Here is a 144,179-nt window from a genome sequence, read left to right as displayed (position 1 = left end):
ATGCAGGGGTATCCTCCGCGTAGGGGAGCCTCACGCACAAGGAGTGCGCCCCATAAGGAGAGCCGTCCAGCACGAAAGAAAGTGCAGCCTGCCCAAGAATGGCTCTGCACACACAGAGAACTGACACAACAAGATGACACAACAAAAAGAAAGAGATTCCCAGTGCCACTGATAAGGATAGAAGCGGTCACAGAAGAACACACAGCAAATGGACACAGAGCAGACAACTGGGAGGGCGGGGGGGCAGAAATAAATGAAAAATAAATCTTAAAAAAAAAAGAAGTTATCAGAAGGAAGAGCCTTTAAGACAAAGGGAATAACAAGTATTGTACAAAGGCTGGGTCAAAGTATGTGGTTTGAGCAAATCACAAGGACATTTAGTGTGACTGGATTAGAAAGAATGAGCAAGTGGAAAGAGATAAAGTTGGGAGAGTAGTATGAGTTCAGTTCATGTAACCTTTTAGACCATGTTGTGGATTGTTTGTTATTTTTTTTCCTGAGAGAGGTAGAGAATTTAATGAAATTGTTTTGAGCAGAGATTTAGAATTATCTATATACATTTCAAAAAGAAGTACTCTGTGGTGTGGAGAATAGAGGAGGCTAAGTTCAGACTACAGAGTCTATTACAACAATCCAGACAGCATAAGATGATGGCTTTTTATGGAACTGGGAGCTTAAATAATGCAAAGACATGGTCATGACCCAGATATAATTTTAAGTAGAGTCAACAAGATTTGTTGATTGATTGGGTGTAGGAGACAGGGACAACTCCAAAGTGTTAGTTTTAAAAAGTAAATTGAAGTTCAAATTTACATTTTATTTAGGTGAAGAAGACTGAAAAGGAGGAGCACATGAAAATAAAGAGTTTGGGGGGCAGCCTTAAGATGCTCATTGGACAACCAGAAAGAGAAGAGATGTTAAATTGGAAGCTGGATATACAAGTCTAGAGCTCATGAAAGAGATCAAGGATGGGAATATAAATTTGGGAGACTTTGCATTAAGATAACATTCACTGGATGAAATCACCTAAAAAGGGAGTGAATTACAGACAAAAAAATAATACAAGAACTGAAATCCAAGTACAAATCCCTGTACTCTAAAAATGTAATAATATAATATTTAATTTCCTTTGTCTTAACTATAAAACCCCATACTTGCAATTGGTGAAAAAAAAAGAGGCATGAACATAAAAATGCATGTTTGAAATGAATATAAAGGAAAAATTAATTGTGCTCATTTTGAGTTGTTATTCATTTTTCATAACTGAAAAGAAACAGAATATTTAGGTTCCACAGAAACTGAATAATGTGAATTAACCTTTTATGTATTTTATTAGAACAAATTTTGGTTGCCTCTTTGCTTCCTTACCCATCGGACTTAATGGCCTCATATTTCCTTTATCCAAAGATGATTTGTGGTGGTGGTCCAAGTCCTTCTTTCAGAAAGAAAACTTCTTCCAACTTCATAGGGCAGGACTGTCTGGGTTGGCCAAAGTGATACTTCACTTACCAAACAGACACGGTGATATGGCAGAAAGAGCTCTGGAATTAGACCTGAAAGGGCTCATATCTTTGACCTTCATTCATTTACTACTTCTTTAATCTTTGGAAAATAACTCGCTCTTGTTTCCTTAACTGTACAGTGGTGTTAATACTCTTTAGCTACCTCTAAGCATTAAGAAGGTCAAATGCAATAATAATTCCTAAAATGCCTTGCAAACAATAAACCATACAAAGGGCAAGGATATATTATAGCTTGGATAAATGAATCCATACTAGTAGAAGGAAGGCAGTGAAGACTTACTAAAAAGCTCTATCATTAAAAAGAGTACAAGTGTTTAAAAAAAAAAAAGCCTACCAGAGACACAAGGTCTAACCTATTGCTGAATTCATAATCAATAGACTGGTAGAGGAAACATTCTAGCCAGGGAGGGCCTATGGATATTGTATGCCTGTGATATTCTAGGAGTAGAAATATATACTTTAATTACATTATGTCCAATTTTCACAAAAAAAATCCTACAATGTAGAGATGATAATGGTATAATTATTTCTGTTTTTCTAAAGCTTCCAATGCTCATTTCTTCTAGGTTCATAGTAGGCTTGCCCTTCCTGGGCTCTTGGTGTTGGAAGGAGCCACGTGGAAATATCTGACTGTTAATAATGGCTATCACTCTCCATTGAAGCATTTAGTTGCCAATGTGAACCATTTAGAGTTCATTTTACAACTTTGGCATGATGACAAGCAATATTTGGAAGATGGTTATCCTGTAATCCTAGGTCCCTGGGTAGCTAAAATGACCACATCCCCCAGGCAATATAAGTGGGAAATAAATCTTTGTTGTGAAAAATTGGGTGTTGTTTCATATCACAGCATAGTTTGGTCTATCCTTACTAGTACAATGTTCATATTCATTTAACAAATGTGAAAACTACCATATAGCATATGTTACTTGTTAAAGTCCATGAAGCTATTATGTGGTAGACACTGGATATAAACCTAATTGCACATAATTCTAAAGCCTGATCTCTATTCACTACCATATTAGCTGTTCCAGTATGATTGAAGTCTGGTTGCCAATCCCAAGCAATCTCTGCTAACTGATTTTACACCCTCCTTGAGTATGGCAGTTTGATATTATTTATGAATTCCAAAAGGAGACATTAATTATGCTTGTAAACTGGTCTGTTGCCTTGGGCAAGATACCCCTTTGATTGTATTAAATTCAGAGGTTTCACTTTTACTTTATTTAATCAAGATTAGGGTTTTTAATCAACCACATCATTAGAGCTTGCAGGGTTGAGTCCCAACCCCCTTGGCAGGCTATATAAACTGATGCTTAAAGAAGCATGAAGTAGATTCATAGAGAAGAATACAGAGGAAGACAGACAGCTCCATACACATGGCAGACACCCCAGGAAGAGAAATGAGCCTGCTAGTTTGCAGCTAAAGAGAACAGAGCAGCTGAGAAGCCCTGAGAGAGGAGCCTTAGGTCAGCCTACAGATGAAACTGGGAGAAGCTGGGACCATGGAGTCTTAAGAGGAAGAAGGAAGGCTGAACCCATGTAGACATTGGCAGCCATCTTGCTCTAACATGTGGCAACAGAGTATGGTGAGGAAGTAACTTTGAATTGGCCTCGTGTATTAGTCAGCCAAAGGGGTGCTGAGGCAAAATACCAGAAATTGGTTGGATTTTATAAAGGGTATTATTTGGGTAGGAGCTTACAGATACCAGGCCATAAAGCATAAGTTACTTCCCTTAACGAAGTCTATTTTCACGTGTTGGAGCACAGGCTTCCTGGGTTCCTCTGGGCTCAGCACCTCTGTTTTCTCCACAAGGTCAGCAGTAGACTATCAGGCAAATGGCTCTGTCTCTTTCCCTGGGACTCCAGCTTAAGTCTTTAGCATCAAACTCCAAAACCAAAACTCCAACCTTAAGAACCCTCAACTCTGTCCTTTGCCATGCCTTTTATCTGGGAGTCCCCACCCACCAAGGGATGGGGACTCAAGGCCCTAATGATGCGGCCTGATCAAAGCCCTAATCATAACTTAATCATGCCCAGGTATAGATAAGATTACAAACATAATTCAGTATCTATTTTTGGAATTCATAACCATATCAAACTTCTATACCTTGTAACTGTAAGCTTTTACCCCAAATGAATATCCTTTATAAAAGCCAACAGATTTCTGGTATTTTGCATTAGTACTTTGTATTAGTCTTTGGTTGACTAATACATCAGGTAAGATCTTTCTCAGAGAGAACAACTCTGAAGGGGAAAGGCATTATAAAGAAAATCCTTAGAGTAAGAGACAACCCAGGGTAAGGAGAAGGAAAAACAGACTTAAACTCAAAGTAATTATTTGTTTATCTGTGAAATGTAATTAATAAACATTAGCCAGTTACCCTTTTTTTTTTTTGAGATGCAAATTCATTAATTTGTAAAGTAACAATGATTGCCATGATCCAAGAATTCTGGAGAAAGCAATGATAACTAATTCAGACATGGTTTCTGCCCTTGGGAAACATAAGGATTGGCAAAATTCAAAATTGATACAATGCATGTAGAAATGCTTTACAAATTCTAAAATATGATTGTTGCAAAATATAGATCATATGCCAAAGATAAAGGGATGTTTGTTGTTATGGAAATTTTTTAAGAACAGATATTGATAACAAGCATATTTAGGGAATAAAGAAATTATAAAAATGAGGAAAGGAATGAACTAAAATGAGTTGAATGTGTACTATGTGTCAGGCTCTCTAAATATTTAGCATATTATCATAAAAATTGTAAGAATCTTTCTATGGGGTAAGTACTTTTCCCATTTTCTAGATGAGGGACAGAGATTTTGACAGGAAAAACTACTTACATATAGTAGTACATTTATTAAATGACAGAAAGCATGAGATATATTTGTCCAAATTAATGAAATCTATTGGATTTGAGTCATTTTTAACTATTCATATTGTTATATATTTTCTTACTACTCCATTTAAATCATATTTTTGTGAGAAAATATTCAGGAGAGTAAGCAGGGCTTTATGACTGAGAACATTGTACATCCTAGGTATTCAATTAATGATGAGCCATAATGAATTTTTTATTGCTGTGAGTCTCAAGAATAAGATATTAGAAGTAAAAAACTTGGATAACTTTTGATTTCTTGTATTTTAGAGCTAAATTTTAAGGATTATTTTAAATATAAATGGCTCATTTGTATGGTGTATGATAAAATAAGCAATTAGATATTAACAGAATTACGTAATTTATGAATATTTATTTTCTTAGATGTATTTTCTCTAAAGAAACTTATATAATATGATTAGAATATTAATCAGCATATTCAGCTATGAATTCTCTTCCATATTTTCAGCTTGGTTTTGGACACCTCTCCCTAAATGTATCAGTATTTCAAAAGTTAAAATCAACGAAACAAAACTTATCATGTTGTTTCCAAATTTTGCATAAAATTTATTCATATAGCATAAATTTGAATATCTATTGTTTTTATCTCCTCTTTCTTTCTTCTTACACCTATTTAATTGCAAATGTTAGCATTTCTTTCCAATCTCTTTGATTTGTCATCTCTACTGTTTCCAATGTGTTGTTATAGTTTATATCATCTATCTCTAGTTTCCTGGATAATCTTCCCATCCCTAGATTCTGCACACATATTTACTGTTATGCAGGTTACAGATGCACTTTACAGATCATTTTACAGTTGAATAAAATGAAGAAAGTATGATTAATGAACTTGCAAAAAGTCACATAACTAGTAAATGGTAGGGCTGAGATTTAAGTTAATAGCATGTAATTTATCATCTCACATTTCCTGTTCTCCTGAGAGAACTTTAATGTGATAAGGCATTCTCTTTTCTCACAGGCATTTCATTCCACCCCTCCCCGAAAAAGATAAACTCAGTTTTCACCAACCCAGGTAATTACTGGTTAATATGAGTGTGTGTGTGTGTGTATGTACATGTGTGTGTACAGGCACAAATGTATGGGAGGAGGTTGTTTAGTGTAAGAATACAAAAATAGGAAGTCAGGAAAAGTGAAAATTAAGCTGTACAAAGAATGATCTTGGATCTGCTCTTTAGTGCTCCATTACGCTTCAGCCTCTCTCTCCTCTTCATCTACTATGTATCTTCCATGTATACAATACCTTTTGCTATAATGACAATTTTGTCATATTTTCAGCTTAAATGCAGCTAACATATTCACTCAGTGTACATTCGTTGAGTTCTAAGAACATGCTGACTCATCCACTGCTAGTGGGAATGCAGAAGGATTCAGCCATTCTGGAGGACAGTTTAGCAGTTTCTCAAAAAGTTAGCTATAGATTTGCCATATGACCCAGAAATTCCACTGCTGGGTATATACCCAGAAGAACTGAAAATAAGGACACAAACTGATGTATGCACACCAATGTTCATAGCATTATTCACTGTTGCCAAAAGTTGAAATCAACCCAAATGCCCATGAACAGATGAATGGATAAATAAAATGTGGTATATACATACAATGGAATACCACTCAGCTATAAGAAGGAATACAGTCTCGAAGCCAAACTCAGCATGTAAATGCAATGCCTTCCCCCCAGCATGGGACATGACACCCGGAGATGAGCCTCCCTGGCACCGAGGGATCACTACCAAGTACTAACTGATGATGCAACTAGAAAATGACCTTAAATTAAAGGTTCAATGCAGATCAGCAGAATATCCCTGTCTACATATAATAACATGACTTTAATATGCTGTTTGACCTAAGGTAAGGGGGAAATGGAAAGGACAAATGAGTTTTTATGGCTATGAGTCTCTAAAAAAGAGTCTGGAGGTTGTCAGAAGGATTGCCCTTATGCACAACTGAGCAGAGTCTAAAAGACAGATAAAGTAGATACAACCCCAAGTATTGGTTCCTTTGAAGACTAAAGAGACCCACGGGTTCTATGGTCATGACAGATGGGGTTCACTGCCATGTCAGATGGCCCTTCTTTGGAGCTGGTGTTTCTGCATGATGAAACTGGACTCAGATGGGATCTCTTTTCACAAGACTTTCATGCTACTTTATTGGAATTGTACTTGGTGTTGGGGTTTAAGATATATTTAGGGGATTTGAATCTCTGGACTGACAATATGATAGCCAGGCCCTGAGCCTCAACAGACATCAGCTCCTACACTCTGATTTATTGGACTCACCCCACTCAGCTAAGATGGAGTTGAAGAAGGACAACCACCACACCATGGAGCCTAGAGTGCCTACAACTGAAAGCAGGAGGATTGCATCCAGTATCCATGTAGAATCTGAGCCTCCTCTTGACATGGAGGTACAACGGACACAACCAATCCAAGGTCCACATAGAAAAGGTGGCATTGGAGTGGGAAAAGTGGCCATGGTGGCTGATGGGTACGGGGAATGGCAGGAAGAGATGAGATGGGGAAGCGTTTTTGGGACTTGGAGTTGCCCTGGATGGTGCTTCAGGGGCAATCACTGGACATTGCAAATCCTCCCAGGGCCCACTGGATGGAACATGGGAGAGTATGGGCTATGATGTGGACCATTGACCATGAGGTGCAGAGATGCCCAGAGATGTACTTACCAAATGCAATGGATATGTCATGATAATGGGAGTGAGTGTTGCTGGGGGGGAGGGGTGGGGTGGGGGTGGTGGGGTTGAATGGGACCTCATATTTTTTTAATGTAATATTTTTACAAAATGAATAAAATTTAAAAAAAAAAAGAAGGAATACAGTACAAACACATGATAACATGAATGAATCTTGAGGACCTTATGTTGAGTGAAGCAAACCAGGCATTGAAGGACAAATACTACATGACCTCACTGATATGAAATAAGTAAACCGAGCTGTCTCAGAGAGCTAGAGACCAGATGACAGGCTTAAAGGAATTTGTGGGGGGAGAGGAATGTTGCTAGCTGATGCCTACATTGGTGAAGTCTATGATAAAGAGCGTTCTTTGTTGTCTATTAACTTTAATTTTTAAAAAGTGTAAAAAAAAATAAGAACGTGCTAGGCACTGGAGATACAATAATACATATACAATTAACAAATGGACATGGTCTCTGCCCCCATAGATCTGCTAGTCCAACACATAATTTTAAAATAGCTGTAAAGTAAAAGATGTGCAATGACAGACTCTTATGAGATAATTTTGTTTGAATTTTATGAAGGAGTTCTGGAAAGGTTTCTCTGAGGAAATTATCTTTAAGATGAAATGGAAAATATCAAAAGAGTTATTTAATTATCTTAACTTGGGTCCCTCTCAAAACTATATATTATGGCAATTGATTACAAGGATCAGGACTGAAAGACCAGGGAGAATCATACAGGAAAGAGGAATTGGTCTTAACCATGAAAAATCGGAGCTTAATCTTGCCAGAATTTCTGAGGAGTGTATAGGTGCCTCCCATCATTTTCCAAATGAGATACCACAGGATGAACTGATTCATTAGCTTACTTCCCCTGTTTGATATGAGTTTAATTGGAATTTTTAATTACTAGCACTTCCAGGTTGCCCATGTGTGCATGCAATTCAGGCTTCTACCTACCTGTGTTCCATACCACTATATAAGACAAGCCCCAGGGAAGAAGTCGAAATATGTAAGTCACATCCTTGAATTGAGACACTATTATCTTGAATGGATTTTAACATTGTCTACAGTTATTCTCAGAAGTTGGGCCTGGAATGAGCGATGCGGTTCTAAGTATATGAAGTAGGGCTCAGGAGGTGTTGAGCTACTAAAGAAACTATTAAAGAAGGAATATGTGGAGTACCAGACCTGGGAGTGAAGTAGGCATATTCTAAGAAATAAAAGAAGGCCAATAAACTGCAGGAATAAAGGAAGATAAAGTGGAGTGTCAGTAGAGACAAAAACAGAGCCATGTTAAATGATTTTGTTTTTTGTTATTGAAGTGGTAATAAGAATTTGAAATGTGCTGAGCAGGGGTTGTTTGATCTGAATAGTGATTTTATTTTTGCAGCACCCATTGCTAATATATCATTTTCTATAAGTTTCCCAATTCATAATCTTGAGAGTGAAAATTAGACTCGTAAGATTATTTTTTTCATACAAAAAAATCATACTAGATTGTAGTCTATGCAAAAGAATAGCTGCCCTTGGGTCAGGTGACCATTTCTGTTTCTCAGTTAGTTGTGCCTGGAAAAATGCAGTGGAGTGGCAGTTACCATGTTTGGCATCTCTAATACAGATAGTGTAGGGGTTACAGCATTAGAAAATAGAGAAGTTTGTTCCAAATCATAATTTCCCAGGTTGCTCTTGAAGGCAGAGATCACTTGTGTAAAACAAACAATCAAAAAACACCTAAAATAAAATCAAGCAAACAAACTCAGTACAGTTTTCATGCACTTTCAGAATCTACTGCTGAAAGTGAGAAGGAAAAGTCAGGGAAATTAATTCAAAAATAAGCAATAAATTATATTGGTGGCTAAGACCCTTTATTTCACAAACCTTGATGAAACCTGTATGTGTAAGTTACAATAATGCATAATTCAGATCTCCTCTGAGCAAAGCATAGTTGACCAATGACCCAAGCTGTTGTCTCTCTATATCTAACAATGTTTGTGTTGAGGTAATGCTTAGACAATTTCTCCCAGTCAGTGACTGAGCATTGTGAGGACACAAGTGCCTCATTCCTAAGAGGGCTCTTCCTGTCTTCTCTGGCTATGTCCCCTTCATTCTTCTCTGATAGTTTCCTCAATAAATCTCTTGCACAAGAGATTTACTCTGTGGCCACATGTTGGAGCAAGATGGCTGCCGATGTCTACAAGGGTTCAGCTTTCCTTCTTCCTCTTAAGACTCCATGGTCCCAGCTTCTCCCAGTTTCAGCTGTAGGCTGGCCTAAGGCGCCTCCCTCAGGGCTTCTCAGCTGCTCTGTTCTCTTTAGCTGCAAACTAGCAGGTTCATTTCTCTTCCTGGTGTGTCTGCCATGTGCATGGAGCTGTCTTGTAGTTCTCTGTATTCTTCTCTATGTATCACTTCCTGTCTTCTCTGGCTATGTCCCCCTCATTCTTCTCTGATAGTTTCCTCAATAAATCTCTTGTACATAGAATCTCATGTTGGCTTCTCCTTCACCATAATCCCAAATTATCAAACCACTTAGTTCCACCAACCATCCCAACACAGCACATTAATCAAGGAAGGGATTCCTTTAGAGGATGAACTTCTAGTATTCACTTTGAAGAGGTCACCTTTAAAGAATGGATAAAATATTTTTATAGTTTGGAACCAGCAATAGAAATGAAAAATACTGAACCCCTAGTGAGAGTAGATGGTCTTGTTACCTCCAGTAACATCAACCATATTTGAAGCTGCATGATGGTTCTTAATTTCCAAAGTTGAGTCTTTTGACTTCAAGTGTTCCTACCCTAATTCTTAAGTCTAATCCATGGATTAAGTCTAATCCATGTCTTGCTGTGTCTGGAAGAAGTTTCTGAAACGAAACTGAGTAGCAGATGGTTTTTCTGATTTTGGAAAGACTTTTGGTTCAGATTCTCAAAATGAAATTCAGAATACTTGGGTTGGTTCCAAGTGTGCTGGAACTGATAAATGCTATATATAATGTGATTGAATATAGTAGAGGGATTGTGCCTTGTTTGGCTTCAAATGGAATTTTCTTTTCCTTTTTTAAAAAAATCCTAAGTGCATTATGTCCAATAATTATCATGAGAAGAAGTACAGTGTGGGTTTTACAAAAATTGAAATGTTTTAAAACTTGAAAGTATTTAATTTACCCATGGGTAAATGTTCATTGGTATCAAAAATTAACATTTATTGAAGATTTTTTAATATTTGGAAGAATGAAAAATTAGAAGTAATCAGTGAAAAAGTTGATAGAGGCAAACAAAAGAAAAGCTGAGTCCAAGGACTTTGTGTGTGCCTGGTTTGTGATCACTAAAGTCATTGCCAAAGAAATTACATGTAGATTCCAATTGATTTACGAAGGAATTAAAACAATAACAAGATTCCTGAAGCACTTTGTAATTATCACATATATGTTAATTCTTTCTATTTTTCACAGTTACTTGATAATTTCAAGTATATTGGTACTTGTTATTTTTATGAGTTTTTAAGTATTATTTCATTACTAGCTGTTCTCATTGATCCTAAGGGTAATTTGACTTCAATTTACTACTTCTTTAATATACCTTATAAATGATTTAATGATAGCATGTTTATGTTTGTTGTATTTTAGTAATGTGGAAATAAAACATTGTTCTAGAATATTATTTGGAAAAATAATCCATGATCTTTGTAATATTTCCCTTTGAGAGTCACTGCTCTTAATATTTCTATAACTTGATTGTTAATATCTTTTGCTTTATAGAGGTCATCACATTTCTCTTATCCTTCTCCATATCATACCATGAAAGAAGGAAACCTACACACACACAAACACATACACACACTGTATTTAGTCTGAGGTGAACATCAAATGAAAGTTTCCATGGTATAGAGCAAAGAGCATGGATTTTGGAACCAGGTTAATCTAAGTTTAAATATCTTGCAATGAATCAGCAACATGACCTACGCAGATAAATCTACTAAGTCCAGCACCAGGAAAATTCTCTGTGATGCTGCATCTTCTTGATCTCTGTGAGATATTGCTGATCACAACACTTTTGAAATATCATTTCAGAAGATCATAGCAATATATAGACAATGATATTGCCAGCCAGCCATGACAGTGTGTTTGCTAAATTTATTTGTTAGAACCTTATATAAGAATATATTACCAATACATATTAATGCAAGGGTCTGTAGTTTTCTTTATTTTTCTGCTTTTTTCCCATTTTAAAAGAAATTTTCTATGACAGTCAAAAATTATGTGGTTTTAAAACACTTATTTTCTGTTCCTTGAAATAAAAAAATTTATCTGGCCCCAAAGTCTTTGGTTGAGTCACGTGTCATTGTTAATGTTTTGTCAATCTTTGATATTCTACACTGCCTTGTTACTATTGTGTGATTGTACAAACATTCTAATACATATCTTCCTTACATTTCCAACTTTGCATGAGTTTCCTTTCTTCCTTCTCAGTTGTTTTGCCAGTGTTTTACCTGTTTTGTTTTTCAATAACATTTCTGTGTTTATCAGTTCAATTCATATTTCGTTTGTAATTTATAATTTTCTGCCTAGATGCTTATTCTTTTTCTCTTATCTGATGTCTATTGCATTAGTTTTATTATTTGTTTAAGTAGTCATTCATTTTATTTTCTTTAATTCTAGTTGATAATGATGAAATCAATACTGTCTACTTGCCTGAATAAATATTAGTTGCATTCCATACTTTTCAAAAATACAATTTCTTATATTTATTATATTTTGATCAAAATATAGTTGTGATTTTTATTTCTCTCTTGAATCATTATTCCAAATTTTCTTTCAAATAAGAGTTAATTACTTCTTATATGGTGACTATTTTGGTCCCTGATGTTATGAAGTTTAGGACACAAAGGACAACAATCAATCAATCAATAAATCTGTGTGTGTGACCACTTGTAAGTAGTGTTATACTGTGAATTAATGGGACTCAGAAGAGTCAGATATAAAGAAGAAAAAATAGTTATGGGAATTTCACAATTATAGGGATATCGGAAAATATATCCTTTATCTTACAAGTAGTTTCAAATTTGGAAGATAAGGGCCAGTAAAGCAAATTGTAGGGTAATAATAGTCTACGCAAAAACAACAGGTTATTCCAAGATTCTTAGTTTTGAACACCTGAGGGTATTTGAAATGGCACTAAACAAATGTGTAGATGCTGACAGGGCCAGATGTTTTAGGACTTTCTAGGAAATGACCAACCTGTTTAATTTATAATTTAAAAAAAATAACTTAAGTTTCTTTGTGGAGAATTGATTTCATTAAACAAGAGTAGAAGTGGATAAAGCAGAGTAAAGTTTCCAGTTAAGGGTTTGGGAAAAGTGATAAAAATGGTGTTCATTAGTTTGGAGTGGTGGAGTTTCTAGAAATGTACTGTGGAGATAGAATCAACAGAAATGTAGTATGTGTATTAGTGTGTGTTTCCCCAGAATCTTGAAACAAATATTATTTTTAAATTCCTTTAGTTAGGTTACAAATGTATATATACATCCTTACATTCATGAATAACCCATATATTCAGAATAAAAGGGGAAATATACATTCACTAAAGAATCCTGGGCTCCCTCCCTCAGAGTTTCTCAGGAAGAGAGGTTGTTGCAGTAGCAAACTACCTCCAAAATTAGTGGATGAAGCAATCATTTTAATGGCTCACAGTTTCTATAGATCAAGAATTCAACTAGGGCACAGTAGGGATGATTTGTCTTGGTTCAATACCTGAAGGGCAGGAATTATATGGGAACTTCTTCACTCACTTTTTGAGTACAGGCTGTTAACTGAGGCCTTAGCAGGGCTATTGGCTAGATCATCTCTTCATGTGATGTCTCTATAGGGGCTGTTTTGAGTTTCCTTGCCACACACTAGCTACATTCCATGACTTAGTGCTTTTAAGAGAACCAGGCAAAAGATGTATTGCCTTTTATGATGTGACAACAGTATTGTCATAACATTACGTCCTGTACAGTAACAAGTCTATGAGATGTTTTAAAAACAATAGATAAGGTCAGCTCTGCTTCTTGATGGGAGGAGGGTCAAAGTCACATTGTAAAAAGAGCATATGCTTTGGGAGATATTGTTGCAACCATTTATGGAGAACACAATCTACCATGTGACTGGTTTTGTGAATAATGGAACTCTGAACAATCTGTCAGTATTTATGTGCCTATCAAAAAGCCAGGCACATCTTTACATCATTGAATATACCATTTTAGTTTACATGTTATTTTAATTTTCATCTTGGAAATTTAAGGAAAGCAGGTCATGATTGAAAACCACACAATTTAAATACCATTAGGAGACATCCATTTTTCAGAATAGTGTAAGAGGCATTTCCACTTATTAGTTTTTCCTATGATGAATCTCAAAGTGAATCAGCTTTACACCAGGAAGTCAGATGGCTCAATAAACTAATCAATGAACTAAGGCATGAGCATGTGGTATACATACTCTACATCCCCAAGATATTTTAAGTCTCATCAAAATAGTACAAACTAGATGCTTGGCTAATTTTTTTTTTTTAATGCAGCAGTGAAATACATACCAGAAATTATTTTTGCAAACCAACTTCAAGTACTTGCAATATATTCACAGGCCTTCTAGAATGTCTCTTTTCCTTGCTGTTCAACCAATCTATCAGAATGTCGTGGACACAAGCTATGTAAAAACTTAGGAAGCCTGTAATAAATGATAATATATTTATCAGTGAAGGATAGGAGAGTGATGGAAATATTGGATTATGGCTTCTCATTGGTATATTGATGATAAGCATATTCAACTAAGCATGTATCCCCATCAATAATGATTTCCTGCAGGCAAGTCACAGTGCTAAGTGCTTTACTCATTTTGTTTATTAATTTTTACAATAACCTGTTCAACGTTGTGAACAGATAGTGTATTTTATCATAAAGATAAGAAATCCCAGTACAGGCAGTCTAACCTTAAATGGCAATTCAGCAGTGGTATAAAAGATCCATATTCTTACCATAGCTCCTCTCTCCTCTTGTGTTTTCAGGTCTTGGGTCTGAATTCAATACAGTAAGAAAGGAAAGACCAAAAACTGATGGGTCTAAGGGCTGATTGCACATACCAGGCTAGTATATTCCTTATGGGGGAAATAAAGCTTTAGAAAGTCCCACCTGGGAAATGAATTGCTACAATGGTGCTTCGTGGAAACATAGGTCGAGGCAACAGAAACTCTCAGCAAAGGATTCCTTTATTATTTGCATGATAGTCTAGAAAGGGAAAATCTCTTCCTCATTTACGCAGCATAGAGAGTTCAGAAGAGCAGGGGAAGAAGTTTCCTTCCCGCCTGTTTCCCAGGGTAGTCAAAAACTGATGTGGGTCTTGGTCAATAGATGGCAGCTTTGCCTCACTTAGTTCTGGAGCCCCTCAGAGGGAGGGGCTCTGCCACTGAGAGTTTCTGTTCTGATAAGTATCTTGGGCGGCTGCTTCCTTATTTCTGGATTTCAGGAGTGGTTAGGCCTTTTCATTATTAGACTTAACATCTCCTCCAAGTTGTAGAACAGCACACAATAGAAAAGGAAGTGGGCGTAGCAGAAGGTCAGAGGATGGCCAGTAGAGAATTTTTGTGATTTCCCCAGAGAAGGTGGTAGGATGTCTATGAGTTCCCTAACACGACCCAGTGCCCTTTCTAACATTTAATTGATGAGAATTGGATTTCAATAACACCTTTTGATTATCAGAAAGTTTGGGAAGAAACATACATTTCTTATTTATCCTCTTTAATAGTGGAAGTCCAGGGTGGTTTGAATATTTTCTTTTTTTTTTTTTAGTATTTTTTCCTTTATTTATTTCTTTTTAAATTTTCTTCTTTTTTTATTTATTTTTTAATTCTTTTTTTTAATATTACATTAAAAAAATATGAGGTCCCCATATACCCCCCCACCCCCCTCACCCCACTACTCCCCCCATAGCAACATTCTCCTCCATCATCATGACACATTCATTGCATTTGGTGAATACATCTCTGAGCATCACTGCACCTCATGGTCAATGGTCCACATCATAGCCCACACTCTCCCACGTTTCATCCAGTGGGCCATGGGAGGACCTACAATATCCGATAATTGTCCCTGCAGCACCACCCAGGACAACTCCAAGTCCCGAAAACGCCTCCACATCTCATCTCTTCCTCCCATTCCCTACACCTAGCAGCCACCATGGCCACTTTCTCCACACCAATGCCACATATTCTTTGATTACTAATCACAATAGTTCTTGAATAGAATATCAGTAAGTCCACCCTAATCTATACTCTGTTCCTCCATCCTGTGGACCTTGGATTGGTTGTGTCCATTCCACATCTATGTCAAGAGGGGGCTTAGATTCCACATGGATGCTGGATGCAATCCTCCTGCTTTCAGTTGTAGGCACTCTTGGCTCCATGGTGTGGTGGTTGACCTTCTTCAACTCCATGTCAGCTGAGTGGGGTAAGTCCAATAAACCAGAGTGTAAGAGCTGAAGTCTGTTGAGGCTCAGGACCTGGCTATCATATGGTCAATCCAGAGATTCAGATCCCCTGGGTATATCTTAAACCCCAGCACCAACTACAATTCTGGTAAAGTAACAGGAAAGGCTTGTGAAAAGAGATCACACCTGAGTCCAGCTCCATCACATAGAAACACCAACTCCGAAGAAGGGCCAACTGACAAGGCACTGAACTCCATCTGTCATGACCATAGAACCTGTGGGTCTCTGTAGCCCTCAGAAGAACCAATACCTGGGGTTGTATCTACTTTATCTGTCTCTGGGACTCTGCTCAGGTGTGCATAAGGGCAACCCCTCTGATAACCTCCTGGCTCTTTTTTAGAGACTCATAGCCATATAAACTCATTTGTCCTTTCCATTTCCCCCTTGATTTAGGTCAAAAAGCATTTTTAAATGCTGTTATTATATGTAGACAGAGATATTCTGCTGGTCCGAGTTGAACCTTTTAAGCAAGGTCATTTTCTAGTTACGTCATCAGCTGGTACTTGGTATTGATCCCTCGGTGCCAGGGAGGCTCATCCCCGGGAGTCATGTCCCATGCTGGGGGGAAGGCAACGAATTTACATGCTGAGTTTGGCTTTGCAACTGGCCACATTTTAGCAACACAGAGGCACATGGCTGCTCTAGGTCTTATTCTTATTTCAGGTGCCCAGGCTCACAAGCATAACCATTAGTATCAGGGGCTCATTGTTGGACCTTCATTCTTTTTTGGTCTTTGCCATTGCACTTGGGAGATTGTTGCTGTTCCTTTAGGGACTGTGATAGAGCTCCCCTGGCTAGAATCTCAGCACTCCCTCAGTTGTTGTTTTTAATTGTTCCCACTATGAAAATATCCAAACATTTTTATGTACCCTGGATATATGCCCTGTAGAATTCCCTGCCAACCATGTGTCCTCTGTCAATAACATCCCACACTAGCATTCCTCCACTGCCCTTGTTGAACCTCTCTGTGATCCAAAACTTCCTGAAAAGTGAAGCCCAATATATTGCCAGGTTCCCTTAATAGTAAAATGGAATATAGTGATGAGCTTAAAGGTTAGATATAGAATGCATATTAATTTGGAAAAATTCTACATCCTATCTTTTTCTTTTCTTTTTTCTAATTATAAAGCTTATCCTCACAAGAGTCTTAGATCACAGTAATTCATATATACAATATACAGTACTCCCACATATCCAACATAAAACCTTTTCCCTTCCACAGCAATAATCTTTTAACATATTCATACCATATTTACCGAAACTGATGTACAGATATTGAGACAATAGCTTTCAAACAAGGTAACATTTGTGTTTACATTGTGGATTATATTTTAGACTATGCAGTTTTCTAAATTTTTAGTTATCTTATGTTTTACATTATGATTTACATTTTAGCCTATCAGCCCCTATATATTTTTGGTGTAATTTTACATGTCCTAAATCCATCCTTGCGTACTCTTGTGAAACACTTCTATTGCCCACACAGTTACATTGGTTCCATCTATTCAATACCTATTTTCCCCTCCCCTTAGGGCCCACAGTGACAGTCAATCTTCATTTCTTGAAGAGTCATGTTCAGAGATACTTGCAACAGTGTTGAGGGCTTCACATGCTTAACTGCCCTAATGCCCTGGGAGCCACCATTTCTCTTGAGAGATACAGTTCCCTCTATTTGATGGCCTCAGTCCTCCCCAGGATGTGGGTATACCTTCACTCTCATTATATGGGTCTCTACCCAATGATATAACCCACTCTGGCAAAATGAGCATTCACATATTCCCTAGGAGTCTATCCTGTGTCAGATTATCCCCTTTAAGGATCTTAAACAGGTAACTTTCCTTATTATAATTTGAAAAGGTTTTCTCAGCATTATACTCTCAATGAACACCTGACAATCTCCTATGTTCGTATGTTGCCCCACCCTCCCCCCAGTTTCTTGGGCAATATTACCCATCCTTTCATCCCTAGCCCCCCTCAAGCCCACAAAGCCCCACCCAAAGGTAACCTATCTGCCCATTTTATCCCTTCTGTGTACACATACTTACCTCCAGCTTATCATAGATTTCACCCATGTAGATGTCAGCTTATGTCCTTCTTCTACCCCCGATTTCCTGTAATATCTTCTTAGCAGCCATTTTACAGTGTCTGCTGCATACTTTTTATTGTCAGTGCTGTATTGGCGTCAGTATAGAATGGTTGAGACGATTGTAGCTTGATGAGGTTCAGTAATTTTCCCAGTGCTATAGGATCAGTAATTAATGAAACTGGAATACAAACTAGGTTTCTTGATTCAGAATCATACAATGCCGATTTCTATTGTTTTCCTGGATGGAGTGGTAATTATGTCAGGAATTTCCCCTTCTATAAGCCTTTTTCTTCACATAAACATCAGGAGATATTAACATATTTTGGAAGATTTGCAAGAAAAAGAACTGAGGCCTGTGAAGTTTAAGTAAATTCTTCAGGGCCACACATAAGGGGAAGGACCGATATTTGATTCCAAATCTGAGAAATTTCAAAGCTCCTTCTCTTTTTCATTACATGACTAGGCCTACAATTTTTCTAACTAAAATTAATATTCCTCATGCCACCCATCTGTAGCCAGTCTGCAAGGAAGATCATAGAGGTAATTTTAATTAATAAAAAAATTTAAAAATATTAGATATGTAGAGTACATTTGGAGCTCACCCTCTTTCTTCTCTCCCTTTTATTTAACCCTTGCTCTTATTTTTCCTTCATATCCATCCATAGCATCCATGGTAATGAAGAAGGAACCTTTATCTCCTGTGCTAGGCCTTGCCTGTGGTCTTTGACTTTTCAGTTATATGGATTAAAACAAATAATCTTGTTTCTTCACTTTGTCAGACTCTTAAACAAATCTTGTTTTTAATCCCAGACTTTACATCTCTGTTTTGCTAACCTATCCTCCAATGACAGAGGATGAAACAAAACATCGATAATGACACGTTAGGGCTTAGACTAGGTATGTGGAACCTGGGTGAGTGTAGAGGCTGTTTGTAGAATGTTCAAGAGTACAGGCTTTCATGGTGGCACGACTGTGTTCAAACCCAGTTGTATTATTCACTTCCTCGGTGTACCTGAGCAAGTATCTCAAGCATTCCATGCCTCAGTTTCTCCTTGTGTTAGTTGGGTGTAATAATTGCAGCTACTTCTTAGGCAGGTTGTAAGGATTAAATTAGCTGTTTTTAATAAAGCTCCTAGGACAATGCCAGGTACTTATGATACACTGCCTATTATTAGTGTGTCTTACTGTCATATTTTTTATTCCCCCATTCATTTTTCATTCTCAGAATTTATTCTCTCTCAAATTCTCATAACAAATCATGGATCTCATTTCCATTCTAGTCAGTTCAGTGTGTTACCTGCAATTTCCTGTAGTATAGTTATTTGTCAAGCATGGTCAAATTAGAATTGTACAATGGTGTGTTTATGTTGTATCATGAATAAATTCAGCTGCAGCACCAGCCAAGGTTAACAATATATTTTAAAGTTTCGTTCTCATACTTGGTTAGATTTTTGTAAATAATGTTGAGTACAGAGTAAAAATTCAGTATATATGATTTTATTTTGATTTGTAATAATTAATAATCTTGCTCACTAGTTTGTGTATATGCCTTATAGGATAAAATTGAACAGATATGAATTCAAAAGAGCAGTATCTGCACCTAATTCAAGAGGAAATGCATGACCATCTCCGTAATTCTAGAATCTTATATAAATTACTTCATGAAAGGTATCACAGTTTCACAAGTAATAATTAAAGGGGGTTTGCTTTAGGCTCCTAAGACATTAAATTGCAGACAAATTCACTGAATAATATCTGGAGTCAGGATACTGGTGGGAGCAGAGCAGACCTTCCAAAAATGATACTGACTCTGTATGCATAAAACTAGCTACTAGTTCAGTAACATAGATTTAAAACACTTGATACAATTTCAAGTAAGTTTAATTGCTTCCATTAATGTCTTCCTTTTATATATAGGCAAGCAAATTACAGTATATACCAATAAGTTTATATTCTTTTAAGTTAGTGCCTAACCACATTGTGTGTTTTGTAAAGCACTCCTTGGTAAATCATTGGCCAGGAGATGTTCAGGAAGCCTGAGTGAGTACATGGTGATCTTGAGTAAGATATACTGTAAAAAATTTAGGACAACCAAGACACTTTTGTAGTTGTAGTCCTTTGTTAGGAAATATAACATTTTAATGAAATGTTCTGTATAATACATTGCAGAACACTCAAATGAACATTTTAAAATATTGAAGACTGCCTTTGAGACACAAAAGAGTAAAAGAAAAGGGGCATTAAAATAACAGCCATCCTTTTATTTGGCCAATTCTCAATCATCCTTTTAGTCTCAGTTAAGCTTCTGATCACCTAAGCCTGGAATAGATGCTGCAATATGCCCCTTCATTCTTTTCCTTAATATAGCTCATATCACACTATTCATAATTATTTATTATTTATTTTCTGACTGGATTCTAAATTATTTGAAGTCATAAACTATGTCATACTTATTACTGTAATCTTAACAAGAAAGTAGGAGTCACAAAAATCCAGATCTTGTCTTGGTCCAGCTTCTTTTCCTCAATTCAAATTGTCAAGAAAAATAGATACACAATGAAGACAAAAGAATAAAAAAAAACTTAACATTACTGGGAACTTGGAAACAAAAATCAATTTTAAAGAAATCTGGTAAATTAGCCTTTGGTCCTAAGATGATCAAACTGACCCTTAGAAACTTATTGCATCAATGTGCCAAAAGTTTACCTGTAAGAACCAGAGCTAATAAAAGTAGAGACAGAAAGCAAGTTTCTTTGAAAACATAGGTCAAGTTGGATAAGGAGTTCTAGTCCAGCCCTGGCTATTGACCATGTAATGAGAAGCACAGAGCCAGAGCTTCCTGGTGTGCCTCTGAGTCTTCTTCTCCATGTAAGAAGGAAGTAAATATGTGACTATCAAGTGTGCTGAACTTGATCAATTTTGAATTCTAATAGTGCCTCCAACATTGTTCTGGATATTTTCCGTTTTTCCTCCAAACCTTCTCTCCACTGTTCTAGCCTCTGAACAGTGTCCGTGAAGCTTTCCTGTATAGATTGGATCAATGGCACCCTTACCCTTTGGCTCTGCAATTAGAGTTTCCCAATAGGGAGCACTAGTAGAAGACTAGAGGGAGGAAAGGAAGTGATATCATTGGGTATTTATTCTACAGGTCCTCTACATAATGTTGCCCAAAACTAGCTGTATCCTCAACTGAAGGTCCCAGTTCCTGTCTGGTCTCCATATTCCTACAGCTATTTTTCTCTAGCTTCCGCAATTGCTCCCTTCTCTTTGGTCTTTTAGTTATATACCACCCCTTGCTGCAATTAGTCCCAAGATACTGGAAGATCCCTTGAAACTCTCTTAACTCTTGCCAATACCATTCTACAATGTCTTTTTATTAAATCATCCTCAAATTATACAATTTTAATATCCTATTGGTCTCCTTCTGAGAGCTTAATTGAAAAAAGAAGAAAACATCGAAAACATCTTGGGGTGATAGGAGATATATTACCTTCGTTTATTCCTCTTTGAAAAGGACAAAGGCAGGAAAGTGAAAGGGATTATGGATGCAGTTCAAATGGTTCAAGTGTTTTTATTAGAAAACCCTGGGTTTATATTTAAACATAGAATTTATAATCAAAAGTCTTAAGTCTGATTAAGCATGATGTATAGTTAACCAAGCTCTCTGGATCATTGTTTTCTGCTTGACAAATACGGTGCTTGATACTGGTCCCTCAGACCTCATAGCTTTTGCTAATGGTACACTGTGATTGTTTATGTAAAGATGCTTGTACAGTAAAACAATTCCCTAATGTTACTTATTAATGTTATTAATACAGTGTGAGTTTTACACCGTTTTAATTATTTTTATTATGATAGTCATCTTTTAAAAAGAAAAGTCAGAATGAAGCATTGAAATTTTAACACAATGATTTGAAGATAAGAAAAAATAAACTTAAAAATTCCAAATCTTAATATGAATGTTAGAAAACCTTACTGTAGTGTACTTGATTCAATAATCAAATGTTTTGTTTATGATAAATGTAAAGTATATCAATACTAAACTTATCTAATGTACAGTATTATTTTTAAAAATCATCCCTATATTATTCAGTGTGCAATTTTTAACAAACTACTCTTTGTGATGATTTGAAATGTAAATTTTAATAATTGAAATGCACATCTGAAATGCAGAGGGAAACACCTGAGTAATGTGCAAGATGAATTAAATATTTATTAGAATGAAATTATTCAGAAAGGGCTGCTTGATATTAGTACTGTGAAAAATGTTGTTAAAAAAGCCAGATGTTATACTGACACAAACAATTTTATTGAGGAAACATACTTTAGGATGTCTCAAGGAGGAAAATCATTAAAATTACTTTCATATTTGCATTTATCACTTTTCTTCTACTTAGAGTCTTGTATCAATTTTAGTGGAAACAGAAATCTTCTCTTCTGCTTAACCACTTTATCCACTTCAAATAATATTGAAATAATCTTGAAGAATTATGTATTTTCTTAATGAAACTGATTTACAGGAATTTTTTTACAGATTCTAAAAAAGAAAGCACCTTTGATTAATTTCTTTTTCAGAGGAGTTTAGTGTATGATGTACATGCATTATTCCATGTAAAACTCTTCAGCCAATTTTTTTTCATTTAAAGTTAAAATTAAAAAACATTTAATGTGTGTGTGGGTATATGTGTATATATATATATATACATATTTTTTTTCAGACTTACCAGGGATTGAACCTAGGATATCTTACTTGAGAGGCAGGCACTCAAACATTGAGCTACATCTCCCCAAGGATTATGTTTTGTTGTTGTTGTTTTCAGGAGGTTCCAGGGAATGAACCCGGAAGCTCATACATAGGAAGCAGGTGCTCAAACCACTGAGTTTCTGCGCTTCCCAGAAAATGTATTCTTAACGTAGTGCCTTTTTAGCTGACATAGTGAAGTTATTCTAAAGCACGAATTGCTAAACTCCTCTGTAAAGGGCAAGATAGGAAATTTTTTAGGCTTTGTGGACCATTTGATTTCTGTTGCATGTACTCAATTCTGCTGTTGTAGTACAAAAGCGATCGTAGACAGCACTAAATAACTGAACATTGCTGTGTTCAGTAACCACCGCTGTGCACTGTAGTTTGCCAATCCCTGTTCTAAAAACTCTACTTTTTATTTTATTGGATAGCATATCAGGACTAATTATTCAACACTCTTTTAGTATATGTTTAAAATAAAGTCCACATGGGAAATAACAAGTAAGAGGAAAACAAGATTCAATTATTACTTAATAATATAGTGTTTCTGTGCTTTAAATAATTGAGTTTATTTTTTAGGTCTAAACTAGTCTTGTGTAAAAGAGACATTCTAATGTTGGAACACGAACAACCACTGTCCTATCAGAGTAGGTTGGTGCAATTGAAAGATAAGGGTCTTTACAGCTAGTGAACCTAAATATAATTTAAGTTATAGGTATAGAAACTTAGAGAATGTACCTAATATAGCAATCCTGGGTTTTCTTATCAATTAAATGGACCTATTTGCAGAGCTGTTACTTTGAAGACTAAATTATTAATATATAATGCATTTAAATTATTAAACCTTTAACTGTGCTCGAGAAACATTAAATCTCTTTCCACCCCCTCCTTAGCCTTTTATAGAAACATGAAGAAAGAATCACAAACTTTAAAAAAAAATACTGTACTGTACCCTGTTGGCATATGTGGGTAAAATGGGAGTACGGGAAATGTAGAATATACCTTCTTTCATGAATTTTGGACATTTAAATTTATTTCATTAACTGTCTCCTCACATGAAAAAGACTTTTTTGATAACTTGGGATATTTGAAATGATTTGGGTATTAATCCTAAATAGTATATATTGCTCTTAATTTCTCATCTGGGAAAGAATATCTGGCCATTAGATTAAGGAAGAAATCACAGATTGTTAGAATAACCAAGAAATCCATATCACGTTGCAGTGAAAGCCATGCTTAAACATTAATTATCTTTACCGACCCTTTTATAGTTTTGTGTCCTTTTAGAATTCTCTATTAAGGAAAAATTCTGAAACTTATTTTCTAAATTGAAAAAATATGGATAATTTGGTGTGAAATTAACTTGTCTACCAACATCATTATCATATACTTTGAAACAGCAAAGGTACTTATGTGCATTAAAACTCTCCAAGAAAGACACATTGTAAGAGAATGTAATCCTTTATTCCAGAACAAGTTACTGTTTTTCATTTGTGTTTTGCATTCTGAATCATGAAGCACAGATACTTTGTAAAATTGAGATAGCTTTGCCACAAACATACAAAATGCTCCCAAAATGATGAGGCAGAAGCATAATGAAACCATGACAATCACAAGCCATAAAACTTTATTTTACAAAGTGACTACATACATGTAATGGATGCAAATAAAAGTTATTACAGTGATTGATCTAGAGCTGAACTCTTTCCATTTAGATAAGCTATGTCATAGAAGTCAATGAATTAGTCCTTTTTGCCTAACCAAATTCCAGTTATCACAGACTTCTCTTTACTATTCAGACACTTGAAGGATCCAGGTACACTTAATTGCCCAACAATAACAATGCATTTATTCATTCTAAACATGTATTTCAGAGATTAAGCATGGGAATTAGACAACTTTGTGGATTTGTCTGGTGATTATTTCTACTCACAGTTCTCCTCTCTTTCTTTCTTTCTTCAAATACATTAGTTTTCTTCCTTACTTCCCCCCTCCTCTTCTTTCCTCCTTCCTTCCTTCCCTTCCATTATTTCTTTCTTTCCCTTCTTTATTCCTGTTTTCTCTTTCTCTTCCTTCTTTTTCTTTCCTTTTTATTTTTTCCAATTTTGAAAGCCGGTAGAAACTATTTGAGTAAAATCCTTTTTAATGAGGAACACCCTTTTTTTTTGAAAACTGAAGAAAACAATTTTATGATTTGCACAAAAGGGGATTATCTTTTTTTCTTTTCCTACCTAATGTGCAGAAAATATGAGTCAATAAGCTTAAAAAGATAGGTATAAAATGATTAAAATGTCCAAAGCAACACCAAACAAGATGTAAATGCATCCAGAATTTTCTTATTCTATTTTAGTGTCTATTCACACATAAATTTGTATTATTCAATACAGAAATTCTACCAGCACAAATTTACCATATCCCTCACTTAATGTTGCCTATTAACCAAGCTTGATTTCTGCCACTTTTGTTCTTTATTCAGGAAATATCTTTCCTCCCCCTCTATTCACCTTCTATCACCAAAGCACTGGCCCTCATCTTCTCATCTCCTATATTATAGTAGCTTCAAACTGGCTTCTCTTACTCCAAAAATCACACACCAGTAAGATGAAATTCCTGTGGTTTTAATCATAGCTTTTTTTGTTCTCACTTATCTTTGTGAACTCTCCATGAATTTATATTATAACTCAGTCTTCTGAACTTAGAATTCTTGTCTCTCCACAAGAGGACCTCAATTAGCTTTATAGCCCCACCTTTCTCTTCTACAGGAATCTTAACCACCAATGAAACTAGAATTCTTATTTGTCCAAGTTTCTGTTTCTTTGTTCAAGGTGTTTACTTCACTGCAAATTGTTATCTCTGTTAGCGTCCTCTACAGACATATTGAATCCTACCAACTACCTTCTCCAAACACATGTCCTCCAAGGAAACCTTTCCAGAGTTGTCCTCTCTTCCTTAAACTGTATGACTAAACTTTTTATCTCCCTGACTGTATTCACTCATATTATGAACTCCTTTAGAGTTCATCTTTATATTCCCTATTCTATCTAGATGGTAACTTGTACATGGAAATTGCTCCATAAATATTTGAATTGCATTGTTTTACTTCTTAAATGAAACACAAAAAGGCAGAACTAATCCTACAATTACTATAGCAATGTGGTCAATAGTGTTTGGAAATTCCATTTGGAATGCTTTCACAGAAACTTGGTAATAGTTGCTGTGACTTTACAATGGCCTATTCCAAGGGCTTTTTTGCCATGAAGGATGAGCAACAGAAACTTAATAGTTTGCTTGGCCTTCATTTGATATGACACTGAGGAGCTGTCCCCTATAAATGTGATGATGTAAAGAAAATAGTTCAGTCAGATAGTATTTTCAAAATTAATAGTGTAACAAATACTAAATCATTAAGTATCTTCTTTGTCCCTTCAACCTGAAGGCTAAGATCAATTAAATAATTGTACATGTGGTATCTTGTTACAGGAAGTTTTGCAAAAGTGAAAAAAGGCACTGGTATAGAACTTTGATAAATGTATGTATATGTTTATTTAGTAGGTGTTTATTCAATTGTTGGTTATTAGTTTTATTTTCAGCCCAACCAGTCACTCCTCTAAAACTTCTCTCTTATAAAATCAAAGTACATGATCTTTTTTAGTCGCAATAATTGACTTGAAAATAATTTCACTTTTTAAAGTATGGGCTCTTTGGTGGGAGATTCGTACAACTATCAGCAAGCCTTTTGATGCTGAATCACTGGCAAGAATGCAGTCCTCAATTTTGACCTTGATCTTAAGGGAAAAATGTGTATTTATACACATTTATTGTGTTTTAACCTAAAGTTAATCAGTTTAAAAGATCCTAATGAAATCTATATTTTTAACTTAAAATTAATTGGGTCCAATGAATCAGCTAATTTCTACTTAAATCAGTTTTGTATTTAGTTAGTTTTTACCGAGTATTTTGCCCTTTTCCTAGTGATTTCTCAGGTAATCTAAAGTCTGTTTTTTTCCCACACAAAAAAATTTGGCATTATAAGATTTTAAATGACCCTAATTTTCTCTATGCAACTTAAGAATAAATCTGACATCCCCATATTATTATAAATCCATGCATATAAAGTCATGCCAATCACATCTCTTCTTCTCAGAACTTCTATATCCTGATCACATATATAAAGAATAGGTTGAGAGGAATTAACATTTTTCCAAATAGTCCAAATTCCTTCTATTCCCAATTATCCTTCCTATCTTGTTTGTGTCCTCGTTTGGTTTACGTTAGTGTTAATAGCATTTAAAGCAGAAAGGAAACCTAAGTCATAGTCAATCCAATAAACTAAACCAAGATTCATTTGGAGAAACAGGAGTTTCTTTTTTGAAGTTTTTTCAAACCATCTCTGAAAACAGGAAAACTAATACTTGAAAAAAGAAAGAAACAAGAATTGAACTGCTTCCCATTTGAACATAAGCTCTATAAAAAGTGTCTAAATGCATTTTCACCTTTCCCTTCTTATCCTTCGAAATTATTGTTTTGTATACTTCTCTCTCTGATCAGAATATTTAAATAAAACTGTTCAAAATACCACTGGCTTTAAAATAAAGATATTTGTTTTCATGGTATATACAATGAATTTGTGTGTAGAAAGGGTATTTCATATTTTTACCAATTTTTATTTTCACGTCAGTATTGCCAACATTTAAAGCCAAGTTGATGGAACACCAATGATAGAGTCAAAGCTGTTTATGTTCAACATTTTCAATTATTTTAAAATGTAGTCATGCTTTGATATATTTGAAAGAGTACCCAAATCAAAATTGTCCCATGATAATGAGCAAGTTATAGATTAAAACACTGGAACGGCCATAACATCTTTGAGTGAAGTGTTTTATTCTTCATCTTTCATTTATCCTTAAATAATGCTTGCCTGAAGAATATTTGTCAATACTCAGTGTTATAAAAATGAATGCATGGATAATCTGTAAATGAATTTATACATGGCCAAATTTGTATTTGGCTCTCCATTCAAAAAAGCAATGTCGGTGGATATTTGGGCATTGTAGTTCAATTCATACCAATTTTTTAAATATATATTTATAAGAAAAGTGAAAAGATTCAGATTTAGCTTAGGAGTACAGAAAGAAAAATACAGATTTTCAAAAATATATACTCCAAAAACCTAAGTATAACCACGCCAGAGCCTCACTTAAAATTCTCACTTTCTGTTCCAGAACACATATTTACGAACCATTTGAGAGGATTAGCACATTAAAACCTAAATTATCACATATAAAGATGACTGCTTCCTCCTCATACCTTAAGATAGGGCTTGATCACAACTCTTCATCCTGTTAATTGCTCTTGTAGATAGGAATAATTTTTTAAAAGTTGTCTCCAAGCTGAACTTGTTGATTTTTTCAGAAAATTAGGTGATAGTAAAGAGACATGGAGTTCTCAGAAACAATTATATGTTAAACTATTTAAGAGAATATAATGCTTGAAGACTACATTTAGCATCGCCATTAAGAAAAAAGACGTTTTGGGAGCTATTTGCCTACAAACTTTATCTATATTGAAATTTTCCATGCTCCCATCTCTAAGAAGTTCAAGAGCTCCCTCACTCAGGTTCTTTAAAGAGGCCTCCAACAATATCCCACCTATAACAGGATTTTTGAGACCTGTCCCAGTTTTAAGGCAGCTGTGGAAGCTAATTCAATCCAGAAAACTGAAGCGCTAGACAAGGCATTTTATGACACAGTCCTAAAACTATATTTCTAGAAAATTTCCGGTCTGAAAAAATGTTAATAGTACATGTGTGAGATCTGCAAATCAAATTGCCAGATAATAATTAGTTTACTCTACTGAAAAACACAAGCGCTGACCCTCATTTTATTTATTTATTTATTTATTTTTGGTTAGTTTAGGGGATGTAACACTCTTGTGGAGTTTAAAGGAAATGATCATTTCTCTTTTTATTTAATTTCAATGTTGGTTGATTTAAACATTTCAGTGTTAATCTCTTCATACTTCATAATTGCTATGAGGCAGGGAAAAAAATGACCAATGTAATCTTTTTCCTTATTTCATTTCAAATTTAAAAAAAAGACTTTGGTGGATTTCATCAAAGTTTATAAACCACAAAAACTTAAATGTAACTGAAGATCTGTTTAATATTATGCCCAGAAATCGACTAGATTAAAAGACAGGTAAAATTGGTCTTTTCATTTTTTCATTAATTGATCATTGAAAAATGAATAAATTTCATCTTGGGAGTAAAACATCTTGCAAATAAATTCAAGGGAATCATGGTTTTATATTTTTAACTATCTGTATCCCAAAGAGGGAATAAAAATATAAAGCAACACACAAAAAAGCAAATTAACAGTCTTTTCTTTGGTGTAGAATTACTACACAAATATTAACCCTTAAGATTAGTTTTCCATTACAAACAATAATAGATTATATTTAAATAAAATATGTATTAAATCCTTTTATCTTTAAAGTTTGAAAAACAGAACTTATAAATTAAAAATCCTAATATGGTATAAGTAAAATAAGGAAAATTAAAGTGAAAAAATATATAATCATATTTTAATATATTGAATTTTGCAACTAATCTTGTTCGTGTAAACTTCATAAATTAATCTAAAAGTTGCTATTTTATTCATGTGTGAAAGCCTTACGATACCTGTAGTACCATTTACGTCTTAACCATTGATTTTTCTGTATCTTAAAGTTAAACTTCATGTTACTGAAGCACAATAGATAATGTTGGATTTAATTAGACATAAGATTTTTGCCTAGTAAATAGAATTTATAAGTAAAGATAGCCAACCCAGTAAACCAGATTAAATAGGGCAAAAGCTGTTGGGAAAAATATTCGAGAATAGGAGTCAATTTTGGCAATGCGTATGTGTATCCTTCCTTCCCTCCAAGAACCTGTTCTGCAATCTTCAAAACAACAGAAGAAGCTGGCACAATCTTTACCCTCCAGACACTGATACCCATAATCATCTTCTCCTTGTGGCAGAGAAATAGTACTCATTGGAATCAGAGTAGACCCAGGATGGAGACCAGAGGACACCTGAATAAAATAATAAATGAGTTCTTAGAAAAAATACTGCAAAGTAACATCAATTTGTCCCCTGAAGGCAAACTCTGGGGAGACTCCTACCCAATAAAAATAATTCTACTTTCCAAAAATCAAGTATCAAGTATTGATTACAATTTGAAGTTATTTTTAGATAATATTTTATTTGTAACACATAACTTACTTTTTTTACATTCCAAAGATTATGCCGAAAAGAAATACTACTTCAAATGAAATAAATTTTCCAACGTTGGAAAGTTAATTCACCAAAACACTGGCAACCATGGAATGAGAATATGCTGTGTATTTCTATATTTTACACTGATATCACTGTTTGTTTGCCATTTTATGTTATATTATATTATTTATTTTAGTAGTAATGAAAGTAGCAAAAATGTATTATGATAATGCAGAAAAGCTTTGAGAAACTGTGTGAATAGATTAAAAAATTTTAGTCTTTGTAGTAGTAATAATCATAAGGTACAGCATTTGGAAAAGAGAATGTACAGCACATAAACCTCAGCTTTGGGAAAAATTGGTCCTCAAAATTCTACTCATTCGACCAATGTAGTTATACTCATAGCTGGAATTATCTTAACAACTATTTTTTGTGAAGGCTGCGATGAATAAATTCTATAACATATAAAATATTCTGTGCCCCATCTTACCCTGTAATTATAGCTATTATGATTGCAGGATTATTTGGGACACATGTGAAATTTATCTTTTATGCTCCCAGGTCCACTGAAATTATTATAAATCAAGTAGTTGAAGGCAGGGTCAGAGTCCTACAAATGAGCACTTTGGAAACAGACAGGCCTGGACTGAAAATCTAGATCTGCCTAATAAAGTTGTGTAAACTTGGACAGGATGTGTGACTTGCTCTTGGTTCTCATGGCTTCTGCTGTACTAAAGTAATGATAGCACCAGAGATGTGTTTAATGATTAAATGAGATGATGCAGAAAGCGTCAAAGTTTGAAATATAATAGGTACTCAGTTGCCAGATTACTGTTGTGATTATTGTCATTGTTACTACTGATTGCTTAAGAGGATATATTATAATTGGCTACAAGAACGTGCTAAACAAATAGCAAAAAAAAAACAAAAACAATATCTGGACCTCATCAAAAATGTTACTGGTATGAAAACATTAATGTACTCAGATTAAATGGCAAGTAAAATATGAATGAATATCGTAGCCTTAGCAATTCTTCATCTGTCATAACTTATGTATATTTCAAAGATTATTTTAAGATGAGCATCTTATTAAATTATTATACTCACTATAATCACTGATTTTTATTCTAAATAGTAAATACAATATTTAAGTTATAAAAGTTGTTTTAGCTTGATCTTAAATTGTTTAATGAAAATATTTATAAATTTTTTTCATCCTAAATTTTAAAATGGATACATATTAAAGCCAGGAAAATTAAATATTTTATGAAAAATACTTAGGAAAGCATTAAAGGGGAAAAACAGAATTTCTTGAAATTTGAACCTATATTCAAATCTATTTTATTTCTATAAAAGAAACTGGAATCTGAGCCACCAAATATTAAAAATTTGATAGATGCAAACAGAAGTGAAAAACACATTTAGGAATATATTAAAAAGATAAAAGCATTTTATAAGTCAGCATATCCATATAACAAACAAAATATGTGGCCTGGAGATAAGCAACAATGTCCTAATTACAAATCAATCCATACCTACACTAGATGTATCATAAAATGCAGAGGTAAGACATAATTAAGTATTAATGAAAGATCTTTTGAGGAGGACACAGGGGAATACTTGACTGGACTATTTCCTAAATTTTAGTGGAATATTAAAATTACATGAAAAAAGAGATACAAATTGGTATTCCCTTCCTTGTCACTTAATATTGAAATAGCATATGTTCAAGTGCTCAAAAGAGTGAAAAATGATTATAATGCATGCTTGTTAGTTTGACAACTTCAAGGTTACGTGGCATAAAACTCATTCCATATATCACTAAGCACTATCATAAATGAAAATATGGTGTGTCTTCAGAAGATATTAGTTGTGCTTGTGAGGAATGATTAAAAACAAAAACAGAGAAAAATCCCAAGTGATTCAATTTAAAAATGGACTAATCTCCAGTGGTCAGTATCATAGAAAGGTTATATTGCCAGTGACATTTTGACAGTTTTCCAGTAAACTAAACAACCACTCTAAAACAAAACAAAACAAAACAAAACAAAAGGCAAATACAAATCAATACATAGAGAGAAAATGCATTTCAATGAATGATGAAAATGAACAGAAATTAACTTTATATGTGCTGAAATAAATCGACAAAGTGCTGACTCAAGATCAATACAATAAAAAAATCGCTGACACAATAATCTGTAACCTGGAAATGAATGAAAGATTAAATTGGAAGAATATATGCATTTCAAAGCATATTTATCTGAAGTGCAATGCAACCTGTATTATTATACATCTGGAAATTTCTCAAGTACAGGCTAGACTCTGTCCACCCAAAATTTAGTAAATTGAAAAATGTTTTTTAAGAAAACTAATTTAGGTGATATAAAATATTTTGAGAAATGTATACCTTTCTCACTATTAAAGGTATATATGTGAGTTCTATATTAAATACTACATATACATAAAATACAGGTAAATACATAAAATATATTTAAACACCATGATATATACTAATGTCAAATAATTATTATTAAATAGTAAATAATAAAATCTTTTCATACAAATATGTTTATATTTACACAAAATTATAATTCATTTTTATGTCATATAGTATAATCTAGGTTATTAAATATATGCAATATAAATAGCAAGCATTATTAGATGATATTAATATTAGGAAATATTGACTAATATTAATATTTCATTTGAAATATTGAATGTGAGAATGTCAGCCTAAACACAGGTTTATTCCATGTCTCCTTCACAAAATCATATTTAAATATTAATCAGGATGTGCAAAAGTTACATTTCTCACATCCGTATCAAAGCAGACGTGTAGTAGAAGAGTGGATGTTGGTGACAGGGACTGTCAATCAACATGTCAGAGGTCGTGATGAATTTCCGAAGACAAAGAGCAGATGAAAATAGGTCACTGGATAAAGAAGACCAAAGGACGCCACAGCTCAGAAGAAGCTCAGGAAAGAGAAGCATGAGTGTATGAGATTTTCTTCCTTGGAAAGTCACAGAGAAATACACCGTAAGGTAGAAGAATGGAAATGGTAAATAAGATGGAAAACATGACATTCATTAAATGTCCACCTCCAGAACAGATTGCTGAATCTACTGTTCACTTCCTGTGCTTGCAGAGAAGTAGAGATGCTAACATATTGGTATTTGCTCATGGTTAGGACAACAACAACAAAACAAAAACCTCACCCTCTCACCCCAGGAAAAATCAGAGTTAGGTTTCCCTAAGTGGTAATATAATGAGTTTTAGTAATGCTCTTAGCATCATATCATCTGGAGTGTATGTATGCATGTTTCAAAGCAATCTGAACCCATGTTTGCCACACCTTCGCATGAGAGTGAAATCTGATAGTTACACAACTTAACAATTATATACTAAGCTTTTGGGGGCCTATTAGGGAGCAATCATCAAGGACTTTCAAGGAAAACCAACAATTCAAAAGAAAAAAGTTAAGATTAACAGATAAAATTTTGACCCCAATAATTTAGGAAACATAAGAGATAATTAAATATTCCAATTAGTTCACTTAGAAATACTTGAGAAGGTATTTCAGGCCTTTAAAGAAACAATGAGAAAAGCAAGTATAAATTAAGAGCTCTCAGATATTATATATATATATTGCAAATAAAAATATCCAAAAAAGTAAAACAAATTTTTGAGAAAATCTCCCATATTATATTTTTAAAAATGTCTATATGAGAAATATGATAAAAAGAAAACATAGAATACATGCATTATTAATCAAGGAGGTCTAAAAATCACCTAGTAAGTGATTTAAAGGAGAAAATAAGAATCATTGGAAACAAAGAATCAAGAAAACTCCCAGGAATAAAATATAGGAATAGCAATTAAAAAAGGGCAAAAAGAAAATCTATACTAATCCTTAACAAATCATGAAACACATGATTCTGAAACTTTTATGTAAGAAAATAAAAAAGATTTACCTAGAAAGAATAAAATTAGATTGATTAGAATTAGGCATGCTAATGAGTCAAGAAATAGAAACTTAAGAGTATCTCTTAAAGTTTAAAAATTAGTCAAAATAATCATTATTAAGAGTAAGATAGTATATTGAAGGGAAGAAGAGGAAATGGTAGAAGAGCTGATTTCTATGTTTCATGCCAAAGATAACTGATAACTTTGCTATTTGGTACTCTGAGAACTGCAAGTACAATGGAAGTAATCAGAGAAAAATGAAAACAGATATGGTTAAAATCTGATTAATTCTGAGGATTTGGAACAATGGAAAGGGAGTGGAGAATTTTACTTTTCATTTGTATACTTATATATGTAAATATTGTTGGTTTTATTTATTTTTTTCAGCCATTTGCATCAGTTACTATTAAAGCTGTAATAATCTATGGTGCTTTCAGTAGAAAGAGAAATATGAAGAAATGACATTTGGAAGCTAAGGTAGAAAAATAAATGTATATATATAGATCCAGATGAGCATCATATGAACATTTTCACCACTGATATTCAATGATTACTTTATCCATTGAAAACGTCTCACCATCCACTGACTCTATAATTATTAAAACAACCGTCTTTCCATCTTTCACATTCCACCGATATCATATAATCCTTCCTGCGAGCTTTGCCAAATACCATTATAGGAAAGAAGCTTTATAATTTTTGAAACTGTGCATTGATATAGCTTTTCATTATTCCTGTACTAAAAAATAGATGAATGTTTATTCATATAAATAAGCACTTACTGTAAATAAAATTTTTCTTTACAGAGAAAGAGACATTGTAGAGTGAAGAAAAACCATCTTACACATTATTACCAACCTTATAACCTAGTTTAGGCTCTCTCTAATATATTGTTTCTTGAAGTATTGTGATTTTCTCTAGGTTCACCTCTGTTCTTTCAAAAGTCCAATATATACAGTATATATGAATATGCCATTCTGATTAAAAACATTCATTCTCTAACAGAACTGACAAAACAAAATCTAAATTTCTTAACATAGCACTGCAGATTTTGTATAACCTGACCATAAACCACATTTCTATCCTCAACTTGCACTATTTTCTTTCCCATGGTTCTTATTCTCTAGACTAGCACTGTCTGATAGAACTCTCTGTGATGATGGAAATGTCCTATAGCTGTGCTTTTCAATATGGTAGCTATTAGTCACATATGGCTATTGAGTACTTGAAATGTGCCTGGTGGTACCAAGATACTGAATTTTAAATTTTGTTTAATTTTAATTAATTTTAATTCATATAGCTATAGGTGACTAGCAGCTACCATACTATAAGTTTGAAAAATTTGTATTGAAAAATTTGTTTTGTCTGCTGAGAAAGAAGTGAACAGAACACATCCATGTAATTTCTTTCTCATTATTTGCTAAGTTGGGGTCCCCATCTGTGCCTTAGGAAACAGCAGGTTCACCTTTCTTGTTGTCTCATGGAATCTGAAGTTTCATTGAAAAAGCAGTGAAGCGTACAATGGGCAAACTCATCAGCGCCAAGTGACATTTATGTAGTATTGCACAGTAAACTATAATTTGTAGAATAGAAGACTAAGGAAAAAATCCCTCCCCTCAAAGATGGATCAATATTAGAGAGAATACATAATGGTCCTTGCAGGCTGCCAGGGCTCACCTGATGAAGACGTGTGATGAAAACATCTGGTTATTTCCAGCTTCCCCCCAATGTGAGGCAGGTGATGGTGCTTTTCCTTTTTCTGAGTTTTAAATTTCTCTGGATTTTTCTAAAACCCTTTGTTACAGCCCAATCATTTTTTAGTTCAACCTTGTGCCACTTAAGTGTACCACTTATAGTGATTGCTGTTTTCTCATATAATATATAAAATTCAGTCTGCCAGTGCATAGTTTTATCCCATTGCCATAAGAAAAAAAAAATGACATAGTTCTATCATATTAACAGATTTTGGGTAAAGCTTTCAAAAATCAACATCTGCTTGTTTTCAACTTATTAGTTATAATTGTACATAATTTGTAAATAAAAGAATCTCTCAAAAAAAGATGAGAAAGTAAGTTTCCCACTTCACTGTGGCTTACACTGACATGACCCTCTTCTCTACACTATGTGTTTATTAAAAGCAGCATTTCACAGACCATGTTACATGTTGATCAAGACTGCCTCAAGTGCAAAGGATAGACCACAGGGGTGGGGCTTTGTGGGACTTATCTTTATTCCAACAAAAATAGCTCCTATATAAAAAACACTTTTTAAATGTATGTATGAATATATTATTAATATCATTATAGGAAAATATTCTGCTTCTGTAAAAAGTTTGTAAAACCACCCATCTAATTGTTCACTCCCTTACAGCAGCTTTGTATAGTGCATTGAGCTTTCTTATTGCACTTTCACATTTCTAATGTCTTTTTCCACAAGCAGATTTAAAGATTCCTAAAAGCAGAGAATACGTTCTTGCGTCTTTGTCTCCAAAGTAACTTGCCCAAGGTTGGTAAAATAAATCTCTAACCTTTTACATCTTCTTAAGAAAGTTCTTCCCTCAAATGCATATATCAGGTCCCTTGATATGGGAATAGAATGGTTTTCTGAGATTCCTGCTCATCTATAGGCTGAAATTCAATTTTCAATGTGAACTACTCTCTAGTCAGCAATGACTGCTTCACTACTATTGTTTTCCTGTTACCTTTACCTGTTCTAAAAGGCTCCTGATTCAATGCTCTTACATGTTAAACCTAATGTCTTAGATATTCTTGAAAACATATAGACACCAACACACCTGAATCACATTCATAGCAGTGAATATAAAAACACGAAAACATATTGAATGGGAATATGGGCCAAGAGGAAACAGAGAGAGAGAAGAAAAAGAAAGGAGAAAGGGAGAGAGAGGGGAGAAAGGGGAGGGGAGGGAAGGGAACAGCAGAAAGAGATAAAGGAGATGGGAAGAAGAAAGGAAAAAGAAAAAAGAACAAAGAAACAGTCCAATATCCCATGTGGAGAATAAGGTAGAAAGCATCTCTATTAACATGGTGGTTTTCCTAGAAGTTCACTGAAACTAAAAAATCAATTGTGTCAAATAGCTTCTGCTCCAAACCAGCAAAATGGGGATAACAGTCTAATTCACAGCAGGGCTCTTTGCTCTCTGGCAAGGACACTTCCTTCCTGGGCCTTCTCCCAGGGTGGGATGGGTAGGGAGGTCAGGTGGGAGACGAGGCTTCCGGGATCTGGTTCTTCCTACCCTTCGGGTCCTTCAGGACTCTGCTCAGAAGTCACCCTTCCAGGCGCCTTCCGGACCTTTGGGCTAGGAGTGTCCCCTCGTGGTCATCTCATGTCCACACATATCTCTACACAGCACTTGCAGCACCATTTGTAACTTAAAGTTTACTCATGTGCCTCTCTCTCTGACCCGTAAACACCTTGAGGGCAGGGCTTGTGTGCCACCCCCCTTTTCATCCTTAAGGCTCAGGGCAAAGACCAACGCTGAGAAACAGGCTTGACTATTGATAAACAGCTTGATGGAACCCTGGCGAACCATTGAGGACTTTTCTCTATTAACAGAATCAAAGCATTCATGTCATTTTTATACTGCTTCCCTTCTTTAAAATTAAAAAGCTGAGTGTTTTTGCTTGTGCCCCCACCCTCTTTCTCCTCCTTCCCTTCACTCCATCCAGAAATGCCAGTCATCCTAACAGGAACTTGTTTGCTTGGCAAATGGATGTATCAGGGTTAAGTGCTGTTTTTTTTTTTAAGTGCTTCACAAAAATGTGATCACGTTATATGCATTTCTCACTAAACGATATATTGTGGAACTTGCTCTAAATCAGCTAGCGTACATATAAATCATAATTTTAAATGGATACATACTTTTAAAAAAATCTGCTACAGAAAGAAAATAAACTGGGAGTTCTGGGGTTCTCAGATAAGCCATCAGAGATGCCGAGAATGGAATTTTAGTTATGTTCCACTTCAGACAAGCAGACTTCTCAATGATTTTAACTATGGGAATTCCCCCCACTGGAAAGCCCCTACCCGAAGATGGCGCCTAGAGCTATCAAAATGGCGCCTGGGGCAACCGAACGGCGTGAAAGTAACAAAAGAGCCCCTGGAGCAATGACTCAGCATATAGTGGAAACCAGCCCTTTTCCAGGAAAAGGCAACTGAAACCAAGTGAGCACAGAACTGCACAGACCTGATAAGGGCCTGGCAACCAGCACTAGAGCTCTGACACACTTTTCACTCCACCCGGTATCATCTAATCAACCTCTTACACAGGCCGTCCCTTAAACGCCCATAAAAGCTGTTGCATCTTCTCAATAAACCAGACCTGCGCTACCAAGCGTCTCCGGAGTGGACTCTGTGTGAGAACTTGCTCTGTTCGCAGCTCACCTAGTTGCCGGAGTTGAGATTGCTGGGGACCCATGAACGGCATCTCTCTCACTCTGTGTCTCTCTCTTTCTCCTTGTCTGTCTCCCCTCGGGCCCTGCTCAACCACAGCCCTCCTTTCCTCGGGTCCGGTCCCAGCTGGCCCTCCTCACGCGCCCGTCTCCCCCCGATCTCGATAAGCGGGGCCGAGCGAGCGGACGGCGTAAGTGAGGCAGCGAGAGGCTGAGGACGGCGGCCTGTCGAGGAGGGCTGTGTGAGCAGTCGGGAAGCCTGAAGGAGGAGCAGCAACATCTAACCAAGGCCTTTGTTCCTGACCTGACTGGCAAAATTTAGAGAAAAAAAGGAAAAATGTTGACGTTTAAACTACTCAGAATTTCAAGCATATACAAAGAAAACAAGGAGATGGAAGGAAGGAGAAAGAGGAAAAGATAATAACCAAGAAAGACTGAGAGATAGATAAAGAAATAGAGATGAGAGAGGATGGGAAGAGAGGAGAAGATAAAATCACAATCAAAACAGTTTTAAATGCATGATTTCTGCCTCTAAATTGTGCATTTGACTGTATTGTCCTGGTTAAAACAGAAGTAAAATGCAAATTCTACAAAGCCCTTAAATAGATAGTTTGAGAAAACAGCAAGCAAAGCTCGATAGTTTTCAGAAAAGTGCATTTTGAGCAAGACCATATGGCTGAACACTGAACCAGGTGGGAGTCAGATTTGATTACTGATTCCAGTTTCTCACTCAAAGTGCCATTTGAGATCGGAAGAGCTCATAAAGCAAGTAAGTGAACAGAGAAAAAATAATTTGAGGCTATATTTTGGAGAAATCCAAAGACTTTTTTTTTTATTTTTCATTTTCAGCACCAGGTAAGTCAGTTATAATATGGCAGTTTCACTTTTGGATATTTGCAATTTTGTGCTTCGAAGCTATCATTTACTTTTATTCCTTATTATTCATCTTTAGTATTTCTCTGCGCTTGATTCAAAATTTTAGTGTTTATTTTGTTGTTTTTTTTTTCTCTTAAATAACACTTCTAGAGCAGGACCCAGAAAATAAAAGTCCTTAATAAATATTTGATGAATGAATAAGTGTCCTTCCTAATTTAAAAATTTGTATTGCAATGTTTCAACTCACCTAAGTATAATAACAGTATTGTGCTTGAGACTATGTGATCTAGAGTCAAACTGCTTAGCTGCAGTCCTAGAGAAGCCACTTGCTAGCTGTGTAATCTGAGATGATATTATAATAATACCATTTTTATAGAAACGTTAACATGAATTTAGTGAATCCATGTAAAATTACACATTGCCTGGCTTTTAATAAATGTGAACTGTAATTATTCCAATGTTTTCATACAAAATTTTCAAAAGTAACAATTTCTAGGTAGTAGTTGAACAGCACTGTTGTTAACTAAATGATGAAACTAAAACTCCAGAGAAGATGTGTGGCTTTAATTAAAGGAGAAGAGCAGAAAATCTGCCATTTTTCTTTATCTAAATCTTTAGCAATATATTAAAGTTAACATATTTGCTCTTTTATGGTTTGTCCATCCAATGAACATAATATGTACTATGTATAAGATAATATAATGTCAAATGGAGAGAGTTCCAAGTGAATTCTGCATTGCAAATCTCAAATGTGTACTACTAACAATGCGCACTGGAAATACAATGAGAAACCGGTGGCACAATACACAATGCTCTGGCCCTTGGAGGGATACCATGAAAAGCTAAAATACAATGTAAAATATGGAAAGTCTATAAAGAAATGAATACAAAATGGGGAGAGGAAGAAAAAGTATTGAATAGTGGAACTTACAAACAAAGGCAGGAAAGAAATATAGAAGACAGCATACCTCAACTATACATGCCATGGTAGGCTTACAAGCATGTTACTCATACATAATGTTTTATTTAGTTATCATTACTTGAATATTTTGGGACAAACATGTCTTGCAAGCATTTATGAGAATGAATCATAATGTGATGTACTGTTGATTGTGGAAAAACATAAGGTCTCATATCTGAACCCTATGAAAGTAGGCAGTGTCAGGAAGAGGTTACAATCTTGAACTTCGGTACCAGAAAAAAATCTGGGGTTGATTTTTGAATCCTTCATTTACTAAACCTATCATTGTGCAAGTTTCTTAATTTGTACTCACACGGTTGCTATAAGTATAAATGAAATCATTTGTAAAATATTTTGAGGAATGTCTGACACAGTGAGATATTACTTTAAGATTACTGTAATTAACATTATAAAAAGAAATAATAGTCAATCATCTACTATTTAAATATCTATATCATTTGTAGTATATGAGCTTGGTGCCATATAAGTTAAAACAGATGTGCAATTGAGAAGGGAGAACAAATACACAAAAATCAAAGCAACTTCATAGTTTGTGACATTCAAAAGTATCTGGACTCTAACAGCAAAGAAGGACTTTTATTCTCTAAAAATTAAGTTAGTATGTGGGCCACCCATTGACATAAGTCCAAATTATAATACAAAATTAGAATCACAGTGATATTTAAATAAAGTTTTAGGTATTAAGAACCTATGAGTTGTGGAAAATTTCATAGCATAAGAAATAGTTCTTTACAAGTATTATCCGATAGTCTTTACTTAAGCATTAAAATGTAAATCCACTTTTCTTGGTTGGTAATGCTAGGTTATTCATTTTCAACTTAGCTTTATTTATCTCTTGGCTTGATACCTCAAGCATCCATAAAATTCTAAGTAAGTGTAACAAGTATATTCAGATCAGCATCTCTAGGTAAGTCAGGGTTAATGAAATAGAGATTTATTTCAACATACCGAGGCCTTGTGTTTTAACTTCCTATCCCTAGTAGTCTTTCCCTTTTTGTTGCTGGTAAAATAATGCAAGGTTCCATATTCCATCAAGGCTGCAAAAACAAAAATGAAACAAACAGAAACAAAGAGATCCATCGCAGTCACATAAGAAACCTTAGGTAAAGACTTCCTGGCAATTGTGCTCAGGGTCGTCATAGTCAGAACAGTAGTGATACCTATAGAGAAAGAAAGGAAAGAGATGAAGGTAGGTGGCACATTTATTCCTCCTTCATATTTGGTAATATTGTGAGGGGAAATTAACAATGAAAACAAAAGGATATGATTACTAGTGATTTACAGAAAGAATTACTGGTAACCATAGCTACATTATGTTCCATGAGCTATTTGTATCTATATGAGAATTTTTATCATTTAAATTACTGTGGACTGCAAGTCTCCCAACACCCATACTTCCCTTCCTCTACAGTAATAGAATATCCTATTTTTCACTGGAAATTGGCTTCCTGGAAGAACAACTTTATTAGTCACCTGCTTTGAAGTTATGCATGGTTACCTGGCTGAGATACAGTCAAGGGGAAATAAGTCAAAGGGGGTAAGCAACTTCCAACAGTTGTCATTAAAGAGACAAAGAATGTCCTTTTTTCTTCTTCCTCATTGCTTCTGGCAGGAATACAATGACCAGAGCAGTGAGCAGCTATCTTTTACAATTAAATGAACTTAGGAATTGAAGCCATGTACAACACAGCAGAAAGCTAGCATTATCCTGTGTCCTACCCAACTAAAATCAATTAAAACTAATATACTTTTTATGATACTTTGAATTACACATTTTAAATCTCAAATATTAAATAAAGAATACAGCAAAGTGATATCAAGGAAATATTTTAAAGAAAACAGTAAATCTTCATATTTTGGAGAATGCAGCTTACATAATTTGGACACATACCCACACAAACAACATCCAAAATTTTGTAATCTAAAAGATCTGAAGAAAAGAAAAATTCTTATGAAGAAGTGAAGAAATCTGGAGTCTTCTTCTGCCTCTCATAGGAGGTAGCCAAATGATCATAAACAACTTATCTTTCTCCATGCATGTTTTCTCATTCACAAGAATATGGGAGGAGGTTACATTTATCATTGTAATTAATTTCCAATCCAAAATGCCATGCTTGTTCTAAGAGTATAAGTTTTAAGTAGAAGAGAAATGTTTCCTATAACCTTCATGTATCTCTTTGCAGCTGTCAGTCTTTCATTACTTCTTGGCCTTCTCTTGGTTCTTACCTGTTAATCTTAGGCCGTCTAATTTACAGCTGCCTACACAATGTCTCTTCTCACATAAATTGCTGTAATTCTCATTGTTTGTCCCACCAAATATGGACCCATGAGAATATTTGTTTACTCTCCCGAAAGGACTAAGCAGAATGCCAAATGCTTCTTTATTTGGTCTAATTTATAAAATGGCAATATCAGAGTTGAAAAACATAGAAAGGGATTGCAGCACCAAATTCTTTTGAATGCTGAAGACAGTAGCCTCCCCTTTCCCTCACATCTCTATTGAAACATACCCTGAGAATTCCTTGCACAAGCACTTTTTCATCATAATTTAGAGTTTAAAAAAAAAAAGATGACCTAAGTGTGATGGATTTTAGTAATGGAGGCACCATTGGTTTTAATCTCCAGCTCTTCCACCTATTCTGTGACCACAGCAAAGTTTCTTAACTTCCGTATGCCTCTCATCCAAACCATTTGACAGTAGTATTTTGTTTCGTGCTTTTGATAAATACATGCAAAGGTATTTGTATGTCAGTTTTTAAAGTGGAAACAGATTATATAATTTAGGTATTTCTTCCTTTCTAATATAAGCATTTTAAAGCTGTATTTTTCTCTCTAAGTGCTGCTTTAGCAGCATCCCACAAATATTTATATGTTCAGTTCTTATTAAAATTGTTTGAAATAGTTTCTAATTTCCCTTTTGATTTCTTATTTGACACATAGTTTACTTAAAAATTATTTGCTATTTCCAAATATGTGGTGGTTTTACTGGGTATTTTATTTTTATTAATTGTTCGTTTAATTCATACTTGGTCAGAAAATATACCCTGGAAAATTTCATTCTTTTGAATTTTATCAAGGGTTGTTCTGGAGTCTAGAATATAATCTATCTTGGTTAGTGGTCCATATGCACTGAAAATGTGTGTCCTGAAGTTGGGTATACCATCCTATAAATATCAGTTAGGTCAAATAGTTGATTTCATTCAGAACTTTTACATCCTAAATGACTTTTCATGTAGTTATTCTATCAGTGAAGAGAGAGGTGTATTAAAAATGTCCATCTTTGGATGGAAATTTGTCTATCATCTATTATTCCTGACAGTTTTGCTTAAAATACTTTGAAGCCAAAATTACATTTAAAAGGTTTTGCCTGTGCTGAATGCTAAATAATTTCGATAAATGTAGGTCTTCCCATTCTATCACCTTCTACACCCTTTTAGAGGAAATATTAAATCACAATATTTCCTAAATTAGATAAAGGCAGATTTCCAAGTCTCTTCCTGATTTGCACAATTATGTCCATTCCTCTTTTAAAAAAATCATGAAGCCATTGTGGAGATGATTTCATTATAAATTGCTGTATTAAAAAAATTTACTAAAACACTATTACATTTCTGTTTTATTAAACAAGGTAAACTATAGTAGAACTTGAGGCTCCGGCCTTGTGTTTATTTATTAGTTTGTTTATTTATTTATTTGATACCGGACCTGGGTTATTGAACCCCAGAGATTTGCATGTGGGAAAACGGCACTCAACCACTGAGCCACATTGGCTTCCCTGAGTTGGGTTTTTGTTTGTTTGCTTTGCTTGTTGTTTGATTTTTCAGGAGGTACTGGGACTGAACTCCAGGATCTCCTATGTGGTAGGGGGGCACTCAACTGCTTGAGTCACATCCACTCCCTATTTCTTTAAGTTAATAATTGTTAGTTCAGTGTTTTGCTTAAAAAGAACATGGTGGCAGTGGCCACCAGAGGTTCTGAGGGGAAGGAAAGGGGAAAAATAGGTGTAATCAGGGGGCATTTTGGAGACACTGGAATTGTCCTGAATGACATTGCAATGAAAGATACAGGCCATTATATATCTTGTCATAACTTACAAATTGTACAGGAGAGAGTTTAAACTATAATATAAACTATAATCCACACTTAGTGGCAATGTTCCAAGGAGCTCCTCCAATATGTGTTCATCAATTGTAACAAATGTACCACACTAATGGAAGGATGTGGTTAATGTGAGAAAGTGTAGGAGGGGTAGGGAGTGGGGCATATGAAAATCCCCTACATTTTTTAGGTATCATTTATATAATCTAAGTATCCTTAAAAAATAAAAATGAAAAAAATGAAAAAAATGAAAAAAAGAACATGGTGGGGAGTGGATGTGGCTCAAGTGGTTGAGTGCCTGCTTCCCACATGGGAGGCCCTGGGTTGGGTCTCCTGTGCCTCCCCAAAACAACAAACAATAAGCAAACAACCATAAAAACAAACAAACAAAAAAACATCTCAGGGGAGATGATGTTGCTCAGTGCTTGAGCTCCAGTTTCCCGAATTAGAATGCTCAGTGCTGGTACCTAAAAACAACAACAACAAAAAAAATGGTGGATTTTTTATTAAACTATTTTTTAATCTATAATAGGGAAACAAATGGGATACTAAGAGTATTCATTAATATTTCCTCCATGGTTTCTCTTGCTAAAGATCCTACAATGTTTTCCCATCACATTTTGAATAAAATCCAAAGTCCTTAAAATGACCTACAAAGGCTTACATGATCTAACCACTGTCCATCTCTTCAATCTTGTTTTTACCACTAATCAGTCAGCTCTAGCCAGAGCTGTCTTCTTTCTAAATGAAACGTATAACATGGCAAGGAAGATCCCATTTCAGAACGTTTGAACTTGCCCCTGTCTGGGCTATTTTTCTAACAGAGAGCCATCGAGCTAGCTCCCATACTTCCTTCCCATCTCTGTTCAAATGCCAAGCCCTCTAAGAGGCCTATCTTCACAATATGAAATAGCGAATATCATTGCTACCTACACTGCCTGCCATTCTCTAACCATTTACTTTCTATTCATATAGCTTTATTACTCATTGACATCTTATTAGAAATTTTTTATATTTGTACATAATTTGTACTCCTCACTAATAATGTAAACACCATGAAAATGGGGATTTTATATCTGTTGTATACTGTTGACACTGCAGCATCTAGTACACTGCCTGTTACATAGAAAGCATTTGACTCGTGTGAAAATGAGCTCAGAAAATTGTCCTTCAATGATGTATGTATGTATATATGTAAGTGTGTATATACATCTATCTATCTATCTTTCTTTCTATCTATCTATCTATCTATCTATATACATATATACACTTTAAAAATTCTTGGTTCTCTAAATATGTAGGGCCAAAAATTATAGGAGATATTCTTCAAGTTTATTTAACTATAGGTTACTTTTATTATTGAGATGATAAAATTTTAAAATAATTCATTTTTACATAACCACAGTAATTCCACAATTGACTTTCCTTTTTCATGAGACTCTGACATATGGCTTCATGAAAACCCAATGGTAGAAACAATCTATTTAAGTTCTTTGTGTTAAAAATAATGAAGATAATGCTCAAAAAGAAAGATAATGTTCTAGTAATACTCATAGTAGCATACAAAGAATCTAAAATAATTTATACACTTTGGGAAAAAAAATTATCTGAAATAATTATAGGAAACATCAGGTAAGAGTGGATTTTATCTACTAGCTACTTCTATACCTCTGTTTAGACTCCCTGTGGAATTGCCTTTTCAAGTAGAAAGGTAGCTGCCTCAAGCTTTAACCTTGCCACATTTATGTGATTTGCGTTGTATATATTTATTAAATGGACTTATTCACCAGCTGTCATAGAAACCACATGAAAACTATTTTATGGTTAAAAATCGGAACTATCTCAACTTTATTTTATTTTAAGACACAATTATCAGTAGAGTAGTTCATGTCTCATATTAATATAGTAATGACTCAAATAATCAGTAAATTTTCTTCCTATATCAATAATATGAAAATAGGTTATAATTTGTCAACAATTATTAAAGGAAGAGATTAAAAGTCTATTTGATCAAGTATGAATTGTAAATTATTTTTTATTCAATGTTATTATACAGGCAATTCTCAAATATTCACACTCATTAAACATTACATACATTATAGGAGCCTAGGAGCTTCATGTTCCTATCAACCACCCTTTGGAACAACTGATGCTCATTAGTAATATCGTAGGAGCAAAACTATCTGTTTTAGTTTGCCAAAGTTGCCATTACAAAAATACCAGAAATGGGTTAGCTTTTATAAAGGGGATTTATTAGGGTAAAAGCTTATAGTTCCAAGGCTGAAAAAGTGTCTAAATCAAGGCATCATCAGGCTGTTTTCTCATCAAAAGTCAGCTGCTGGCTGGATCCTGCATTCCTGCCACATGGCAAAGCAAAATGATGGCTTCTCCTCACTTTGGGCCTGTTCCACTGATTCCAGCCTCCAATCATTCTCAAACTCTTGAGTTTCTCTTAGTCTCTCAGCCTCTCATGGTTTCTCTGTCTTCCTGCAGTTCTCTCTTTCATGGCAGAGTTAAAATGACAGCTGTCTTTCTCTGTGTGTTTCTGCTTTCAGTTCTCAGTTTAAATAAGACCTCAGCAGGAGGTAGAGACCTAACCTGGGTCATGCCTCATTCATGTACTCCAATCAAAGACCCCAAAGCAATCTAATTAAAAGTTATCTAATCAAGGTCCCTTAACTGAATTTGATGTAAAGGGCCCCACACCCACAGCCTAGATTTGTTCTAAAAACATGATTGATCTTTTCTGGGATTCACAAAACTTCAAACTGTCACACCATCCAAACACACACTTGCTTATAAATATTGCTTATTAATGATACAGCTAACGTAAAACAAAACAAAAAACTTGATGGAGAAAGTGATTGAAAACATAAACCAAAATAAGATTCAGAGATTATATGTGATTGTCATGTATTATCCATGCTGTGTATGGTAGGTTGAAATATGTACCCCAGAAAACCATTTTCTTAATCATATTCCATATCTGTAAGTGTGAACCTTTTGTAAATTTAACCTTTGGAAGATGTAACTTTAGTTAAGGTGTAACTAACTGAATCAGGATGGGCCTTAATCCTATTACTGGATCTTTATAGAGAAGGAAGGCCACAGGAAGAAGACTGCTATGGTAGAGTAAGAAATTGGAAGACAAAGGAAATCAGAAGAAAAAAGAAAGGACATTGCCACATACATAGGCCATGTGATAAAAAAGTCAAAGGCCAAAGATTGCTGGTAGCCAATCCCAGGATGCCCCAGTTTTCAAGGATAGAGCATTGCCTTGCTAACACCTTGATTTTGGGATTCTCTTAACCTCAAAGCCACCCACTAGCCAATAAATTCCCATGGTTTAAGTGAAATATTGTATAGTATTTGTTTCAGCAACTGGAAAACTAAATATCTATGCTACCCTTGCTCTCCATTAGCAAGAAAAATGAAGAATTTCTGAAATTTCAAGTTCTTTGGAATTCTATTTATCACTGTTTCTCATATATTCATTTCTATATGGCAATGCATTAGTTTCTGATAAAGTTTGCCTGATTGTAGTATGATGGAAGTTTCAAATACATTCAAGTATAAATTTTTATCCTATTCATAGAAGTTCTATGTTATTATAGCATTATGTTACATGACATACCCAGTGATGTTCTTGCAGGTACTGCATCTTTATTGATCCAAAAAGATACCCAAGATAGAACAACTGTTAGAATACATGGAATGTAGGTCTGAATAGTAAAATATCCCATTCGTCTGCTCAAGTCAAAAAAAATGGTCATGACAATATAATCCCCTGGAAGAAAAGAAAAACATGTGTTTAATTTGGACTATGAAATTCATAAAAGTATCGATCCTAATCTATAGATCTAAACACAGATGCATTCAATGCTATCATTTTGTGATTTTTATTCTCTCCTTACCAGAGATTGTGTGAGAGATTTCAGTTGAATTTCGTAACCCAACAAATGCAAACTGATATAATCGCCAGTATTTAGGATCTGCCACTTCTACAGATGGCTTTTTCCATTTATACTCAATTTCATTTTTAGGGTATCCATCTAGAAAAAAAAATTAAAATACAAAAAATCTATAAGATGATTCAAATCTGTTACTGTTGCAATACTAACAAAAGACAAACTCTTTGAACTTCCTTATTTTTGTTATCAGACATGTCAAATATAGAAAATATTTCATAATATATTTTAAATATAGTTAAAAGAATAATCCTGTGATGATCAATAATTATAATCCTAAAATAATCCATTTAAATAAAAAAAAAGAACCATGAAAAGAACAAGAAAAGCCCACCTGCCCACTGGAATGGAATGGCCTCCTCCCACCTAGAGGTAGCTACTATCCTGATTTCTCTAATAATCCTTCTCCTTTGAAAAACGTAGCTTAGTTTGGACTCCTTTTCAACTCTACTGGATTATTGCCAACTGTACACATTCTTTTGTATCTGACTTCTTTCAATAATTTATTTGTGAGAGTTCAACATCCATGCGGTTGTATATAGCTTTAGCAAATTTTTCCATTACAAAGATGTATCAAAGGTATTGTCCATTTTACTGTTATAAACATTTGGCATGTTTCATGTTGGCTATTGCTAATATTGCTGCTGGTAACATCATTGTACTTACCTCCTTAAGCAAATATATGCGAGAATTTCTCTGGGATATATATCTAGGCATAGAATTGATAGGTCATAGATTTCATATAATTTCAACTTTATAAGACATTGCCAATCTTCTATTCCAATCTCTTCTCCAATCTATTATCTCACCAACCAAACTATGGATGTTCACATGGATCCATAATCTCCTCAAAACTTAATTTTTTCTTCATTGTTACTGATCTGTGAAGTGTATTTTATTTCACATTTTCTGATTATGAATGTAAAATCATTTGTTTTTAGATATGTGGATTTCTTTAGGGAATTACTTTTCAATTATTTTATTGAATTTTTTTCTCTTTTTTTCTTTTTGTATGAATTCTTTACATATCCAGGATATTACTAATACATTAGTGATTGTGTTGAAAATGTCTTTGCCTACTCTGTGGCTGTCCAGAATGAAGGTTTGTTCCTTCAAAGAGGATTGTTTTTTGATTTTGCCACATGTCAGAAAAGTACCTGAGGTTTTCTTAGCCCAATCAGGTCAAAGAAATTTGGACTGCAAATCCATGAGGAGTTGCTCTTGTGATTACATCTTCTCAAGGATATTTATTTCACATAGTGTGCTGATTTCAGGGCAACTTTCCTTTTAGATCTTAATGATTGTGTCTATATGACTATGTGATGGGGACACTTCTTCATCTTGCTCCATGTGACATTTTGAAGCTTTTTGTAGATCTCAGAAAAGGTCATGCCCTTAGAGTTAATCCATCCATGTATATATAAACCTATTGTAAATAGGAACTTTTGATTAAAATACTTCTGGTAAGGCTCTTTGATTAGATTGCATGACCCAGGGTGGGCCTTAATCCTCTTACTGGCATCCTTTAAAAATGGAGGATTAAAAGCAGCAGACAGAGGAAAAAAGTTGCACAGGCAGAGACACCCTGAAAAGCTAAGAAAGTAGTTCCAGAGGCTGGAGGCTGGAATCAGAGCACAGAGGCATAGAAAAAGAAGCTGAAAGAGACAAGGCCCAGAGGAGAGGTGAGAGACAAGCCATGCATCTAAGCACCCACAGCTGAGCTCATGGAAAAAGTAAGCCTAGAGGAAAAGGCAGAAACTGGCAGAGCCGCCATTATGCCCTGCCGCGTACCTAATCACCCACAGCTGAGTTCCGAAAGAAAGCATCTTTACAAGATGGGACATGTGCCTGATCAATCACAGCTACAACTTCGTGAGACAGCATCTCTCAGTGATGCCTTGATTTGGACACTTTCACAGTCTCAAAACTGTAAATTTTTAATCTAACAAATTCCCTTTATAAAAGCCAACACATATCTGATATATTGCTCCCAGCAGCCTTTAGCAAGCCAGAACACCTCGAGTTTGCATCCTTTGTTATCCCAGGTTATGAAGGTATTATATTCTATTAGACTTCTATACCACAAGGTTGTCAATACCAAAGCTCAGATTTCCCTAGTTTGGAAAATTTCTTTAGGTCAAAATTGGCTTCAAACTTTAGATTACCTTTCTAGCTTCAACTTTTTATTTGAATTTCTGTGGCAGAAAATTCTTTCTTCTTTGCAAACTCTTATATGCTTTTGAGAAGATTTTGATAATGTATTGTAACCAAAGTTTTGAATTGCTTTCAATGGGATCATTGTTCTACTGGTTTATAGAACTATAATTCACTAATCAACTTTAAATTTTCCAAAACAGCCTATCATTTTGTGTTAGAGTTCCCTTATCAGCTGTGTAATGAAATGCTGTCATCTTTGCTGACCTGTTAAAAAATCTATTTTCTCTTTCCTTTCCAGCATCTTCTCTCCTTTGCTCTCTAGCGCTCTATCTTGCTTTTTCTATATTCCCTGTTCTTTTCAACTATCAGAGCAATATAATTTAGTCAGAGTGTATAGCAGTATGGACACATATATAAACAAAGAACTAATTCCTTAATGTCTCTGATATATGTCATTGCATTATATATCTCAGAGATATGTAATGAAATCTTGCATATATGTTCATTGGAAAATATTACATATAAAAAGCTTAATACTTCAAGGGACTCAAAGAGTTCCTGAAAAAAGTTAGATATGATTATTATACATATGTCAGTGAAACTCAGTTGCAGTCAGGAATAGATAATAAATTCCCAATAATGAGGATCAAAGTCAAAAAGATGTCACACCAAGAACTTAGACGTAGCACTATAGAAAGATACAGTAATCACTACATCTTCTAGTATTTGCGTATCAATTATTCCTTGAGTGTTTTTATTAATCAAGTCTTTGTTGTGGCTTGACTGTTTTATTCATTGAGGATTTAATATAGCAAAAACAGCAGTAAAATATGAGATCATAAATATAAAAAGATATTTTAATGAGACAGAAAAGTCAAGGAAATCATTAATAAAGGGCAAAAGATATATTTGAGAATTTAGTAAATGAAGGGTAATATTTAAGAGCATTTACATTACACTTTGCTATGAATAGATTCTGAATGTGATCTAGGAAAAAATATTTATCAAAGGATGGAAAATAGCATTAGAACATTGGTGGGTATAGGAAATATTTCAAAAGATAGTTTACATGTTTCAAAGACTAGCTTAATTATATTTTATCTGGATAAATATTTTGTTAAAATATGAGAATATAAATATATGTAAATATGAAAATTTATATTACTAGAGGAAAATTCTAACCATATCTTGGACAAATACTTTTTTTTTACATTCAAATTGTTAAGCTCTAACTTATTCTTTCTATTTCATTCTACCTTTTAACAAACAAACTGTGTTTCTACCTTGGCTTTTTCCACTCATTAAAATCTCTCCAACTTTTTGCTATTAGTGTGGCAAGCACTTTTCTCCAAACCAATTTTTGAAAAGTTCTTTAAAATTCAATATAATAAAGTTAAACCTTACTTTCAGGAGCATGAATAAAATTTGAATCACCTTTTTTTACCTGGCTGTTTAAAAAATTTGACCATAAACTTATGTTAAGTACTTCTTAATCCAATCAAAATAAGTAAAGGATACTTAAATACCAAATTTGCAAAGAATGATATAAAAATTATATATATTCACTATGAATATATTGTCATTCTTTTAGTTTGAAAGCAAGAAACAAATATATCACATGTAGTTATTTAATCAAAGAGAGATGAACATAATTCGTTGCTCTGAAAATTGCATTTTATCTCTTTCCATTCTACAATTTTTAAATAAACAGAGCTGGAGGCTAAAATAATATGAAATTACCAGGCATCTATCACTTACAGCTTGAAAATTCCAGTGGACAGGAATGTTCATCCATAGGAAAGTTATGAAGTTGAAGGTAACATTCTGCATTAATTGTCAATCTATTTAGATAGAAAATTAAATGAGTATTAGATAAAGAGAAATAATTTCAATCATCAATGCATTTTATTGCTTGAGCAATTTCACTTGATCTTGTTTGTTTTTTTTTAGTTTGAGGCTTTTAAGTAGTTTCCATAATAAAATTGAAAATGTTTCATAATTATGTTTTACATAACAGACATTGACTTATTATTTAAATAGCTATATGTAATGTAATTTTTTTTTATAAAACCTTTTTTGATTTGCAATCCAAAAAATATATATTTGGCTTAAATTTTAAACATATCTGTGGCCTACAATAATGAACTGCTATGTATTAGAAATAATAATTCTAAGCTCTGAAAGGCTTAAAAGGTAACGTAATATTCATGAATAAAAAAATTCTAACATTTTTCCTCTTTCGCCAACTAAGCTATCTCTGCATAAATTTCATTATCACCTCTGTGTTTATACTTCAGGATTCCAACAAATACATATATACAGGCACACACATGCATATACACAGAGTAACACACCACAAATTATTGGGTAAGGTGCTATTTTCTTTTAATTCATCACGAATATCTTTCTATTTGGCTACTCTTAATATGCAGAGATTTTCCTGGCAATAAATTAAATAAACTTGAATTCTATATCTCAAACTTCATTTGATTCCTTCTTAAGGGTGTCTTATAACACCATTATAAAAAAAGAGTATTATACAACTTTATAGATTTCCTAAAAATATCTCTGCCAATCCTTTCCATTATAGAGTAAAAAAATATGGTGTTTATGTCACAACATCTTCTGCTTTTGGCGGGGGGAGGATCAAAAGATTTTTCTCTCTTTTCACATAACAGCAATTCTGAGCCTAAAAATGTGTCTCCAAAATAGTTCACCATTTTAGATTTTAGTGAGTGAAAATAACTCTATATTGATTTCTTTGAAATTTTGAAAAAGAAAAAAAAAGTTAGAACCTAATTAAATATTAGTATGGAAAATAAAATTGGGCAACTACAATTTCTTTAAACAATTTACCTTAGAGTATATAGAACTCGTCCATCATTCCAAATTCGAAGGAGACGGTTAGGAGTTGTTATCCAGTGAGCATCAGATTTTCTTGAGTTTCTGAAGAAAGTGTCAGGAATCCAAATTTTTCCAACCATATTGCTATTAAGCATAAGAACTTTCATGGTACTATTGAATTTTAAACGACTATCAAACCAGGTTTGGGCAAAAATTATATCTATTGTGTATTCCTAAAAGATGAAAAAGGAGAAGAATGTTTTCCTCAGAAGTTTGCATGTATAAATTATAACGTTAAAACCACTTTCACTCAATCATTTGTGGAAAAAAAGCCATTTTCTTAGTCATTCTTTCTTTTACTTGTCAATATGAGTTGTGTAAACTAAAATTCAAGATTTCCATTAATTACTATTTTTCTCAGTAATTTTATTCTTTTTAAGGTAAATTTTAGTTATCTTTCTAATATGTAGGATATAGCCATTAAATATAAAAGCAAATTATTTTAGTGTGAACACATATTATTTATATGGTGCTTAATAACAAGGAAATTACAAATAACTACAAGATCAAGTAGCAATTTTTCACCAGATTATCCAAGCCATAAATTTTCTTTTGTTAGAAATATTAATGCCAAGTATTTAGGTACACTTTTTTAAATGTTTTAAAGAAATAAGAAACAAATCTTTCTTGGGCACATACAATGGGCCAGACACTGTGCTAAGAGTTTTGTTTATATCCTGTTACTAAATATTTACTACAACCTGGAAGTCTCCTGTCCTTGAATATACTCAAGTATTTCTTATGGAGGCTGGTAATTGAAATAGGTCCTACCATGACCTTTATTTTTCAGTAATGTTTATTGAGTATTGGAGAGGTAAAATCATTCTCCCCACACTACAGTGTTAATAAGTAGCTGATGTAGAAATTGAACCACAGCAGGCAAAGTCTCTTTCCATAATCAGCAAGTGATTATAAATAGGAAATTTCATGGTTACGGAGATGCCTAAGGAGTAGATGATTAGAAATTACCTACTTTTGTATGCTGACAAAATGCCTGTCATAAGCAGTAAAATTTGTTTGATAAAATTAATAGGAACGTGATAATAACTGATGCCATGGGGAAAGGAGGTGAATATATGTGCATGTGCACATGCATGTGCACACATGTGTAACTTTGATATTAAAAGAGAAAGAAGAAAACTAAATTTAAAAATATGAGGTATTAGATGAGATATTTATGGCAAGAGTAGTTGCAATATGATGCTAACAACTGGCCAATTAACCTTTGATTAATGAATGAAGAAGAGAAGAAACATCAGAATGAAAATAAATTAACAAATTAGGAGTCAATTTATCATAAAAGATGTTGGATCATATCTTAGTTTTCAGGCAAAATATTTAAAATTATGGTTTGCTTGACTGGAATATAGAGAGTAAACCAAGAGGGGTCCTCATTTTATCTATTTTGTATGAACAACACAGGAGTTTGGGAAAGCATACATATTCATAATTATTTAAACTCCTGAAAGGTCATAAAAATTATATAATTGAGATGAGTTGTATGCTTTATAAATGGATTAAACTATATAGATTAATTACAATGGATAATTTCTCTGTATAATGATGTAATGTATTATCAATCAATAATTACCTCTCTATTTACTATCTATTGCATGTTGGCCATTTGCATGTGAAGCCATGAAGCCCTTGCGTCATGAACCCCTCTTCATATGCTCTTGGTTGCCATGAGCTTTCCAGAGTCATTTAGAGAGGGGGATGTTTAAAACTGTGTTTCTTCTACCTTACTATCATATAACACAGAGTCAAATAGGCAGAAAACTATTTTACCATCACGTAAGCCTTCTAAATCCAGCCACAACTTGTCCAGATAATTCAAACTCTAAGTCATGCTAAATACATTCTATTATATATAACAATGAAGCATATTTATGCTATGGATCCTTAATCATACTACTGAATAATAGTGAGGAAGTGGTACATAAATGAGCATACACTTAGTAGGAAGAATGAATATATATAAAATATCATCAGTATACCACCCTCTTCCAAGGCATACAAAAAATACTTAGCTTCACTATAGTTATCTGCAATCCCTATTCTGACCTCATGCTTCTCAGGCCAGATGTCTTTTCTCTTAAGGCTTAAATAAGCAGTTTCTTCACCTGATACAAATGATTAACCAGTCTAATGCAGTAACCTACATTAATGACATAGCTTCTGCTTGTAATTGCAAATGATCATAAAAAGAAGGCTCTATATTTTAGTCACCTAAAGGGGTGCTGATGCAAAATACCAGAAATATGTTGGCTTTTATAAACGGGTATTTATTTGGGTAGAAACTTACAGTTACCAGTTACTTCCCTCAGTAGAGTCCATTGTCATGTTTTGGAGCAAGATGACTGCCTATGTCTGCAAGGGTTAATCAAGCCTTTCCCTTTCCCTTAAGCCTCCATGATCCCAGCTTCTTCCAATATCAGCTGTTGGTTGGGATAAATCTTGCCTCTCCCCTGGGGCTTCTCTCCAGGCTCACTGCTTTGCTCTGTCCACAAGGACAGCTGTAAACTTACAGGCAAATCTCTTTCTGGTGTGTCTAATGTCTGTTGTGTCTAATGAGCCTTCTCTCTTTCCTCATGTATCTGTTTCTCTGTTTATTTACATCCTGGGGCTGCAAAACTCCTATTAACTCCTCTGCTGTGTAGTTTTTCTCTGTGAGTCTCTGCCCACCAAGGGGGCAAGGATACAACATACTACTGAAGTGACCCAATCAAAGCCTTAATCATTATTTAATCAAGTAAAAGTGAAACCTTTGAATGCCATACAACATAATATGCCCAGAGGAATAACCCAGTTCACAAACATAATCCAATATCTACTTTTGGAATTCATAAATAATTTCAAACTGCTACAGGCTCACACTCAGTTTATGGCATATTCTTTAAAGAGTATTTAATCCATATATTATGCTAGGATTGTGTGATTAGTTTGTATGAAAAAAACTGTTTAATATAAAAGAAGAGGCTTAAATATCAGTCTGGGTGATGACATGACCAAAATCCAATGCTCATCATTGATAGGTAGAACCTCATGTTATAGGATAAGTATACGTTGCTTCAAGGGCATTAAAGGTAGCACAAGGACACTAGTTTACCTAAGGGTGAGTTTCTGAAGCTGTAAATCCTGCTTAGCAGTTCAAAAGAACTTCTTATAAATAGCCTTATCTAAAAGTGCTAATGACTCTTGGAAACTATAATTTTCCAAGGGGTGAAGTTATCCCAAGCAGGGTTTTGGCAAAATGTGGAAATTACTCTACTTACAATTGTTCCCTCAATCTAGAATCAAGGAGAGAAAGATATACAGCATATGCCTTGATCATCCATCCTTCCCATACTCTTTGCAGAGGGTAATACTTCCAAGCACTTTTAAATGCTGATTCCTAAATAATGCCTTACTGAGATAAGGAGGCCATCAAAATTTGTGCCATTTTTATATGTAATAGAAAAATCTGATTTCATTTACTCGTTCATATTAGTATAATTTCAGAAAATGATTAAATTGTGTTCTTGTACTTCATGTTCCTATTTAGAAGTTAGAATTATCTTCATAATAAATATGCAAAGAGAATATTAAAAGGAGCTTCCATTTACTAGAACCACAAGTTCAACTGCTTTCAGGATGAAAATTTTGAGATAAAGAAAAGTGTGTTTAACATTTCAGATCTACTGTACATTATGTGATTTGCTGAATCTTCTTGCAATTTAGATGACAAAAACAGCATTAGTGAAGAAGTGAGCCATCTGATTTTGCTCTTCAACCAAATCAAACCATAATTGATGAACGTGTACATAGGGTAGTCATCCTATTTCATCATCAGCTTTGCAATGATGCACTGAGTCTCATCTTTTAAAGCAATGTTAATTCAGTATTATTATATTTCTAATAATAGGAGAAACTTCATACAAAATACAAAATCTACCTTAGCAATATGTGTAGTTGTGTAATTTTTTCATAAAATTAAATTTGTCCTAATCTAGTCTTCCCAAACATAGGGCTATTTTCTTCCAAAATTGTTTATTGCATGGTCAGAATAGACAGTGGTCCAAATCATAGTTGGTAATAAATCACATACTAGGTCTATACCCCCAGGTTACCTTGTGAGACACAGATTTTAAACTGGAATTTAGTATTTTCACAATTATTAGTTTTGATCACTTAATTTATATTTGCCTTTCTCTCACCATATATTTTATTTTTATGATATTAGTGTCATTGTTATGGGCATCTCTGGGAAACAGAGCCCTCACCTGAATAAAAGGCATCCATTGCAGCTAAGTCCTTAGCATACTTTTAATTGCAAAATATTTAATTCCTTATTTTTATGGATAATTGTCACTAATATAACAGGAACTAATATGATTATAAAAGATATTTAAAAAATTAGAAGAACTTTATAGCCTGGTAACTGTAAGTTTCTACCCAAATAAATACCCTTTTATAAAAGCCAGCATATTCCTGAACTGCCAACTAGTCAAAATGTCCAAAACCTTATACTATTCTGATGGAAGTTAAGAGACAGGTTTGCTAGACTTAAATAATCTCTGTAATGCCAAAAAAGTTAACTTAGATTTCAATGGTGCTACAAGGCACTGACACTTTAATTAAATGACTTTTGCTCACAACGAAACATTTGTTTAAGATAACCGGGATTATCTAAAACTCTCAAAAGGAAAGGCAGGGATAAATGATAGATTTTGTATAAATTGTAGATTTTTAATTACCAGGAAGCAAGCTGAGATTGTGCTAGTAAAATACAGTGTGATTATTTATCCATGTAAATCTAAAAGGTTGACCCAGTTTGCCAGAGCACAAGATAATACCAAAAAAGGTTAAGGGCATGGGAATGGCTCAAAATAAATCCATCTCAACTCTGGAAAACAAGTGACAGCAGTATCTCGACCACAAAGAATAGTGTTAGGAGGACTAGGAGACTTGTAGTCTAATTCAGTTCTCACTTTGGTTTCTATAGTTTCTCTTACCAAGAACTTGATGAAAAACAGGAAAATTCTACTTCTTTACTTAATAACTGTCCATAAGCAGAAAGGAAGAAATCTAATGTACAGCATTGAGCCTTGTCGATTAAAAATTTATGAACTTGAATACATTTTTAGTAAGTTGAATTTTCAGTTCATACTTATAAACTATTAGTTAATATACTACAACATTTTACAAACAACCTAAGAACTCCTCATCAGCTGTAGAAGTCTAAAAGTAATGGAATTAATCTCCTCTTTCTTTCATTTATTTATTCTTTCCACAGAAATTTCTAAAACTGAGGAATCATTGGCACCTTCCTGCAATGTCCATATATGTGTCATCAGTTCATGATGGTATTTGTCAAAATGAGACAGAAGAAACTTCAAATGAGGTCAAGGGGCCTTATACCCTCTCAAAACATTTTTTTTTTTCAGTTCTCTGTGCTTCAAGTCACATTTTTTTTTTTTTAATGAGGACAGCTAGACTCAGGTAGTTTATTTAAAACCAATAATGTCAATGAACTCCCAATGGCTCCACGTTAGAAAATAATGCAATATTTAAGTCTTTTATATAAAGCATCTCCAGTTCTAAAAGAATAGCCTTTTTTTCTTTTTTTCTTTTTTTTTTTCAGGGTACTGAAACAGTGCTTTTACTTAGTGGAGACCAGCCACAGACTTCCTTCCTGTACTAGCATTTCAGGATAACAGTGAGTTTTTGCCCTAATATATTTTTTTCCGGGCATTTACAATGCTTCTCTGCCTTGTGCACTTTCGTAGCTGCTTGGGATGAGAGCACTGGCTGAAGAACTTGTCCCATTCGGTGCACTAGTAGGGCTTCTCCCATTTGGAATCTCTGGTGTTGAATGAGATGGGAACTCTGGCTGAAATACCAGCCACCTCACGGCACTGATAGCGTTCTTCTCCAGTATGAATTCTCTGGTGCTGAATGAGATTTGAGCTCTGTTCAAACCTTTCTCCACACTCACCACATGTAAAGCCTTTTCCCCAGTATGGATCAGCGAATGATGAATGCGATTAGAACTCTGAAAGAAACTTTTCCCACAATAAGTCCTTTTGTGGGATTTCTTTCCAGTATGGATTTTCTGTTGTTGAAAAAGTGTTGAACTCTGACTGAAACTCCATGCTCAGTACATTTATAAAGTTTCTCACCCAAACTTTTTAGCTTAATCAAGCTTTAATCAAATCGAGCAACCATTCCCCATTTCTGCCTCTGCAGAAGGGCTGGTTCTAGCAGGGTTTTCCTTTGCTCAAGCTCTGAGAAAAACCCTTTTAAATTTTTCCTAACCTCATGGCCAATAACCAAATTATTCTTAAGAGAATTACCGTCTTCTTGGAACTAATGTTTCACTTTGGGTTGCAGCTCGGAATAGTCTCAACCAGCAGGGCTCTTGCAGAGCACCACCCGCGCTGCCCTACGTGGTTTTAATAGGGATATATTTTGGTGGAGCCCCATAATTTAAACTTACATAAGCACTGAGAAGCCATATGCTTTCCGTTTACTTGGGCAACATTTACCATAGATTGATTCCCTGATCAGAGTGGGAAAAATGTTTCTGCATCTGAAATTACACAGTACCAGAAAGACACTGCTTGCTGTCTGAATTAGGCTGCCTAAGGAAGCATAACAAAACATTTTGGAAATGCTATATTTAGAGAGTCTACATAATTCGTATTTTAAATTATTTATATTATTACAACTTTATAGAATTCTTACCACAATCCTTATTCTTAATACAGAAAATGAAGAGCTCTCCAACACTGTCAGTGTGCGGTGAGGAAGCATTGTTTGCACTGCTGTTGGAAGCAGTCACTTCATGTGTGTACCTTAGCAGTTTGGATCCTTTTGTGCATTATCACAAAACTGAGTGCTCCTACCAGAAATATAAAGCTTACCACACAATTCACACAATTTTCACTTTACTGATAAAGTACCTTTCAAAAGTAAAGACATTTAAACAAGTTTTTTCTCTGTATGTTTATTTATACTGCCAAACAACTCATGTTCCTTGACATCCATTGTAAATCTAAGGTCTAAAACTTTTGTATATTATTTTTTTTAAAGTCTTTGTAGATTGAAAAATATAAGTAACACAGTGAATAATATAAGTAACACATGCCATGGTGTGAATTCTATGAGTAAAGTATGATGCTGACCAAATCATTTAAACTTTGTCACTGGAAAAATTTTGACACTGGGTAAGATCATCCCTATGACTTTTTCAGTGCTTAGGCTCTGGGATCATGAGAACATTATAAAAATGCTAGAAATTAACTGTTTAAAAATGTCCTAAATGTAAACAGAGATAAAGGCTGAAATGGACTTGGTGTCTCCTAATGTCCCCTACTCATAAAAATTCTTACTTCTAATCTATAGGTATCTGTGATACTCTCCTCTCATCCCACCTAACTTCTTTTAAATTTAGTTGAAAATGGCTTAAGCCAGTGACTCCAAACTATTTGATTAGGATTCCTTGAAGAGTTTTATCAAACTTTTGATTTTAGGACCCTATCCACGATTACTGAATCAAAATTTCCTGGAGTGATACCTGAGAATATGAATGCTATTTTAAGGAAATAATTCCAATTTTTAAAAATATATAGCTTTGGCACATAAAGGTTTGAAAAACCCTCACTTAAGATTCTATCTTTTCCTCAAGTGTTTATATCCAATAGATTTCTGAAAGAAAGAAGGAAGGAAAGGAGAAAGGGAGGGAAGGATGAAGGGAGGAAAGATGGACAAAGAAAAAAAAAGAAGACAATAAAAAGGGAAGGAAAGAGAAGGAAGGGAGGGAGGGAGGGAGGGGGAAAAAAAAGGAAGAGAGTCTAAAAGTCTCAGTTATCCAAAGTAATTGATATCTACTGGCAGAATTTTAAGATATTTTAATGAATTCTTAAATTAATATTTCTAGATAGGAAGATTTGCCTAGTATTCATCTGAAACACATAGGCTGCCATCTCTACAAATACTAGCTCTACATATTAAACAGTATATATGTATGTGCGTGCAAGTGTGTGTTTTTAAGGGAATTTTGTTTTTAACCACTCAACTAATATGTACCTCTAAATGATTTTAGAAAACATTCTTCTAAAATGGAAAAATATTAACTCTCTGAAGTTATCTCAGGCTGTGATGAAATATTATCATGTGCTGAAATGTGTTTTCTAATGTATTTATTGTTTTCTTGAGTTTTTGTTTTATTAGCCAAGCATTAACATGTGTCACTCTCTTCTTATGCATACATATTTTATTAAGAAATAAAATAATCAAAGGGGTTGCTTAATAATTTTGAATTCAGCAATGAAAGCCCTTAGAAGGTACTATATAACCCAAGTAATTCAATTTTAAACAAATGGATTAAAATGAAATATTATGAGGGTATGTTTGAATCAGCAGTCACATGATAAATGAAATAGACTTGGAGCAACTAGATTGAAAGCAAGGCTAAAATCCAATTTTAAACACACCCATTAAAGTTACAAGCTGAAACAAATTACCCAGGCCCTCCTCGAACTGGCCTAGGCACCTGCTAGAACTTCCCTGCCTCAATCCTAGCCTGAGGTAAGAATTTCCAATCTGTATTGGTTCATTCAATAGTGTCCTAAATGTACTAATCCACAAAGGACAGAAAAATATAACTAAATTAGGACTCGCTATTTTGAAGCATATCATTAGAAAAAGATTGAAAATAGACAGTGCTAAAAGCTGACCAAACTATGTAAGAGGACTCAGAGGTATGTGTGCACATATCATAAAGACATAATTATAAGAGGCTAAGAAAATTTTAATTATAACCATTACCCTTAGTCACAACAAATTGGAAACAGCCCAAATGTTAGACAGCAGCAAATTAAATCTGTTATGATATAAATATACCCCTTAATATTATGCAATGTTTTAAAAAGAGGGCAGATTGATATGATAAAATGAGTCAAAAGACAACATATTATAAAATGGTATATATTTGATGATAGCATTTGGTAAAACTATTTACAGAAGTATAAAATTATTAAAATGATAGCAACAATGTTAACTACTAGATAATGATATTCTAGAATATCTTAATTTTATTCCTTCTGCCCAAGTCAAATTTCTAATTTTTTCCACATTGAATATGTATTTCTCTCAAAATAAGGAAATAATTTTTTTATGTTACATTTTTTTTTTAGGAAAGAAAATAGAATCAGCATCACCTTTGCTACTTAAATTACATATGTGCTCATACACAGCATTATTTCTGGCACTGTCTCTTCTCTCTTGATCTCATTTGCATTATTTTTGGCCACCTTCCCCAATATATATATATATATTTTTAAGGAGGTACTGTGGATCAAATCTGCCACCTTGTACATGGGAAGCAGGCGTTCAACCACTTGAGTAACATTCGCTCCCCTTTTCTGAAGGAAGAACATAGCTACACATCTTTTCTAACATACTAGCCAATGCATCAACTATTGCAATACAGGCAGTAAATAAATATAAGGCAAAAAAGCAAAATAAAAAAAAGTAAAAATGTGTGCATGTACCTAGTAGGAATTTATGAGGGAAGTGAGTATACTGGCTCAAAAAAGCATAGACATTAAATTAACTCTCATTCCTTTAAATTTTCTTATTTTATATCTGATAATTTTGAATTAAAACAGAACTGTAAAATTTTATTTTTTAAATATAGGGCCTGTGAAAAATAGATTTGAGAGTACCTGATACCAAATGTATAATTATATATGTGTGTGTGTGTGCTAACATAAAATGGAGAAGAAAATTAAACCTTGGAAACAAGGGAGCTTTAAAATATTGCTCAAACAAGAAAAGTCAACTTAAGATTTTAAAATATAAATGAATTTCTTCAACTACTTCAGTTCATCATATCATCATCATAACCCTTTGTCTTCCCACCATTAGCATATTCACGTCAATCATCTAGATAGGAAAAATATCTTGTTTCCATGTTTTTGCTGATTCACAATTCCTTAACTTAATGTTCCTGGCAAAGAGTGATTATAAAAGGAATAAACAGGTTTACTTTAATATGTAGAAGCTCTGCCTACGACTTTACCCCCTGAAATATATAGCAGCTTATATAAAAGAAGAAGAGAGAAAGACGAACAGACAGACATATCAGTCTTTTGAACATTTAAACCAATTGCATGATCCATCTTGGAGAAATGTGTTCTCTGCAATGGAAAAAATCATGGAGAAAAACTTTTCTATTAGCACTAACCCTCTCAATGTATTTGAACACAAGTTACGTCTGCATATTTTATTATTGAAATATTTCTGATAAGATAAAGTAAAAAAATAAAGACTTGAAAATCATTTCTCACCACTTTCAAACAGATTAACTACACACACACAAAGGCACACATACACAAACACAATAATTACATATTTGATAACTTGGCCATTCCCCTTAAATGAGCAGAACAAAATTTGATTGCTGAGAAAATTCCTTGTTCCCATTCAAGAGTTTATTACTTTTGTAGTTAAACATGTATTTTTGTTTAAGGAGTATTTTTTTTTCTTTTGTAAGGAATGATTTTCCTCTTCTGTTAAAAGTCCAAAAATTGGCAATTTTGTTAAATATCTCTATACCAGCCAGAAGGAAAGCATCCTGCCTTTTCTAAATTCACCTAATCCTGTTTGTATACTACCCGCCCCCTTGTAGTTATTTTGGAGCATAACCCAGGTTGTTTCCTAGCTATTTTTCTGTTCTCTTCCTCATAACTGGCATCCTTGTATCTCAGCACTGTCTCCATCACCAAGACCAATTACAATTTCAAACAGGAAGAATCTATCCAGCTACAGAACCATATTCTAGAACAGTGTGATATATATTCTTGCCATTAAAATGGTGTATATTAAGTTCCCCAGACATGAACTAAAATCTTATTTTTGAGCAGTTGTTTCTCTCTTGTCTCCTACTTTCAAAGTCCCCATATTGATCATCTCTTAATATTAGGCTATATGAGGGTATCCCAGGTCCTGTAAGTAAACCCAAGTCCAAATTAGACTTTGAATTTTCGATCTGTGCTTTTTAACCTTGTGTTTAGCCTCCTGTTCAACTTCCCATACTATCATCTTGGACTCTCTAGATCTCTCATTAATCTTGACTTGATTTGCAGAATTGCTACAATGCTGTAAAGGGCTGTAGAAAGGTAAGCTACTGTTATTTTATTATCATGAGACATTGAAATACAAATTTCTACTCAGAAAAGGAAAAGCTCATAAGCTTTCCAAACCTAAAAAATAAAAAGTAAGCAAGTCTTCAATTCCAGTCTAATACACCCCTATTAACATTTTATTGCCTCATTTCTGATTCTGTATTTTTTGTTCTGTTTAGATTTAAGATAGTTTTAAACAGAGCATACATAAAATCAAATAACCTCTCTCCAAGGAACTCTATTTTTCCAATCTTCATTAGTGCATCTATTATTCATTTTGACTGTAAAATCTCAAAATGGAAACTCTGGCAATAATCTATTTTTCCATTGATTTATTCATTCATTCAATATGCAATTATTGAAGATCTACTATGGGATCTGAACAAAGCTGAACATACAGACTGTTTTTGATAGTGGTACAAAGAGTGAAGCTATTAATCTCACCCTGAAAAAAAAAAGAGAAGGAAAAGCATAGCTTATTGTAGAAGAATGTTTTAGGTGTTATCAATCATCTGCAGACATGATATTTTATGTAGCCAAGCTTGAAAAAAAACAACCTATTGCAGTAAATCAATTTTAGGCTAATGTTTTTAAAAATACAATAGTTAAACTGATACTTCAATTTTGTTTCTTACCAGTGACTTAAATTTTATGAGTAGTTTAAAAAGGGAAAAAACCTCCCACATTGCTTGCTTGATTATAAGCAAATTTACTTGATTGATTGCCTTCACATTCAAAGCAATTTTGCTCATTTTAAGAAAACTGAATTCTAAAGTTCCTGCATTGGAACTAAAAGTTAAAATAGTCTTCTATATAAACTGCTACTTTTTAAGCCTAGTATGACACTGCTTCCTTTTAGTAAACACTATCTATCAACATTTACAATTTATTTTCTGTATGTATTTTAGTATCACTATCTTCAACAGCAATCTCATTTAGTTAACTTTCATTTTTTTACTATCTCTGTCCAAGGTTACAAGTGTATAATTTGCCTCAATGGAAAAACTAAATGTTTAATACCATGAATCTTTTATATAGGAAGATGTTTTAGAAGTCTCTTGATAACTATTCCTGTCACAGTATTTCTGGAATAATAACACAGCCTTGAATCCTATTTCTCTTTATTTTAAAAACCACGTTTTTTCTTTAATGAATTCATGCAAATTGAAAACAAAAGTGAAAAACGAAAGATATCAAATTCAGTGAAATATTGGTATTTCCATATGCTCAAACAGGCTTATCTTCTCTAAACCTTGGTCAGAGACTGAACACTACAGAAATCTCCTAAAGAAGAGAAAATAAAAATTTTAGTAATGTACTGTTTTATGAAATCTCCTATTTTCATAATGTTAAATTTATACATGTATATAGAATGCTTTATCTTTGCAAATTCAACTGGTTATACAGGAATTGGTTTTGGGCCAGAACTAATCCTAAAAATAAAACTAAAAAATAATTTTAAAAAAACTCCTAAAAACATCCTCTTATTTTGTTTTCTGTGTTCTGTGGCACTGCTTTCTCTTCATTTTATGGCCAACCTTGCTCTCTCATTTGCTACCTCACCATCTTTCAGGTCGTTAAATGTTCCCAAAAGGTTTACTATTCAATCATTTATTTCTTCTCTCTGCACTTTGACACTGTTTTTCTCATCTTGCAAAGGTATAACTAATCCCTGTCAAAAAATTTGGCTTTAGCCCTGACTTTTTCCTGAGCCTTAGCCCATAATTTCAGAGTAACTTCAACACCAGTGCACCAGGACTTCCCACCAGGCTCCCAAATTTAGTTTATCCAAAGCCAGCTCATATTCGTTTGAATTAGGATAGCAAAGATACCAGTTAAGGTATGGCCCAAATGCTATGAAAGTTAGATAGTCATGTGAATATCTTGTTAGTAAGAGAAAAAATAAAAATTGAGCATGGCTACAATAGTATAGGAATAAGCATATTGTGATGGTCTATAGGCATAAAGTTAAAGCCTACACAAAGAGATGATTTGGTTGTGATTATATTGAACAAATGAGCTGAGAGGGAAAATCAGTAATGTGTTAGAGAATTATCTTTAGATGGTGAGAGCAAAGGTGACAAATATAATAGGTTATTGAGGCTATTGATTAAGACCCATTAGCTTGAGTTACAAAAATGGGATTACTGGTATTTGAAACAGAACATTTAGAGTGTAATTTTAATAATATCTATTGGTAATATTGGCGGTGTTAATTATGTTCTTTAAAGATCAATACTAGATTATCCCATACGTAAAAGATAAAATATCATTTATACTACCACACTTGATCATTTTTCCATCTCATATGGTCCTCCTTGATATTTTCTCACATTCTATCTTCCTCCCTTTTATCTCTTGTTCTTTCTCTCTTGCTCTCTACCACTCATTCTCTTATCGCATTCTCTTCTGAGCCAAATTTCTCAAAATAATAGTTTATAAAATTAAACCCACACTCCCACTAACTCCCCTATTGTCCTGAAATCAGTACATGAATACATGACTATTGCCTCAGAACACTTATATTTCTGCAGAGCTCTGTGGCAAGAAGTTTGGATAAGAATATACCAATTATGAAGATGAAAGAAGGACATGAAATACAGCTGTTAACCCTTTCCTACCCTCACCACTCCATATTCCACAGAACTTCATCTACCTGAGATAACAAGTACTACTTAACTCAAGGCCAATGGTCCAAATTTAAGCCATCTAATTATCAGACTTATCATATATATTTGAAATTTATGGTTATTCCTTCCTTAGTCATCCTCGTTAATCCCTCAAATTATAAAATACCATTTTTCCTGCTTCTTCTTCCATGCCTCTGATTGTCCCTAACTATGAAACGTATGTATATTTCTCTTCTTCCATCTGTATCTTACGCTCATTGATTTGATTATACCACCTGGTCTGTAGATTTCTGCTCATTTGACTCTGCACCTCCTCTTAGATGAGTTCATGTAGTCTTGAGATTATAAACTATTTCATATATTGCTCATTTCTCTTTCCATCCAAACATCTATATTCAGCCTTAACTTCTTGCCTTAAAAGCAGGTTTTTATAACCAAATCACTGATGGACAGCTTCTCTGACTGCTCCATTAGCATTTGTAATACACTCCTGTACATGCCTTATCTCAAATAGTGATTTAACATCTGCAAAATATTTCCAACTGTAAACCTTGGAGTCAATTTAGTTACAATGAATAAATCACCAAATCTGAAAATTTTGCCTAATATTTTAAAAATGTACTATTGTCTTTTCCAGCTCAATTGCTACTACACTAGGTAAAGCACTCAAGATCCATTGTCCAGATTAATGCAACAACCTCTTACCTTGTCTTTCTAACCCTGGATTTGGTCTTCACATCCATCTTCTGTGCTGTTGTAAGAGTGATCTACTGAAAAAATAAATTGGTCTATGGACACTCCCATTAACAGCCTCTAGTCATTTCTCTTATCCAAGAGGATATAATACAAGCTCCTCATTATGGGTTACAAGGCTACCCAATAAGGTACCAATACGGTTCTTAAATGTCTTTTTGGTCTCAATTCCTTAGCTTACACTTTATATTCCAATGGCATCAAATTCTTTGAAGTTCTCCTGATCTTAATAGGCTGCTTCATACCGTTGTGCCTTTGTGCATACTGCTTCCTCTGCCAGTTAATCCTTTCCCTTCCCTGATTAATTTTCCCTCAAATCTGGTTATCAGATTCAGAAGTCTTCAGGGACACATTTTTTATAGAATGGGTGATATTTTTTTATGGTTGAACATAGGTCCTACCAAACATAACCCAATGGAACAGCAGGCTATAAGTTCCTAGATATGGGTATACTCTAGTTCCAACACCTAATATCTGACAAAGTGATTACACCTGCTGGCATTAATTCATTGAGAACTAGCTGTCAGAAATTGATCATATATTTATTCTATTATTTCAGTTATATTTTCAATAATTGTATGCTGGATAACTTCCTTTTTTTTTTTTTTTTCTGAGGTACTAGAACTGGGATTGACCCAGGACCTCTTATGTGGAAAGAAAGTGCTCAACCACTGTCCCACATTGTCTCCCTTGAGTTGTTTTTTTGCTTGTCTGCTTGTTGTTCTGTTTTTTGTTTATACGGACTGAACCCAGGATCTCCAAAGTTGGAAGTAGGTGCTAAACTACTTGAGCCACATCTGCTCTCTGGATTACTCTTTTTAATACTCATCACTCACCATATTTATGGGATCAACTGGTCCAATGCTGTTCACATAAACATCAGTTTCAATTACTGTAGGCCTCACTGCAAAATACCAAAACAAGGAATAGTCAAAGATATCATCAGAGTTAGCTTTAAATAAATCACAGTTTTAAGTCTTAATAGCTCATCATACTTTGCCATTTCAATCATACAACATTCCTCATTATGAAGGCAGAAACCTGTCCATTAAAAAAAATACAAAAACCTTTTCCAGCTTACAAATCAATCACATAACTAAAATTTAAAGTTTATGACTAAAACATTCTACTAGACAACCTGGAAATATTAAAAATATCTAAATCACAAAAATTATGGAAGCTAATTTTTAAAGAAATTACCAGATAAAATGACCTGAAATAATTATAGAATTTTAGAGTCAAAAATGTATATCAGAGATTAATTAATATGTATTCCCATATAATGCATATGTGCATTACTGGTGTGCAGCTAAATGTTTAACAATCTTGTGATTAGAAGGGGGAAAAGCCTTGTTTGTAGCTTTTGCGGAATTTTACAATGTCATACTCCCACAATGGCTGATTTCAGTTCCCGATTTTACATTATAGAATGTAGAGTGGAGATGATATACTAATAAGTGGTTCTTCAAAATATAATGAGCCAGCTTCAGCAAACACTAGAACTTGAAGAATAGTTATGAGGATTAAAGAAGATAATGTATGCAAACCATCTATTGGTCTGTATGAGGAGCTTAATAAATATTTGTTCAGGGAAGTGGACTTGGCCCAATGCATAGGACATCCACCTACCTCATGGGAGGTCCACGGTTCAATCCCCGGGCCTCCTTGAACCGTGTGGAGCTGGCCAATGCACAGTGCTGATGCACGCAAGGAGAGCCCTGCCACGCAGGGGTGTCCCCCGCATAGGGGAGTCCCATGTACAAGGAGTGTGCCCAGTAAGGAGAGCTGCCTAGCAGGAAAGAAAGTGCAGCCTGCCCAAGAATGGCACTGCACAAACAGAGCTGACACAACAAGATGATGCAACAAAAAGAAACACAGATTCCCAGTGCTGCTGATAAGGATAGAAGCGGTCACAGAAGAACACACAGTGAATGGACACAGAGAGCAGACAACTGTGGGGGGGGGGGGGGGGGGGAATTAAATAAATAAATAAATAAACAAATAAATATTTGCTCAAAACTCCCTGTTAACATTCCTGAAAGACAGGAATTCAGGTTGTTTATAGTGTAACATATTTTTGGACCTGATTGTCAGACAGAATCTTTCATATCATCACCATGGACCTCATCTATTGAGTTTCGTATATAACCATGTTTTCCCAGTTACTTAATTAGTACACAAGGTATACAATCAAAATAAAAACCAGGAAGATAATCTGCCATACTTCTTACAGGAAATTTTTCAAGGATAAAATAAATGAGATGAAACATATATATCATCTTATAGATTGAAAATTTATTTGTTAAAGTGGCATGTTTTTAGTAATATGCGCTCAGTTCTCCTTTCTAAAGTTCACCTGCTCTTCCTATCTGGCCTAATATTTATGGTTATCTTTTAGTTCAAACACCTTGATTAACCTGGCAGGACATTCCTCTTCCTCTAATATATACATGAGTCTGCTGAAATATCTGTTTAGCCAAAGTCTTCCTGTCTTGGTACTTTCCAATCTGCAGAGCCCCCAGGCTAGCAATCTTCAACGAAAACTTGAGGCATTATTAAAAAATCAATGCCCATATAGTTTTAAATCAATATTTATTTTTATCCCTTGCAACTAAAAAATCTACACGTAGGAAACCATACAGTAATATTTACATAGTTTGATTTATTCAAGCAAATGTTTTCTTACCTGGTATATACCTGGTATATATATTTTCTAAGCTAGAAAAATACAGTTTAGAAATAGATTTAGTATGCAATGTAGTCTCTGGGTCTATACATGCATGAAAATGTTATTTGATATACTGCCAACAATTAGGTTTCTGAAATAAAAGTAGGTTATATGATTTATAAAAGGCTTTATAATAATTTATCATATCCTGATGAATTCTGAGAAGATATATTTAACCATTTGCCTTTTATATTTGACTGATTATGAATTTGAATTGTAGTAAATAAATATCAAATAATTAAGCTAATTATAGCTATAGCTAGATTTAAAGAATGTTTTTTATGAAAGTAAATTAATAAGACAAAAGGCTTATTAGTTCCACTTGTAATTATATTTATAAATGGTTATAAGCAATTAAGTGAATCATAATATTCATATAATTAAATTATTTTCAGTTCAACTGATAAATCAACAAATACTAATGTCTGCTCTTTACATCAAGGTATTCAGGGTTGCACAAATTTATCTATACTTGGAGTAACATGATGTCAGAGGACATCTTGCTTGACAGGCCATAATTTTCAAGTTTATAATGTAGAAAACAGTAGCTAGGAATGAGTTATTCTGGTTCCCTAATGTGAATAATTTTTAGCCAATTAAAAGAAGAAAAATATGTGTTAGAAAAATCACACAATAAACAGTAAAACTCTTTTGTATTTGATGTTTCTCCCTTTTGGTCAAGGTTCACTTCTATATGCATTGCTGGTGCGTGCTTGATATTAATCCCTCAGTGCCAGGGAGGTTCATCCCAGGAATTATTGCCCATGCTGGGGTTAAGGTAGAGTGTTTATTTGAAGAGTTTTGTTCAGAGAGAGGCCACATTTGTAAAACAAGGAGTTTTTTAGGAGCTAACTCTTAGGCAATAGTAATAATAGTAATTACTAGGCTAAGCTTCAATTTTACAGAAATAAGCCTCATAGTTACATGCATTAATATTGAGGACTTAATATATTAGTCTGTTTTCTTTTATTTGGCATTGCTACATACTCAAGAGATTCTTGCCCCTCTATCTGTCCCATCCCCAGGATGGGACAAAAATATTTTGATGTTTTTTGTATGGGTCTCCACCCACTGAGATAATACCCTATGACAAAATGAACATATTCATATTCCATAGAAGCATGCCCCAGATGCACCCTTTCTTACACATCCCCCCACCACTGACACCGTGCACTTGTGACCTTCCCCTGCCATATTTACAGAAAGAACATTCCCATAATTGTATTTTTTTAAAGATTTATTTTTATTTATTTCTCTCCCCTTCCCCCTGCTCCCCCAAGTTGTCTGTTCTCTATGTCTATTTGCTGTGTGTTCTTCTTTGTCCACTTCTGATGTTGTCAGCGGCACAGGAATCTGTTTCTTTTTGTTGCATCATCTTGCTGTGTCAGTTCTCTGTGTGTGCGGCGCCATTCCCAGGCAGGCTGCACTTTCTTTCGCGTTGGGCGGCTCTCCTTACAGGGTGCACTCCTTGCGCATGAGGCTCCGCTACAAGTGGGACACCCCTGCATGGCAGGGCACTCTTTGCACGCAATTAGCACTGTGCATGGGCCAGCTCCACATGGGTCAAGGAGGCCCGGGGTTTGAACTGCAGACCATCCAAGTGGTAGACGGACGCCCTATCCACTAGGCCAAGTCTGCTTCCTGTCACAATTGTATTTTCAACAACAGACCTCCACCTCCCCACATGTAACCTGTTTCTTCCTCCAGTCTTCACCCCAGTTCCATGGATAATCCAACTACCCCCTCAACCCTGCTCTCCTTCACACTCCAGTGCACCACCATCACCCCCATCCACTGCCAAACCACACCCTTCCACCTTCCAGATTAAGCATTGGCTCATAATTCTCTACTCCTTTTCTTTCTTCTGGTAACCTATCTTCCAGACTCTATCTCTGTGAATCTGCTCATTACGCTTAGGTCATATCAGTATGGTCATGCAATATTTGTCCTTCAGTGACTGGCTTACTTCATTCAACATAAGGACTTCAATATTCATCCATGTTGTCAAACCTGTCAAAACTCCATTCCTTCATATAGCTGAGTAATATTCCATTGCATATATATATACCACATTTTGCTTATCTAGTCATTTGTTGATGGACACTTAGGTTGCTTGCAACTTTTGGCAATAGTGAATAATGCCACTATGAACATTGTTATGCATATATCTGCTTGTGGCCCTGCTTTCAATTCTTCTGGGTATACCAGTAATGGGATTGCTGGATCATACAGAAATTTTACAGTTAACTTACTGAGGAACTGTCAAACTGTCCTCCCCAATGATTGCAGCTTTCTATATTCCCACAGGCAGTGGATGAGTGTTCCTCATCATTTTCAACACCTTTTGTTTTCTGTTTTCTTTTTTAATAACAGCCAGTCTAATAGGAGTGAGATGGTATCTCATTATAGTTTTATTTACATTTCCCTAATAGGTAGTGATAATGAGCATCTTTTCATGTGCTTTTTTAGGCATTTGTATTTCCTTATTGGAAAGATTCCTGTTCAAATCTTTTGCCTATTTTTAATATGGGTTGTTGGTCTTTTTATTTTTGATATGTAGGACTTCTTTATATATGTTGGCTATTAGATCTTTATGGAGTAAGCAGTTCCAAATATTTTTCTTGTATTGAGTAGGTTGCCTTTTCAAACTCCTTTGAAACACAAAAATTTGTATATTTGAGGAGGTCCTATTTAACTATTTTTCCTTTCCTTGCTCATGCCTTGGGTGTAATGTTTATGAAACCATTTCCTACTACAACATCTCATAGATGCTTCCCTATGTTATCTTCTAGGAGCATTATGGTCTTGGTTCTTATATTTAGGTCTTTCATCCATCTTGGTATAGGCCGTGAGATAGTGTTCCTCTCACGTTCTTTTGGCTATTGTATTAGTCAGCCAGTGTGGTTCCGATGAAAATACCAGAAACTGGCTGGTTTTTATAAAGGGTATTTATTTGAGGTAGGAGCTTACAGATACCAGGTCACAAAGCATAAATTACTTTCCTCACTAAAGTCTATTTGGAGCAAGATGGCTGACAACGTCTGCCAGGATTCAGGCTTCCTGGGTTCCTACATTATTGTGGTTTGCTTTTCTCTGGGTTCAAGGCTCCTTCCTTCCCGATGTTGGTTTCTCTTTCCTCTGGGTGCTGACTTCCCAGGTCCTCAGCATCAAACTCTAACATCAGAAATTCTCAACTCTGTTCTTCGTCTTGCCTTTTATCTGTGAGTCCCCATCCACCAAGGTGTGGCGACACAATGCCCTAATCATAACTCAATCATGCCCAGGTACAGACCAGATTATAAGCACAATCAAATATTTCTCTTTGGAATTCATTAGTTTTATCAAACTGTAACAGATATGGATATACAGTTCTCCCAGCGCCACTTGAAGAGGCTATTCTGTCACAGTTAAGTGGGCTCTGTGACCCTGTCAAATACCAGTTGCACGAATCTATGAGTCTATATTAGAACTCTCAATTAAGTTCCATTTGTCAGATGTCTACCAGTGTGCCAATACCATGCAGTTTGACTACTATAGCTTTTTGTATCTTTTAAGGCAAGGCAGTGTGATTCATCCAATTTTGTTTTTCTTTTTCAATATGCTTTTGGCTATTCAAAGTCTCTTGCCCTTCCAAATATATTTCATAATCAGCATTTCCCATTCAGTGAAAAATGCTGTTATAGTTTTTGTGGGGACTGCATTATATCTGTAAATCAATTTGGGTAGGACAGAAATCTTAATGATTTATGTAGGTCTTTGATTTCCTTTAACAATGTGGTGTAGTTTTCTGTGCACATATTCTTTATATCCTTAGTTAAGTTCATTCCTAGGTATTTGATTCATTTAGTTGTTTTTTGTAAATGGAATTGAATTTTTTTCTTGGTTTCCTCCTCAGATTGTTCATTATTATTGTAGAGAAATGCTACTGATTTTTGCATATTGATCTCATATCCTGCCACTTTACTGAACTTGTTTATCAGCTCGAGAAGCTTTGTTGTATATTTTTCATGGCTTTCTACATGTAGGATCATGTCATCTGCAAAGAGTGAAATTTTTTCTTCTTTCTTTCCAGTTAGGATGCATTTTATTTCTTTTTCTTGACTAAATCTCAAGCAAAACTAATACAATGTTAAATAAGGGTAGAGAAAATGGGCATCCTTGTCTTACCCTTGAGATTGATGCTGTTACTTCTTAGGATGAGTAATTAGTGTCAAATTAACCCTCCCAATGAAAAGAAATATATTATTTTTAAAATTACAGATGATTTAAAATATCACAGAGGAACTAACCTAGAATTTTATGTAGCACTTTTCTAGAAGGAATGAAACTTCATGGAGAACTCTACATTATTATTTGGCTACTTTCCCCCTTGGTGCATTTGATGTTCTACTGCACAGCATTGCCCCTGGACCACAGGGGATTTAATCAGACATTCTTCATGTCACTTCCCTCAAGACATTTGTGAATTCCTAAAATTGGCATGTGTATGGTGAGATGCTGAGAAATCAAATATAAATTAGTTGCTAAGCATCTAAAAAATTATGTAGAGATTTAGCTAGTATAGAAATGTGTAGACCTGCCAAGTAGAGGGGTTCTTGGTATACACCTTGGGCTATCAGTTGAGACATTTGAAAGGCTTTGCTCAAGGAAATTTACAAAAGGAAATACACTGGTTTTGGCCAGATCAAAGGTATTTCCCTTTACTCACTCTGATGGCTAAAACAAAATTATATCCTTTCTGAATATAATCTATTCTAGAATCTTTATTATTTTTCATAAATATAATGGCATTCAATCAAATATTAGCATACATTCTATTAAACTGAATCAATTCTCTTTAAACCAAGAAGAAAAAGTGAAGAAAAATGAAAGCAGTTTCAAAATTACTAAGATATTACAGTTATCAGACAGAGAATTTAATATAATTATGGCTAATATATTTTTTAAATGGTGATTAAAAGATTTCAAATTTGATAAAATACCTGTAATTGACTTAAAAATCAGGTGTGAGTACTAGAACAGATAATCATTAAACTTGAAAAGAATTAAATAAAAATAATAAATTGAGGGAAGCAAATGTGGATCAAATTGATTGGGCTCCCAATTACCACATGGGAGGCCTGTGGTTCAGTTCCTGGTGCCTCCTAAAGACAGCGAGCTGGCCAGCGTCAAGCTGACACAAGAGACAAGAAGAAAAGCATAATGAGAGGCACAGCAAAGCAGAGAGCAGAGGTTCCTGGTGCCTCCTAAAGAGATTGAGCAGAAAGGTGAGCTGGCTCAATAGGCAGGCGTGGCAAGCTGAAACAGTGAGATGATGCAACAAGAGACACAGAGTATAAACATAAGAAGCTACACAACAAAACAGTGAATGGAGGTGGCTTAAGCCATTAGGCATCTCCACCCACCTTGGAGGTCCTGGCTTCAGTTCTGGTGCCTCTTAAAGAAATAAAGAATACAAACAGACACAGCAAGTGCAAACAATGAAGGAGTAAGGAGTGATAAATAACTAAAATAAATCTTTTTTAAAAGTTTATTAAAATAATAATAATAATAATAATAGTAACAGATTGAAACTCCTAGAGTTGGAAAAAAGAAAATTGTAAAAAAGGTTACAAAGATATGTTAAAAAGATGAGACATAATGGACATGGGGGAAATGGACCAAACCTCATCTTCCAAAAATTATTAAAAGCAAAACAACAACAAATAAAACAGGAAAGAGTGAATAAAGAATTGAATGAATTAGGAAAGATAAAGAGGAAAAGAGCAAAATTACAAGATGACAAGAAGTAAAGGACTAAAATTTTAATAATAGAAAGGAAAAACCAATAGAATAAAAATGATAACGAGAAAAGTCAGAGGGTCAGAGAGAAAGTTTTGGGAATATAAAGTAGGCAAATTAGGATTAACATTCCTATAATTTTAATCCATGAAAATAAAAAAAAAAACAATGTTACAGAGCCACTACTTAACAATAAAAGGAAAATAAAATGTTCTAGTAAAAAAGAAGAGCTGAAATTATCTTTGGAAAAGACACACCAAGTACCTGGGGAAGAAAAGTTACTCAAAATGAACAATACTGAGGCATATCCTAGCAAAGTACTCAACTGAAAGATAAAGAAATCTCCAAAAGAACTCCAGGAAAAAAAAAGATTAATTACATAGTAAAATAATTGGGCTGATTTCAGTCTTCTCAAAAGTGACATACAATACTTGATTAAAGGAAAATGGTGAAAGAAAACATGAACCAAGGATTTTGTGTTCAGCCAATGTGTCCTTTAAGTACCAAGTCAATAGAAAAAAAAATTGTTTCAAAATATAAGAGTTTCTTAAAAAATGAACTAGAAGAAGAGTTTCAACTAATCAAGGGAATAATGGAAAGCCTAAGCAATAAGACTGAAGGTGATCATTTGAGCATATATTGACACAGACCTTAGACTAAAACGAATATTGTGACAAGGGTGGAAAACTAATTTACAGATGCTATGTGTTTAACAAAGCAGAAAAATGCAATTAAATAAAACAAAGGGGAAAGAAAGAAGAAAATAGATAAAGCTCATTAACTGTATGAGCAAAAGATGGGAGTTAACATATTCCAATGAGAACTGATGAACTAAAGAACGAAGGAATAAAAAAGGGGAGCAGGGACTAAGGAAGTAAAAAGTACACAGGTAAAACTAGAACAAAATACAAAAGTGGCTAAAATTAACAAAATACTAAAATAAAGGTATCATCAATTAAAGTGCAAAGGATCCACATCTCATTAAGAAACAAAAAATATAATACTCATAACAATAAAATATTCTGAAAGAGTTGAAAAATCCCAGTTATATCAATAAATATAATGGGCTTAACTTTCCTATTAAAAGGAAAAGATTTTCAGTTTGGCTCACAAAGAAATACCCAAATATATGCTGTATATAAGAGGCAGAGTTTAAAAACAAAGGTGATTTTAAAAAGGCAAAATATAAATTGGATGGACAAAGGTATGCTATACAGATGCATACATTAAGAAAGCAGAAAGCAATCTCGATACCAGATGGAGAATTCAAGTCAAAAGCTGTAATGTAACACATAAAGTTCCTTCTTTAGTGCTAAAAGACACAATTCACTTAACACTTAAAATATTTACAAACCAAATATAGTTACCTTTATGCAGCAAAATCTACAGGTGATTAAAGGAGACATAGATAGTAGCATAGTAAAAAGTAAAGAGTAAAAATAATTGACTAAATTCCCATTTTAAAAATAGAATATAAAACACAAGAAAATTTATAATAAAAATAATAACAGAAATTAATGAGGTTCTAAATAGAAAAAAAGTAGACTTCATGAATAAATTAAAATCCTGGAGTATTTAGGGGTGTTGGTGGGGAATTAATAAAATAGCAAAATCACTAAAAGGAAAAAGGTGATAACACAAATACATAAAATAGGAAATGACAAATGAGAAGTAAAAATTTCAATAGAAGAAAATAATCTTTGTCAAATCATAAGAAACTACTTTGAGGACATCTTTACAAATAAACTTGAAATCTTAGGTTAAAAAAAAATGTCTAAGGAAATACCAATTACTAAATTGACCTTATAGGAGGTAGAAAGTATAAACAAACTAATTTCCATAGGAAAAGTTGTGATTAAGGAACTATTCCAACAACGCTTAAGGCTTACATATTTTACAATAGAATGCTACCAAACCTTCAAAATTAGATAATCCTAATGCCTTATTAGTTGTTCAGAACATTGAGAATGAAAGAACACTTCCTTTCATGAAGCAAGTATAACAAAGATATTACTAAAGAGATATTATTCTTTAAGCTTAAAGATATTACTAAAAGAGATGATAGATGAACATCATTCATGAATACCAGTGCAAAATATCAAATAATATTTTAGCAAACAGAACATCATGATCAAGAGTTCTTTATTCCAGAAATACAAAATTAGTTCAATTAATATTATGCAGAATATTAACATGCCTGATTGGGAAAAGCAACAAATGTTAAAAATAAGTTTTGCAAAATTTAACACTCATTTCTGACGTTTTTTAAGTCAAGAAAATTGAGAGATACTTTCTTAACTTTAATGATTTATATATGGAGAAATATTAGTGGCATTTCTAACAAGATCTAGAACAAGGAAACAATATCCACTGTCTCTGATACTATTCAACATTATGCTTGATATTAGTGAATGTTATTAGTCAAGATATATCAATTAGTATATGAATTGGTAAAGAAAAAAATAAAATTCTCTCTTTGCAGAGAACATAAAAGAACATTTTGAGAACTCAAAGAATCACTTATTACACTACCAATTTAAAAAATCAGTAAGATAGCAGGTTGAGAAGTGAGCATGAAAAATCAAAAGCATACACAAAAACATAAGCATTTGGATGACCACACGATAAAGAAAGCACCATTTATAATAGCAAAAATATATTAAATACTTAGGATTAAACTTTTAAATGTAAAAAAACCTATATGCATAAAACTTTAAAATATTCTTGAAAGAAACAAATAGATGTGAAGAAATGAAAAGATAGTGCCTGCTCCTGTGTTAAATAACTAAAAGTTATAAAAATGGCAGTTCCCCCAAAGTTAGCGTACAAATATAACAAAATCCAATAAAAAGAGTAAGATTTTATAGCGCTAAAATTATTGATACTAACATTCATTTAGAAGAAATACAAAAATAGCAAAGAAAACAATGAGGAGAAAAAATAAATCTAAACAAAACTATGAGGTGGAAATAGCCTTCTAAGATATTAATACTAAATGCTTTAGCGATTCTATATATTATCAATCTCTGCTATTTATACAGTGTGGTGGCACAGAAACAGAGAAGTAGATTAGGAATAGAACAGGAAGTTCATAAGAAAAATATAAGGTTGAAAGTTGACATCACAAATAGTGGCGGCAACGATTGGCTTTTTAATGAATGATTCTGGGATAACAGGGTAGCCAACTTGAAAAGAAAATTAGACTCATACTTCATACAATACACAGGAATAGACTTTAAAAATGAATTAGAGAACTAAATATAAAATATAAAATGAAAGTATACTAGAAGTAAATGCGGATGAATTTATCTTTATCATTAGTATAGAGACAGGCTTTCTAAATATGACTCAATATCCAGAGACAATAAAAGAAAAGATTGACTACATAATAATTTCTCAAAATCCAAAACAAATCCATCCTGAATAAAGTTAAGAGACATCTGGCAAATTGGGAGAACATATTTACAACATACATCACAGACTAAGGGCTAGGTTGCAGCTGTGACAGTTTCCTAAGGCAACTGTAACAAACTTCTGTAACAAAATAAAACAACACAAATTTAATCTCTCACAGTTCTAGAGGCCAGAAATCTGAAGTAAGGTGTTTGTAGGACTGAGCTCTTTCTGTAGACTCTAGGGTTGAATCCATTTCTTGCCTTTCCTGGCTTCTAATGGCTGTCAGCACTCCCTGGTTTGTGCCTACATTTACCTCTGCTCCACCTTCACATTAGCATTCCCTCTGAATCTGTCTCTGTATGTCTTGTTTTCTCCTCTTCTATCTGTGTCTCCCTATAATCACACTTGTAATTGAATTTGGAGTTCACTCAGATAACATTCATAGGTTCCAGGGATTAATATGTACAAATATCTCTTTTTGGGGGGAGAAGGATGGAATGGGTATCATCCAGCTCACTACTGTCAGTCCTCTGGCTGCCCCAAATTTATATCCATACCATGTGCATTATGTTTACTCTATCCAACAGCCCCCAAAATCTCAACCCATAATAGCACCAATTCCAATATCTCATCTAAATATCATCAGCTCAAAGGTCCTACATCTCATCAACGAAATCATCTAACTCAAGTGTTGGTAAGACTGTGGATATGATAGATCCTGAAGGAAGTTTCTTCTCCATCTGTGGACCTATGAAACCAAAACACCGGTTATCCGCTTCTAAAATACAATGATGGGCCAGGTATAGGATACATTATATACATTCCTATTTCAAAAGAGAGAAAATGTAAGGTAAAAAGGAATCATCAGTCCCAAGAAATATTGAAATTGAGCAGGGAAAATTCCAGTAGGTTTCAAGATCTGGGAATAATTCTCTGAGGCTCTAAGCTATACCCTCTGTGGCTGTGGCTCCACCCTCTGGTCCCTTTCTGTTCTTCCCTCTTACTCTGCTCCTATGGCTTCTCCAGTCTCTGCTTCTGTGTCTAAATCTCTGGTCTAAGACCCTGTGTCTACAGTTCTGCCATCAGAGTCATTCTTGCTTTATCTTGAAAAGTAGCACGTTTACAGCTGAAGCTCTATCAGTCCACTTTCTTCCTATAGACTTTTGGAAGTCGACAGCCATCTTTCACACTATCCTGTCTTTAACCCCTTCAGTCCAGACTGACAGTAGTTCTGCTGGTACAATATTCTCAAATCCTTGTGGATCTACTGTGCATGCTGTGGGGATCTATACCATTATACAAGAAGGGCCTTCACATAGCTTTCCAAGAATACTGTATCACTATTACTGGCTTCTGAAGAGAAGGTTGAGTGTAAGATGAGTCACATACCTAATCTCTTCAGCAAAAATCTGTCCAGTCTCTCTTGTTTCCAATGCACACTTGCCTAACTGTGAATCTTCTAATATTAGCCTCTTTCATTATCTGAACAGGTTGAAAATTTTCCAAATCATCAAGTTCTGGTTCCCTTTTGCTTATCATTTCTTTCCTCAATTTATCTGTTTCATCTAGCAATTTACTATAAACAGCAAGAATTTAATCAACACATTCAACACATTGCCTAGAAACCTTCTCAGCTTAATATCCAAGTCCATCACTTACAAATTCTGTTTTATAGACAACTGTATAATTCAATTCAGGCCCATTTTCTCTGTCAGTATAACAAGTATAACAGTATAACAAGGATCTGCCATTTCCAATAACATGTTCTTCATTGCCTTCTGAACCTTCACAGGCAGAGTTGTTAACATTCATATTTCAACAACAGTCTGTTCAATCCAAACTTTTTCTACAATGTGCTTCAAAATTCTTTCAGTCTCTACTTCTACCCATTACCAATTTCCAAAGTCACTTTTACATTTTTAGCTATTTGTTTCAATAGCATTCCTTATCCCAGGACCAACATCTGTATTAGTTTCCTGATGCTTTGTAAAATTGTCACAACTCAGTAAACACAAATTTCCCCTCTCAGTTCTGGAGGAGAGAAGTCTGAAAGCTAATGTGTTGGCAGGGTTGCACTCCCTCTTGAGGCTAGTGTGGAGATTCCACTCCTTGCCTCTTCCAGTTTTTGGCAAATGTCAGCATTCTTTGGCTTGTACATCTCTCTATGTTCTGTGTTTGCACATCACCATCTCTGCTGTGAATCTGTCTCTGCATGTCTATGTCTTCTCCTTGTCTGTCACAGTCTCTTTCTTATAAGGACACTTGTCCTTAGATTCAGGCCCCACTCATCTAACCTAGGATTATCTCCCACCTCAAGGTTTTAACCTAATTTTACCTGCAAAGACCCTTTTGCCCAATAAGGTAACATTCACCAGTTCCAGAGATTAGGACATGGACATATTTTTTAGAGACCTATTATAGTTCATAATATATAAATTCCTTTAAAAAATGAGTGATAAGTGCCCAAAATCTCAATAGAAAATAGGGAATAAATAAGAACAGAAATGTCATACAAATTATATTAAATTCACTAACCCGTAAACATATGATAAACATTCCAACTCACATATAACTAGAAAAACACAATTAAAATCTCACAAAAACATCCTTTTCAACTATCAGAATGGTCAAGATTCTAAAGTAGGACAATATATTCTTTTGTTGAAGCTGTGGGGAAATAGGAACTCTCATATATTCTTGGAGTTGAAAATGATACAGGCGGCAGACTTGGCCCAGTGGTTAGGGCGTCTGTCTATAACATGGCAGGTCCATGGTTCAAACCCAGGGTCTCCTTGACCCGTGTGGAGCTGGCCCATGCACAGTGCTGATGCGCACAAAGAGTGCTGTGCCACGCAGGGGTGTCCCCGCATAGGGGAGCCCCACATGCAAGGAGTGCGCCCCATAATGAGAACCGCCCAGCGCGAAAGAAAGTGCAGCCTGCCCAGGAATGGTGCCGCACACATGGAGAGCTGACACAACAAGATGACACAACAAAAAGAAACAGAGATTCCCATGCCACTGACAACAACAGAAGCGAACAAAGAAGACTCAGCAAATAGACACAGAGAACAGACAACTGGGGTGGGGGTGGGGGGTGAAGGGGAGAGGAACAAATAAATAAATAAATCTTTTAAAAAAATGATACAATCCTTGTGGAAGAGAATTCATTAATATCTAATAAACTATACATATACATGGATGTATCTTTGGAGAAATAATAAATCCCAATACTGCAAAAGGAAAATTCAAGATAAGATGATTGCTAGAAAGTAAGGAAATGCTAGTAAAATTATGAGGACATGAGAAATGACATAGAAGCCAATGTATAGGTGTTATCAGTAGTGAAATCTGGGGCAATATGAGCAAGAAAATACATAATGATAGCAATAGATATGAGTCCATAATGATATAAATTTTAAAAAGGAAGAAATGGAGGAAAAAGGTATAGCTCTTCCATATGCTAGAATTTCAATTAATACTGTAGAATGAATGGTGGCAATTTAAAATCATAGCTTAGCAAACTACAGTGTAATAACTGTTGCAGATGAGAATCATTGATGGGTACTAGATTATTGGGCAAAAATGCTATGAGAAATCTTTGCAGGGTTTCACAGTGCTTCTCCACAATACACTCATTAAGTAAAAAAGTAAAATAAGAAATTTACATTGGAGAAGCATGGCAGAAACCACCTGAAACAAGTAGCTAACATCAGCAGTAATATTATAATAATATCATGTACCTCCTAATTACTACATTGAAAGGGTACAACATTATTTCTGTGGTTGTCATGGCAGAAATGCATAACCTCAATCTAATCCTGAAAACATCAGATAAATTCAGACTGAGAGACTGTCAACTCCCAGTACTAATTAAAATTATTAAGGACTTGAAAGAAACAGAAAAACTGGAAACTGTGCCAGACTGGAAGAAACTAAGGAGAAATGAGAAAAAATGCAATGTGTGATCTTGCTTTGGTTTTGGATGACGAAACAAAACAACAGCAACAGAAAAAAAACAGAATATTACTTAAACCACTGACATCATTTGATTGAAGTCAACAGCATAGTATCAATATTAATTTCTTGGTTTAGGTAATGGTTTGATGGTTAAGATATAGGGTTGAAGGGTTTATGGGATTTCTATGTACAGATACCAGTTGGCTAAGGCTAAAATTTATTTTGAAATTAAAAGATTAAAACAAACTGTATGAAACAGTAAAGTCTAGGAAAAGAGAAGGAAATAATGATAGAAATATTTCAAAACAATATAATTTAAGATAACTTTTGAACAAATTAGTAAAGTCAAAATTTGATTCTATTGAAATACATATAAAATTAAAAGTCCTTCATGTGTAATTAATGACAAATGAATACCAGCATTACTAAAATCAGAAAGGACAAAGGGAAAAATCACTAAGATCCTAAAAATATTTTTAAAACTGTTATAAATATATATTATAAAGTGACCAGCAAATTTGAAAATTTAGATTAAGTTCCTTAAAAAAACTGAATTTAGCAAGACTGACAAAAGAGTAGAAAGTCTGCATAATCTGACTTGCAAGAGGTTGAACTGTTAATTTTATTTTTCTAAAAAAAAAATTATAGGTCAAGATGAGTTCACCAAAGAATTCTTCCAAATATTTGAAGAATAGCATCCATCTTAAATACGCTCTTTCAAGGTAGAAAACAGAGAAAATATTTATTGACTCACTCTTATATGCTAGTACAATCTTGATCCAAAATGAAAAACACTATACAGAAAGGAAAATAACTGGCCAATGCTTTTCATGAACACAAATATAAAATTCCAAAACAAAATATAAGCAAACTTAATCCAGTAATATTTTTAACGGGTATTACATCACAAACACACAGGATTTATTATAGGAGTGCAAAATGGTTTAAGTTTTAAAAATCAAAGTAAATTATAGAACAAATGATAAGAAGAAAGTACAAAATAGTATTATTATGATTTTGATAAATGCACAAAAAAGAGCACTTGAAACATTAGGGAGGAAAAAAGCCTAGCCAAATAAAGATAGAAGGACTAGAAAAGAATATGTAAAAAAAAATAAAAAAGAAACAAAAAAAAAGAGGAAGACTGGAAGTGAAGAAAGAAGGAAGCAAACATCCTACCCCTAATAGTGTAACATTGATAGCTTTTCCTGAAATCAGGAACAAGCCAGGATTATTCAGCATTGTACTCTAGTCTGAGCCAGTGTAACATGCATGATAAAAAGAATAAAAAAGTTAAAGATTTGAAGTTAAAAAGTAAAATATTCATTTTTTTGCAAAATAGAAATGCTTTGCAGATATAGTCATTATTTTGTATGCTATAAAATTCTAAATAATCTACTAGATAAGTAAACACATTAAAAATTCATCAAAGCTCATGAAAGAATAAATATGCAAAAATGTTTTATTTCTATATTTGGCTGCAAAACTTAGGAACTAAAATTTTTAAAAATATTTACAATTGGATATATATCTCCAAAATGTAGAATTAAATCTAAAACAGCACCCAAACAGATGCAATACTTCTTCAAAGAAAACATTAATAAAAATAAATGGAAGAATATATTATATTTATAAATTGAAAGATTCAATATGGCAAAGATTTCAATTTCCTTATATTGACTATAGATTTATTGAAATTCCAGTCAAAATCCCTGTTGATTTATATGTCTCTTTCTTTGGCTATTTTTTTATTTGCTTTGAAGAGTCATGGGAAAATTGTCAAGTTAATTATATTATAACATTTACACCAAAATGACAAGGAGCAAGAATATCAGACAATTTTGAAGAAAAACAATGTTAGAATGCCTACAATACCTATAATATCATGACATTATAATTATATATCAAAACATTGCGGCATGGACAAACAATTAGAACTTCTACTTATATTTCAAATACGAGCTCTTTTATGAGTTAATTCTCAGCTCGTCAGGCAGTTCCACCAAAACTCTGCTGTTTCACACTTAGTTGCAGTATTTGTAAAATAAATTCCATTAAAAATGTTTATATATCTTCCGGTGAACACCTCAGCATCGGTGACCATTCCACCTAATCCTTAAATCCAGCAGAGCCATAACATACATCAAACACTCAAGGAATATCAAGTAAATAAATACAATGGTATAATTGAGGCGGGAAAAATGTTGCATTCCTTTAAATCTATGATGATACCTAATCCATGAAATATCTAAAATATCTGAAAATATGTGCTCTTAGGGGTGTTGCAGACACCTGTTAAGTGGCCATCAATCAGACATCACCTATTCCCACTTTGTTCTCTAGGGAAGTCACTACAACAACCAACCTCACTGTTAAGCAGCACTGCCTTCAGCTGCTCTAACTCCTTTTGTATCGCGCCATTCCACACGCTGGGGGAACAGAGGCAGGCTCGCTTACCCTGATGCAGACAGAAATCGCACTCAAGCAGTATAGATTAGTCTCACTTCTCTAGTGTGAAGTAAATTAAAGTGTTGCGTTGCCTGACCCAGAGCATTTTGGCCAACCAACATGAGGGAACCTCTTCCCCTGTTCTTTTGGACTTTGTGCTGTGCAGCCAGTTAGAAAGAAACTTACCTCTCTTCTTTAGTGTAAAGTAGGGCATGCAGAACTACCATTTACTGACCCTGGTGCAAGCAGTTTTTGGTCACCCTGGGAGATGAGCCATGATGGAATTTCTTCTCCTGCTCTTTTAAACTTTGTACTATGTAAGTAATGAAGAGATTATTTGCCCTTTCTGGACTCTTTACACTGTGCGATTAATATTCAGATCATTTTCTGAAAGTTTCAGGAGCCCTCAATATGTGTTCCCATGACACACCATTGTAGCAAGTCTATGGTCTGCATAGACTTAAAAATACTTCACAGTTACCAAAATCCCAGATTGATAACCCAGGCTTACCTCCTATGTCTGGGCGAAGTTTATTGTCATAACCTTGAAGCAATGAGTTGAGAATTTGTGTGATGTCTCCTTCGTGAATCTTTGGTGCCAAGACCCAAGTTTTGTTCACTGTTAGGTCCTCATCATCTTCATCATCTGCTTTATCAACACTAAATAATTCAAAAAAATTTTGGATGATAAAAAAGTGCAACCAAATTGTGTATGTAAAAACCTTAGTCTAAGGTTATTATATGTAAAGGATTAATGAGAGGGAAAAAATTGCAAATATCATGTTACATTCATTAGAAGTAAACACTCATTGTATGAAATGTCCTGATACAATTATACTTGATAACTAAGAAATGAGAACAAAAATATAAAATACAATAACATTGAAGTAATAAAATAAACCTTGCTCATCCCCAGAATTATCATTAAATACCACAGGGGTTGTGCATTGAACATGTGAGTTGTGCCTTCTAGAGTTGTGCCACACATAATCTGCACAGCCATGGGTGGTGTCTCTAAAATACCACACTCAAATATAGAATTGAAAGATAAAATATTAAAGAAAGAGTTATAGTAGTAGGCTGGTAAAATGTATTAAAATTGATGTATTGGGAAGAAGAATTGAGAAGAGAGAAGTGAAGAAAAGTATGAAGGAAAAAGAGCATTGTATCCATCCATTCCTCTTTCTTTCAAGTAAGAAGAACCCAGATATCTCATTATAAGAACTGTATTAAAGATTATTTTATCTTCAAGCCATGAGTAGGTGGCTTACCCTATCACAATTTTGTTTGTTTGTTTGTTTCTGTATGACTATCAAATTTTACGACTGAAAAAGAAACTCAGAGATCAAATAACCCATTGTTTTATAAATGAGAAAACCTAAGGCCATAGGGAACTAGTCAAAGCACAAGCCTATTTATTAACAAAAGTAAGAATTAAATACTGAATCTACAGCTAATCCTTCTTACTAGGCCTGTGTGTTTAAGAAATGGTGTATTCAGTTTAATACTGAATCATGATAGAAAAATGAGGTAATAGAGATATTTTTCTACAATTCATGGATATATTTATGAAAAGTAACAAGACTCTTTTCTTTATTACCCATAAGTAATCCTATCTTCATTTCAATAAGATCATCCTGGACCATATTTCAATAAATCCCTGTTGCTACAACAGAAAAGTGTCCAACAAACTAGGCACTTACTAGGAAAATCAGGAAAATCCATCATATATGAAGTTATTTACATATATTTCAGAACTTTCTGGAAGGAAATAGCCTACAGTTTACCTTGATACCTTACGCTGATCCATCTACATTTATTCATTCAGATCTCTTTTGCACGGGAACCAAACGTGTTTGCTTTGCCAGTGCAACCCCCACTCTCCCCCAACACTACTTTTACTTCTAAGTATAAATTAGCATCATAAACTAACACTTAACTTTCAGTGTATTTACTTTCTCATTTCATATTCAAAATAACTCTGTTCATAGAGTGTATTATTATCAATGTTAAATTATTATCAACTTCCCATCACACTAACAGCTGTCTTGGTCATGTGACCAAGCAAAAGATTCCATGACAGAGCCTGGTTCACAGTCCCTTCCTTGCCCTCCTGCCAGAAGACCAGCTTTGCTCAGATAGAAGCTACTCCACCACGTCACTTCCAGAATGAAAGCAACAATGAGCACAGTCAAAGCTAATTTACAGTGAACAACAAGCATTAGTGAGAAATGAACTTTTAGTTTGTAAGTTGAGTTTTGGAGATGGTTATTACCACAGCATCATGTAATATATTCCAATTGATATTCTCTTCATGGTTCATATTATTTTCATTTAACGTTTTAGAAAATGACTTGAGACATGTAGCAACACATGCCCAAGTTCTACCATATCAAAATCTCATCAGCTATTCCCACCAAACCTATTTCAGTTAAGCATCCAGTCTTAGTGAAATCTATGGCAACAAAATTTTAGCCTCCTCAAATGAACATACCTCAAGTAAATAAAGTTGCTCGCTACACCAGAAAAACAACAAAAATCTTTCCAGTACAGTCAGAGGCTAACTGTTAGATTTCAAAACTTCATTTTTATTATAATTTCCTTTCCATTTTACAGATCAAGAAACTATGAGAAGTTAAAAAATTTGACACAGATAACATTATTAAGGTGGATGATACAGGATATTGACATTCACTCTATACAATGAGGACAATAAAATACTGTTTTCAGTTTGAGAGCAATGAGTATGAAGACATTGATTGTCATTTGACAATGAGTATGAAGGCACTGATATTGTATTAAGGAAGAACTAACTGCTATAAAGTATACAATGACCAACACATACACCTGTGTAAATTCTGGGAATACGGATAAAACGGAAGTAATTAGAATTACTGTCTTTGTGTCCTCCAGGAAATTTTTCTTACCTCATTAGACTTGCTGAGATACTGACAACAATGAGGTTTTAGACAGCCATTCAGCAATAAATTCCAGTTTTATAGTGTAAACTGTCTTGTGTCTAGAGGCAGGTCACTGCAGATAACAAGCAGTTGATCTTTCTATGAACTATATGATTATAGCCAAATGAAATTTTTTGGAAAAAAAGAAAAGACTTTTTAAAGTAAAAAACATTTTGGTAATCTATCAAACATACATCATCATGATTTATAGTACCTTTTTCCCAGGTGGCACAGAGGTAATGTAAAAATCGACCTCGAGAATAATACAAAACTATATTTCTTCATTTTGGGAAATCAAAGAAGAGAGACTTCATTAAAGTTAATTTTTCTGTACCTACCTCTAAACTCTCTAATTTACCATCAGAATATTCATTAATATTTTTAATATTCTAAAAAATAATTTGAATATCATTTTGACATTATTTTGGTGATTAAAACTTATTTGCTGAAATCTGAAAAAAAACTAGTGTTTGTATTATACACAATGGTGTCTTTCTGAAACTGTGGGGTGACTTTGTAATTTTTACATATTTTGGGTAACTCTTTGGGGAATGTGGCTATGCCTTTTTAATACAATACTCTGAGAATTTCTAGACCCACATGCAAGCACTTCTCTTTAATAATTTTATCCTTAACAGAAATAATTGTATATTCCTGAGTATATATAATTGTTCTAACTATTTATTATAATGTTAGATGCTGCTATTTGCTGCTGCTGAATGCCTTTGATGCACCATTCGGTGCATTCCTTATTTCAGGAGCTTTGTTAGGTTCATTCTACAAGTTCTGTCTTTGACCCACAGTAATATCATTGAATAAATATTAATATTCAGATTTCACAAATGAGAAAAAGAAGTCTACAGAAAACTCAGAACCAACTATTAAATGGACAGCCAGAATTTAAAAGAAGATTGGGTTAGTTTGAAAACTTACTTTCTCTCTCCTCTGAAATTTCCATAATACCACCTCATTTTATCTTTTTTCTTTAAGGAAGTACCAGGGATTGAACCCAAGACATGGGAAGCAGGCACGTAACCATTGAGCCACATCCACTCCAATGAGAGTCATTTTTCGGCATGTGTGTTTGTTTCTAGGAGATACCAGAGACGGAACCCGAGACCTCACACATGGGAAGCAGGCACTCAACTGCTTGAGCTACATCCACTCCCTCATCTTATCTTTATTGAGCAATCCAGGGAGGTTCAGTTTTGAATTTTCTACTTTATAAGTACACAGAAACATTTATAGTAGGTAGTCGGGAAGTGGATTTAGATTGTAAATGGGGTAGATGCTGAGTCTTCACCCTTAAATTCTGAGAAGGTAAAAAAAAATTTTTTTCAATGATTAACACACTTTCTGATGGATAAGATTTTATAACAACAGCTGTCCTCAATCTTCTGATTCAATGCTTTAATTTATGGAATAAATACAATGTACTGAGAATGTTCTAAATTCTAGGAATTCAAGGACAAATAAAACTATATTCCTGATCTGCATGATCTTAATTTCTAAAAAAGGAGAAATACGTATCACTATGTAATCCATGATAGTAAACATTAAAAATGATAACAGAATGTTTAAGTAAATAATGATAAATCCATAAGATGGAATGTATGCAGCCATTCAGTTGATGATTTTGAAGTGTTTGTAAAAACTTGAAAGTATGTTAGTTGCTTAATATTATATTCAAAAGAATATGTAAAAATTTGCTTTCATCATGAAACCAAATATGTATAAAAGATGTTTAAGATATTTGATGGGGATGCAGTTTAATATATATAGTAAATATTCTGCACTAGAATGGCTATATAATTTTTTAAATGTCTGCATTTTGAAAGTATTCTATAATCTTCCTGTATTGTTTTTATAACATAAACACATGAAAAGGAGTTAATTTGACATCATTAACTATCTAAAAAATGAACGTGCCTTTTCTTATATACCAAATAGTGCTCCAAAATAAAATTTTAATTTTAAATAACTAAGCAATTAATTAGAGCCTTTTATAGAGAAAAGTATAGCTGAATCCCCTGTCAGTAAAATGACTATGGCTGCCCTAAAAAGTCCCTATTTCTCTTGCTGGGGGAACATAGTCGACAGACAGCCCAGTTGCCAGTCCTGTGGTTCAACAGTGCATCTGTGCAGCCCAAAACTTCCTAGGCTGCTTTCAGGCAATAACTGAGCATTAAATAGCTGAATCCCCTGTCAGTAAAATGACTATGGCTGCCCTAAAAAGTCCCTATTTCTCTTGCTGGGGGAACATAGTCGACAGACAGCCCAGTTGCCAGTCCTGTGGTTCAACAGTGCATCTGTGCAGCCCAAAACTTCCTAGGCTGCTTTCAGGCAATAACTGAGCATTAAAAGTGAAGACCCATTCCTGTAAGGTGAGGGGTTCCCCATCCCCACTCAATTTACCATAGAAGGGCACTGCAGTCTGAGACTTTTTTTACCCAAATTCCTTCATCCTCCTTCTACTTCACTGGAGTGAGATCTGCATCATTGACTGAAAGCTCACCCTGTCTAATTCCACTTCCTTCCTTTTACATTTCACAGGCATTTCTCACAAATGTCTCTTAAATTTATAATCCCATCTTGGCATCTCAAAATAAAACCTTCTCAAAGGTTTTAATTCTTGATTTCTTCAGCTGAAACCTGTATTTGCTAAAGGAAGTTTGTAAGTCAAATAGAATTTTATATTACTAAACTCAATTGCTTTTAAATATACATTATAAAAATCTCTCTGGTGGAATAATAAACTACTATATGTGAAAGGAAGTATTTTAATGTCCGAATTACTCTTCTTTTATATAACAAAAAAGTTTTGAATGAATGATGATGAAGAGATAATTTAGGTAAAGACAAGACATGCCATGCCATATAATAATAAAGAGAATTCACTTGTATCACTAGTATAAACAAACAAAATATATATGCCCAAATATGTCAATCAAATAATATAAACTATTTTTCATACATAGGCTAAATATTCAGATTTACCCAACACAGTCTTTGTTTGCACCTGCTCCCTGAAGCAAGCAGTATTAACACCTCGTTTTCACTCACAAAATGGCCTAATTTGGATAATAAACTATCTAATTTCCATGTATATAGTTCAATAAAGGTGACTGCAAGTGTTCTGGTTTGACATGTAAAGGAGCTTTTTCCTATAAGCTAAGCTAGCAGAGATAGAACTCAGAGCAGCTTAATAAGTTGCCTGAGAAATATTATTAAGTTCTGAAAGAATATTGATAGATTTTTTTCTAGATTTTTGTTTAAAAATATTGTATATTGTAATTGCAACTGAACTACACTGAGGAGACCGTTTTTATATTTCATTGGAAGAAAAAAGGCAAGTAGCTGCTACTTACACTAAGTCTTAGTTTGCTGGGGTTGCTGTCACAAAGTACCAAAGAACTGGATGGCTTAAAACACCAGTAATTTTTTGTCTCACAGTTCTGGATGCTAAAGTCCTAACTCTCTAGGATTCGGTAGGACCATGCTTACCCTGTAATCTGTAGTGTTCTGGTGGTGATTTGTGGCATAACTCAATCTCTGCCTCCATCACATGGCCGTGTTCTCGCTCCTGTTTCCTACTTAATGTGTCCAAATTTCCTCTCCTTATGAGTACATCTACTGAGACTGGTTTAGGACCCACCCCAATCTAATTTGTCTTGATATTAACTTCAAAGATCCTATATCCAAATAGGATCATATTCACAGGACTTGGGGTTAGGATTTGAGCATATCTTTTGGGGGAATACAATTACATTTCAATCTTTGACAGTAAGTATGGGAAAAAAGAATGGATACAAAATATAACAAATGTTTTTCAACTACTTCCAATTCAACACTTTTGCATGATTTAATTGATCATCATATCTACACAGAGAAAAGACCTCCCCTTGTGGTTTTATTATTTAGGATGAAAAGACTCTTAACAACCTACAAAATACCTTGATAAACAGAGTTGGTAAAGGAAAAACATCTGCTATTTACTTCATTTAACATTGGTAAGAAATGGGAGAGACAACAAAGAAAGGCAAATGCTTCTAACCCACCATTAAATCTACATGCCCTAAGATCTGATCAAGTAGCTAATGGCAAAGCTTCTATTATACTGCAGTTCTGCAGTAGAGAGATAAAACCTTTTCTACCAACAGGCAGCATTTTACATGGACAGCTTTTGTTCTGCCAAAATATAATCAAGCAACAATTGTGTATATAGTACAAGTCCATTGCTAATCACAATTTACATAAAAGCTCATTGGTTAAACACAATGAGCACTTGGTCTTTCTGTGCTTAAGTGAATTAAGCTCAGGATGAACTAATATTTTCAGCCCAACAATTGCTAGGTATATGAACTCATTTTCTTTTACCTAAAATATCCTTTTCTTATGACATATTCTGACTTCAGAAAGAGTTCTTTTTCAGTAAGTATGTTGAAAGTAAAATAAAATAATTGATAATAATTCTAAACAATTTATTTGCAGTTGTATTTTTCTGGATGCAAAGAGAGAAAAGGGTGAAGAAGAACCCTAAAGGGTTACCTGCCTCATTCCTCCACTTTCAAATATAATCACATTTATATCATTATTTTGATTATAATTGCACAATCTGTCTATAATCTGCTCCATACTCTTGAATACATTTCCCTTTTCACATTTCATTAATTTGCTACTCATTATAGTTTGTCATTTCTCAGACTAGATTTAAATGTGTTTTATAAAATATTATGAATAGATTGATTAATGATGTTTCCTTGGAACATATTATAACTATATATAATGTTTTCTTTTTAATTTGCTTGTCAATGTTAATATTCAATATTTCAATGCAATCGTTCTAAATTCTACACCCACCCCCACACATACATATATACCCTCCTTATTGTCACCCAGTTCCTCCCCCTCCTTTCTTTCCTATTATCTATGTATTATCTCTCTATATCTATCTATCTACTTAGATCATCTATTTAACTTTCTAACTTGCATATATGTGAAATTATGACTATGAGCTCAAAATTGCACAGCTATGGAACATTAAATAGAAATGCTAATCACCTTGAAAATGTCTTTCGAGATATAAGCAACCCTATCCTATTTTAATTTACCTTCTCAAAATATCTTGTTAAATCATAAAGTTGTTTACAACCTGCAAAATCTCATAATATACAATAGCTCTATGTTTAAGCAATAGTGCTACTTACTGCTTTGCTTTTAAAATTACACTTTAAAGAATGATAAACTATTTCCTTAAATAGAATGATATGGGAATTTCATTCTGCAAGTAGTAACACTCTCAATTGTAATAGGTGAGGTAGATAAGAATATGCATTTAATTCTATGGTATAATATTTTATTGCTATCTAATAGATAAAGACCTATGCTGGCAAAGATAAAACTAAAAAATTTACAGGAAGGTACGTCACTAGATGTCCTAATACATCCTGAGCTTTCATTAAATATTAAAATACTTATCTGAAGTAGCTTTAGAATGACAGAAAACTTTCATTATCAATACACTAAAAATACTTGGAAGTGGGGTCAAATACCAATAAATAAAATGTCATAGTTCTGCCATTTATAATTACCCAAATGGTTACTTTTACTGACAGTCTTTATTTCTTTATGCCACTTTGAACCACTATCTGTTTCCTTTCCTTTCTATCTGTAGAACAACTTTGTCCTCTGAAGTTCTAGGGAAACATACCTTTTTATGTCTCCTCTGCTTCTAACTATGACTGCCCTCAGATCTAGGCCCCCAGCGATGTGAAACTGGTAATCCAAAGCAGTGATTAGCAATAGCAATATGTTCCCCATACCCAGATCTTGGAGAACTGGATTTTTATGTGCCTTTCTGGCACCAGAAAGTTAGCTTAGTGGTAGCTGCTTTCTTTGAGATTGGGGATAGTAACTGCTATAAGGAGAGAGTAATCTACTGGTATTTAATATAATTTACCAGTATCATCCTTCTGCTTTTTCCTGGATTCTTAAATATTATTAACGAATTATTCCAAACAAGTTTAAAATTTTAATGCAGTTTTTATTAAAATTCTATATTTTGAATGTAACAGGTAAAATCACAATAAAGTTTACGTAGATGAACCAATATGTAAGCTTACAAAAAATCATTGAAAAAGAATAATTATTAGAAGGAATTTTCTCAAACAGTATTAAAAATAAAATAAGATTAGTGTAATCAAATCTTAGTGTGCAATGTATAAAAAATCAATAAGAGCAAAATTAAGCATAAAATAAGATTCCATGTCTACTAAAATTTAATATAGGATAAAAGTCACAATTTATAAATGAAAAGATGAATTATTCAGGAAATTGTATTGAAATGATTTATAATCTATTTAGAAGAAAATTAAATTCCTATCTTAAACAATAAATTTAAAATAATTAAATGGTTAACTGTAATAAATAATACTAGAAAATTATGAAACTACTAAAGATAAAATGAGAAATGTATTTTTTAACTTTATTGTAAAAAGATCTTTCTATGCAACATGTATTGGAAAGGAAAAAAATTGAAGTAAAAGAGAAAAGAAAAAGAAGAAGGAAAAGTAGAAGGAGAAAGAGGAGGAGAAGGAGAAGAACAAGAAGAAGAGGAGGAGGAGGAGGGAGAAGAAGAAGAAGAAGGAAAAGAAGAGGAGGAAGAAAAACAAACTTCAGGATGGCAAAGGACAATTCAGACAAAGATCACAATTGAGCATACACATCAGTAGGTCAAGGAGGAAATCGCAAAAGAAACCAGTAATGACTTTAAATGTAAATGGGATAGATGGGCAAGATGGCGGCTGAGTGAACATCCCTGTTAGAGTCTTCTGCAGGGAATCGGCTGGGCAGCGTTGGAGACTCTTTGGGACCGGATTGTTTCGGGATTTTTGCTGGTCCGGAGGTGTCTGGACATCGATTTGGAGGGAAGGTAACAGAGAGGATTCATCTGTGAAATATACACGGAGATCCCAGCTACCTGTAGAGGATTCCCTTCTTGGGTAGGCGGAGACGAGGCATCTAGCCCCGCTCGGTGGGGCTGAGCCAGGCCGGGCCGCAGCGGCGGACGCCGGAGCGGGGCCGGGCGGGGCCGAGCCAGGCCGAGCCGGGCCGCGGTAGCGTTTGGAGCCGGGCGGGGCCGGTGCAGGCCCCGGCTGCCGGCCGCGGTAGCGCTTGGAGCCGGGCGGGGCCAGTGCAGGCCCCGGCTGCCGGCCGCGGTAGCGCTTGGAGCCGGGCGGGGCCGGTGCAGGCCCCGGCTGCGGGCCGCGGTAGCGCTTGGAGCCGGGCGGGGCCGGTGCAGGCCCCGGCTGCGGGCCGCGGTAGCGTTTGGAGCCGGGCGGGCCCGGGTCAGGCCGCGGCGGGTACGGAGCCGGGCAGGGCCGGTCCAGGCCGCGGTGGCGGGAGGTGGACCCCGGAGCCGGCTGGGCCGCTGTAGCGAGCGAAGCTGGGCGGAGCCAGGCCAGGCCAAGGCGGCGTGAGGAGCCGGGCAGAGCCGGTCCAAGCCTCCGCGGCGGGCGGAGCCGGGCCTGCGGAGGGGTTTCTGGTTTTGTTTTTTTTTTTTGTTTTTTTTTTTAATTTTACTTAATTTTTTTTTTTTTTTTTTTTGAGCATCTGCAGTACCGGGGAGTTCGTGGGCCCTGGGCGGCCTATTGGGGGTTTGTGGGAAGGGAGGTGCTTGCAGACCCATTTGGGCAGACAGACGGGGGGGTTTTAGGGCAAAGCGGGGGGAAGTTGTTGTTTTAGATAGTGTTGCAATTGTGACACGTGTGTACCTGTATCTCTCTTCTCCCTATCCGTTCCCCACCGTTTGCCCATCCTCTTTTTCTTTCTTCCTTTCTTCTTGCCTTTCTTTTTTCTTTATTATAATTAGTTTTTTTTTTTTTCGGTTTTCTCTTTCCCTCTTGTCCCTCATCTTCCACTTATTTTTACTTTAATTCAAGTATACAATAGGTGCTACAGGGAACACCTCACATTTGCTGGGTTTTCCCATCCTCCACTGCCTCATTTCTGTGTGAACTGATTTAGGCTACCTACACTATCCCCCTTCCCCTGCATCTTGATATCCACTATCATCTACTGTCTCTCCTATATTCCACCCCCCACCTCCCGTTCTTTGATCCACAAAGTGTCTAACTCTTAATTTCTAATACCTTTGTTCTGTTTTCTGTCTATTATCCACTCTTGAAACTATTACCTTTCTTTTCTTTTTCCCTCTCTCATGAAAACAATAGCTGTGTAGTTCATACCATATTCCTCCCAAATTCAGTCATCAACTTCATAAAAGGTACTCTACCTACAGCTATAACTCTATACAATCTACATGAATCTAACCTCCATCCTTCCAGATCTCATATTCCTGCTTTATTAACATACATCACCAATACAACTTTACACTTTTCCCTTGCTTACACAATTGCCTTTCCCCAACACTAATACTTTCCTCTAAAGTGAACTTAACCAACAACAAGTAACTAGAATAAGAAGAAAAAAGTGACAAAGAGAAGATATAACACCTGTGCAAAAATAACAACTAATTAACCTCCAAGAGCAGACAAAGAAGCTAAGGAACTGATTAAATTCGTCAAAATAAAGAGATGACCAGGAAGCAACAAAAATCTACGAACCAAACCAATAATCAGGAAAACATGGCTGAATCCAATCAACAAACCAGTAATCACGAAGGGGAGCAAAACTTGGCACAAGCAATGAAAGATCTCAGAACATTTATCACCGACAAATTTGATGCAGTAATGAAAGAGGTTAACAACATGAAGACATCACTTGGAGGGGAAATTGCAGACATACGCAAAAACATAACAGATATGATGGGAATGAACACCACAGTTCAAGAAATCAAAAATACACTTGCAGCAAATATCAGCAGACTAGAAGAGACAGAGCAGAGAATTAGTGATGTGGAAGACAGTACATCAGAAATCAAACAGATAGTAGAAGGGGTCAATAAGAAGATAGAAAAAATCCAATTAGGATTTAGGGACCTGAATGACAATGCAAAACGCTCAAACATACGTATTATAGGCATTCCAGAAGGTGAAGAGAAGGGAAAGGGGTCAGAAAGAGTGTTGCAGGAAATAATGGCTGAAAACTTCCCAAATCTACTGAAAGAGACAGATGTACATATCCAAGAAGCACAGCGCACTCCACAAGTCATAAACCCCAACAGGCCCACCCCAAGACATATACTTGTCAAATTATCCAATGCTCAAGACAAAGAGAAAATCCTAAAAGCAGCAAGAGAAAAGAAAACCATCACATACAAGGGAAGCTCAATTAGATTAAGTGCTGATTTCTCTTCTGAAACCATGGAGGCAAGAAGACAGTGGTATGATATAGTCAAGGTACTAAAGGAAAAAAATTTCCAACCAAGAATACTCTATCCAGCTAAACTAGCATTCAAACATGATGGAGAGTTCAAAATATTCGCAGACAAACAGAAACTGAAAGTGTATACCAACAAGAAACCTCCCCTTCAAGAAATTCTAAAGGGAGTTCTGCAGGAAGAAAGGAAAAAACAGGAAAGGCAAAGTTGGAGGAGAGTATAAGACCAACAACAACAACAAAAAAGACAAAAAAAAAATATACAAACAAAATATGACAAACACAAATCCAATCAAAATATGGCTAACACAAATAAATCCTTGATAGTAATAACACTGAATGTCAATGGATTAAACTCACCTATCAAAAGATTCAGACTGGGACACTGGATAAGGAAATATGACCCATCCATATGCTGTCTACAAGAGACACATCTTAGACCCAGAGACGCATGGAGATTGAAAGTGAAAGGCTGGAAAACAATCATACAAGCTAACAATAACCAAAAAAAGGCAGGAGTAGCTATATTAATATCAGACAAAATAGACTTTAAATGTGAAACAATTGTGAGAGACAAAGAAGGATACTACATTTTAGTCAAAGGGAAAATCTGTCAAGAAGATCGAACAATCATAAATATCTATGCCCCTAACAAGGGTGCCTCTAAATACGTCAGGCAAACGCTGGAAAAACTAAGTGAAAGAATAGATACATCTACAATTATAGTGGGGGATTTTAATACACCACTATCAACTCTGGACAGAACATCTCAAAAGAGAATCACCAAAGAAACAAAACATCTGAATAGTATAATAGAGGAGCTCGATCTAATAGACATATATAGATCGCTACACCCAAACACAGCAGGATATACATTTTTCTCAAGCGCACATGGATCATTCTCCAAGATAGATCATATGCTAGGCCACAAAGAAAGGCTGAACGAATTCAGAAAGATTGAAATCATACAAAACATTATCTCTGACCACAGTGGAGTCAAGCTGGAGATTTGCAAGGGAAAGAAGCCCAGATTTCACACCACGATTTGGAAATTAAACAACACACTCTTAGAAAAACAGTGGGTCAAAGAGGAAATCTCAAAAGAAATCAATGACTACCTTGAAACAAATGATAATGATAACACAACATACCAAAATTTATGGGATGCAGCAAAAGCAGTACTGAGAGGGAAGTTTATAGCCATAAATTCATATATCAAAAAAGAAGAAAGAGCAAAAATTGAAGAACTAACTGCACATTTGAAGGAATTAGAAAAACAACAACAAAGTAACCCAACAGGAAGAAGAAGGAAGGAAATAACAAAGATAAGAGCAGAACTAAATGAAATAGAAAATAAGAAAGCACTTGAACAGATAAACAAGACCAAGAGCTGGTTTTTTGAGAAGATTAACAAAATTGACAAACCTTTAGCAACACTAACAAAGAAAAAAAGAGAGAAGATGCAAATACACAAAATAAGAAATGAGAAAGGCGATACCACCACTGACCCCACAGAAATAAAGACTATCATAAGAGGATATTTTGAAAAACTATATTCCAACAAAAATGACAATCTAGAGGAAATGGACAAATTCCTAGAAACACATAAACAGCCCATATTGACAAAAGAAGAAATTGATGATCTTAACAAACCAATCACAAGCAGAGAGATAGAATCAGTTATTAAAAATCTCCCAACTAAGAAGAGCCCAGGGCCAGATGGCTTCACAGGTGAATTCTATAAAACATTCCGGAAAGAACTGACACCAATCCTGCTGAAACTATTCCAAACCATCGAAACAGAAAGAACATTACCCAACTCCTTCTATGATGCCAACATTACCCTAGTACCAAAGCCAAACAAAGACATCACAAGAAAGGAAAATTACAGACCAATTTCTCTAATGAACCTAGACGCAAAAATACTTAACAAAATACTTGCTAATCGTATTCAACAACACATTAAACGAATTATACACCACGACCAAGTGGGATTCATCCCAGGTATGCAAGGATGGTTCAACATAAGAAAATCAATCAACATAATACACCATATAAACAGATTGAAGGAAAAAAATCACATGATTATATCTATTGATGCAGAAAAAGCATTTGACAAAATACAGCACCCTTTCTTGATAAAAACACTCCAAAAGATTGGAATACAAGGAAATTTTTTGAACATGATAAAGAGTATATATGAAAAACCTAAAGCCAATATTGTTTACAATGGAGAAATCCTAGACTCCTTCCCTCTAAACTCAGGAACAAGACAAGGATGCCCACTGTCACCGCTCCTATTTAACATTGTCTTAGAAGTACTTGCTCGAGCACTGAGGCAAGAACCAGAAATAAAAGGCATTCAAATTGGAAAGGAAGAAGTCAAAATTTCATTATTTGCAGATGACATGATCCTATACATAGAAAACCCTGAGAGATCTACAACGAAGATTCTAGAACTCATAAATGAGTTTAGTAAAGTCGCAGGTTATAAGATCAATGCGCAAAAATCAGTAGCATTTCTGTACACCAATAATGAGCAAGATCAGGAGGAAATCAAGAAACAAATACCATTCACAATAGTAAATAAAAAAATCAAATACTTAGGAATAAATTTAACTAAAGAGGTAAAGAACTTATACACTGAGAACTATACAAGATTGTTCAAGGAAATCAAAGAAGACCTAAATAAATGGAAGACTATTCCTTGTTCATGGATAGGAAGACTGAACATTATTAAGATGTCTATCCTACCAAAACTGATCTACACATTCAATGCAATCCCAATAAAAATCAACGCAGCCTTCTTTAAGGAACTAGAAAAACTAACTATGAAATTTATTTGGAAAGGAAAGAGACCCCGAATAGCCAAAGACATACTGAAAAAGAAAAACGAAATTGGAGGAATCACACTACCTGACTTCAAAACATACTATAAAGCTACGGTGGTGAAAACAGCATGGTATTGGCATAAGGAGAGACATATAGACCAATGGAATCGAATTGAAAGCTCTGATATAGAACCTCACATATACAACCACATAATATTCGATAAAGCCACCAAACCCTCTCAACTGGGAGAGAGTGGCCTATTCAACAAATGGTGTCTGGAGAACTGGATAGCCATATGTAGAAGAATGAAAGAGGATTACCATCTCACACCTTATACAAAGATCAACTCAAGATGGATCAAAGACCTAAATATAAGAGCCAAGACCATAAAAACCTTAGAAAGCAGTGTAGGGAAACATCTACAGGACCTTGTAATAGGTAATGGATTTATGAATATCTCACCAAAAGCACGAGCAGCAAAAGAACTAATAGATAAATGGGACTTCCTCAAAATTAAAGCCTTCTGCACCTCAAAGGAGTTTGTCAAGAAAGTAAAAAGGGAGCCCACACAGTGGGAGAAAATATTTGGCAATCAGATATCTGATAAGAAACTTATAACTTGCATATATAAAGAACTCCTACATCTTGAAAATAAAAAGATAAACAATCCATTTAAAAAATGGGAAAAAGACTTAAACAGACACTTCTCCGAAGAAGAAATACAAATGGCAAGAAAGCACATGAAAAAATGTTCCAAATCTCTAGCTATCAGGGAAATGCAAATCAAAACCACAATGAGATACCATCTTACACCCATAAGATTGGCAGCTATGAAAAAAACAGAAGAATACAAGTGCTGGAGAGGATGTGAAGGAAGGGGAACACTCATCCACTGCTGGTGGGAATGCAGAAGGATCCAACCATTCTGGAGAACAGTATGGCGGTTTCTCAAAAAACTAGCCATAGATTTGCCATATGACCCAGCAATACCACTGCTGGGAATATACCCAGCAGAACTGAAAACAAGAACACAAACCAATATATGTACACCAATGTTCATAGCAGCATTGTTCACTATTGCCAAAAGTTGGAATCAACCCAAATGCCCATCAACAGACGAGTGGATCAATAAAATGTGGTATATACACACAATGGAATACTACTCGGCTGTAAGAACAAACACACTACAAACACATGTGATAACATGGATGAATCTTGAGAACCTTATGTTGAGTGAAGCAACCCAGACATTGAAGGACAAATACTACATGACCTCAATGATATGAAATAAACAAGCTGCCCTAGATAGCAAGAGACTGAACGATAGGCTTGCAGGAAATCGGAGGGTGGAGGAAGGATATGAGCCGATGTCTGCAGGGGTGGAATTTAAGACGAGATGGTGGTAAGTATGAACACAAAGAAGAGATAAAAGGGGGGCAAGGGGTTGCCTTTGCTTGGGGCTTTGCGGGTTTGAGGGTGGCTGGGGAGGGACGGGTGGGTAACGTTGCCCAAAAGTGGGGGGAGGGAGGGGTAGCATACGAACCAGGAGAGGGTCAGGTGTTGGTGGAGAGTAAAATGCCGAGAAAATCATATCAAAATATAATAAAGAGGGTTACCTGTTTAGAATGCTCGGAGGGGAGGGTCTGATGCAGGACGGGCTCCTGGGGAATGTCTAAATGCTCATTCTGCCAGAGTGGGTGACACCATGGGGTAGAAACCCAAGTAGTGAGAGTGGGGGTGGACCCACATCCTGGGGAGGACTAATGCCATCCAATAGAGGGAACTGTATCCCTCGAGAGAAAGGGTGGCTCCCAGGGCATTGGGGCAGTTGAGCAAGTTAGGCCCTGAACACTATTCCATCTATCTCTGGAAGTGGCTCCTCAGGAAACGGAGGTTGGCTATCACTGAGGGCACCAAGGTGGAAGGGAAAATGGACGTTAAATGTGTGGAACCAAAGTAAATGGGGGGTAAGAGAGGAGTTTCTTGAGAGTACACAAGGATGGATATAAAACATGTAATATTATACCATAACATATAGGAGATGACAGACTGATAATGTAAACCATAATGTAAAACATAGGATAACTAAAAATGTAAAGAACTGTGTATCCTAAAGTATGCACCATAATGTAAACACAGATGTCACCTTGTTAGAAAGCTAATGTCTCAGACTCTGTACATCACTTTAAGTAAATATGATATGAATAGGGCGTAAGAGTATCACTGTGGAAGGGAAAAGGTTTTCTGGTGGATGTGTGGGAGTGCTGTATATTATATATATACATTGCTGTGGTCTAGGACTCCTGTGAAGAAAAGCTGAATAATTAGGGGGGGGGGGGGAAAAAAAAGAAAAAAAAAAGAAAAAAATAGGATGTGGAATTTTTTCAAGTCAACATTCTTTATCTAAGTTCTTTATCTAACTTTATCCAAGTTCTTTATCTATCCTTTAAACTCATCGCTATATGCCATTCCCTAGTAAGGGACCATGACATTATATTGGGCTTCAAATTTCGGGGAGTTCTGGATCACAGAGTGTTTCAACAATGGCAATGGAGGGATACTGGTATGGGATACCAATGACAGGTGATATATGACTGACAGGGAGCGGTACAGAACATATGTCCAGGGTGCATGGCAATGTTTGGATATACTCATAGTGGCAACAATTAAAAACCACAGTAGGGGGGGTACTGGGTTCCTGGCCAGTGGTGCTCTGTCGTGGTCCCTAGGGGAGCAACGACAGTCTCCCAGGTACAGTGGTGGGGACCGGGAGGGAGTGAGGGTTCAACAGTGAGCCCCTGATACTAATGACTATGCTTGTGAGCTGATAAACCCTAAATAATAACAAGGCCTAGAGCAACTTTGTGCCTGGGAATTTCCTTCTGTCAGCCTTCATGTTACTCAAATGTGGCCAGTCTCGAAGCCAAACTCAGCATGTAAATGCAATGCCTTCCCCCCAGCGTGGGACATGACACCCGGGGATGAGCCTCCCTGGCAACGAGGGACCACTATCAACTACCAACTGATGATGCAACTGGAAAATGACCTTATACGGAAGGTTCAATGCGGATCAGCAGAATATCCATGTCTACATAAAATACCATGACTTTAAAATGCTGTTTGACCTAAAGTAAGGGGGAAATGGAAAGGAGAAATGAGTTTATATGGCTACGAGTTTCTAAAAAAGAGTCTGGAGGCTGGCAGAAGGTTTGCCCTCATGCACAACTGAGCAGAGTCAGAGAGACAGATAAAGCAGATACAACCCCCAGATATTGGTTCCTTTGAGGGCTAAAGAGACCCATGGGAGTTATGGTCATGGCCGATGGGGTTAACTACCAGGGCAGATGGCCCCTCTTTGGAAATGGTGTTTATGTGTGATGAATCTGGACTCAGATGGGATCTCCCTTCATAAGACTTTCATGCTAATGTGCTGGAGGTGCAGTTAATGTTGGGGTTTAAGATATATTTAGGGGATTTGAATCTCTGGACTGACAATGTGATAGCCAGATCCTGAGCCTCAACAGACTCCAGCACCTACAATCTGATTTATTGGACTTACCACACTCAGCTAAGATGGAGGTGAAGAAGGACAACCACCACACCATGGAGCCTAGAGTGATTACAACTGAAAATGGGAGGATTGCATCCAGCATCCAGGTGGAATCTGAGCCTCCTCTTGACATAAAGGTGCAATGGACACAACCAATCCAGTGTCCACATAGAAGAGGTGGCATTGGATTGGGAAAAGTGGACATAATGGACAAAGGGTATGGGGAAAGGCAGGAAGAGATGAGAGGTGGAGGCGTCTTCGGGACATGGAGCTGCCCTGGATGGTGCTTCAGAGGTAATCACCGGACATTGTAAATCCTCACAGGGCCTACATGATGGAATAGAGGAGAGTATGGGCCATGATGTGAACCAATGTATATGAGGTGCAGAGGTGCCCAAAGATGTACTTACCAAATCCAATGGATGTGTCATGATGATGGGAACGAGTGTTGTTGGGGGGGGGGGGAGAGGGGGGGTGGGGGGGTGGGGTTGAATGGGACCTCACATATATATTTTTAATGTAATATTATTACAAAGTCAATAAAAAATTAAAAAATTAAAAAAAATAAATAAATAAATGTAAATGGATTAAATGTTACACTCAAAGTAGAAGCAAAAAAGTAAAAGTAGATCATGGGACTTCAATAAAATCGAAAACTTTTGCACATCAAAGTATATTATCATTAAAGTAAAATGACAACCTATACAACAGGAGAAAATATTTGGAGAATACATATTCAGTAATTGTTTAATATCCTGAATATATAAAGAAATCCATTAGCTCAACAGCAAAAAAGACAGTCCAATTTAAAAAGGGGCAAAAGTCATTAATAGACAGTTCTCCAAAGAATATATGCAAATGACCAAAAAGGACAAGAAAAGATTCATGACATCATCAGTCATTAGGGAAATGGAAACCAATACCACAACAAGATACCATTTCACGCTCAGTAGATTAGATACTATTTTCTCTTAAAGGAAAATTACAGATGTTGGAGACAAAATGGAGAAATAAAGACACTCATTCATTTCTGGTGGGAATGTAAAATGGCACAACCACTGTGGAAAAAGTTTGGTAGTTCCTCACAAAGTTAATTATAGAATTATCATATAACCTTGCAATCCCACTTCTAAGAATATCCAAAAGAATTAAAAGCAAGGACTCAACCAGATATTTGTACAGGAATGTTCACAGTGGCATTATTCACAATTGTTAAAAGATGGATAAAATCCCAATGGTCCATCAACTGAAGAACGGAAAAACAAAGTGTGATAAATACACTCATTTTCAGTCATTAAAAAGAACGAAATTTTGATACATGAGACAACATGGATGAAACTTGAAGACATTTTATTTCATGAAAAAAGCCAGACAAAAAGGACAAATATTGTATGAGCTCACTGATATGAAATAATTATAATATACAAACTCCTGGAGTTAGAATTTAGAATATGGGTTACCAGGGGACATGGTGGGAGTAAGGAATAGGGAATTAAGGCTTAAAATTTAGAGAGTTTTGGGATGATGGAACAATTTTGGTAATGGATGGTGGTGGTGGTAGTAACACAACATTGTGAATATAATTAACAGAACCAAATTATATGTTTGAATTGCTTAAAAGGGGAAATGTTAGGTTTATATATATTGCTTAATATGAAAATTTAAAATAAAATCCATAGAACTGCACAACACAGTAAATTTAAGTTAAATCATGGACTATATTTAATAGGGCAATTAAAAACATGTGCTTTCATCAATTGCAATAAATGTACCACACCAATGCAAGGTGTTAATAATAAGGTGGTATATTGGAACCCTGTATTTTATGCATGATTTATCTGTAAACCCTCAACTTCTCTGATAAAAAGTTACAACACTTTTTAGTTATCATATTGGCAAAATATTAAAGGAGATTCATTACATCCAGAACTTATGAGTACATGGAAAATTGCAATTTCACAACCATTAGTGAAAAACTAAATTGCTTGGTGGTAAGTAATTTTGTAATATTGATTAAATAATTAAAATTACAGACATCCATATATGTATATTAATCACAAAACTGTGTTCATTATAGGCAAAATGAGAGAGCGGTAGAGAACCTAATATGGAATAACTGAATAAATTACGGTTCTTCAGTAATTAGTACATTATCAATATAAATGTATTAGAACTAAATATGCTGATCTAGAAATATATATCTGATATAAATTTATGGGACAAAACCATGTTAGATTTCAATTGTTTAAAAAAACTGTATACAAGAAAACATAAATACATACACATCAATTTAGGGAAACATCTGGAAGAATCGACTATATATAATACTAAGGCCGAGTAATTTTTAGGGGTGGAATGGAATAAGGAACATTTACATTATATGGTTAGAAATGTTATAGCATTATGGAGAAAGTTAATTTTTGGATTTTCCATGTATTTCAGCAAAAACATGTGTGTATATACATATTCAATCTATGTGTGTGTATATTTAGAGAGAGATAAAGAGAGAGAAGAGAGACAAGGAGGGAGGGTGGGAAAGATGGAGAGGGAGAAAGAAAGAGTAGAAGAAAAAAGAAGAGAAGGGGAAGGAGAAGGTGAATAACATGGTAAAAATTAAAGGAAAAATTTAAAGGAAGATCACATCTAAATTGGTGGTGAAACACTTAAAATTATAAACATTATAAGTCTACAATATCAAAAAGATTTTGGATTATGTTAATGATTCCACAGTTGGAGGTGTGAAATATTGACCTGGGAGAGAAAAATAAAATGTGACATTTTATCCACCATCAATTCTATATAGTTTCCTTGGTAAAGTAGAAGAGTTAGAATATTTCAAAATTACATTAAGGGAAGAGGACGTGGCTCAACTGATAGAGTGTCCATCTACCATATGGAGGGTTCAGGGTTCAATCCCCAGGGCCTCCTGACCCATGTGGTAAGCTGCCCCATGCACAATGCTGCCCTGGGCAAGAAGTGCTGTGTCCCACGCACAAGGTGTGCACCCTGCAAGGAGAGACGCCCCTTGTGAAGAAAGCGCAGCCCACCCAGGAGTGCCACTGCAAATGCGGAGAGCTGATCCAGCAAGATGACGCAACAAAAAAGAGAAGCAGTTTCCCAGTGCCACCTGACAATGCAAGCAGATGCAGAAGAACACACAGCAAATGGACACAGAAAGCAGACAACAGGGGGTAAGGGGAGAGAAACAAATAAAACAAAATCTTTAAAATTAAATAAATAAAATAAAAAAACAAAGTTACATTAAAATAAGAAAGTAAGAAAATAAAAAGCAGTAAATATTGCTTTTGGCACATAGTATTTCATTGTCACCATCACATAAAAGGGATCTGGGCCATTCTTACAACTATAGAAAATGAATGAATTAAATTAGGGCTAAGAAACTATAATTCTATCGGTTAATGAGAAAACAATTATCAGAAGTTTTTTTAAAATCAATCAGTTTCCTTTTAGAAATGGAATAAAAAGGAGAAATTATAGAACAATGTAGAGGATTTTTAAAAAAACTTTGGTCAGAGATTTGAAGTTTTCCTAGTTCACAAATCGCTCCTAGATATAATAAAAATATCACTAATAAAACAATATAATTTTTCATTTGGGAGGAATTTTTGGTTTAGTTTGTTTTATTTTGACAGGTAACTCATATGAATGGAGATTAGAAAACGAAGATTCATGCGTCCAATGAACAGGCATATATTCTTTTAAATGCTCTGAATTGTATATGATTTTGGGGACCATTTCCATGTAAGTATTTGGTGGGGAGGGAGAAAGAGACCTCAGTTTAATTACATTCTATAAGAAGAGATCATGGAGTTCAGCATATTTCCAAGGAACACCAAATCCTCCATTTTTATCAGTTTATATCCATAGAGACTGACAGAACATAAATTAGAGTTAGAAAAAAGACAACCCTTTGTGACATGCACATTCTCTCATTCTCTAAGCTTTAAATTTTCTGATGCATCAGATAAAGTCTGAAAGGTTGTTCATATTTTTGCCAAGTGAAGGAATATTGAATCCCATTAATTTATCAAAGATATCCAAAGACCTTTAAAATAAATGGAAGAAAGAAATGCGAAATAGTACCACTGAATACAGATATATACCATTTTTCTTATGTCTCTGAAGCATAGAATCAGAGAGAAGAGATTTTCATTGACAGAGAGCGCCTCCATGACAATTCACTTGAAAAAGGAGGAATACAAAAGAGTAGAAGAGAAACAACAAAATACTCTTTCCTTTTCGTCTTTTTCCAACCATGAAAATGCGAAGATTTTCAAAATGCTTTCTTACTAAGAAAATTGCAGAAATAAATAGACACTCATAAAACATTTGCAGATAGTAACAAATGAGGTTATAGAATACCTACATCTGAACCAATTTAGACATTTGTGCAATTCTACAGGATTATTTGTGGAAAAAATACTCCTTCCTAAGGACACCCTATTACATTTGTTTTAAAATTATTCTGATAATTATACACAGGAAGGATGATTGAGGTGAATGGTGCCCCGGGACTTACATAATTCACAACTTTTACAACCATAATTGACAGTTCTAGAAACCTACCCAAAGATTAACTTGGCAGCCAGAACCCTTGATTAATTTTAGCAGCCTTAAAACTATCCAGGGAAGGAAATCACACCTTAAGCACACAGCTGTTAAAATATTTTATTACTCACACTATATTCTAATCATAGACTTGGAGCGCATGGTTCATATTAAGTTTATTTCTGAATCCCTGGCGCTTAGTAATCTCTATTTTATTTTAATTAGTAGATATGTTTGCCTAAATACAGGGGAAAATGTTAAATTTCAAAATACATTGTATTAGGGAGGACAGGACTTATACAGTTCATAATTTCACTATTAAACTAAAGTTAAAGCATTTCTGGGATATTACAATTTTAATTACAAATGGTAGATAACCAAAGTAAAGAAAAACCTAGAGATACAGGAACATAGTTTTAAAGAGGCCCATAAAACTGTGAGGCCATACCTCTGGCCACAGGATAGTAATATTACCTCTCTCTCTCTTTATTACTCACTCAAACTGACCTAAATTTATGCACACAAAAACTGACGTCATACAGTCTTTTCTCAAAGTTGCAATTGATAGATTCCTTTACCTCCCCCCACCCCCACCACACCTCATGGAGAGTTGTAGGTAGCTGTAGAAACATTTTATTGTCTTTACATGTTTATAGTATTAAAACTTCCTCCCAATTCACTGTTAGGGTTTGCGTTCCTTGGTAGTTGCCTTCTTTATCCCATGCATCTAGCATGTACACTGTCGTACAATATTACACAAACACTATTAAGACAAAGACTTGCCTTGCTTGCCACTATGTCTCCAGTTCTTAGAATTATGATTGGCCCTGAGTAAATATTTGTTAAATGAATGGTAATGATTGATAAATGCTAGTTGAATAAAATAGCTAAAACTATTTCCTGAAACATGGGATTTCAATTGGTTTGACTATTTTAGTACTAATAGAACTAAGTTCAGTTTGAGATGTTTAAAAATAGAGGAAACCATACAATTCATCTGCCTCCTGCAGAGGGAATCCATTATCTTTTATAAAGACTTTTGTGTTGAAAGAGAATATGCCTTCATATAATTTTCATTGCTTGGTTATGGTTATCTGCTATACCTATACATAACAAATTCAACCATATTTTATTGAGCAGCTTTAAAAATGAGATTACCATTCAATTCTTTGCAAATGTTGTCTCAGCTATCTTTTTAAAAATTTCTACCCTATGGTGTGTTTTTTTTTTATCACCTTCAACAGTGTGTGCAAAATAGCCCTTAAAATAATGATTCTAGCACTCCCATAATACTTCAGAAATATTGCAATGGGTACAGATTAGATTTTTTTTACTGTTTCTATCAATGAATCTTAAGGTTACAGCATCTTTCTTTTCCTTTCCTTTCTTTTTCTCCCTCCTGCCCTCTCTCTTTTTTCCCTCCCTTCCTTCCCTTCTCCTTCACCCACAGCCACGTTAATTGTGTTGATTTATATTGCATTTGTAATCTGAGTGGTGTGGTGTTCAGGAATGCAGACTCTGCAATGTCCATAAGGGGAAAACCTATGATAAGGTGGAAGGGTGTTTTGGGGCAGTGGATGAGCATGACAGAGGTGCAGTGACACAATTGGGTTCAGGAGTGCTGGTTTGTGAGCAGGAGTAGGGTTGGGGGGAGCTGGGTTGATCTATTCATGGGACTCCGGGAGAGGGTCGGGGGAAGAAGCAGTTGAATGCTGAGGATTTTTGGGTCTGTGATTAAATCTATAATGTTGGAAATGTTCATGTTCGTTTGGCAAGTATGGCAGGGGAGAGTTACTGGTATAGGATGTTGGATACGGGGGATATACAGGATAGTGTACACCTGGGGCAGGCATCTATAGAATATTTAAGTGCTCATCTTGTCATAGTGTGGTTTATCAGTGGGTGGAGACCCACACAATAAACACGAAAATATTAAACTTCCATCCTGGGAAGTCCTGCTATGTTTTCAATTAGAGGTAGAAAAAAAACAGACCAATATGTCAAACCCTCAATATTATTGCAAGTAACTATGAATCTTATTCTTCAAAAATTAAAACTTAGTGATTACCATAGGTTCTGAAGTAGGGGGATGAATAGAATACATGGAACGTAGGGCATTTTTAGAGTATTAGAATTGTTCAGCATGTTTCTACAGTAATAGAGAGAGGCCACTTCAAATTTTCTCAAAACCTATAAAAGTGTACAATCCAAATTGTAATATAATGTAAACCATTGACCTTGGTTAGTAGCAATGCTTTAATATTCGTACATCAATTGTAACAAATGTATCATCCACATGTAAAATGTTATTAATAAAGGAGAGAGGAAAGGGGGGAGGGTGTTGTGTATATTGGAGTCACCACTATTCTCTATTTGACTTTTCTGTATCCTGAAGCTCCTTTGAAGAAAAAACTGAAAAAAAAAATAAGACGCTGGGAGAATATATGGAAGAAAATGCCACTATACATACACGACAACATATCTTACGGTGATGAAAGATGCAATGTCTAAATTTTTCATAAAAAATTTTATTACTTCAAATTGTTTTAGTTCTTTCATATTTAAATATTTTTAATTATTATTTCATTTTCTTATTAATTTTATTCAGTTATTTTCTTGGCTTTTATTTGGAGAAATTATGGATCACAGAAGGGTCACAGGAGAGGCAGTGGAGAATCACTGGGGCAGGGTGTCAGTGATGTGGGGACACAAAGGAAGGGGGTTCATCTGGGGCAAGCCTCTAAGACATATGAGTATGTTCAAGTGTCATGGGACATTGTCTCAGTGGGTGGAGATCCACCAAAAGATGGATCTCCCAAAAGAATATAGAACTCCCATCCTGGGGAGTTCTGATACATTCTCTAATAGGAGAGCAAGAATCCTCTGAGTACAAGGGCAATGTCTAGTGAAGGAAGACAGACCATTATGCCAGGTCCTTGACATCGATGATTGTACTTATAAACCTTTCCTTGTGAAACCGAAACTTAGCATAGTATTAGATACTGTCTAAGAGTTACTGCCTGAAAGTCTCCTTGTTGCTCAAATGGGGTCTCTCTCTAAGTTAAACTCAGCATATAAATGCACCGTGCTCCCCACCCCCCACCCTGCCATGGGACATGACTCCTGGAGATGAGCATCCCTGGCATCAAGGGATTATTATCAAGCACCAGCTAGCAATGCATCTGGAAAAAGACCTTGACCAGAAGGGGGAAATGCTAAATGTAAATGAGCTTTTATGGCTAAGAGATTTCAAAGTGAGTCCGCAGGTCATTCCAGAGGTTATGCTTATGCAAGTCTCAGCAGGATCTCATTGACTGACACAGTGACCAAGAACTGGAGACACAGTGGCAAACCTCTCTTGAGGGCTCTAGAGATATCCAGAAGCTAAGGACAGACAGTTCAGGAGTTCGGCACCCTGTCAGTGCCTTATTTTGGAATTTATGCTCCCCAGTGTACAAGAGTTAAACTCATTTATAAGTTATTTACAAGTGGCTCTTCTGCCCCTTTTATATGAACCCATAATTAGCATTATACTTGATAAATATATGTCACAGAGACTTAAATCTTTGGTCCGTCCAGGTGCCAGGTGAGCCCTGAATTTCAGCAGAACTGTAATACCTACTCTCACTCAGGACAACAAACAAGGACATGATGATGGACAACGCCCATCTCAAGGAACAGAGAGTGTTTGCAACTGCAATCAAGATATCTCCATCCATCTGCCCAAGGGGATCTAAGCCTACTCTCAATTAGAAACAGAGTGGGCATCACCATCCCCATATCCTCAAAATTGGGGAATGAACAATGGACTAAAGTAGACTTTATTATTCTCCTATAGCAATTGAAGAACTCTTATCATTGATAGGAAGGATGTGGCCACCAGAGGTTCTGAGGGATGGGAGAGGGAAGAAGAGGTGTAATATGAGGATATTTTTGGGACTTTGGATTTGCCCTGCATGACATTGCAGTGTGGGGTACAGGCCAATGTATATTTTGTCATAACTTACATAATTGTGTGGGACAAAGTGTAAACTATAATGTAAACTGTAGTCCATGGTTAGTAGCAATGCTTCAATATGTGTTCATCAATTGTAACAACTGTACCACACTAATGAAGGAAGTTGTTAATGTGGGAAAGTATGGGAGGGGAAGGGAGTGGGGCATTTGGGAATCCCTTACATTTTTTTTTGTAAAATTTACATAATCTAAATCCTCTTTAAAATAAATAAATAAATAAACAAACAAACAAATAAATAAATAAATAAAGAATGCTGTCTCTGCATATAGATAGATCACTTAGGTCTGAATCTTGAGTTGAGCACTTATCAGTAATCTAACCTTTGGGAAATTCTTAAAATCTCTGTACCTCAAGATCCCTATTTGTAAAATGGGTAGAATAAGAGTATCTAGGCTTTATTCTCCCCTCTTGCTTGGTTGGTATTTTGACTAGATATAACCTTCTAGGCTGAATATCTGTCTTTTGAATTGTGGAGGTATTTCCTTATAGTCTTTTGGTATTGCTGACGAGAAGTCTATATTTTATAGATTACTTTCCTTGACTGAGATCTATTCTATCAGTACTCTCTACCCTGAAAACATTAGATTCCTCTGTTTATCTTTATGGTTCCAAAGGTATATTTCCTTTTTTCACTAATCATTCTGCTTTGATTAAAACCATAAATCTAGGTTTTAGCAATTACTATGAACTCTGTGGTTAGTACTCATGTCTACTCTACTCATCAAAATAAATACAGCATATTGTACTTTGTTTAGCATATGGAAAGCCTTCACTTTTCATAAATGAGACATCTTAAAATCAAAGATGGGTAGTTTGCCTGACATGACCCTATTGGGAAATTGCACACTACAACTAGAATCTAGATCCTATGGTGAAGCCAGCTTTCTCACTTAGGTACCTTGGCCACAAATAAATTACTCTCCTATACATTAAATTTATGCCACCTTTCCTATGGCAGTCATTTATCATATGCTAATAATCACTTTCTCAGGATTTTTTTTCAGTTTTATAGCAGCTTTTTCTCCCCTACATTGGACACTTCCCTCAATATTATACTCTTAGACAAATTTTAATCAACTTTATACAGATATAAAATATTAGATTATATAATATTTGTATGAGATGTCTATCATTTTTTGTTGCTTTGCCAAAATTATGTCTCATAATAATGGAATAAAATGGAGGAGGGTATCATTTGGCTGGATAACCTTAAAGACTTAAAGCCTTAAAGCACAGTAAGTTTATTAATGAAGAAATTTGCCTCCTAGTTTTAAACTTGTCTTTCAGTCCTTTGAATATACAAGTTATAGTGAAACATCACTTGTTAGCTATGTTGTCCTCAAGTTTGCATGGTCATCATCAATATTTTATTAGAAATGTAAACCAAGAGTCTAGATGGTTAAAGAAAAAAACATTCATTCTCTTCCACCCCTACAAAATATATTAAAGAAATTACTTGAAAATACTATATGTTAAAAAGCAAGGGCACTTGGATATTTTCATTTAGTTGATTGAATGCTAAACTGTATAATTTTTAAAATAAAAACAACTTTTTCCTTGAGATCTCTCAAATTAAAACTTTTTAATCAAAGCCCACAGTAGGTTATTTTTTAGAACAGCTAAAACTCTCTAAGAAATTTTTCAACTTTTCCAACTTTTTCTAAAAACCTGATTATAGTTAGATTTTTAAACATTACAAATGAGTTGAATCAAGTTTAAGAAATTTTAACAAAGTTGTCAAGATTCCATGAAGCCTCATGAAAAATGAAGCACAGCGACCATGACTACAACTTTTAGTTCCAACGATAAATTAGGTTTTCTTAGTTGAGCATTATAAACATTGATATAGTGACTCTCCTTTATGCTCTGGATGGAAACAAATGAGGAAACAGGGCATTGCCTCTGACCAGATGTAAAACGTAATATCTTTCAAATGAGTAAATTCCAAAAATAGATAACTCTGAAGATTATTTTAGAAACCAGTGTAAGAAATCAAAAAATCTTGCAAACAAATCCATCTATGGTTAGTTTTGGAAAGATTCCTCAAAAGAAGGGAAGAGTGAGTGGGAAAAGTGAATGGACATGATATTTACATGTTGATACCATAGATCTCCAACTAAGTGTTGTCTATATAGTAAGAGGATGTAGAGTTTACCACAACTGTAACTACTTTAAAAAGTGGAGACACAAACTCTCATAATTAAAGCCCTGAGAGCTAATTAAAACAGCTAGATATAGTTTACATTTAATAGCATTTATTTACTGGCAAAAACAATCCAGATTATCACTGCTCTAATAAACTGTATTAATCTATTTTAACTGTATAGCATTTCCTTATCTCACTCACTCTTAAATATAGGTTTAAAAGTATCCCCATTTGTAATTTCCCTTTCTAGAACTACTAAGCAAGACTAATGAAGCAACCGTCAAATTATTTTATTATTTTTGTTCAAATCTTAGACATGTTGGATTTGAAAACTTGAAGAAACCATGACTTCATTTCTCAGATAAGAAAACTATGTTCAGAGGCATTAATGACCCAAGATGCATCAGGTTGTGACTCCAGATTCCTTAACCCATTCTCTGTATACCATACTACACAGCTCTTTATCTCTAAGAAGCTTGAAGAGAGTTTTGTAACCAATTGTAATGATAATGTAAATTTCCTCATAAACAAAAGGAATTTCTTTAAAACAAAACATCTCTCTGATTAGACAACATGCCCTTCATTAAGTTGGCTTGTCTATTATTTTGAAAGGGAAATTTGCACTTAAATGATAAAAGAGCTTACAGGTTGTCATTCCAGAAAAACACTAGATAAATCTCTTTTTATTTATGAAAGCACAAATCATTTGTAATATTATGAAGATGCATTAGAATGCTGGTACATTTTCTATCTTGAACCTCTTTTATGATATTTATAACAGATTCAAAGAAATAAGCCATGATGGCACAACTTATGTATAAGAAATAATTATTTGAGTTCTGTGTTTGTATTTATACAGAATATTTAAGATTCTAAGGGAGAAGGATAAACTAAACCCATCATACTTTATAAAGAAGACTGTCAAAATTTTTCTTGCACATGTAAATATCATCTAGCATACTTTAAGCAATTCTCTATTTGCTGAGAGAAAATACAGTTGTTCTATCCACTGGTAATGGCAAAAAAATTCACTTTAGCTATATACTAAAATCAAATCTTGAACAATATTTCATGTAAGCAATAATACAAGTAATTATAAAGGCATGTTTACTTCCTCATATTGATTGTACTTTACCCTTGAGTTCTACGGAGGATCATGCAATGCAATATATTACTGCAAATGTACATTTGTTTACAACACAGTTACATGATGAGTAGTGTGAGACTTTTTTAGCATCTATGCTTTAAGCAATATATTTAACTCTTCCTACACATTACCCCTATATACAATCAAGATGAGATATTCTAACATTTTATTTTTCTAATAGATTTAAAAGTTTTATTGAAAGGTTTTACATCCCCAGTCTTTTCCCTCTTAAATCAGGGCTTGGGATTTGTAATATTACATGCACATGTACATACACACACACACACCGCACACACACACATCACATGTGCACAGGTGTACACACACACAAATCCAGAATTTTCATATCACCATATAATTTTGAATTACTGACGGAAAAAATTAAAATTAAAATCATTCAAAGCTGGTGCATACATTGCTATTTTTTGACTTAACTATTACACATTTTCGACACTGATAAATTTTTTAGCCATATTTCCAGTCTTTCTTGATGTAAGACATTGTTTTCCCCAGAATAGTAAAGTTACACAGAAGTTAGGGGAAGAAAGAATTAAGAGTAAATAGAACAGCACCGTCTACACCAGGCTGTATGACAACAAGTTTCTGAAATAACTTTGTCTTTAAAACACAGAATCATCCAGAAAGTAAGCGTTCATCAACGAGAATTCATTCATTCCATTTGGTAGCAAAGTCATTGGTGCACCACCCCATCCTTAAAGTACCTGAACCTTTATTTACTTACACTCTGCTTGAAGTCAAAAGCAACTGAACTAACCTCCTTGCTTAGGAAACAGGCTAATTTCATGCAACCTAAAAGTAAAATACATCTAATCAGAAAATAAAATGATGGTGAAATATCACACATGTGCCTGTGACGTGCAAATTACTTATCATGAATTTCAAAAGAAAGCGAAATGAAGTGGAGAAGGGTAGACACCAAGGAATAGTTTTGGGTCCTTGGATTTACTCACCAGTTTCCCAAATGCAGGGTTAGTAACAAGAACATCAACCTCACCCCTCTACTTTGACTCCACAAAAGAAAAGGGGAGAAGATAAAAGCTTCCCAAGAACCCATCGGGCTCGCCGTTTCGCTCTTTCTGTGTGCGCTGCTGAAGATTCCAACCCAGGACTTGCTCCCACCACAGCAAAATAGCCCGGTGAGTAGGAAATTTGGGAAGGCAGTACACCTCCCTCCCAGGTAGGATGCGTCTCCCAGCGGATTTGGGCAGGGGAGCCAATCAGACCGAGCGGAGGATGGCATAAATTAGCTTTAAAATATTTGGGCCAATCAGTGGCCCGAAGAGGCGGGGCTTCCCCTACTAGAAGAAGAGCCCAGTAGGGAAAAGGGCTCCGCGTTTCCAAAAGAAAAACAAACCCCTTCTCCCTCGCAGCCGCGGAGAAACATTAGTGGGGCCTTGACAGATTTCCTCCCCGGGGAAAGGCTGCCTCTCCCTCTCTTCCCCCAGCCTTGCCTCTGGCCTACTCGGGGGGCGCTGCCTCTCTCCACTTACGTGTTTGGATTCTGAATATGCTTCCCGAGAGAAAACCAGGGGAAGTGAACAGTGCCTAGTTGTTTTAACCGGGCACGTGAGGGATCTGGTAATTTTTGTTAATTACCGTTGTTAATTTTTGAGGGCGGAGGCGTGTTTCATTTCCCCAGACCCAGCACCTGGCCCAGCGCCCGGCGCACAGAGGCAGTTGGGGGACGTTGAATAGAAAACCAGTGAATGAGAGAGCTGTCTCGGTGCGCTCCTGGTGAGCACGTTTCCTCGCCGCTCCCGCTGCCTTTATAAAGAGTGACAGGTTTTGCGTGTCATTCTCCCTCCGGGCAACAAAATATGACACTAATGAATAATGTCAGGTAGGGGCTGTATCCTCTTACAAAAACAAATGCAAAATTCGATTTTAACAAGACCCTCTAGTCGTAGAAGTTGTAACCTATTACATACGTAATCCTTGTTCTCTTTTCCCTCCCCAACTTGTCTTTGCATTTGTGGAGCTCCGGTGTTTAGTACCTAACTTCAGAGGTTCTGCTTTGATTTTGCAGCAGAGGCAAACAATTGCCATGGCAACCCGAAAGCCTCCTGGTAACTGGAACAACTGTCCAGACGAAGACAGTGGCGGTGGATGTCTGCTGGTTTTGCCGAGCCATCTTCTGCCTTTGTGTCTTCCTAAATCCCTACTTCCCTAGGGATAGGGATCTTTGGCTGTCTGGTTAATCACTCCACAACCACCCGGAATTGCCCAAGGTTCCAGATTGAATTGCAGTTCACCATCTAGGGACCTGAGAGTATTTGTCTTCCGGCAAACAGGTCAAGCCAGAACTTACTCTGTGTGCATGGCGATAAGGTAACTGTTGCTATCCTTTCTTCTGAAATCACTTAAAGCAACTGGATAGGGTAACAAGGTTACGGTTCTTTTCTTGCTGGGAATAACAGATGGTGCAGTGCTGGACTTTCCTCCCTTCTCTTTGATTGATTGCTTCACCCTTCTAGTCTCCTCTGAAAATACATACTGACCTCCTCGTTTTTCTTCTCCACTCCACGTTATGTAGGCAGTATTATTCTCTTCTTCAATGCATGTTTAGTCAAAATAGTTCATACCAAATAATTATATAACACTAAAATTTTATCCTAAAAGATTTTGAGGCAGTAAATTTAGGCAAAAATTGATATTAAAATAAATTACCATTTTTTTCATGTTTCAATTAGGAATGTGTATTGACTAGCTATTTGTTTCACTGGATGCACACTACTAATTCACTGATTAGCCAGTGAATTAGGAATTAGTTCACCAGAAGTATGTAGTGAATAACAATGATTTACTAGTTATCCTTTGCATTTTGCTAAGAATAGGAAAGCCTTTTGCAAATATAAGATGCTGCATAATGTTATAACAGCTGATAGTTGTCCCATCAATATTTCTTAACATGGTTTTATTTTTATTGTTCTCATATGTAATTGAAAGATTTTAAGAGTAGTTAAGAGAAATTAATGGAGAGAGAAGGTGAAAGATAAACCATGGGGAAGTTAGAAGTTGCTTCTTTATTCTTGTTCAAAAGAAAGGAGGGGAATATAGAGGAATTTTCCAAAATTCCCATTTTTGCTATTTTTTGTGCTGACATATTTTCCATCTTGTCTCATTCCTTTCTTTCAAGCACTTTTTTCTGACTTTTTATTTCTATATCCCTTGCTTTTCTTTTTTTCTTTTAAAAATATGTTTTGTGTGAACCTGATCCTATTCTGCTGCCATAGTTAATTATAGTTATTTGTAAACTGTTAAAGGGATCTGAGCTGTCCAGAACCTGAAGAAGAAATAATAGTTTTGGAGAGCAGCCATGTCTTGACCCTGACAATCTGTCTCATTTGATGTAATAAACCAGGTGTGTGGTAGGAGTGGGAGTGACACATATTGTGAATTCTGAATAAAGCCAAGAAGGTGCCCTGTACTCACCAAATAAACCCCATTCATCTCACAGAGTTACACTCCTGGGGAAAACAGATCAGGTGCCTTACAAAACTCTAGATTAGGAGATCAGAATTTGCTATAGGTACTGGAACAACTGGAAGAAGCAGGAGAGGTTTTCTCTGTCTTCCATTATTGCAGTGGTTTTCAAGTGAAATTGCCCTCTCTCTTTCCAGGGTACATTTAGCAATATCTGGAGACATTCTCAGTTGTCACAACTGCATTGTATGTTGGGGGGGGGGGAGTGAGCAACTAGCATCTAGTGGATAGAGGCCAGGGTGTTGATACACATCATAAAATGCACAGATAAGCCATCCCACAAGAAAGAATTATAAGGCTCAAACTGTCAGTAGTACCAAGATTGAGAAGCACTGTCTGTCATATGAGTGAAAGGAAAAGTAGACAGACTTCATTGCAGCTGATGGATTTCTTATATTGTCATTGAATTCACCATTCCCTTCCTCCTTCCTTTGGCAGGCTGAGCAGCAACCATTATTCCATTAGTCTTGTATCTAACTGTAATGGCTATCAACTCATAATGCATAGCAGTTTTCATTTTTCTCAAAATTTATCCAGGGATCATTTTAAAATGATTGGGAGTATCTGACAATAACACAAATTCATGGGCTGCACTCCAGACCTAATGAGTCAGAAATTGTAGCAAGAAACTTTGGAGCCTTTCATGCATCAGAAAGTTTGAGAATCATTGTCTTATATCATCTCACAAAATGGCCAATGATACAGTACCCTGATTATGTATGTGTAGCCCTGGCACTTGCAAACTTAGATTTTAGCATGATTCATCTGTGAATTATTCATTCATTCATTCAACATATATTTATTAAGAAACATGATGTCAGACACTGTGCCTGAAATTAGGAATATTTTGGTGACCAAGACTTAGAACTCTGTGCCTAGACTTTTTGATCTGTATAAAGGAGATAGGAATTCAACTTAGCTTATACAGTTGTTTTAATGCATAACTGGGCTAATGCAGGAACAGTGAAATCACTTGAAACAATGCCTGAAACATAGAAAGTATTTAAAAAGTTAATTTTCATTGTTATATCATTGAGGATAGCTTTCATATCTAATTGATTTTTTCCATCCCAGAGCACAGTGCCTGGCACAGAATAGTTGCTTTCTAGAATGTGCAGTCCAGCAGGAAGAGCTAGAGATTAGAGGACACTGATGAGCTCATCCTACTCTCAGCATTGTTCTGATACCAGGCTTCTCCAATACAAGGAGATATTTTAAGCCATGTTCTCCTTCTCCTGATGTACTTTTCTTCTGACAGCTGCAAACCCTATAAGTCAGCCAAGATCATAATAGCATGTTCTTAAACCTATTCATGGGTGTTATACTTTCTTGTCTTCTCACAAGCTATTACCTCCATCTGAGAGACCTTCCCTTCTCCTTGATCTGTCTAATCCCTAATCATTCTTCTTATTTATAATATATCTACTGGAACACACATTTTGGGTTTTCTTTTAACTTTATTTTTAGGAAACTTTCAGGTTTACATTTACAGAAAAACTATACTGGAAGTATAGAGAATCCTCATATAACCTATCCCCATACCCACACACATAGTTATCCCTGTTATTGATCTCTTAGGTTAGTGTAGTACATTTGTTACAGTTGATGAACCAATATTGAAGCTTTGCTAATAACTAAAGTTTACAAGCTACATTATGGTTTATACTTGGTGATGTATAGTTCCATAGGCCTTGACAATACATAATGTCATGTATCCATGATTGTAATTATACAGAAGAAAGTCACTGCTTCAAATATGCCCTGTTCCACCCATTCATCTCACCCTCCCTCCTAAACCCCTGGTAACCACTATCTTTATATCAATGTTACAAGTTCTTCCCCCAACACAAGATAAAATCCACAATAACAATTAATCCACTTTGGGGTCATTTCAACATCACTAGCTAGAAGGGAAATACTAATAAAAACTGCAATAAGATATTTCTCACCCACTAAAATGGATACTATTAAAAATCAGAAAACTACAAATGTTGAAAGGATGTTTAAAAATAGAAACATTCATCGCTGGCAGGAATATAAAGTGGTGTGGCCACTGTGGAAGAGAGTTTACATTCCTCAGAAGTATAAGTTAGAATTACCATATGACCTGGCAATCATGCTCCTAGGTGTAATACCCAGAAGAATTGAAAGCAGGGACTCAAACAGATATTTGTACACTGATGTTCATAGAAGCACTATTCATAGTTGCAGAAAGATAGAAGCAACCCATATCCATCAACCGATGAATGGATAAACAGTGTGGTATATACATACAACAGAATATTATCCATCTATAGAAAGGAATGAGTACTGAGGCAAGCAGTAACATGTAATAACCTTAGGACATTATGCTGAGTGAAATGAGGCAGACACAAAAGTACAAAGATGTATAATATCACTGATATGAACTAATTAGAATAAGCAGACTCATAGAGTTAAAATCTAGAGTATTAGTTACCTCAGGGTTTTATATTGGGGTTAAAGAATGGGGAATTGATGCTTAATATGTACAGAATTTCTGACTAAGTTGACTGTAAAGGTTTGGAAATGGATGGTGGTGATGGCAGCACATTATCATGAGTATAGTTAACAACATTGAATTATTTAGGTGAAAGTGGTTAAAAAGGGATACTTGAGGACATATACATTACTAAAAGAAAAATTAAAGATAAAATACAGGATGGTATAACACAATGAACCCTATGGTAGACAATAGACTGTAGTTAATAGTACAGAATGTTTTCCCATGAATTAAAACAAATACACAACACTTAATTCAAGGTGTTAATAAAAGGGTGTTAAATGTTAAAATACCCAATGTAAACTATGGTCGATAGTTAATGTGCCATTGTAGTAATTTTTCAAAAATTGTAATAAAGGTAATTACTGTTAAAAATTAGTGCAATTACAAAAATGTGCTATCATCAATTGTAACAAATGCTCCATACCAATGCAAGTTGTTGATGGTAGGGTGGTTTATGAGAATTCTGTATTTTATGCATGCTTGGTCTCTAAGTACACTACTTCTCTAATGTTTCTTTTATTTAAGGGTCATTTATTCCAAGAAGTCTTTATTGATCTTTCACTAAATGCAAGCCTGTGTTACAGGGCTATCTTATAATAATAGTCAATATTTATTCAGGGCTTATTATCTGCTACCAGACATAGTTCTTAAAAATTCTAGATTATGAGTGCCCACTTCTCTCTATCCCCTTAAAGGCAATAATCTCATATCTGTATCATAGAATTTATCAAACTTTGGAAATTATCTGCGTTTCTGCCCAAACTGTCAGCTCTATTCTTCAATTTTATATACTAAGGATTTATAATGTTTGCCAATCCTGGTATTCTATTATATCTTTAATATTAAGTGCATGCTTGATTTTTATTTTTATCCCCCTAGAATGTAGCTCCCTTTTGTCCAAATCAGTGATTCACAGGTAAGAGGTCTTCAAAAAATATCTGTAGGATGAACAACTATTCAAAGTATTATTGAATAAAGAAAGAAATGAATAACTTTAATCCTTCTGTATATTTCCAGAGGCACCCAGTGTTCTCTTTTCAATAGCCTAGGTCTCAAGTGCCTATCTCTAAATAGACAAAATCCAGATCTTGGTGCCTGATTTATTCCTTACTGCCACACTATGACAATTCATTTTTCTTTTGTTTGCAGGCTGCAAAACCAAAATTAACGAAACCAACCACCAGTGTTTATGCAATCATATTATTCTATAAATATAACAGAGATTAGGGCCAGCACAAAGAGGTTTTAAAAGACTGAAGGCACACGCCCTTTCTTTGTCATTCTGCCCAGGCCTTCAGAGTGCAGCCAAAACAGGGAGTCTAGAAGCAGGTGTTTGATAGTAGGATAGTAACGGATCTAAGCCCAGTAACGGATCTAAGCCCATGGCCTTAATTTTTTTCCCTTCCAAGTTTTTTTTGTTTTGGTATTATAATTTATGAATCTCATCCCCACTAGAATTTTCGAAGGAAATTTTTGTCACTGGTTTCTCCACTGTTTCTGCATCTTCCATATTTTCATTTCTACATGATTTGCCTACAAACCTGCTAATATTCTCTATGTGAAAAATTAAAATATACTTATGTATTGTATAACTTCTTTACCCCTTCTATTTTACGTGCCTATCACTTCTCAATCATTAACAGACAGGCTTCTCAGTGTTAACTTCCGTTCACTTATCAAACTCTCTGGTCTGGATTCTGCCCTCATGATACCAACACATCCATGTTACTAAATCCAAAAGAAGTTTCCAATACTTAACTTGTATACTTTCATTTTCATTTGATGCAGTTGACCATTCTTTCCTTAAAATATTCCTGGATGTTATGGTATCATGCTTTCCTAGTTTTCCCCATGCATCTCTAATTCTTTTTGGGATTTTTTTTTCTTAAAATGTTTTAATGTTTTGGAGTTCCTTAAAGATCAATTTGACATCTCTATTTTTCACATCATACTCTTACCTTTGGCAATCTCATTCATTTTTAAAACTGTATACACCATTTTAAAAACTGAATAATATCTTCCCAAAGCATATTGCAAGTCCAGAATTTTCTACTGAGCTTCAGATACATATATCCAAATAACACCAGCCAGTTTGTGAAACCAAAGAAGTCACAGTTATTCTAGACACCTACATGATGTAATCTATCATTAACTCTTAAATTTTCCCAAAACATACCTCTCATCTACCAATGTAAATGAGCTCAAAAATAGGATGACCTGTTTTCAAACTCAGGATCCTCTACTTTCTAGCTGTTCAAAGCTCCTATATGATTGCTGCAAAAATTAAATTAAATTAAATCAATCATTTTATATAAAGCAGAACAGTGGCTGGCACATAGTAAGTGTTAAGGAAATCACAGAGAGCTGTTAAGTGGTCATAGACCAGACCTTACCTACCCTCATCTCCTTCTCTGGAAAAGTCATCAATATGCAGAGCACAGCCATCCTCAGGTCCTCTGCTATACCCACTTCTCTTTCTTTTGTTACTATTCCACAACCTAGGGGAGATGATAAGTCTATCAAAAAGCCTGGCCAGACCTTTATACCAGGGCTTATCAAAACAGGAATTCTCAGTGGCAGGGCCCCTTCCCCAAATGTTACAGGGCTGTCTCTTTTCTGGAGCAAAGTGGGACAAACAGACAAAGCAGTTTTCACTATGCCAGGACACTAGCCATGATGGAACTTCTGCCCCTACTCTTTTGAACTATTTGTCCTATGTAAGTGACAAGGTAGTTTTCCCTTTCTAGGCTGTTTATTCTGTTTGATAAAGGGATAATTTGCTGAATGTTTCTGTTGTGCCGGGAACCTGTGTTCCCACCATACACCACTGTAGCAATTTGCTCCACAGTAAGTGCTCAGTTAATCTTAACAATTGTTACTGTGTTATTCTTATTATCCAACTTCTTTCTGTCTCTACCTTCAATTAATTCAATCTGCCATTATCTCTTACTTGGACAACTGTAGTCATCTTCCATTTCTGATCTTGTCAACTTCTAATTTATTCTTTTTTAATTTTGAAGCATTTTATTAATTTATTTTTTGTTTTGTAAATAAACTTTATTTCAAATTCCCAAAATAAAATAACAGAAAAAGGCAGTTTAACAAGTTATGAAAATATTGCTCCAAATAAAATTCTCTCCAGGCACTTTTATCTCCTCTGACCCTAAAAACAAGCCCAATTGTGACTCTAGCATTCAAAAAGATAGATAGAGGGAAACGGACTTTGGCCCAGTGGTTAGGGCGTCCGTCTACCATATGGGAGGTCCGCGGTTCAAACCCCGGGCCTCCTTGACCCGTGTGGAGCTGGCCCATGTGCAGTGCTGATGCGCGCAAGGAGTGCTGTGCCACGCAAGGGTGTCCCCTGCGTGGGGGAGCCCCATGCGCAAGGAGTGCGCCAGTGAGCTGGCCCATGTGCAGTGCTGATGCGCGCAAGGAGTGCCTTGCCATGCAAGGGTGTCCCCCGCGTGGGGGAGCACCATGCACAAGGAGTGCGCCAGTGAGGAAAGCCGCCCAGCGTGAAAAGAAAGTGCAGCCTGCCCAGGAATGGCGCTGCCCACACTTCCCATGCCGCTGACAACAACAGAAGCGGACAAAGAAACAAGACGCAGCAAATAGACACCAAGAACAGACAACCAGGGGAGGGGGGGATTTAAATAAATAAATAAATCTTTAAAAAAAAAAAAAAAGATACATAGATGAGCATTTATTGGTTAAATGACTTGATAAAGGTCCCCTTGTTAATGAAGAAAATGAAGAAGAAAAAATGCTTATATTCATATCTCATAAAATTATTATTAATATAGCTAAAAGAATGGTCTCTAAATGAAAACCTGATTATGTTCTGCTTAAACCTTTCAATGATTTCCTATTGTACTTATTGATTTCCTCAATTCAATATTATCATTACCTTTAAGACCCTCCATCTTCTGGTCTTTACCTGTTCCATCTTTTCAACATTCTTCCTCCTCACTGTGTTCTAGCCAGAAGGATCATCCTTCATTTCCTTCAATGCCATGCTGCATTTCTAAATTAGGGCACAGCAGATAATTTTCCTAGGCCTGAATCTCTCCACTTCACCTTTTACCCTTCATCTGTCCTCTTTTCAGTCTTATGTTAACTGTCACATCCTCAAAGAAAGTCCCAATTCCCCAATTTAAATTAAATTATGGAAATCTGCAGAATACTATCTAATGATATTCTGCAGATTTCCACATTTTATAATTTATTGAGTTATTGAATTCAAGACATATTCATTGAGCACTTAGGTTTCAGGCATTCTTCTACAAATTAAATGTAACATAGTAAACAAATCAGGCAGGCTGTTTTTGTTGTTGTTTATTACCTTTTAAACTTGCATTCTATTGAACTTTCTATAATATAAATTATATTTGCATTAAAATTATTTTTTCATAATCATTTAATTTTGTCTCTTCTCTATCATGTTCAAACTCCTTGATGGCAAAAGATCTTGTATTTTTTTCACACTATCTCCAATGTCTGTCATAGCCATTTGCTGAATAAAGTAATGAAGGAATAAACTGCACCATTTATACATTTAATAGATCTAAAACTTTGGGTATTATATTTCATTTCTGCAAGCTTCAGTTTCTTCTCTATATAATGATAGCACATTAATAGGAAATTTTCATAGTCGATGTGATATTATTAGATATAAATAAAATGCCTGGTCCATAATAGGTTTCAATCAGTGGTAGGGATTTGTTGTCAGCAGGATAAACACTTGGTCATGAGTCATATAATTGAGGTATACCAGGGAAAGAAGTAATGTAGATTCAGGTAACATGAATTTAAATCCTGCCTACATTAATTATTTCTGTGATATTAGCAAATCACAGTGTCACTTTGAAACTCAGATTACTCAGTCACAAAACAGAGATTTATTCTTACCACAACGTATGAGCAGGAAGGTCAAATAAAATAACTTTAGTATAGCTAACTGAAAGCTGTTAAAAGTAAAGATGTATTAGTTATTGACATTATTGTTAACTACTTTTCCATGATCAGTACAAAATGACAGAAATTAGAGAAGGCAAAAAAAAAAAATTTAAAAAGTATATGGTCCTCACAGTTTGCCAGACATTAGAGATCATTAATGATTTGGATATCTGAACATAATGAAATCCTACAACAATCCTAGAAAGCAGGTATTATTATTTTTCCTTTATTTTCCAAATGAGGAAACTGGAAAGCAGAGATTTGGTAACTTTCCCTGGTCACAGCAAGTAAGTTGCTGAATCAGGATTTGAACCTAAGGGTTTGGGTTCTAGAATCCATATTTAAAACGTTATTATTGAATGGCAGATGAGTCATGGTCTCTGTTTCAAAGGAAAGTGTTCATATTTCTGCCAAAGCCACCTCTCCCCTCTCAGGTTAGCCAACATGATTATTTCAGTGACTATGTCCTACGACATCATTGACATGAAAACATTTCATACCTTAACTTTAAAGAGCGATCCTATAAAAATGTCAAAAGTAAGAAAGAATTTTTGAAGAATGATCCTTAAGCAGTCATGTTTTAAATGAATATAGTCCTGGTTAGGATATGAGATACTTACAGCAAAGAAGTCCAGTACCTGGAGATTTATTGAAGCCTGACATTTAATGAAAACTCTAAAGGTCTTGATGGAACTTTATTATATCAATTACTCATTCATCTCATATATAGCCTAATATATTTTATTTTTAATTCCTTGCTAGCAGAACTGGCATTAAAATAGTGCCCCAAGTGCATCCTTGAATGGATCCCATATAGTACCTAACTCCCTCCTCTATTTTATAGCATGTGATGTGTCTGCTTATGTGGTTTTGGCTATCAGAAAAGAATAATATAATTTCTTAGGGACATTAGGGTCTTGAGAGAAAAAGAACCTGCTTCTACTTACATATTTCCTCTTTCATTTGTCTCACTGTGTCTTTTGATCCTCAGAATCTGCCAAAGAATAGAGTTTCTACATGTAATCCTGGGAAACCATCTATAGCCCTTGGGTGTCCTATTAGACCCATGAGAAAATGCCATTCATATCAAAAGGATTGCCAGTTTTTATTGACAGAAATCAGGGAACCTGCTTGGGAACGGATTGTAAGTATGCTGGATTCTGGTGGAAGGAATGTAATATTGGATTGGGAAAAATTTGTCAAAGTGAGTATGATAAGCAAAAATTCTGGCTAAGTATGTTAAGTCAAGTATAAGAATGTCTCCATTTGTTTACCGGGACACTTAAATAAAAACTTTACCCAAAAATAACCTATAATAATGAAGTTGAAATGTCATTAGTACTGGCAAAAAAGTATTAAAATTTTTGGAAGATATGAATGTTTGAGTGGATTTATCTTATAAAAGCTTCTCCACCAAGGTCCAAAAATGTGTGAGTTTGTAGACTTGGTTAAGTTTGTCCTTAGCCAAGACAATGAGAAATGCGTTCGTGAAAGTGTCCCCAACAATGCTGAATAGCTGTGATGGCAATTATCTGTAAAACAAGGATGAGGATGGAACTGGATTCCCTAAATTTATTGGGGATAGTGGGATATGAGGGACTCCCTTTATTCAATGGGTATAATAAGATACCAGAGTGTCAAGAGCCAAGTGGCAGCACTTAATTAACAGAGTTAAAGTGGGCATGGTACAGAGAGGGGCAGCATAACCAAATTAATAATCAGCATTGTTTGACCTGCAGAGATTCTTGGTGTTAACTCATTGATCTTAATGTTCTTAGAAATGCAGTAGACAGGCAGTCAGTTACAATCTTACTGTTTTGGATAAGCAGAAAAACACTTGGTCTGGTAAAGAGAGATGTGAGTTGGATCACCACAATAGAATCCTAGCCCCTCAGTTAGTTTCCAGACTTGAGCCAATTCCTGGACTCAGAATATCTTTAACACAGGAGAGATTGGTTTCCCTTAAAGAAGGACTTAGGTACACATCAAAAATTTATGCTTAAATCTACCTCTTAGACTTCCCCCAAAGAGTCTTGCAAACATTTCTCTGGGTGATTAGGTAAAATAGAGGGGGAATAACCAGACTTTTTGAGGATATAAGGCCCTAGCTCTAACTAATAGCAATACCTGGAGACCCAAAATGTCACTACACTACATTAGTCAGAAGAGAAGTTTATAGAGACCAGGCAATAAATGAATTATAGTTTGAATCTCCATCCAATAGTAGAATTATGGATCTCTGAACCCACCATGTGGTTGAATCCAAGTTAAAATGCACAGTATAATGGACATATTTGGCAACTAGCAGAATACTACATTGGTTGTTTAATCCATGGAACTATTATGTTAGAAAAAGCAAGTAGAAGGAACAAATAACTACCTTTATGGAAGATGAGAATAATAAATAAGATGCAATGCCACATTTCTGCCACATGAAAGAACTTGAAAGTTTCAGGAGTGTTATTTTCTACCATGTATCCATTCAATTTTTCTATAGGGCTGTGCAGAAAGCCCATCAATATTATGGAATGACAGTAGATTATCAACATTTTTAATTAGGTAATGATTCTCATTGCATCCACTGTTCCATATGTGGCTCATTGCTGAGCTAATAAACAATTTCCCGGCCCTGGTATGCAACAAATATTTTACTGGTAAAACTCGTTAGAATATGTTTTCTTTCAGCTGACATGCCCAACAATATAGTCACTAACATAACTGAGGGCTAAATCTAATAGCCAGCGTTATGATATAATCAGGTCCAAAGGGACTCTGATTGAAATCTATTCCATAAGACATCACTGTGGTCCATTATATTGATGACATGATTAGACCTGGTGAGCAAAAAGAAGGGATTCCTCTATACACCTTGATAAGATAGATACATATAAAAGGGAGGGAAATAAACCCCACAAAATTTCAGGTTCCTGACACATTGATGAACTTTGTAGGTGTTCAATGGCCTGGGCATGTTTAGATATCCCTTATAAGGTGAAGAACACATTAATACATTTGTTTCTACCTATGTTAAGGAAGAAACACAATACTTAGTTGTCCTCTGGGTTTTGGAAACAAATTTACCTTATTTGGGTTTATTACTCCAAGTCCTTTTATGACTATTTTGCCAGGTTTATTAGGACTCAGCTAAAGAGAAATGTCTACTACTGCTCTAGACTAGTGCACAAGCTATTCTACCACTTAAGCTAAACTACAATGCAGATTCAACTGTTTCTGAAATTATTGCAGCAGACAAGGATACTGTATGGAACTTTTAGGTAGACACTTATTGGTGAATCACAGAGTAGACTTTTAAGATTTCAGAGCAAACCTATGCTATTCTTTTCATATAATTACTCTCCTTTAAAGAAATAGCAGTGGTTTGCTACTGGTCTCTATTAGAGAATGAACCCTTTCCATGAATCTCCAAGTTACCTGCAACTTAAGCTACCAACCATGAACTGGTATTATCTGATGAACCAATCAGTCGTGGGCAAAAGAAATCTATCATTAAAGAAAAGGAAAGTGATGCATATGATATCAGGTTTGAGTGGGCCTGAAACAATAGGTAGGATTTACATAGATTCACAGGCTGTGGCTAAGGGTCAAAGACTTGGAAGGAACACATTTGGAAAATTTATGACAAATATATGAACAGGGAAGAGAAATTTGAACAAATATCTTATAATGGGCATAAAATGTGAAAATACCTTTTTTCCATATGTGAATTCCCAATAAAGAGAAACCTTGGAAGCATAAGATCTTCATAATCAGGTATGCAACATGACCTGCTGTGTGGAGATCTGTTTGCCTCTTTCTTCAGTAATCTCTGTGCTTACACAAAGTGGGGATAATAGCAGGGATTAATATTATGTATGAGTTCAACAACGTGAACTTTTACTTACAAAGTCTGGTCTGACTTGATGAATGCCTCACCTCTCCATAGCAGAGACAAATACTTATCCCTCAATATGGTAACATTTTCTAAGAGAATCAACCACTTCCAAAGATGCCAGCTTCCAAAGGCCATTTCCAAGGATGCCAGGTGTTCTGCAAATTACTTGAGATGTCAAGATTGGAGGTTATGAAAGACTCACCTGATTCCAGATTGTCCTCACTTCTACCCCTTCATATCTACTTTCTTTCCCAATGCTATCCCTATAGACCTTTTGTAAGTTTGGATTCCCCACCAGCCACAGAAGTCTAAAGAAAGACATCTTCTTTTGAGCGAAGATTAAGGGTGGTTTGACCTTGAATTAAAGAGGGAAATGGAAAGGACAAATGAGTTTGTATGGCTATGAGTCTCCAAAAAAGAGTCGGGAGGTCATCAGAGGGGTCACGTTTATGCACACCTCAGCAGGGTCCCAGAGACAGCCAAAGTAGATACAACCCCAGGTACTGGTGCTCCTGAGGGCTTCAGAGACCCACTGGTTCTATGATCATAGCTGATGGCTCTGGAGTTCAGTGCCATGTCAGTTGGCCCTCTTTGGAGTTTGTGTTCCTGAGTGAGATGGAGTTGGACTCAGAAGTGACCTTTCTACTCATGCCTCTTCTGTCACTTTTACTGGACCTGTGGTTGGTGCTGGGGTTGGGGTATACTCAGGAGACCAGAAACTCTGGACTGTCCATGTGACAGCCAGGCCCTGAGCCTCAGCAGACTTGTAGCTCCTACCCTCTGGTTTATTGGACTTACCCTGGTCAGCAAAGAGGGAGGTGAAGAAGGTCAACCACCACATCAGGGAGCCAAGAGTGCCTACAGATGCAAGTAGGAGAATTGCATTCATCATCCATGTGGAATCTAAGCCCATTCTCAATATAGAGGTGGAATGGACATAACCATCCTAGGGTCCACAGGATGGAGGAATAGAGTATGTATTAGAGTAGGCTTACTGATATTCTACTATGGAACTATTGTGATTAGTGATGGAAGAAATTGTAGTATTGATGTGGAGAAAGTGCCCACGGTAGCTGCTGACGGTAGGGAGAGGAAGAAGAGAAATGATGTGAGGGCATTTTCAGGACTTGGAGTTGTCCTGGGTGGTACTGAGGGGACAGATGCTGGACATTGTCTGTCCTGTCATGGCCCACTGGGTGTACTGGGGGAGAGTGTAAACTGCAATGTAAACCATTATCCATGTAGAGCAGCAGTGCTCCAAAATATATTCACCAAATGCAATGAATGTCCCATCATGATGAAAGAGGTTGTTGATGTAGGAGGAGTGGCATGAGGGGGGTGAGGGTACATGGGGACCTCTTATATTTTTTGAATGTAACATTAAAAAAAAAAGAGAGGAAAAGAAGTGGAAAGAAAAAAGAAAAAATATAAAGGACTTAAATGCTAAAAACTAAAAAACACTGATGAAAGAAATCAAAGATCTAAATAAATAGACATATAGTGTTAAAAAGAGAAGAGTGGTCTGAGATCAGTCCAACTAACAAAGAAACCAAGAATATTAGTATCTAAATATTTGAGATTAAATAAAGCTTCATTTGTTGATTCACAATGTAAAATATATTTTTAAATAAACCTTTATGAACGGGTCCCATATACATATGTAGCAATCATCATCAGCTATCTATATCTAATTTTTTGCACTCCTAATACACTGTATATGTTTTCCACTTACAACATTAGATATGTTGTATTGTCATGATTGTCACTACATGGTAAATTCTCCAAGGCAAGTCCTCTTTTGTCTTTATGTCACTACTCTGTAGCAGCAGTGGTCACAATGTGATTATGGAATGAAAAAGAGTGAATTTGTTTGTGAATTATCTGTATCTATCATCTTTCTATCTATCTATCCATCTATCTATCTATCCATCTATCTATCTATCTATCTATCTATCCATCTGTCCATCCATCCATCCATCCATCCATCCATCCATCCATCTTCAGGAATGAGAACAACATTTTATTCATGAAAATATAATCAACAATTGGAGTCTTGCCAAAAGACTTGTGTATGCAGGATGGGAATTAGTATGGGGAGAGATTTCTCACCAGGAATTAGTAACAAGGGTCTAATACAAGCCCTTCAGAATTGCACTATATTGCTCTGTTGTTGGACAAAACTAAACGTGAATGTTAATCAGGAAAATTGTGTCATATCTGATATATAAAAGAGATAAGTTTATATATTTGGATATACAGGGTAATAAATAAAAACAGGATTATGAGCAAATAATCTCTGACACAGGGTACATAAAACAGAAAGACACATAGAAGGGAGGGAAAATTCGTGTGAAAACATTTGTCCAGTAGAGTGGATGGAAAGGAGAGAGAATGTACAGGTTTACATAATGTATATTTAACATTGTAAATATTTTTCCAAAATTGATTAATTGTATTTATTTTAGAAATCTTTCTAACTAATCAATCTCAGTGACATTTTTTCCATCATAAGCATTAGGAACATTTATGTGTTATTATCTTAAAATTGAATTTTATTTTACTATTATCAAATTATTCCTTCAAAGTCAGTACTTGCTAATGGTTTCTTCATTATTACTAAAGGTAGCTATAAATTTTTCTGCTCAGAACAAATGTTTGAAATGGTTATAAACTCATGGCTTTATCTGCCATGGTCTTTAGGTTTAAATTTATCATCAGTAATTCTTTTGTTGAAAACTTAACCATTAGGAACTTGTTAGATAATTCCACGTTTTTATAAGCATTGGGCCCAGGTCTTATTAAACATTGTAGTATTTCCAAACTTGCTTATTTAATATAAAAACCTGTAGTCTTTAAAAACAAAAATTCCACCCACTCTTACTATCTGATTCAAAGATTCAGTAAGTGAAACTGTGAAATCTGTATATTTAAGAAGCTACGCAGGAGATTTGGTGAAAAGGATATGTAGAACTGAATTTGAAACCACTGATACCAAATATGGTGGCAAAATATAGTCAATACATTATTGTTCAGTAAGTATATGAGTGATCATTTACTACTTTGGTAAATTCATCACTTCTCCAGGCATGCTGAAATATTTTCTAGAATTTAGTAAATATTTATAAGCCAACACAACCAATGGAGTTAAAATGGAGATTCTTCTCAGTGTTTTTATTACCTTTTTAATGAAAGGATAGATGTTATTCCTGACCTTTGAACTCTGGGAAGAGTTCAACTATCTAGAAGGGGCTCTTATTTCTTCCCTTCAAAGCCTAAGTACTATTGCTTTAAAGTATTTGTTAGAGGTTGAATTTTGTTCCTGAAAAAGATATGTTGAAGTTCAAAACCTCCCAGTACCTCAGAACGTGACCTTATGTTTTGCAGATGTAGTGAGGCCATACTAGAAAGGTCCCTTACCCTAATATGACAGATGTCTATTTAAAAAGAGGAGAAGAGACACACAAGCAGAGACATCTAGGAAAGAAGGACATGTGAAGACAGAAGCAGAGATAGGAGTCATATAGCTATAATCTATGGACCAAGGATTTCTAGTCAACACTAATGGCTAAGAAGAGGAAAGGAAGTGTTCTTCCCTAGACTTATCAGAGAGAACATGGCCTGGCTGACAATATGATATCAGACTTCCAGCCTCCAGAGCTATGAGAGAATACATTTCTGTTGTTTTATGCCACAAAATTTGTGGTAATTTGTTATGCCAGTACTAAGAAACTTATACAGCCATCATATATAGTCATTGAATTCCATGTGTTTTGATCTTTACTCTAGGTTTATTACTAAAATCATTTAAATTTGAAATCACAGGGTGAATCTATTTACCCTTAGAGTAAAAGAATATACAGTGTGATCAAGAAACAAGGTTAAATAATGTAATTTTTTCCACATTAAATTATACATGGAGTAACCATAGAAAGTTTTTTCCCATAATGGAATTCAAGGTAGAGATTACTACCGTCAGATACTTTTCATTGTTCTCCATTTAGTTCAATTGGCTATATTTCTGAAATTTATCACAGATAAGAATGGTGCAGGGTCATGCTTCTGATGTCTTCATAATCCATGTTGCTTGCCACTGTTCAGTATCTGAGTCAATGTACATTTAAAGTTATTGATCAACCATACAAGGTGAGTATAGATGAAATGGATCAACATCAACCTGAAGGAAGATTAGAATGCCTCTGTTTACAAGATCATAAAATGCTAAGAGAGAAAGCTTACTTATATGCTGGATGACAGAAAAATTTTTCAAAAACTCCTGAAGCAGTGAAAACTAGTAAGAATGGGTGAAAGAATGTCACTTAGGTTGTTTTCAGATCATGGTTATTGAGATATAATTTACAAATAGTAAAATTTATCCTATTTACACATACAATTTTTGCTAATTGAAAATATTTAGTTTTGTAACCACTTTCAATTTGAAGATAAGAATATTCCCATTAGCCCAAAAGTTTCACCGTGCCCTTTTGTAGTCAATCCATCCCCTCCCAAGTCCCTGGAAATTACTAAACTGATTTCTTTTTCTCTAGGTTTGCTTTTCCCAGATTCATAAAAATGAAAACTTAATATTGAGACTTACATGTCTGATGTCTTTCATTTAACATAAAATGTGTGATTATGTTTCATTAGATATTCTCAATAATATGTTCCCTTTATTTATGAACAATATTCCATTGTGTATTGATTTCTTTATTCGTTCAACAGTTGATGGGCATTTGTTTCCAATTTCTGCTATAAACATTTGTGTACAGCTCATTTTGTGAACATGTGTTATCATTTTCTTGTGCACATGCCTTAAGAGGGGAATTGCTGGGCTGCATATTTATAAACATATATATTACATACATATATATACTATATTACATACATATATATACTATAGTATATACTATAGAGTATAAATATTATATATGAAACCAAAAACCTGCTTTTCAAATTACATGTAACATTTTGTAATTAATATTTTTAAAGAAGCTTTAAATTGTATGTACTACATAAAAAATATAAGGGGTTCCCATATCCCCCACTTCCTCCCTTTCCACACTTTCCCACATTAATAACATCCTTCATTAGTGTTGTACATTTGTCACAATTGATGAACCATTATTGAAGCATTCTTACTAACCATGGACAACAGTTTACATTACAGTTTATACTCTGTCCTGCACTATTTTGTAGGTTATGAGAAAATATACTTTGGCTTGTATCCATCACTGTCGTGTCATGCAGGGCAACTCTAATGTTCCAAAATTGCCCCCATATTACGCCCATTCTTCCCTCTCCCATCCCTCAGAACCTCCAGGGGCCACTGCCACCTGTTCTTCCATGCTAGAATAATAAGAAGTCTATAGTAGAGTAATAATAAGTGTACTTTAGTTCTTTGTTCATTTTCCAATCTTGAGGATTTGGGGATGGTGATGTAACATTTTGTAATTCTGGCAGCAGTGTATGAGAGTTGCTTTGGATCCTTGTCAATACTTGATATTGCCAAATTTTTAGCCTTGCTAATAAATGTGTAGTGAAACCTCATTTTGTTTTTTGTTTGCATTTTCTTAATATTGATGTTGAAACTCTTAACATGCTCTTTTTTTGCCACACATATTTCTTTTACTTTGAAAGCTTATTCAGATATTTTGCTATTTAAAGGAGTGTTTTTATTATTGTTATTATTAATAAATTGAGAAATTTCTTTTTATATTCTGGATATAAGTTCTTTAGTAGATGTGTGATTTTCAGGTATTTTCTCCAAATTTGTATCTTGTCTTTTTATTTTCTTCGAGGTATCTTTCAAAGTCAAAATATTTTTAATTTTGATGAAGTCTAATTTATCAATTTCTTTTCCATTTATACTTTGTATTTTTACATCTTAAGAACTCTGCCTAACCCAAGCTCAGAAAATTTTATTGTATACCTTTTTGTAGAATTTTTATGGTTGTAGATGTCTCATTTAGTTCTATGACCTAATTTGAGTTAATATTTATATTATGTAAAGTATGTGTCAACATGCCTTTCCTTTTTTCAGGTGGATATTCAATAGTTACAGCATTATTTGTTGAAAAGTCTACCATCTTTCCATTAAATTACCCTGTCATCTTTTGCTGAGAATCAATAAATCATATATGAGTGTATTTCTGAACTTTCTATCTTATTCCATAGATTGACATGTCTGTTCGTATGCCAATATCACACTGCTTCAATTATGATAGATTTATGGTACATCTTGAAATCAGATAGTGTGAGTTCACCAACTTCATTCTTTATTTTAATTATTTTTGACTACTTTAAGTTCCTTACTTGTTGTTATACATTGTAGAATCAACTCATTGGTCTATACCAAAAATATATGCTGGAATTTTGTTTGAAAATGCATTGAATTTACAGATCAATTTAGGGATAATTGACATTTTAACAATATTTATTCCTCCAAATAATTTTTCCCTTTATTTAGGTATTTTAAAATTTATCTCATTGATGTTTTGTACTTTTTAGCATGCAAGCATTGCACATATTTTGTCAGAGGTATTGCTAAGTAGTTTACCATTTTTTATATTATTGTAAATGAAAGCTTTAAAATTTCAATTTCTAATCATTTATTTCTACCATATGGAAATACAATTGATTTATAGATACATATCTCCATTTATTTAGTTATTGGCTTATCTACTTTTGTACATAATTTTGTTAAAATCATTCCTATGAAACTCATATTTTTATACTATTTTAAATAGTACTTTTCAAAATTCAATTTTAAAGTTTTCATCACTAGTTTATACACAAACAATGGCTTTTTCCATATCAACCTTGTATCTTGCAAACCTGCTAAATACACTTATTAGTAAAAGAATTATTTTGGTAAATTCTTTTAGGTTTTCTATGTTGACAATCATATTAACTGTAAATAAAATCAGTTTTATTTATTTCTTTCCTATCTGTACACCATTAATTTATTTTCTTGCTTTAATGCTCCCGCTAGGACTTCTGAATGATGATAGTAATAGTAACATGAAAGGACATCCTTGCTTTATTCTCTATATTAGGAGGAATTCATTTTGTCACCAATAAATATTATATTAGTGGTATGTTTTTTGGTAAGAGCTTTTCCAGTTTGAGAAACTTACCTTTTAGTCCTACTTTGCTGACAGATTTTTAAATAAATGAATATTAAATTTGCTCATATTATTTTTGGAAAGACAAGGAACAGATTCTCTTCCAGAGCCTCCAGAGGGAGTGCAACAATGCTGACATGGAAATTTAGAATCAGTGATAATGATTTTGGACTTCTGACCTCCAGAAGTGTGAAAGAAAAATCGTCGGTGTTTTAAACTAATTGATGGAAATTTGTTACTGCACATAGAGGAAACTAATACAATATTCTTGAGGGTTGTTTTTTAGTAGCCATGTGTTTTGTTTTATTTTGATAATTTGTAATGTCTTAATCTATTTTGTTAACGGGACTGTCCTTGTCATAAAATGGACTGGAAGTTCTTGAACATCTTTTACTTTCTGGGAGAATTTGCATATAATTTGTACTATTTCTTCTTTCAATGTTTGCTAGAATTTGCAAGTGAAGTCATCTAGGCATGGGGTTCATTTTGTTTGAAGGTTTTTAACTACAAATTATAAACTCTTTAATAGATATTTAACCAGACATGTTATTTTTTCTTCCTGAGTGATCATAAGAATTTTCTTGTATTTTAATAAATTTGAATATTTTATCTACATTTTAAAATTTATTGACCTTAAACTGTTTATCATTTTCCATTTTTAACATTTTAATATATAGTAAAAACCACACAGATTGCGGTTCATACCTGGTTCACCACTTATTTATGCACAACCATGAGATAAAATATTTTTATATTTTTTCACATTTCCAAACTAGGAATAGAAGGAAATATCCTCACTATGATACAGAACATATATGAAAATCCCACCACTAACAACTACTAAATGTTGAAAGTCTGAAACCCTTCCCTATAAGTTCCTGAATAAGACAAAGATGCCCACTGTCACTTTTGGTTATTCAGCATTGTACTGAAAGTTATAGCTAGAGCAATTAAACAAGAAGAGAAATAAAAGCTACCCAAGTTGGAAAGAAAGAAATAAAATATTCTTTGTCTGCAGATGACATGATCTTCTATAAGAAAATCCTACAAAATCCACAATAAAGCTATTAGAACCAATGAACAAATTTGGTAAAGTGACAGGATACAACATCAACATACAAAAATCAGTAGTGCTTCTATGCACTAGTGATGAACAATCTGAAGAGCAATTTAATTTAAAAAGTTCATTTACAATAACAACTAAAAGAATCAAATATCTAGGAATAAATCTAATTAAGAATTAAGGAACTTCTATACAGAAAACTGCAGAACAATTATAAAAGAAATCAAAGAAGACCTAAATAAATGCAAGGACATTCTGTATGCATGAAAGGGAAGACTAAATATTGATGACAATTCTACCCAAAGTAATTTACAGATTCAATGAAATCCCATTCAAAATTCTAATAGCCCTCGCAGCTGAAATGGAAAAGCCTATCATAAAACTATATAGCAGAGTAAGGGGCTCTGAATAGACAAAAGAAAAACTACATTCCCTATCTTAAACCTATATCATAGCTACAGCAATCAAAATAGCATGCTAGTGTCACAAGATCAGTCACATAGACCAATGGAATCTAACTGAGAGTTTAAAATAAATCCTCACATATATAGTGAGATGATTTTTTACAAGGTTGCCAATTACACTAAACTGGAAAAGAATAGTCTTTTCAACAAATGGTGCAGGAAAAACTGGATGTCCATACTGAAAAGAATGAAGGTAGATCTCTACCTCACACCATATACAAAAATCAACGCAAAATGGATCAAAGACCTATATATAAGAACCTGAACTATAAAACTCCTAAAAGAACATGTAGGTAGCATCTCCTGGACCTTGAATTAGGCAATGGTTTCATAGACACTATACCCAAAGGACAAGTAACAAAATTTTGAATAAAACAGATAAATGGGATACCATCAACATTAAAAACTTTTGTGTCTTAAAATACTTTTTCATGCATATCAAAAGATACCCTACAGATGGTAGAAAACATTTGGCAAAAAATATTTGGAAGCCTACAGAGTGGGAAAACTATTTGGAAAATTAATTCACAAGAGTTTAAAATCTAGAATAAATACAGAAATCCTACAACTCAACAACAAAAAGACAAAGAATCCAGTTTGAAAATTAGCAAAGGACTTGAATAGATATTTCTTTTGAATAGATATTTCTCCAAAGAAGAAACACAAATGGCCAATGAGCACATGAAAAGGTGCTTAACATCTTTAGCCATTAGGGAAATGTAAATCAAAACCACAATGAGATCGCCTTTTACACCCACGAGAGTGGCTACAATTAAATAAGTAGAAAATTTCAAGTGTAGGAGAGGATATGGAGAAAAAGGAACCCTCACTCATTGTTGGCAGGAATGTCACATGGTGCAGCTGCTGTGAAAGAGATATCATTGGTTCTTCAGGTCCTTAAGAATAGAATTACCACATGGCCTGACAATTCCACTTTCAGGTATACACTAAAAATAATTGAAAGGATGTACTTGAAGAGATATTTGCACATCATAGTTGCTGTTAGCATTATTCATAATTGCCAAAACAACCCAAGTGTTCGTCAACTGATGAAAGAATAAATTAACTATGTTGTATACATCAATGGAATATTATTCAGCCATAAAAACCAGTGAAGTTTTGATACATACAACAATATGGATAAACCTTTTAGACATCATATTGAGTGACATAACCAAGACATCAATGAACAAATATTGTATGATCTCACTGTTATGAAATAATTAGAATATATAAATTCATAAAGTTATAAACTAGAATATAGGTTACCTGGAGCCAAGATAGGGGTAGAGAATGGGGGTTTAATGTTTAAATTGTGGAGTTTGTACTTGTAGTGATGGAATAGCTTTGGTCATGGATGGTGGTGATGGTAACACAATATTGTGAATGTAATCACTGAATAAAAAATATTTGAAAAGGGGATATTGTAGGTTGTTGTATATGATTCAAGAATAAAAAAATTTTAAATTTCAAACAGAACTCTACAACATAAACATTGAACTTTAAATTAAAGCATGGATTATAGTTAATAGTACAATTATAATAATATTCTTTCATCAATGTATCAAATGTCCCATATTCAAGGTATTTATCAGGGGCAGGAGGAGGGGGTTCTATGGGAACTCAGTATTTTCTCATAATTTTTCTGTACACCTTCAACTTCTCTAATTAAAAAAAGGAAGAAACCAGTAGAAAGAAAAATGTACTGGAGGCAGTTGTTTTTAAATTCTCAGTTCTGCTTCTCTAGATGTTGAATGCAAACAAATTACTTAAACTCTCAGAATTCAAAATATACATCTGTAAAATGGAGACAATAGAAATCACTTCCATACATCGGTTGATTGGTATTTATTCCAAAGCATTTTGCAATTTGATACCTGCTCTAAAATGGTATGTTATCATCACTACCATAAATTGAGGATTCCAACAATGAAGGAATCTATACTTCACTGTATGTCTACTATTTGCTGTGTACACTCTTATGTACTTTACATAAATTATACCATTAATAAGAAATTGATGAAATCTCTCTGGGATTTAAAAACAATTCTATTAATGTGTTTTTTAGATTCTTGACTCTGCCTCCATTTGAATTCAGGGACTTGTCACTACTCTTTTATCTAATTGCTCTACCTTCAAAAATAGAAATCTAGTATTTCATTCTCAGATCAGAAATATATCTTGTGCAGCCAGCCACCTTGTCTTTATGATTGTCATTAGTTTATTCTTTTCACTAAGATCTTGAAAATTAAGATGAAGCTTGTAGGTTTATAAGAAGGTTCAGGGAAGTCAATCAGTATACTTAAGAAATACCATAAATAAGGAGTATACAAAGTGTTAGCAACACATGTATTGTTAATCCAACTCTGTTGAACATAGTCGTGGTTGCACACAGGGGACTGGTGTCAAAGTCTTATTACAGCAGTTCCCACAGTATTTTACAAAAACAACAACAATAATTCCATGGGAATTGACTGATGCAAAAAATTTTATGTCAAGAAATAATTCTTTGATTCTCATAACTCTGAAAAATGCTGGACTAAAGAGACTTAGATTTCTTTCCTCTAGTACTTCTCAAAGTGAGCATTTGCCTCCAAGATGGATGGTTAATATTCAGTATTAATTACAGGATCCCCATCCCCATTTCACTATTATTGATTTGTTGTCTGCATTTGTTTTGCTTTGTTTTCCTAGACTCTCTCATAGTTTAAAGATTCTGTAGTGCATGATTTAGGAAACGCTTTTTACTGTATTAAAGAGTGAATTTGTCTATAATGTCTTCTCTGCATGTCTATGTAGAGTACTTTTGGGACACAGATTTAGCATTAAGGGTTTTGACTTTTTAGTCAGATATATTTCCATGCATAGATGACAAATAAAGTTAAGACATAGAAAAGAAATAATATCTGAAAGACTAAGGGAGGACTTCTAGAATATTCTAAACAAAGATAAGTTGATATTAGTTGTAATATTTTTCTAAGATATTTATATATGCAAAGAAACTATTAAAATTGAGAATGTCATGTGTCAGCAGGTAAAATTAATAAGATCTGCCCTTAAGTGAACAATTACCTTTTAGTAGGATCTATGACACCTATTTTTTGCATAGATTTATTATTTCATTTAATCCCTGGAAGAAATCTTCCAATTACTGTTATTACAACTATTTTACAGACAGAATGATAGTGTCTCAGAGAAGTTAAATAACTTTCCTAGGGTTACACAGCTACTAAATGGCAGAATTGGTATTTAAAGCTTAGACCTTACTAACCTCCAAATCCTGCTCCTTTCTACTCTACTTCAAAAGGATTTAAATATCTGCTTAAAGTTAAGAGTATAACTACTTTATTTAAGTAACTTGATGCTGGCAAAACATCAAAGAAGAAAATTGCAAATGGAATACTAATGGTAAAAAAGCATTAATTTCTCTAATGATTGAGAAATCTGGGGACTTGCATACCCAAAATAACTAAAACAGTTTTCCAACATAAATTTAAATGTATTTTTTCAAAGTTGTGTTTGCTACTTCTAATTTTTTAATGAGATGCATAGGTTCATCCCAGTACTTTATAATTACAAATTAAACTCAGGGTTTCAGAATCTTTAAAGAAACCAGCCTCACAAACTTCAACTCACATTTTGTTATTACAGCTTCCCATGAAAGAAAGCATAGACTTACTCAAAAACAGTATTAAATGCTTTATAGACGTGAACATAATTTATCAGGTACAGAAGTACAAGCAGTAAAGATGGCCACAGAGAACTACTAGAAAATAAAAATCATTCACCTAAGCAAATATTGAGCCATTGTCTCTGGAGTCCTAAATCACCCTCTGGTAGTAATTTCTCAAAGATATTTAAATTTTGCAGAGAAGTGTTCTGTCAGGTTAAATCATTTACAGGTAGAGCATAATTTCCAGTGAAGACATCAACTAATTCTTATAATTTAAGCTCACTGTGAGCCTTACTTTGCGCATGATCCATATGATGCTGGCAGTCAAGTCACACCCTCATTTCTTGTTAATGATGATTCATCTGTGCAAATGGGCTCCATTTAGTTTGAGCAGAGGAAGTCTTGTATCTAAAGAGATTTGAAGAATAAGTCATCTCCAGCTACCAGGAGGAAAAACATTGATAACAGTG

General features: G+C 34.8%; 1 protein-coding gene and 1 long non-coding RNA gene across 3 annotated transcripts; one reads left to right on the top strand and one right to left on the bottom strand.

The window, feature by feature from the left end:
- Positions 1–24,513: 24,513 nt before the first annotated feature.
- Positions 24,514–118,017, bottom strand: GABRG1 (gamma-aminobutyric acid type A receptor subunit gamma1). Of its 2 annotated transcripts, none has more exons than XM_004458584.3 (9): positions 117,484–118,017; positions 86,463–86,611; positions 68,478–68,545; positions 53,040–53,260; positions 51,942–52,024; positions 47,973–48,110; positions 47,693–47,845; positions 40,909–41,120; positions 24,514–29,542 (listed from the first exon to the last, which is right to left on the bottom strand). In XM_004458584.3, exons 1-9 carry the CDS (start codon positions 117,771–117,773, stop codon positions 29,273–29,275), a joined length of 1,584 nt encoding a protein of 527 aa, XP_004458641.2. In that variant the 5' UTR covers positions 117,774–118,017; the 3' UTR covers positions 24,514–29,272. The 2 variants fall into 2 exon arrangements, with proteins under 2 accessions (XP_004458641.2, XP_071072753.1); XM_071216652.1 differs by having other exon boundaries at positions 40,909–40,997; positions 117,484–117,988.
- A 226-nt stretch (positions 118,018–118,243) lies between these two features.
- Positions 118,244–132,814, top strand: LOC131278756 (uncharacterized). The gene is made up of 3 exons (XR_009186189.1): positions 118,244–118,373; positions 118,560–118,861; positions 128,488–132,814. It is a non-coding gene; the product is annotated as an uncharacterized lncRNA (long non-coding RNA).
- Positions 132,815–144,179: the final 11,365 nt, after the last annotated feature.

The sequence above is a fragment of the Dasypus novemcinctus genome, chromosome 1 (assembly GCF_030445035.2).
Source record: "Dasypus novemcinctus isolate mDasNov1 chromosome 1, mDasNov1.1.hap2, whole genome shotgun sequence".
In the NCBI taxonomy this organism is placed as follows: domain Eukaryota; kingdom Metazoa; phylum Chordata; class Mammalia; order Cingulata; family Dasypodidae; genus Dasypus; species Dasypus novemcinctus.
Note: the sequence above shows the minus strand (reverse complement) of the source record. Positions and strands in the feature narration are given on the sequence as shown.

Bases quoted from the DNA above. Each gene is read 5' to 3' on its own strand.
- GABRG1 (XM_004458584.3), bottom strand. From the start codon at position 117,773: ATGCCATCCTCCGCTCGGTCTGATTGGCTCCCCTGCCCAAATCCGCTG. The intron at 53,261-68,477 runs GTGAGTGATGAG...TTCATCTTTTAG, and splicing joins CAGTTGATCCCATAAATATG to GAATACACAATAGATATAAT. The intron at 47,846-47,972 runs GTAAGGAGAGAA...CTTTTCTTCCAG, and splicing joins AATCTCTCACACAATCTCTG to GGGATTATATTGTCATGACC.